This window comes from Schistocerca cancellata, chromosome 2 (genome assembly GCF_023864275.1).
Source record: "Schistocerca cancellata isolate TAMUIC-IGC-003103 chromosome 2, iqSchCanc2.1, whole genome shotgun sequence".
Classification (NCBI taxonomy): domain Eukaryota; kingdom Metazoa; phylum Arthropoda; class Insecta; order Orthoptera; family Acrididae; genus Schistocerca; species Schistocerca cancellata.
In genome coordinates this window covers 1,003,336,856-1,003,481,034 of record NC_064627.1, presented here as the reverse complement: position 1 = coordinate 1,003,481,034, position 144,179 = coordinate 1,003,336,856, and the positions used below count along the sequence as shown (strand labels likewise).

Here is a 144,179-nt window from a genome sequence, read left to right as displayed (position 1 = left end):
GGTGTAATCATTTAAATTTATGTTTAGCCTCTTGGTAAGTCAACCGGTCTAGGGTCTTGTACTCCATGATTTTCCACTCCTTTTTGAGTACTGTGCAGTCTGGCGAGCATGGGCAGTGCTGCTCACCGCACTTGATACAAGTGGGAGGAGGCGCACAAGTAGTATCTGGATGCAGTGGATGTCCGCAGTCTCGACATGTGAGGTTGGAAGTTAAGCAGGAAGACATGTGCCCAAATTTCCAGCACTTAAAGCACTGCATGGGGCGAGGGCAACCCTGTTGTCTTTGGGGCCCCTGTAAACATGCTGGATGAAATAAACACCCTGCCATACTAGATTGACACAGAGCTCGTTGTCAGACTGAAAAAGGAGGTCATGATGGGAAATAATCCCCTCGACCATGCTGAGGCTTTTTTGCGGAGTGACGGAAACAGGAATATCACCTAGCCAGTCACAAGCAAGGAATGCCTAGGATTGGGCTGGGGATGCTGTCTGAATCAAGATTGCACCACTTCTCATCTTGGACAGTGCTGTCACTTCCCCAAACTTATCCTCAACATGTTCAACAGAAAATTGAGGCTTCATAGGTAGAAAGGAGTCCCCGTCCATTCTGCTACAGACTAAATGCCGAGGCGAATATGGCTTTCTTTTTTCTTTAGCCCTATGTTCCTGCCATGGTGTAGCAAGGGAGGGAAACAATTTAGGGTCATATCTTTCAGCATTGTACTCCATCTTGCCCTTCTTAGAGACTTCTGGCACTGTACGGACACCAGCAAGAGATGACAGTCTGCTTCATTGTAGGTCATCCGCCCTGATGCCACCCACTCCAATCAGGGCAGGGGCTCTCCCCATGGGTGCCAACCAGCCATAGCAAAGGCCACCTGGGATGACAGTCGTTATCAGGAGTCCTGATGCCCCAGGAAGACAGGCATCTACTCCTTGGCATACGTGGGAGTTTACAGCTCAGGCATCAGCAGTGTGATCACTGTGTTGTCAGGGGCTATCACCAAATGGGTATATGATGGCCCCACCACAACAGACTGGCTACTGTGCTGGATACTGTGTGCAGAGAAATCCAATACTGTCATGGGGGTGAAAGAGGACAGGAGACAACGGAAGAAGATGACATACCCCTGAAAGTGTCCTTGTCCAAATAGTTGAGTTGCAGGTGGAGATGCAAAGCCATGACAAGAGGTTCACGAGATCAAATCTAAGGGCACTATGGATAACTCATGCACCATGTAAGGTGTCTTTCCCCATATGGCCCACACTTCTGTAGAATTTGCAATGTGGCAGGTCAAACCATAAAATGGGACCTGAACTTATAGGGCTGAAAAGTGTGAGACTCCTTTTAGTCACCTCTTATGACAGGCAGGGATACCTCAGGCCTACTCTAACCCCTGCACCCACAGGACGAGTAGTTTTTGAAATGTGGTGCTACATAAGAATGCTGGAGATTAAGTGAGTAGATCACGTAACTAATGAAGAGGTACTGAATAGAACTGGGGAGAAGAGGAATTTGTGGCACAACTTGACTAGAAGAAGGGATCAGTTGGTAGGACACGTTCTGAGGCATCAAGGGATCATCAATTTAGTATTGGAGGGAAGCATGGGGGGTAAAAATCATAGAGGGAGACCAAGAGATGAATACTCTAAGCAGATTCAGCAGGTTATTATTCAGAGATGAAGAGACTTGCATAGGATAGAGTAGTGTGGAGAACTGCATCAAACCAGCCTTTGGACTGAAGAATATAACAACAGACTCGAGCAAAAGTCAGTGTAGCATCATTCACAGAACAAACTGTGGTCCTCTGGTAAGGAGCCAAGTGGAGGGTCTGAATCCGAGGCTCAGAAGGTTCTGTGCCCATGTAGCCAGCAGTTTCCTGGACTTGCGCCATCAGGTGGTGGATTTCCGGGGTTCTGCTTAATAGATCAGGGGTCCGGTACACACAAGAAGTAAGAAGTGGCTACATGGGTAGCAGGAGCTATGTGGAGGTTCTTCTTCTTCCTTTTTTATTTATTTATTTATTTTTTAGCATCTCAGGAAACTACAGAAAGTGCATCAGTCTAAAAGAGTGAAGAGCAAATACAGAAAGGTAGACCTATCAACAATCAGTATTGTAGTTGTAAATTGTCATAGCTGTGTTGGGAACAAATCAGAGCTCTAAGTTAATAGGAAGCATTGAAGCTCAAATCATGACAGGTTGAAAAAGGTGGCTAAAAGTGGAAATAAGTTCAGGCAAAATTTTTACAAAGGACGTAACAGTTTTCACAAAGGATAAATTAAATACAGTTGGTGGTTGAGTGTTTGTTGCCATCAGAAGTAGTTTACCTCACAAGGAAATTGAAGTAGATAGTTCTTGTGAGTTATTATGAGTAGATGTTATACTTGACAACCAGAATAAGTTAATAATTGGTTCCTTTTACTAAACCCCCACGATTCAGATGATACAGTTGCTGAACAGTTAAAAAAAACTTGAGTCTCATTTCAAACAATTACTCGACTCATACATTTATACACAGTGGTGACTTCAATCTACCCTTTATATGTTAACAAAAATATATGTTTAAAGTTGGCAATAGGCATAAAATGTTGTCTGAAAATGTACTGAATTCTTTCTCAGAAAATTACTTTGAGAAGTTGGTTGTTGTGAAATCATACTTAATCTCTTAGCAACAAAGAATCCTGAGCAAATAGGGAGGATCATGATGGATACAGACATTAGTGACCAGAAGGCTGTTGTAGTGAGACTAAATTCTGTAACAACCAAAGCCACTAAAAATAAACACAGAGTAGATCTATTAAAAAAATAAAAAAATAAAATAAAACATATCAAAATTCATCTGACACCTTTCTAAGAGACAATGTCCACTCCTTCATATCTGATTATGTAAGTGCAGACTGGATTATTTCAGAGAAACAGTATTCACAGCAATTGAGAGATATATAAAAGATAAATTAATAAATGCTGATACTGATCCCCCTGTGGAACACAAAACAGGTCAGAACACTGTTGCAGAAGCAATGGGAAAAAATAAAAAAAATATGAAGTATATAAACTCCTCAGGACTGGCAAAGCTTTACAGAAGCTCAAAATTTAGCGTCAAATTTATTGTGAATTGCTTTTAATAGTTTCCACAACAAAACTGTCTCAAAATCTGGCAGAAAACTCCAGACAAATTCTGGTTGTATATGAAGCACGCCATGCTGCAAGATGCAATCAATACGTCCACTGCACAATAACAATGGTGATGTCTATGATGACAGTACTGCTAAAGCAGAGAAGCAGAGTAAATAAATACAGTTTTGCAACATTCCTTCACCAAAGAAGATGAAGTAAATATTCAAAAATTCAAATCTAGAACAACTGCCAGCATGAATAACCTGGAAGTAGATACCTCAGGGTGGCAAAGCAGCTTAAATCAAATAATCAAGATAATGCTTTCAGTCCAGATTGTATATCAGTCAGATTCCTTTCAGAGTATGCTGATACAATAGCTCCATTCTTAGCAATCACCAACAATTGCCCGCTTGTTGAAATATCCATACCTAAAGACTGGAATGTTCCACAGGTCACACCAATACCGAAGAAAGGAAATAGGAGTAATCCACTGAATTACAGACCCACATCACTAACATCAATTTGCAGTAGGGTTTTGGAACACATGCTGTGCCTGAACATTATGAATTACCCCAACAAAACAATTTATTGACAAATTGTCAGCAGGAACTCAGAAAACACCATTCTTGTGAAACACAACTAGCATTTTATTCCCACCACGTAATGAGTGCTGTTGACAGGGGAAGGCAAATGGATTCCAAATTTTTATATTTCCAGAAGGCTTTTCACACCACTCGTCACAAGCGACTTCTAATCGAATTGTATGCATATGGCGTATTGCCTCAGCTGTGTGACTGGATTCATGATTTCCTGTCACAGTTCATAGTAATTGATGGAAAGTCAACAAGTAAAACACAAGTTATAACTGGTTTCCCCAAGGAAGTGTTACAGGCCTTCTGTTGTTCTTGATCTACATAAATGACACAGGAGACAATCTGAGCAGCCCTCTTAAATTGTTAGCAGACAGACATAACATTGTGGGGAAATTAAACCAAAGACTATGATTTACTGGCAGAACACTTAGAATGTGCAACTGGTCTACTAAAGAGACTGCTTACACCACACTACTCCACTTTCTTCTGGAGTATTGCAGTGTGGGGTTGGATCTGTATCAGATGGGTCTGACATAGGACACTGAAAAAATTCAAAGAAGGGCAGCTCATTCAGTATTGCTGCAAAATGGGGGAGAGAGAGCCACAGTCATCATATGTGAATTGGGATGGAAATCTTCAAAACAAAGACATTTTCTGCTGCGGCAGGATCTTCTCATAACATTTCAATCACCATCATTCTCCTCTGTCTGCGAAAATACTTTGTTGGTGCCCACCCAAGTAGGGAGGAATGATAACAATAATAAAACAACAAAGAACAGAGCCCACATCGAAAGATTTCAGAGCTTGTTTTTCCCATGCACCACTTGAGAGTGTAACAGTAGAGGAATAGCTTGAAGGTGGTTTAATGAAGGCTCTGCCAGGCACTTAATTGTTATGTATTTATTCTATTTATTTATTTTCGAGTTAAATAGATCCATGTTGCGAGTGTATCACTAGACTGTAGAACATGTCAGATTATTTCAGTAATAACCACATGTAAATGGTCATGACACTTACAGTTAAATCATATGCAAATAACTCTTCAGGCTTTCCCGGCGATCTAATGACATCTTGGGTTGTCGGGTGTTCTGCCGGATATCAGCGTCGTACTTGCATGATATTTCGGTCACCTAGCTCGTGATCTTCATCAGGTGCGACCTGAGACTGCTCCTCGAGTGGACATGGTCCAGTATTTATGCCTATGGCCTTCCCCCTCCACCAACGGCTGCAGGCGCTTCCTCTGTGGTCCACGCCCATTCCCTGCGACCTGCTAGAGCGTTGCTGCTCCGTTTTCCATCCACTGCGGTTCTAGGTGTTCCCTCTGCGGTCCGCGCCCACCAAACCCGCTCCTGGGGGTTTCATCTACGGTCCGGGGTACCAAGCATTCCCCCTGCGGTCTGCACCCGCTCACCATGACCTGTTGGAGCGTTGCCGCTCCGTTTTTCGTCCGCTGAGGCTCTGGATGTTCCCTCTGCGGTCCGCGCCCAACAGTCCCACTTCTGGGTGTTCCAACTTCGGTCTGGTGTGCCTGGCAGTCCGTCAGGGGCTCGTTTTCCATCTCCATGTCTCTGGTTCTTCTGTTTGTGTAGTGTTGCAGCTGGCCCCGTTGCTCCTTTAACAATTCCAGAGCCAGATCCCAGGCTCTGCCTAGCTGGTACCCTGTGTCGCGGTTCATAAGATCATCAGCCATTTTAATTTCTATCGATTCTCTTATAACACTGTCCCAAAATCTGGGTGTTTGTGCTAGAATCTTGGTATCCTCATACTTCATGGCATGATCTAGTTCTAGACAGTGTTCAGCAATGGCTGACTTAGTCACCTGTCTTAATCTAGTGTGCCTCTGATGTTCTTTGCACCTGATCTCCACAGTTCTTGTCGTCTGGCCAATGTAGGACGTGCCACATTGACAAGGTATATTGTAAATCCCTAGTTTTCGTAGCCCCAGGTCGTCTTTGACACTCCCCAGCAGTCCCCCGATCTTGTTGGATGGACAGAAAACACACTTGATATTGTGTTTACGGAGGATCCTACTGATTCTGGCAGAAATAGAGCCAGCATAGGGCAGATATGCCACCTTCTTTGCTTCATCTTGGTCTTCTTCAGGAACCTATGGGATAGTGGCTAGTTGGAGTGCCCTCTCAATTTGTCTGTCCATGTATCCATTCTTGGAGAAAACTGTTTTGAGACGTTCTATCTCTATAGGTAGATTCTCTTGGTCTGATAGGGCACGTGCTCTGTGGACCAAAGTCTTCAGAACCCCATTCTTCTGTGCAGGGTGGTGACAGCTGCTGGCCTGCAGATATAAATCAGAGTGTGTTGGTTTTCGGTACACACTGTGGCCAATTGACTGACCCATCTGCTTTCCTCTGGACTAGTACATCCAGAAATGGCAGCTGGCCATTCTTCTCCAGTTCCATGGTGAACTTGATATTAGGGTGGCATGAGTTAAGATGTTCAAGAAACTCATTGAGCCTGTCCATCCCATGTGGCCAGATCACAAAGGTGTCATCCACATAACTAAAGAAGCATGTGGGTTTAAATGTGGCTGTCTCCAATGTCCTCTCCTCAAAACACTCCATAAACATGTTGGCAACCACAGGGGACAGTGGGCTGCCCACTGCCCATAGCTACACCTTCAGTTTGCTCGTAATATTGGTTTCTGTACAGGAAATACGTGAATGTCAGTGTATGACTGAACAGGTCCAACAGAGCACCGTCAAATTTCTCTGCAATCAGTTCTAGTACACAACAGCCAAGTACTTGAAAGGTCTCCTGTCTCCATATGTGGGGAAATGTATTCACTACATCCGCAACTCAGAAGATTTCCTGCAACGCCTCAAGCAACTGCACATCACAGATTCGGACATCATGGTTAGTTTTGATGTGGTATCGCTGTTCATCAGGGTCCCACTGAAGGACTCACTAGAACTGATTGCAGAGAAATTTGATGGTGCTCTGTTGGACCTGTTCAGTCGTACACTGATCAGATTGTTGTAGCCACAGGAATTTGGAAGGCTCAACTCTCAATATTTCTTCATCATCACATTTTATTACAATATTTTCCAGTTTTTGTTTGCTTTTGGAAACTGAATGAACTGAGTCTTCTTAACATTGAGGGACAGACCCTCTGAAGTGAACCGATTTTGAGCTTCTTTGAATATAGTGGTTACAGAGTTCTTAGGCTGCAGTTGATACTTTTTTTGTCATAATGTTTGTGTCCTCTGCAAACAGGGTGAAGTGTGCTTTTTGTGTCATACACCATGGCAGATCATTAATAAAGATTAGGAAAAGTAAGGGACCAAGCACTGGGCCCTGTGGTGCTTCACATTTCCCAGTGCCCCAGGCAGGTGCTACTGCAGAATTACTCAGTACTGCCTTCTGCTTTCTGTCATATAGATGTGATTTGAGCCACATCCCTACTTTACCATATAAACCATTGTGTGTAAGTAGAATTTTGTGATCTACACAGTTGAATGCTTTAGAAAGATAAGAAAAAAGATTCCAACTGGTGACATTTTATTGTTTATTGATTTGAGGAGTTGGTTAACAAGTGAGAAAATGGTGTGTTCAGTTGAAATGCCATTTTGGAATCCAAACTGATTTTTATGAAGGATGTTATGTTTATTAAGATGATCCATGATTGTCTCGAACATAAGTTTCTCTAGGATTTTAAAAAGACTTGTTCGCAATGAAATTGGCCAGTAGTTAGAAACCTCAGCTTTATCATCTTTTTTGAATAATGGCATATTTGGGTCTATTAGGAGCAGTACTCTGATTTATAGACTCATTAAATATGTGACACAGAACTTCAAGAATAAACATGTAGCAGTGCTTCAGTACTTTCACAGGTATATTAGCCATGCCAGTGGAATTTTTATTTTTCAATTGGTTTACTATCTTCTCACTCTCGCTGGTTGTAATATCTGACTAATCTTGTTCTGCACTGCTTTTTGAAGAAGTTTCACTGCTTCAAATGTAGATACTTTACAAGGAATTTGATCTGCTGCTGTCAGAAAATGATTGTTCAAGATATTAGCAGCTATATCCCATTCATTACCAAGTTTCATAGTATGACTCACTTCGATACCGTCTCTCTCTTCTTAAATTTTTCCTGTCTCCATTTTGACCACCTTCCAAATAGTTTTTATTTTGTTATTTGACCTGTCAATTTCAGATTTTATAAACATGCTCCTGGATTTTTAATTACATTTATTAGGATGCTACAGTATAATTTGTAGCACTCACTATCCCGAGGTTTGTTGGAATTTCTAAGGGAAACATAAAGCATTCTCTTTATTTTACAAATGTTTTGATTCCCTTAGTGAGCCATTGTTTCTTGTAATCACTCAGGTTGTTACTTTTTGAAATTCTCTGGGAAACAGGGAGCTTCGAAAAGGGTAAAAAATTCATTAAGGGGTAGGATAAATTAATCACTGACATTTTTAGCCTTATATGCTGTGCCCCATTCTACCTGCTGCAAATATCTGCTGAATCTCACTGTTGATTTGTCTAAAAGATCTATTAATAAAACTACTCTTGTTAGGACAGCTTACATCACATATTTTTAACAGCTGTTCATCATGGTCAGAAAGTTCATTTAAGATTTGTGTTACATGTATGTTATCAATTCTGTTACTCCCTATAAAGATTCTGTCTATCTGACATGTGTAGTTCTTTGTCAGTATTGTGGAAAAGTCATCAACTGCCCTCAGATTAAAAGAGCTCATCACATTCTCAAAATCTGTTCGATCATTATTAAAAGTAAGAAAATTTACATTGAAGTCACCAAGCATGATTATTTCTTTGGGTTTTGAGAAGAGGCAAGTTAAAAGTCATTCTACTTGCTTGAGGAGTATACTAAGCTTTCCTGAGGGAGCTCAGTAAACAGTTATCACGTAAATAGGCAGAGTATTAACATGGAGTTCAGCACAGCAAGCCTCAAAATGTTGATCAACATAATTTCTTACATCTATAGACTTGTACACTATATTATTTTTAACAGACATTATTACTCCACCTTTGTCCCTTGTACTCCTAGTGTAATAAGCTGCATGGTGTACTATATAGTTGTATCATTTCGGTCCTTTCCTTAAAATGACATTTAGTAAAACATAATACATGGGCATTGTTTATTGCATTGCTGTCATTAATGCAAGTTTGTTTCTTAGATCCATTATATTCTGGTGGGGAAAAAAGTTTTTCATATCCTAAACTCTTTGTTCTGATTTCACTGTTGTGTTATAAATTGCAATTAGAGATTATAGGAAGTGTTCCTGCAGGTTTCTGACTTAAGTTAGTCTTGGAAATTGTGAACTGGAGAGAAGTCGTGTATGTGTTAGTTATTAACCAACCCCACAGGCATGACCTACCTTCCTGGTCATGTGTGAATAATTTAGTGATTAAGGTAAACTCTGATATAAAGGATGTTTGTGGAAAATTTGAGGATGCAAATGTAATAGATGTAAGCACTCTTGAAAAATCCATGCACACCAGACATGGACTTCATCTAAACTATGCTGGTAAACAATACCTAATAGAGAAAATATATAATTTTGTAAAGCATTACACTAGAAAACTTACCAGTACATTGGATAATTGGCTCATAACAGGCAATGAAAGCCCAAAGAACAAAGCAGAACATGTTAAAGGGGTCCAAATTGACTCACAAGGAAGGATGAAACCCAAGGAAAGAACAGGTGACACAAAAATGGTCCAAAACACATTGGATAAATGGCTGGGAAGAAACACACACCAAGGGACAGGTAGACGTTTTTGAATGTAGTTGAGGGTGCGACAGGGGAATGTGTTACAGAAATACCTTATACATACACTTTAAAAGTCATTCACCAAAATGTACAGTCCCTACCAAACAAACTTGATGAAATAAATGTGCTTCTTAGCGATGAGTGGAAGGAGGTATCAGTTTTATGTTTTTGTGAGCACTGGCTCGAGAAGGACCATTTTCAGTATTCAAACATAATCAGTTTCACTCTGGCAAACTACTTTTGAAGATCAATATCAAAGCTTGGAGGAAACTGCATTTATGTAAAAGAAAACATAGACTATACGATAATAGACTGTGTAAATCGATTAGGAAGTGAAAAACACTTTGAAGCCTCAGCTATTGAAATAACATCAGGAAAAGCTATACTAATGTGTGTTTACAGATCACCCATCAGCAATGTAAACATTTTCTTTAAAAAACTTGACCTTGCAAAACTATAGTTTTGTGTGGGGATTTTAATATTGACCTCTTAACACACAGCTCCCCTAAGAGAAAAATTATTCAAGAATATAACCTGTGCATTAAAATAAACTCCCATACACACATAACAAAAACTAGTGCTACACTTATTGATCAGATCTTTGTAAACACAGGCATGCACACCTCAGAAAACTTTAATACTGGCTACAGTGACCACAATGCACAGCTACCTGCTGTATGCGGAAGTATTGACTTGTCTAGGATTGGAAGTGTTATCTACAAGAGAAAATTCAGCATGCAAAATATTAAGAACTTCAAACATATGCTAAGTACACACTCGTGGAATAAAATCTACAACAGTTACAACACAGATGAAAAGCTGGATAATTTCATGGAAATTTACAGCCATTCTTTTGAAATTGCATTTCCAAAAAAGAAAATAATTTGTAAAGGCCCCAGCAAACCCAAAACTAGGATTACATAAGGGATCAAAGTATCATGTAGAAGAAAAAGAGAACTTTTTGCACTATCAGAAACAGATAGCAGCCCTCAATTTGCTCATTACTTCAAAAAATACAAGTTAACTCTGAGTCGTTTAGTAAGGGAAGCAAAATTAAGGGAAAATGAATGACAAACTTATTATGGAATCATCAAACAAAGCTAAGACAATGAGGAACACAGTACAGAGACTTACTGGTAAGGTGGAAACACACAAAAATATTGTATTGTCACAGGCGGGCAACAAGATCACTGATCCAAAATTAATTGCTAACCACTTCAATACTTACTACACCAATATTGCTGGTGACCTAGTGAAGGAACAAATGGGAAAAACATCAAAGAAAATATTACAAGAAATTTCTGGAAATAGTGTAACAAATACATCCATGTTCCTTCGACCAATAAGTAGGGAAGAACTGTTAAACACAATAAAGTCATTAAAAAATAAATATTCAGCCAGAGTTGACGATGTGCCAGACTATATTATAAAAATATCAGCTGAACAGATACTCGCACCACTGCTATATATATGCAATTCTTCACTATTTTCACACAACAGTTAAAAACTGCAAAAGTTGTGCCCCTTTACAAAAAGGGCAATTGGCAGCAGATGGTCAACTATAGGCCTGTGTCACTCCTCTCAGGTTTTTCAAAAATCATTGAAAAACTAGTTCTGTCACAATTAACTGATTTCTTTAACTAAAAAATATGATCTCAGGATGTCAGCATGGCTTCAGGCCTCAGTGCAGTACTGAAACAGCCACTTTTAGCTTTATAAATCGTATTTTAGTTTCAGTGGATAATCACAAAAGTGTTTCAGGGATTTTCCTGGATTTAACAAAAGCATTTGATTTAATAGGCCATGAAATTCTCCTAAGAAAGTTAGAGTGGTATGGTGTAAGTGGCCTGCCACACGAGTGGCTCAAATCCTACCTAGAAAATCACTCTCAGATAAATGTAAAATACATGGGAAAAAAATGAACTCCAAGCTTAGCAATCGGAACCTTCCACATTAACCCATGGTGTACCACAAGGCTCAATTTTAGGTCCCTTTCTCTTCTTAATTTTCATAAACGACTTCCCCCTACACGTTCAACACTCCGAACCAGTGCTATTTACAGATGACATGAGCATATTAATTGAAGGTGAAAACGAAATGGCTCTAAGTTTAAATGCTAAAGTCACAAATGAAAATGTCACAGAGTGGTTTATGAGGAATAAATTACTGATAAACCCTCAAAAACAGTCATCTAACACTTCCATAGACAACAAAATAAAAACCCATTAAAGCCAAACATGTCCATGGAAAACCAAAGAATTAACAGTGTCACTGAAACAAAATTACTTGGCATCTACTTAAAAGACAATCTTAAATGGAATCCCCACATCACATTATTAAATTCTAAACTATCAAAAATGACTTATGTGATGAGGATTATATGGAACAACACAAGTCCTGAAACAGTTAGAGCAGTGTATTATGCTTGCACACGCTCCTTATTGAGATATGGCATCATATTCTGGGGAAATTCTCCTCATAGCATAACAACATTCCGGAAACAAAAAAAGATTGTAAGGATAATGAAAAATACTAACAGCCAAAAATCATGCAAACCATTCTTTAAAAAACTGGGGATTCTACCCCTACCATGTATCTATATACTAGAAGTTGTCATGTACCTAAAAAAAAAGCATGCTAAAAATGGAAATGTATTTATTCAAAATAAATCTGTACATGAACACCATACAAGGGCAAATAGTGACATACACGGACATCACTGTCATACCACACTGTGCAAGAAAGGTGTATATCATTCAGGTTCACATTTGTTTAATAAGCTGTCAAGTAACTTAAAGGCCATAAACAAAATCCATAGCTTTAAAAAATCTGTAACTTCATATGTCTTTGAAAACTGTTTTTACTCAGTAACACAGTATCTTGAAAAATAATTTAATTTCTGTTGTAACAATATAAAAATGTAATGTAACAATATAGCAATATAACAATTTATAAAAGTAATGTATACAATCAATACCCTAATTTAACTCCACACCCTCTGAATTATCTGCTGCCATTCGTACAATATATTCTAGGACTAAATTAAAAAGTAGCGGAGACAGGGCATCTCCCTGCTTAAGTCCATTCTTTATTACAAATTCTTCTGACTCCAATTTCCCCATGCATACTCTACCTTTTGTGTTTTTCAAACTCACTTCTATAAGTCTAACATACTTCTTTGGTATTCCAAGTTCCAAAAGAATTCTGTACAATTTTGATTGCAATACTGAATCATATGCAGATGATCTAAACATCATTAGCGATAGGAAAGAATGTGTAACAGCAAATGCGAATGCGTTAATCAAGGCTAGTGAAGATGTGGGTCTCAGGATAAGTGAAGACAAAACTAAATACCTGGTTACTACTACAATGCCAACAGCAGTAGATCAGGAAATGTTAGGAGTTGGAGACATGCAGTTTGAAAAAGTGAACACATTTAAGTATCTAGGCGTGGACATCACTTCGAGAAATCAGATTGAATCCGAACTGAAGAAGAGATTATGGGCGGGAAATGTGTGCTACTTCTCACTGAATAGATTACTTTCATCACGGATATTGTCTAGGAATTTAAAGATTAGAATATACAAGACTATTATTCTACCAGTTATGCTGTATGGGTGTGAGACTTGGTCTTTCACTGTTCAAAATGAAAAGCTGTTTCAAGTATTTGAAAACAAAATTTTGAGAAAAATTTTCGGAGCAAAAAGAGATGACATTAGCGGAGAATGGCAAAAACTGTATAACGAAGAGGTTCACGAACTCTATTCAAGCCCTGACATAATCAGCATTATTAAATCACGTAGGTTGCGATGGGCGGGTCACGTAGCTCAAATGGATGAGGGCAGGGCAGCGCGCCGAGTACTGGTAGGGCACCTAGAGGGAAAACGTACTGTGGGGAGATCGAGGCGTAGATGGGAGGACAATGTGAAGACTGATTTGAGGAGCCTAGGTATTGAAGGTGGATGGAAGGAAATAGCCCAAGACAGGGACATGTGGCGAAAATACATTGCTGCAGTAATGGACTCTCGAGTCCGGTATGACCAGTGAGTAAGTAAGTAATGTATACAATCAATGTAACAGTATCTTAATGTATGTCATTTTGTCCAACATCTAGGGTATATTATATGTACCTCAAATATTCAGGATGTAAATAAATAAATAAATAAATGTAGAGTTTGCTAATCACCATTCACACAACAGCCACAATTTAACATAAGTATTTTATAGCTTCTTCTGAGTTAGCCACTGTTGTTTATGAGAGATACAGCAGTCTTGTTATTAGATATTCTTTCATACAATGTGAATTAATTCCTACATCCAAGTGATACATTTATATGCCTGATTATATACATTACATCCACTTATGTCAGACTTGGAATGTTATGTTAAACTGGCTGAGTCACACATGGATCAAAAAGGCAGGCTCGAAGCTCATAATTTGGGGCTTTTTGTGTCATCTGGGTGAACATGTGAGAAAGGGTAAGTAATGGCATATTTGATCTATTATATAAAGGATTGATATCGGTACATGGAAGAATCCTGGAGATACTAGTAGGTATCAGATAGATTATATAATGGTAAGACAGAGATTTAGGAACCAGGTTTTAAATTGTAAGACATTTCCTGGGGCAGATGTGGATTCTGACCACAATCTATTGGTTATGAACTGCAGATTGAAACTGAAGAAACTGCAAAAAGGTGGGAATTTAAGGAGATGGGACCTGGATAAACTGAAAGAACCAGAGGTTGTAGAGAGTTTCAGGGAGAGCATAAGGGAACAATTGACAGGAATGGGGGAAAGAAATACAGTAGAAGAAGAATGGGTAGCTCTGAGGGATGAAGTAGTGAAGGCAGCAGAGGATCAAGTAGGTAAAAAGACGAGGGTTAATAGAAATCCTTGGGTAACAGAAGAAATATTGAATTTAATTGATGAAAGGAGAAAATACAAAAGTGCAGTAAATGAAGCAGGCAAAAAGGAATACAGACGTCTCAAAAATGATATCGACAGGAAGTGCAAAATGGCTAAGCAGGGATGGCTAGAGGACAAATGTAAGGATGTAGAGGCTTGTCTCACTAGGGGTAAGATAGATACTGCCTACAGGAAAATTAAAGAGACCTTTGGAGAGAAGAGAACCACTTGTATGAATATCAAGAGCTCAGATGGCAACCCAGTTCTAAGCAAAGAAGGGAAGGCAGAAAGGTGGAAGGAGTATATAGAGGGTTTATACAAGGGCGATGTACTTGAGGACAATATTATGGAAATGGAAGAGGATGTAGATGAAGACGAAATGGGAGATAAGATACTGCGTGAAGAGTTTGACAGAGCACTGAAAGACCTGAGTCGAAACAAGGCCCCGGGAGTAGACAACATTCCATTAGAACTACTGATGGCCTCGGGAGAGCCAGTCATGACAAAACTCTACCATCTGGTGAGCACGATGTATGAGACAGGCGAAATACCCTCAGACTTCAAGAAGAATATAATAATTCCAATCCCAAAGAAAGCAGGTGTTGACAGATGTGAAAATTACCGAACTATCAGTTTAATAAGTCACAGCTGCAAAATACTAACGCGAATTCTTTACAGACGAATGGAAAAACTGGTAGAAGCCGACCTCGGGGAAGATCAGTTTGGATTTCGTAGAAATGTTGGAACACGTGAGGCAATACTGACCTTACGACTTATCTTAGAAGAAAGATTAAGAAAAGGCAAACCTACGTTTCTAGCATTTGTAGACTTAGAGAAAGCTTTTGACAATGTTAACTGGAATACTCTCTTTCAAATTCTGAAGGTGGCAGGGGTAAAATACAGGGAGCGAAACGCTATTTACAGTTTGTACAGAAACCAGATGGCAGTTATAAGAGTCGAGGGGCATGAAAGGGAAGCAGTGGTTGGGAAAGGAGTAAGACAGGGTTGTAGCCTCTCCCCGATGTTATTCAATCTGTATATTGAGCAAGCGGTAAAGGAAACAAAAGAAAAATTCGGAGTAGGTGTTAAAATTCATGGAGAAGAAGTAAAAACTTTGAGATTCGCCGATGACATTGTAATTCTGTCAGAGACAGCAAAGGACTTGGAAGAGCAGTTGAATGGAATGGATAGTGTCTTGAAAGGAGGATATAAGATGAACATCAACAAAAGCAAAACAAGGATAATGGAATGTAGTCAAATTAAGTCGGGTGATGCTGAGGGAATTAGATTAGGAAATGAGACACTTAAAGTAGTAAAGGAGTTTTGCTATTTAGGGAGTAAAATAACCGATGATGGTCGAAGTAGAGAGGATATAAAATGTAGACTGGCAATGGCAAGGAAAGCGTTTCTCAAGAAGAGGAATTTGTTAACATCGAGTATAGATTTAAGTGTCAGGAAGTCGTTTCTGAAAGTATTTGTATGGAGTGTAGCCATGTATGGAAGTGAAACATGGACAATAAATAGCTTGGACAAGAAGAGAATAGAAGCTTTCGAAATGTGGTGCTACAGAAGAATGCTGAAGATAAGGTGGGTAGATCACGTAACTAATGAGGAGGTATTGAATAGGATTGGGGAGAAGAGAAGTTTGTGGCACAACTTGACTAGAAGAAGGGACCGGTTGGTAGGACATGTTTTGAGGCATCAAGGGATCACAAATTTAGCATTGGAGGGCAGTGTGGAGGGTAAAAATCGTAGAGGAAGACCAAGAGATGAATACACTAAGCAGATTCAGAAGGATGTGGGTTGCGGTAGATACTGGGAGATGAAGAGGCTTGCACAGGATAGAGTAGCATGGAGAGCTGCATCAAACCAGTCCCAGGACTGAAGACCACAACAACAACACATCGGTACCCTTTTATCCTCCTAATAATTGCTTCCAGAATCTGAGAAAAAACAATAATTTGTGAAAATAATTAATGAGAAATTCCCCCAAAAAATTTGATAAAAAGAACCAACAGTCACAAAATTCTGAAAGAAGATCCTAGAAATTTTAAATAAAATCCCCTCTTAATTTAACTCAGTACTTCCAAAACACTGACATTCCTGAGCACACACATATCTGTTCACCCATCCCTAATGACAAAAAACTTTACAGTATTTGCTATTACATTTATTTCATTGTGCCACATGAATTGCAAGAATAAAAGTTTAATCTCAAAACGTAACAACTGTAGGTCAATCTAACAATGTCAGTCAAATATTTCATTATTAGTAAGCTCCCATCCTTGATTCTTTAACCAATCTAGCTCTCAAGTATAATGATTACTTCACAAGGTAGGAATATCAACATAATACACTTGATTTCAGTGGCTGCTTCACTACCCAAGCCATCTGGATTCTTCCTTCCACCCCACCTTTTCTGAACTGTGCAGATGGGGGTTATCCTTATAACACATTCTCTGCTCCTGTAATTATCTCCACTTCAATGTATGATAAGATATTGTCCCCACACCCTCCACCCAACTGTATCCACCCCCTCTGTTCTGTCATCTCCTCCTCATTCTCATCTCCCACCATGTTTATTTGCAGCTGTCTGCAAATGGATCCACCTGTCTTTTCCTGCTCCTCTCCTCTTTTGCTCCTTTTTTCCCCACCTCCCTGCCCCCAAACCTCCTGACACTGCACCTGTTGGCAGTCTAATCCCGGCACACTCCGCCGGATGGTGGTCATCTCTCTCTCCACCCACACACTACTATTCATTCCCCTAACCCGCCCCCTCCAGATTGCTACTTGCTTCCCATGTGATATTCACATTCCGGCCTGAAATTCTGGAGTTAGCACTCATGTGTGCTTGAGGTGTGCTTACTTGTGTGTGTGAATGGTGTGTGTCTTTTACTGATGAAGGCTGTGGCCAGAAGCTTTATATAAGTGTCTTTTAATTGTGCCTGTCTGCAACGTGACGTGTCTTCGTTATAGTAAGTTCACAAATGAATTAATGAGTTAAAGTTCTTATGTTAAGAATGTAAGTGAGAACCAGTTTAGAAAGGGTCTGAAGTTAAGTTCAAAGTTTTCTGGAAGTCACTAAGTGCTCTCATTATCAAATAATAGGTGAGTATAGTCTTGGGTACTAGCACTCTGTTTAAAGCAAAAGCTAGTTTTTCACCCATTTCAATGTTTATGTGTAATACAATAATAAAATTTTGCAGGTACATTCAGTGGTGTATGTGGGTATGACTGACAAAATATGTTACAAATAGAGTTAGTAGTAAACAAATAATACTGAAATATGGTTTCACAGGATAGAGCAGATCAGGTTATGGTTGTGGAGTGGGCCGTAATCAATTACTGTCAGTTGCACAATCACACAAACTTTTATTTTCCTCAGAACCACTCAATTACACATTGCCTTAAAAGAATCAAAATAAAACAATATGGTTGAAGGTCTAGTTAAGAAAACTTGAGATACTTCCTGGGCTGAAGGCCCAAAACCACACCAAAAACAAGAACAGCTGAAGGCCTGAACACACGTTATAAAAAATTGCTTTAAAGAATACAAGTGGCTAAAGGCCACACCACAAAAAAAAGTTCACGTAAATACTTGGCTGAAGGCCACACTCAAGACATTGAACAACTCAGAATTTCAGATGGAGCAAAATTTTTTTTTTAAAAACAAAAGATTCATTTTAAACAAATAAATCTTCAAATTTTAATTTAAGATGGCTGAAGGCCTTATCTTAAAAATATTTCATGTCAAAGCTCAGCTGAAGGCCACACACTGGACATTGAACAACTCAGGGCTTAAGGCCTGGATAACAAGACTTTCAGATAGAACAAACACTTAAAATTTAGTTTTTAAACAAATCAATCTTCAAATTTTAATTTAAGTCGGATGAAGGGCTTATTTTAAAATTAAAACAAAGTACATTACTAGACAGCTGAAGGACTCGCACAGTACTTCAGACTAAAATGAAAATCACAATCTAAAACCAACAGAACAGTGATGCTCAAAAGTGTTCCAAAGGTCGGCCTGAGGAGGTAGCTCTAACATATGGTGAGGTGAGACAGGAGCCAAAAGTTGGGTTAAATAATCAGTTGGCAACTCGACCCAGGGGCGGCTGAAGGGCCAACCAACAACCTAATCAATTCCCTTTCGTCCAACCAACGGCACGACAACAGAAAGTATCAGCTGAGGACGAATATACTAGCAGCACTACCTCTTCAAAATTGGCATATAAAAACAGCCAAGGCACAATAACCACTCTAAGAAAAAAATGTGAACAAACAACTAAAAGGCTGTCGGACTGCATGCTGTGCCGGACAGCATCAACATGGCAAGGAAAAACACACTGCCGGAAAACTACGCTAATGACCAGGGCAGATAACCAGGGGGTTAATGGCTGCAAAGCAGAAAATACCACCGGTGCACTTCACTGATAAAGTAACAACCAATTTAATAGTTAAAGACGATAGGAAGATGGCTGCAAAATTTTGCCGACTCCAACACACCATAAGTTGCTGCTAGCTGGAGCGGCCCATGAAGCAACAACCGAACAAAGAGTTGTCACAGCAGTTGAGGTTTCATAACAGGTTAACTGATCACTCAACTATAGTGTCCAGGTTCGGTGCACAATGAACTTTGTAGCTCTCGCAGCTAGCACCTCACAATCTCACCCCATGTGCACGATGTCAGTGGTCTCGGCCAGACCTCGCGCTGCGTAGACTTCCTCGTTGTTCTGTCCCAACTGATTGACTGCATTCAACATGCAGAGATTGTTACAATAACTGGTCATTCAAACCCACAAGTTACACACAGTTTCATGGAAACACTTCCACAAACAACTCGAATGATACTAAAACCGGTCACTGGGGAACAACAAGGATGAATCACAAGTCAACACTCACAGAGAACCCAGAAGCAGTCAGCGACCAAATACACGTTGTTCGATGAGACGACCGACCAAATGACCAACCAAGGTCATCCACAGTCAAATCGTGTGTGTCGGCAACAATCGGGTGAGTCATGGCTGTCCGGACCCCACTGCTGCTCCATCTCGACTCAACTCCCGACTCAGACGACCCAGAAATACTAGGGGCACTCCAAAGATGATATGACAGTGCTCTTATCGATAAGCGTGCTGCTGCCACTCAAGGCAGGCAAGCCAGCACTTGGTGACGCCAGTATATTGAATAAGAAATGAGGCGGTAGTACTGTAAACACAAGATGACAAGCAATAAACAGTATGAACATGAGCCACGCACGGCTCAGATACGTTAAAATGGCATACCTGATTCTAAAGGTTTACTACATGAACAGCAAAAATGTTGTGTTATCTATTTTCCTTTCATCATTTTACTTGGAGTGTCAACATGATAAAGTTTTGTAAAGGTTTGAAATAATGTGTAAAGTTAGTTGGAAGTCACTAAGAGCTCTCATTCTCAACTACTTGATGGATATGGTCTGGGTAACTGGCACATTGTGAGTTGTGTTGAATTAAGACATCTACAGAGTTTCTGACTGTAATACTTGCCTTAGTGTGTTAAAACTTTAACATAAGATTATACTTCCTAATGTGTAGATTATGACAGCATTTTAAATTCATTCAGTAATTATATTAAATACTGAAAATCAATTTTTTTTCCCCTGGAAGCTATCATATAGACAACCTACGACAACAGGGACTGGGTTCAAAGATCTGGATTAGCCATTTAGTTAACACATTCAGTACAAAACTGGTGAAAAAATTCAGACATCAGAGACATTTGCAAATAATTCATGAAGTCAAATATCTGCAAAATTTAACAATGTGTTGTGTTATACAGAGTTCGCAATAAATTTGTGTCATATACTAAGGCAATGGCCTGATGCTTCAATGACAGGCTTCTTTAATGTGATAGTTTGTAAATGTGATTTGATCAGTGTGAAAGAAACAATAAATAAAAAGATCAGAAGCTTAAGTCAGCTGAAATAGGAAGCCACCTCACTATTTCATGCATTCAATATAGCTAACTCTTTACATATGCAAGATTAACACACTGGGAAGTAACAGTTTAGCATAGGCAGCTGTGCACATGCAAACTTAAAATGTGCAGTGCACAAACACTTCATTTTTTCTGTCTGCTGCTATGGTAAGGCATTCCATTACTCAGAAACACAATGACTGAAAGGGCTGTAAGGCTCAGCTCCACCATCTGCTCTATGATGGGGGCTCATTGACCGCATCCACTGAAAGACGTCACGGCTCCTGCTGAAATCTTCCCACTCCACTGGACACTTTCAGATGCAGTGTGAAGCTTCAGCCACTGGACAGCAGCTATTCTGCTGTGCCACTCTGTAGATGAATGGAACTTTCTTCTCTCGATAGCTCACAAATTCAAACAAAAGCAACATGCCACATGTCTGTTTTCACAAGCTGGAGCTGCTATATTTCAGTCAAGTACCTCCTCAATTTGCGTCACAAGTGCAGAATGCAGTCCACTTGCCAACACTGAATGGCAGACCTGGATGGTTACTCATTGAAATGCACCTGCTTAACTTTGCAAATCTGACAGGAACTGGTGTATCCACCGCAGCAAGGCCATTGGCACATATACTCGTAACACTCATTTTCCGTAAGCAGATTTAACCTCACTACATTTTTAGCTCATATATATGAGGGAATACAGGCATAGGAAACTTTCAGTAACAACAACAGTCCAGAAAAATGGCAGGAATTTTTGAGAATACAGAAAATTTCATCTAAGGCAATACAAATAGAAAAATGTACATATGGTATAAACTGGCTCAAAGAAATTGAACAAGAGTTTATCAAGAATAATACCAGAAAATTTTGCAACATTTTCAGAGAAAACCTGACAGGATATCAACCACCTAATCTGTGCTTTTGCCAGCCTTATGGATCACTGGAAACCAAACAAGAAATAATTGTCATATTTTAACTAAGTACTTTCACTCCTTCTCAACTGTGAGCCTCCGATAGAACAACTAGATTTTGAAAAAATCCCATCCAATTCTGATTCAAAACCACCATCTCATAAAGAAATAAAGGAAATAATCAACTCTTTGAAGAACAATAAGTCTCCTGGGGAAGACAAAATCATAGCAGAAACACGAAAATTAAATGACAGTAATATCACACAAGCAACTCACAGAATTATATCAAATAACCTCTCCACAAAAAAGGAATGAAAACTATTCCAAATAAATACAGGGGAATTTCACTGCTTCCTGTAGTGTACAAAATTCTTTCAAAAGCCCCTATAAGACTAGGTGGACCAATTAATAAGAAAGTATCAGACAGGATTTCATAAAGGTCAATCTTGCATTGAACAGATATGGAACCTAACAGCACTCTTACAAATGAGAAGGTGTAAAAATACTGTGGTAATGTCTGTTGACTTTAAAAAGGCTTATGATTCAATAGACAGGCAAACATTATTTCACACTTTAGGCGAATTCAAGACTGACAGGAAAACAAGATCAGTTATCCAACAGACATTAACAGGTACAACCTCCAAAGTTAAATTCACGTGACAAACATCAGAAGCAATTGATATTCATACCGGTGTTCGCCGGGGAGATGGCCTTTTCCCTGTTCTATTTAATACGGTTCTGGAAAAAATTGTGAGGACGTGGGAAAAAGGCAATAAAGGAATTCAACTCAGGATTAAAAAAGAGCAAAGAATCAGTATGAAGTGTCTGGCTTTTATGGATGATCTTGCCATTCTAACCACAACAGAAAAGAATGCAAACTTGCACTGGAGCAGCTTCATGAAACCTCACAGAAAACTAGCCTACAATTCCTATGAGAAGACTCAATACATGGAAAACAAACCTGCAAATAGTCTTCCCTTTACATCTCAGTATACAAAATTGGCACAAGTTGTGCACTTCAAATATCTAGGAGAGATAGTTCAACCATCAGGACTGAACTTGTAACCTCCCCCTCACTTATCGACCTTAATGACAGTGAAAAATTAAACTGCGTGTACCTAATGGAAATTTGGGAAAAGCAATCGTCACCGAAGTTAATTTGTCAGTAAAGAGGGAGGAAAGGGTTACATCTAAATGAAAGGAAAAATGCAAATGAAACAGGTGGAAATTAATTTTGAAAAGGGGTAAAGTTAATAAAAAAAGTAAATGTGCGGCCGTTACGTTAACAATTAACTAGCGGTAATTAGATATTTGAGATTTGGGGGAAATTACGGTCGCCAGTCCTAAGGACAATTACTATAGTAACTGAAAAAGAAAGGTTATTACACATATAATTAGCACTAGAAGCGTGGCAACTGAAGGTTGACACATGTAGTGTGAAAACTGAAAGTTTGTCAGAAGTAATACATTTCGCTACACTCTGACTTAATTTAGCAAAAGAATTAATAAAACCGGAAAATCGAAAGTTAATTTAGTGACTGAAGTTAATAGTGATCTTTCTTTCTGAAGCATATCGAAATTCAGTAAAATATGGTTAGTCTTGGACTACCTCAACAATCATTTCAAAAGCTACTTGAATCTACGCAATTTAGAAATAAGAGATTTAACTTTGAACTTCTGAACACTTAACAATAGTAAAATTTAGTACGTACCAAGCTGAGCTGCAGTCACAGGTAAGCTAAAATACAGTAACAAAACTCACACTCTTAATTTGTGCTCGTGTAATCTAAATATTGTAGCCAGCTATGAATACCTTAACTGAACTTTGAAATTAAAGCAGTGAAATCGAATGATGCTGGCGTTTGAATTTCGACACTCGGGTTCATTCCGGAAAAGGAAGGGACCCTGCTTGGTAATGCAATTGGGACAACTTGCGGGAGTGTCACACAACACCCCTGCTCTACTGCACCACCCCAGCCAGACTCTCCCTCTGCCCGTGCTCCACGTGACAGAGTTCACACTACCAAAGATCCTAAACACTTTGGTTCTCCACACGACCTATCGATGTATTCATTCAATAGCATAGTTTTCCCTAGGCAAGACCCAGTGTAAAAATACAAATAATATTTACAAAACAACCAATTACAATTACAATATATAAAGACACAGAAATGTCATATCTTGAAGTAACAAAACAAGGAAAAAAAATTATAGTACAATAGATGGAAATAGGAGGATATGCATTTCCGGTGTTACAAACTCCGTAGCCAATCAAGAAAGAATCTTCAAATTACAGAAAGCATGAAAGCTCACTTGGAATCACTACAATAAGAAATCTATTTCTGTCAATGCAAAACTAAGGCATTAGAACACAGTGGTTCTACCAGAAGCAGTCACGCTGCAGAAACTACAGTGATTCATGGTCATACGTAAATCAGAGAGACTGAGAAGCATGTAAGAAAAATTCTGAGGCAAATATATGGACAAGTGTCTCGTGGAGGAATCTGGATAAAGAGGCTAACAAGAGAGATCTACAAAGAGATAGAAACAGTAACAGACACCTTTAGAAAGAGGAGGATGAAATTTTATGGACATATCAGCAGGATGAACAAGAACAGGCTCACAAGGCTATACTAACCACTAGCAAGAACAAGACAAAGTGGATCACTGAAACACAAGAAGACATTAAGGAACTGAGAATTGAGAACAGTTCAGGAACATCATAAATGAACATACACTTCAACTAACACACACTGAGAAAAGAACAGGAAATAAACGCAAGAGAGAGTACAGTGATAATACAAAGAGAATTTGGGAAGAAGTCTTTAACGTAAACATGTATAACTTAGCTCGTAGCAATATTGCTCTTTTCCAGTAGTCACAGACATCACAAAAAAGCGTAACATTTTACTCACTACTGTCCTTTTTATTAATGCCTTTTGAGTGTGTTTACTTCACTATACTGATCATAAAATTTTCCACATTGTTTCTTTCACTTTTGCACTAATATGGTCACTGTTTCTTCTTGCAATAATCTTTCATTGCTCATTGTATCAGTTGTATGGGTACAAATAAGTTTACAACGTTTTCTTTACTTTATTGATGGAGGTCATGTCAACACTCCTGGTTGTTTTTTCTTTTAGTACTTTTGTTGTCCACCTTGCTTCCTTCTATGAAAGAAAAAAAAAATTCAACAGCAATGAGAGCTGAATGCTTCTGGCATAAGAAGGCATTCTCATTCTGCCAACGGACTTGACAAAGAGGGCAGAGGAGCGGACAGAGGCTCAGGGCCCTCACTTGCCCTTGGGATGGTAAACTGCCACTAAAAGGTGGAAGAATCAGCAATGATCAATGCCATGAGGATGTTGAAAGCAATGGAAAATACTGGATTAAAGGCACGTAACATGTATCCGCAGGACATATGGTCTGTAATTGAAAACAGCGTCATGATGATCTCTCCATTGGTAACAGATTTTGGACTAGTCTCCCATTCGGATCTCCGGGAGGGGGCTGCCGATGGGCAGATGACCTAGAGAAAAAGATTGAATAACTAACTAAAGTATAATGTTCTACGAGTCAGGGCATGAAATGGCAGAAGTTTGGATGTGTTAGAGAAGCCAGAAAATCTGAAAAGGAAATGCTAATGCAGAATCTAAATGTGGTGGGTGACAATGAAATGAAATAGAAATAAAACAATTATTTCTAATCAGACAAGTATTGAGTAATATCAACAGCAGCAGAAAATGGCATAACAAGAGTAGGTATCATTATAAACAGCAAGGTGGGACAGGGAGTGAGTTACTATTAACGGTTCAGTGATAGGATTCTGTTCATTAGAACTAACAGCAAACCAACACCAACCAATATAGTCCTCATATACATGCCAATGTTGCAAGCAGAAGATGGAGGGCTAGGGAAAGTATATCAGGGTACCTAATAGGTAATTCAGCACCTAATGGGAGATGGAATGCTTTTGTAGGGGAACGAGTACAAGAAAGGATCACAAGAGAACATGATATTGGTAGTAGAAAGGAGAATGCCTAGTTGAGTTCTGCAATAAATTTCAGATGGTAATAGCAAATACTCTGTTCAAGAACCATGAGAGGAGGAGGTATACATGGAAAAGGCTGGAAGATACAAGAAGGTTTCAGTTAGATCGCATCATGGAAAAACAGAGACTCCAAAATGAGATACTGGTTCTAATGGTTCTAATGGCTCTGAGATACTGGTATTGTGAGGTGTTCCCTGGTGGCAGATATAGACTCAGATAACAATTTGGTAATGATGAAGAGTAGGTTGAAGTTTAAGAGACCAGTCAAGAAGAATCATTGTGCAAAGAAGTGGGACACTGAAGTATTAAGGAGAGAAGAGATACACTTGAAATTCTCTGAGGCTATAGATATTGTGATAATTAATCACTCGGTAGATGGTTCAGTTGTAGAGGAATTGAAATCTCTAAAAAGGGCAATCATAGAATTTCTAAAGAAAAAGACAGATACAAGGAAGGTAACTGCAAAGAAACCGTGGGAAACAGAAGAAATTCTTCAGTTGATTGAAAAGAAGAAAGTACAAAAATGTTCAGAGGAATACACAAACACAATTTGCTTAGGAATGAAATAAATAGGAAGTGCAGAGAAGCCACGACAAAATGGCTATGTGAAAAATGTGAAAAAATTGGAAAATAAATTATTGTTGGAAGGACTGACTCAGCATATAGAAAAGTCAAAATAACCTTTGGTGAAATTAAAAGCAAGGCCAGTAACATTAAGAGTGCAAAGGGAATGCCACTGTTAAATGCAGGGGAGAGAATGTATAGGTGGACAGAGTACAATGGGGACCTCTATGAAGGGGAGGACTTACCTGATGACATGATAAAAGAAGAAACAGGAATCAGCAGGAAAGAGAGAGGGGATCCAGTATTAGAATCAGAATGAGTTAAAATCAGGTATGGTAGAAAGGAAAGATTACATTCCATCAGAATTTCTAAAATAATTTGGGGAAGTTGCAACAAAATGATTATTCATGTTGGTGTGTAGAACATTTGAGACTGATGATATACCATCAGACTTCCAGAAAAACATCATCCACACAATTCCCAAGATTGCAAGAGCTGACAAGTGTGAGCTTAAAAGCTCATGCATCCAAGTTGCTGACAAGAATGATATGTGGAAGAATGGAAAATTGAGGATGTATTAGATGAGAATCAGTTTGGCTTTAGGAAAGGTAAGGTAACAGAGAGGCAGTTGTGATGTTCTGATTTTGATAACAGAAGCAAAACTGAAGAAAAATTAAGACATGTTCATAGGATTTGTCAGTCTGGAAAAAGCATCTGACAATGTAAGACAGTGGAAGATGTTCAAAATCCTGAGGAAAATAAGAGTAAAATATAGGGAAAGGTGGGTATATAAAATATGCACAAGAATCAAAAGAGACCAACAAGAATATCAAACTAAGAATGAAGGGCATGGTTGCAAATGGGTAAGACAGGAATGTAGTCTTTCACCAATGTTGTTCAAGGTGAAAGAAGATCAATGTTAAGATTTGCTGATGACATCACTATCCTCAGTGAAAGTGAAATAGAAGTACAGGACCTGTTGATTGGAATGAACAGACTAATGAGAGCAGAATATGGATAGAGAGTAAACTGAAAAAAGACAAAAGTGACAAGAAGTAGCAGAAATGAGAACAGTGAGAAACTTGACATCAGAATTGGAGATCACAAAGTAGATGAAGTCAAGGAATTCTGATACCTAGACAGCAAAATGATGGATAGAGCAAGGATGACATAAAAAGCAGACTAGCAGAGTAAATATGGGCATTCCTAGTCAAGACAAGTTTGCTGGTACCAAACATGGGTCTTAATTTGAGGAAGTGCTGGTACCAAACATGGGTCTTAATTTGAGGAAGAAAATTCTGAACTGTGGGAAAACTGGAACAGAAGAGAACAGAAGCATTTAAGAAGTGATACTACAGAAGGCTGTTGAAAATTAGGTGACTGATATGGTAAAGAGTGAGGAGGTTCTCCCGAGAATTGACAAGGAAAGGAATATGGAAAATGCTGACAAGAAGGAACAGGATGAGAGGACATCTGTTAAGACATCATGGAATAACTTCCATGGTACTAGAGGAAGCTGTAGAGGATAAAAACGTAAGATGAAGACAAAGATTGGGGGTATATTTAGCAAATAATTGAGGGGTAGGTTGCAAGTGCTATTCTGAGGTGAGAGGATTAGCAGGGGACAGGAATTCATGGTGGATTGCATCAAAAAATGGACTGCAAATCACATCCTGGGGAAGTTCAGCTTCTTTTATTCATGTCTGTACATCAAAATTCGATTGCCTCAGTTAGTGCTCGTTGTCTTTAATACAGAGGTACCAGTTATCTAGGAGAAAAAAAAACTGGATTCATTCTCTGATACTGTCTTCCATAAAACATATTTCCTATATTTCTATTTATGCACAAAAATTCCCTTCACTTCTTCTCATTTCTCTGTAATAATTCTCCACATTAGCACATTTTTCCCTTCACAACTGCAAACGAGGTAAGTGGCCACATAAAACAAGTCCCCTTGACATGAGATACATATCTAGCTCCTCACATTTTAAGCCCAGCAACACCGGACATTTAATAGGTACCTCACATTTGTCCACAAAACCATTTATTTTTAAATCCACTAATCAGTAATGTCGATTTTTTATTCCTTTTAACAGAACATCACTATAACAATTAATTGCTATTGCACACCTGACTTCCAGAATCAATTAATGATTTTGTTGTTTGTGCAGGGGTTAAATCTTAATAAGTAGAATAATTACTGTGTTGTTCTTCAACACATTTAATTGCTCTAATAAACCTTCATATTCTTTATTTCAACTTCTGTTCTTACATCTCATGTAGTTTTAGTATCACCCGCTGCTTCTCCCCAAAAATTTTGCATCTCTAGCATGGAGGGCTGCATCAAACCAGTCTCTGGACTGAAGACAGACTTGCTGGAATTTTTTGCCCTTTTCCTGCTCATTTTCAGACTCTCTGCTTTGTATTCACTCAGACCATGTCCTTCTTCTCTTCCTCTGCCTATTATCTTCAGTTTGCTACACCCAAAATGATATCTGTCACATTTGTGATTCTTTTCAGCAATACAGGAAATAGCTTTCTTCTTTCCACCTGTATTGAAGACACTGCTTTGCATGTTTGGCAGTCTTTTTCTGTGCCACCGCATTTCTAGTAGTCTTACTCATTCCACCATTCCTATATCCTCACCTATTAAGTGGCTATGTATCTCACATTTGATCAGTGGACATATTACCTGCTGTTCTTCTACTGTCACTTCGACATCACTATTACCATCCTTGTTTAGTGACTGGTGGCTGCACACTTTGACTGGAGTCCCTACAGCTGCCCATTATATCACATTTTGTTCATCATCCTGCATGACTACCAACTGGTTTATTTTGATTTCTCTTTCTCCTGATGCACAATGCACTCTCTTTCAATCAGAACCTTTTACAGCTGTGTACAGTTTCTATAGGATGGTTATTTCTAAAAATTAAAGTTGTTTAGTGCTCAAATACTAAATTTATTCTCTACAAAGGGTTCTATGTGTTTCTGCACCATCTGATGCACATTCTGTACTTCTTATTCCACTTGAGCCACTTGTAACTGCTGCTTCAGTCTGCTGTTTCTGGTTTTCCGTAGTTTCCATTTCCTTCTCTTACAACATTTTCTCCATACTTATCAACTGCTCTTCAGTTGTTGTTTTTGTTGTTGTGATCTGCAGTCCAGAGACTGGTTTGATGCAGCTCTTCATGCTACTCTATCCCGTGCAACCTCCTTCATCTCCCAGTACCTACTGAAACCTACATCCTTCTGAATCTGCTTAGCATATTCATCTCTTGGTCTCCCTCTATGATTTTTACCCTCCATGCTGCCTTCCAATACTAAATTAGTGATCCCTTGATGCCTCAGAACATGTCCTACCAATCGATCCCCTCTTCTAGTCAAGTTGTGCCACAAATTTCCCTTCTCCCCAATTCTATTCAATGCCTCCTCATTAGTTATGTGATCTACCCATCTAATCTTCAGCATTCTTCTGTAGCACCATATTTCGAAAGCTTCTATCCTCTTCTTGTCCAAACTATTTATCATCCATGTTTCACTTCCATACATGGCTACATTCCATACAAATACTTTCAGAAACTACTTCCTGACACTTAAATCTATACTCAATGTTAACGAATTTCTCTTCTTCAGAACTGTTCTCCTTGCCATTGCCAGTCTACATTTCATATCCTCTCTACTTTGACCATCATCAGTTATTTTGCTCCCCAAACAGCAAAACTCATCTACTACTTTAAGTGTCTCATTTCCTAATCTAATTCCCTCAGCATCACCCAACTTAATTCGACTACATTCCATTATCCTCATTTTGCTTTTGTTGATGTTCATCTTATATCCTCCTTTCAAGATACTGTCCATTCCATTCAACTGCTCTTCCAGGTCCTTTGCCGTCTCTGACAGAATTAAAATGTCATCGGCAAACCTCAAAATTTTCATTTCTTCTCCATGGATTTTAATTCCTGCTCCAAATTTTTCTTTTGTTTCCTTTATTGCTTGCTCAGTATACAGATTGAATAACATTGGGGATAGGCTACAACCCTGTCTTACTCCCTTCCCAACCACTGCTTCCCTTTCATGCCCTTCGATTCTAATAAGTGCCATCTGGTTTCTGTACAAATTGTAGATAGCCTTTCACTCCCTGTGTTTTACCCTTGCCTCCTTCAGAATTTGAAAAAGAATATTCCAGTCAACATTGTCAAAAGCTTTCTCTAAGTCTGCAAATGATAGAAACATAGGTTTGCCTTTCCTTAATCTTTCTTCTAAGATAAGTTGTAAGGTCAGTATTGCCTCACGTGTTCCAGTATTTCTATGGAATCCAAACTAATCTTCCCCGAGGTTGGCTTCTACTAGTTTTTCCATTCATCTGTAAAGAATTCATGTTAGTATTTTGCAGCTGTGGGTTATTAAACTGATTGTTCGGTAATTTTCACATCTGTCAACACCTGCTTTCTTTGGGATTGGAATTATTATATTCTTCTTGAAGTCTGAGGGTATTTCGCCTGTTTCATACATCTTGCTCACCAGATGGTAGAGTTTTGTAAGGACTGGCTCTCCCAAGGCCGTCAGTAGTTCCTATGGAATGTTGTCTACTCCGGGGGCCTTGTTTCGACTCAGGTCTTTCAGTGCTCTGTCAAACTCTTCACGCAGTATCGTATCTCCCATTTCATCTTCATCTACATCCTCTTCCATTTCCATAATATTGTCCTCAAGTACATTGCCCTTGTATAGACCCTCTATATACTTCTTCCACCTTTCTGCCTTCCCTTCTTTGCTTAGAACTGGGTTTCCATCTGAGCTCTTGATGTTCATACAAGTGGTTCTCTTATCTCCAAAGGTATCTTTAATTTTCCTGTAGGCAGTATCTATCTTACCCCTAGTGAGATAAGCCTCTACATCCTTAAATTTAGCTTCTAGCCATCCCTCCTTAGCCATTTTGCACTTCCTGTTGATCTCATTTTTGAGACGTTTGTATTCCTTTCTGCCTGCTTCATTTACTGCATTTTTACATTTTCTCCTTTCATCAATTAAATTCAATATATCTTCTGTTAACCAAGGATTTCTACTAGCCCTTGTCTTTTTACCTACTTGATCCTCTGTTGTCTTCATTATTTCATCCCTCAAAGCTACCCATTCTTCATCTACTGTATTTCTTTCCCCCATTCCTTCTGTCTGCTTCACATCTCCTGTGCAGCAAGCTACGTAAATTTAAGTATTAACTATGTTTTTCGTACTTGTCACTTCTTTTTCGGTGTGTTTTTGCTTTTAGGAAGCTTTAATTTTTGAGCACTAGTAATAGTGTTCCAATTGATTTTGTGTTTGTTTTGAATGCAGTCCAGAGACAATTAGTGCTTATTTTTATTGTTTCCAACAAGAAGTGTCTAGTAACCACAGTTTAGTCAGCTATCAGCTGCCTTTAGTGAATTAGCAGTCTAATTAAAAGTTGATTACTTAACTCTCTACAGTAAATTGTTGACTTCTTAGGGTGGATAGGATGTGTGACTACTGTGTATGGACGCAGGAGGAACTGCCCACTGTTCACGAACAGCGGAATGTGCTGATGGCCACGGTAAGCCGTCTCCCCACGGGGAGAGGCTGGTTCAACGGTGTTCGCATAGCACGAGGCGGAGTCAATGTGGAGGCTGGCCGAGTGGCATCGCCTGCTCTGCCTGTGAGTGGACATGTGGCCGTTCCTTCAGCAAGGTCGAGGGGGCCCACGGGGGGAGTGGTTTATTAGTGATTGGGAGCTCCAATGTTAGGTGGGTAATGGAGCCCCTTAGGGAAATAGCGGAAAGGTCGGGAAAAAAGGCCAGTGTTCACTCTGTCTGCCTGCCGGGGGGTCTCATCCGAGATGTGGAGGAGGCCCTGCCGGCGGCAATAGAGAGCACTGGGTGCACCCGACTGCAAATTGTTGCTCATGTCGGCACCAATGACTCCTGACATCTGGGTTCAGATGTCGTCCTCAGTTCATACAGGCGATTGGCGGAGTTGGTGAAGGCGGAAAACTTTACTCACGGGGTGGAATCTGAGTTAACTGTTTGTAAGCTCGTTCCCAGAACTGGTCGCAGTCCTCTGGTTTGGGGCCGAGTGGAAGGCTTAAGCCAGAGGCTCAGATGATTCTGCAGAGATCTGGAGTGCAAATTTCACAACCTCCACTATCGGGCGGAGAAATGTAGGGTCCCCCTGAATAGGTCAGGTGTGCACTACATGCAGGAAGCGGCTACAAGGGTAGCGGAGTATGTGTGGTGTGCATATGTGGGTTTTTTAGGTTAGAGAATTCCCTCCCTAGGCCCGACAAGACACCTCCTGAGACACGACGAGGTAGCAGTAGGCAAAACGCAACAGGGAATGACAATATTAATGTGGTAATAGTAAACTACAGGAGCATCAATAGAAAGGTCCCAGAACTACTCTCATTAATAAACGGTCACAATGCCCTCATAGCACTAGGGACAAAAGTTGGCTGAAACCAAATGTAAACAGTAATGAAATTCTAAACTCAGATTGGAAGTATATCACAGAGACAGGCTGGACAGTGAAGCGGGAGGTGTGTTTATAGCGATAAAAATTGACGGAGATCCGAAATGTGAAATAATTTGGGTGAAGGTCATGGTTAAAGCAGGATCAAACATGGTAATTGGATGTCTCTATAGGCCCCCTGGCTCAGCAGATGTTGTGGCCGAACTCCTGAAGGAAAATTTGGAAAATATTTTGAGTAGATTTCCCAACCATGTTATAGTTTTGGGTGGAGATTTTAATTAACCAGATATAGACTGGGAGACTCAAATGTTTATAACGGGTTGCAGGGACAAAGAATCCAGTGAAATTTTTTTAAGTGCATTATCTGAAAACTACCTTGAGCAGTTAAACAGAGAACAGACTCATGGTGATAACATATTAGACCTTCTGGTGACAAACAGACCCAAACTTTTTAAAAAAGTTAACGCAGAACAGGGAATCAGCAATCGTAAAGCGGTTACAGCATCCGTGATTTAAGCTGTAAATAGAAATATTAACAAAAGTAGGAAGGTTTTTCTGTTTAGCAAAAGTGACAAAAAGCAGATTTCAGAGTACTTGATGGCTCAACACAAAAGTTTTATCTCAAGTACAGATAGTGTTGAGGATCAGTGGACAAAGTTCAAAACCATCGTAAAATATGCATTACATGAGTATGTGCTAAGCAAGATCTGAAAAGATGGAAAAGAGCCACTGTGGTACAACAACCGAGTTAGAAAACAGCTAAGGAAGCTATGTGAGAAGCGTTCAATGAATTTGAAAGTAAAATTCTAAGTTCTGACTTGTCCGAAAATCCTAAGAAATTTTGGTCTGATGTCAAAGTGGTAGGTGGATCAAAACTAAATGTCCAGACACTCTGTGACCAAAATGGTACTGAAACAGTGGATGACAGACTAAAGGCCGAAATATTAAATGTCTGTTTCCAAAGCTGTTTCACAGAGGAAGACTGCAATGTAGCTCCTCCAGAATGTCGCACACATGGCAAAATGGTAGATATTGAAATAGATGACAGAGGGATAGAAAAACAATTAAAATCACTAAAGAGAGAAAAGGCCGCTGGATCTGATGGGATACCAGGTTGATTTTATACAGAGTTCACATGAACCATGGACCTTGCCATTGGTGGGGAGGCTTGCGTGCCTCAGCAATACAGATGGCCATACCATATGTGCAACCACAATGGAGGGGTATCTGTTGAGAGGCCAGACAAATGTGTGGTTCCTGAAGAGGGGCAGCAGCCTTCTAAGTAGTTGCAGGGGCAACAGTCTGGATGATTGACTGATCTGGCCTCTTAACACTAACCAAAACAGCCTTGCTGTGCTGGTACTGCGAATGGCTGAAAGCAAGGGGAAACTACAGCCATAATTTTTCCTAAGGGCATGCAGCTTTACTGTATGATTAAATGATGATGGCATCCTCTTGGGTAAAATATTCCGGAGGTAAAATAGTCCCCCACTCGGATCTCTGGGCAGCGGCTACTCAAGAGGACGTCGTTATCAGGAGAAAGAAAACTGGCGTTCTATGGATCGGAGTGTGGAATGTCAGATCCCTTAATCTGGCAGGTAGGTTAGAAAATTTGGAAAGGGAAATGGATAGGTTAAAGTTAGATATAGTGGGAATTAGTGAAGTTCGGTGGCAGGAGAAACAAGACTTTTGGTCAGGTGGATATAGGGTTATAAATAAAAAATCAAATAAAGTTAATGCAGGGGTAGGTTTAATAATGAATAAAAAAATAGGAGTGCGGGTAAGCTGCTATAAACAGCATAAAACAGCATAGTGAACACATTATTGTGGCCAAGACAGACACGAAGCCCACACCTACTACAGTAGTACAAGTTTATATGCCAACTAGCTCTACAGATGATGAAGAAACTGATGAAACGTATGATGAGATAAAAGAAATTATTCAGGTATTGAAGGGAGACTAAAATTTAATAGTCATGGGTGACTGGAATTCGATAGTAGGAAAAGAGAGAGAAGGAAACATAGAAGGTGAATATGGATTGAGGGTAAGAAATGAAAGAGGAAGCCACCTGGTAGAATTTTGCAGAGAGCATAACTTAATCATAGCTAACACTTGGCTCAAGAATCATGAAAGAAGGTTGTATACACGGAAGAGGGCTGGAGATACTGAAAGGTTTCAGATAGATTATATAATGGTAAGACAGAGATTTAGGAACCAAGTTTTAAATTGTAAGACATTTCCAGGGGCAGATGTGGACTCTGATCACAATCTATTGGTAATAAATTGTAGATTAAAACTGGAGAAACTGCAAAAAGGTGGGAATTTAAGGAGATGGGACCTGGATAACCTGACTAAACCAGGGGTTGTACAGAGTTTTGGGGTGAGCATAAGGGAACAATTGACAGCAATGAGGGAAAGAAATATAGTAGCAGAAGAACGGGTAGCTTTGAGGGATGAAGTAGTGAAGACAGCAGAGTGTCAAGTAGGTAAAAAGACAAGGGCTAGTAGAAATCCTTGGGTAACAGAAGAAATATTGAATTTAACTGATGATGGGAGAAAATATAGAAATGCTTTAAATGAGGCAGGCAAAAAGGAATACAAACGTCTCAAAAATGGAAGTAAGTGCAAAATGGCTAAGCAGGGATGGCTAGATGACAAATGTAAAGATGTAGAGGCTTATCTCACTAGCAGTTAGATAGATACTGCCTACAGGAAAATTAAAGAGACCTTTGGAGAAAAGAGAATCACTTGCATGAATATCAAGAGCTTAGATGGAAACCCAGTTCTAAGCAAAGAAGGGAAAGCAGAAAGGTGGAAGGAGTATATAGCGGGTCTATACAAGGGCGATGTACTTGAGGACAATATTATGGAAATGGAAGAGGATGTAGATGAAGATGAAATGGGAGATCTGATACTGCGTGAAGAGTGTGACAGAGCACTGAAAGACCTAAGACGAAACAAGGTCCCAGGAGTAGACAACATTCCATTAGAACTACTGACAGCCTTGGGAGAGCCAGTCCTGACAAAACTCTACCATCTGGTGAGCAAGGTGTATGAAACAAGTGAAATACCCTCAGACTTCAAGAAGAATATAATAATTTCAATCCCAAAGAAAGCAGGTGTCGATAGATGTGAAAATTATTGAACTATCAGTTTAATAAGTCACAGCTGCAAAATACTAACATGAATTCTTTACAGACGAATGAAAAAACTGGTAGAAGCTGATCTCAGGGAAGATCAGTTTGGATTCCATAGTAATATTGGAACACATGAGGCAATACTGACCTTACGACTTATCTTAGAAGAAAGATTAAGGAAGGACAAACCTACATTCCTAGCATTTGTAGACTTAGAGAAAGCTTTTGACAATGTTGCCTGGAATACTCTCTTTCAAATTCTAAAGGTGGCAGGGGTAAAATACGGGGAGCAAAAGGCTGCTTACAATTTGTACAGAAACCAGATAGCAGTTATAAGAGTCAAGGGGCATTGAAGGGAAGCAGTGGTTGGGAAGGGAGTGAGACAGGGTTGTAGCCTATCCCCAATGTTATTCAGTCTGTATATTGAGCATGCAGTAAAGGAAACAAAAGAAAAATTCAGAGTAGGTATTATAATCCATGGAGAAGAAATAAAAACTTTGAGGTTCATCAAGAATATTGTAATTCTGTCAGAGACAGCAAAGGACTTGGAAGAGCAGTTGAACAGAATTGACAATGTCTTGAAAGGAGGATATAAGATGAACATCAACAAAAGCAAAACAAGGATAATGGAATGCAGTCAAATTAAGTTGGGTGATGCTGAGGGAATTAGGTTAGGAAATGAGACACTTAAAGTAGTAGATGCGTTTTGCTATTTGGGGAGCAAAATAACTGATGATGTTCAAAGTAGAGAGGATATAAAATGTAGACTGGCAATGTTAAGAAAAGCATTTCTGAAGCAGAGAAATTTGTTAACATTGATTATAGATTTAAGTGTCAGGAAGTCATTTCTGAAAGTATTTGTATGGCGTGTAGCCATGTATGGAAGTGAAACACAGATGATAAATAGTTTGGACAAGAAGAGAATAGAAGCTTTCGAAATGTAGTGCTACAGAAGAATGCTGAAGATCAGATGTGCAGAACTATAGACCTATATCACTAATGTCGGTCAGTTGTAGAATTTTGGAACACATATTATGTTCGAGTATAATGACTTTTCTGGAGACTAGAAATCTACTCTGTACGAATCAGCATGGGTTTCGAAAAAGACGATCATGTGAAACCCAACTCATGCTATTCGTCCACAAAACTCAGAGGGCCATAGACACCGGTTCCCAGGTAGATGCCATGTTTCTTAACTTTCGAAAGGTGTTTAATACAGTTCCCCACAGTCATTTAATGAACAAAGTAAGAGCATATGGACCATCAGACCAATTGTGTGATTGGATTGAAGAGTTCTTACAAGGGAACCTCCCCATCGCACCCCCCTCAGAGTTAGTTATAAGTTGGCACAGTGGATAGGCCTTGAGAAACTGAACACAGATCAATCGAGAAAACAGGAACAAGTTGTGTGGAACTATGAAAAAAATAAGCAAAATGTACAAACTGAGTAGTCCAATCGCAAGATAGGCAATATCTGAGGACAGAGTAAGCCCAGGAGCGCTGTGGTCCCGTGGTTAGCGTGAGCAGCTGCGGAACGGGAGGTACTTGGTTCAAGTTTTCCCTCGAGTGAAAATTTTACTTTCTTTATTTTCGCGAATTTATGATCTGTCTGTTCGTTCATTGACGTCTCTGTTCACTGCAATATGTTTAGTGTCTGTTTGGTGACCGCACCGCAAAACCGTGCGATTAGTAGACGAAAGGATGTGCCTCTCCAATGGGAACCGAAAACATTTGATCACAAGGTCATAGGTCAACTGATTTCTCCACAGGAAAACACGTCTGATATATTCTATATGACACTGGTGACAGCATATGCGTCACATTACAGGAATATGTTGTCGACCCACCTTGGCGAATGGGTAGAAAAATTCTTCTACCTTGCCTGATTTAGGTTTTCTTGTGGATGTGATAATCACTCCAAAAAAAGTGATGAAAACATAGAAGTTTGTCACATAAACTGCAACAAATGAATGCAACAGTTTCACAGTCGCACAGTTTTCCCTGTGCTCTGTCAAAACATATGTTTTAAGTTTTCAAATTTTTCCATGTGTAGACCGTCAAATCCTGCATATATCCAAGCAAATCTGAACATGTCCTGGAATTTAGGAGAGCGAAGTTGATTATGTGTGAGTGCCCGAACTTCGATAATTGACACACGATCACGAACAGATAATAGTCTGAAAATAAAAAATTTAAAATTTTTACTCGAGGGAAGACCTTTTGTTCCGCAACTGCTCGTGCTAACCATGGGACCACGGCGCTCCTGAGCCTACACAGTCCCTGATGTTGCCTATCTTGCACATGGACTACTCAGTTTGTATATTTTGCTTATTTTTTTTCATAGTTCCACACAACTTCTTCCTGTTTTCTCGATTGATCTGTGTTTAGTTTTTCAAGGCCCATCCACTGTGCCAACTTATAACTAAATCTGAGGGGGGTGCGATGGGGAGGTTCCCTTGTCAGATAACAGAACGCAGCATGTCATTCCCAATGGAGAGAAGTCTTCCAAAGTAAGAGCGATTTCAAGTGTGCTGCAGTGGAGTGACGTAGGACTGTTGCTATTCACAATATATATAAATGATCTTGTGGATAACACTGGGAGTTCACTAAGGCTTTTTGCGGATGAAGCTATAGTATATCGAGAGATTGTAACAATGGAAAATTGTACTGAAATGCAGGAGGACCTGCAAAAAATTGACGCATGGTGCAGGGAATGGCAATTGAACCTCAATTGTTGAGTGGTACTTAAGACAGTTAAATAAATTAGTGAAATCAATGTGAAGTGAAGTAGAAATTAGAAAATAAATGAAAAACTTAGTTTAGTTTAGAAGAATTACACACTGGCAAACAGCGGACAGAGCAGCAGTGGCAACGGCCGTTGCTTGCAAGTCAGCACGTTGAGGAGAAGCCATCGCCCTCCCCACATAAGAGGAAGCTGTCAATTCAGCCGGCAGGGTATCACCCGACCGGGTCACATGTTTCTCAATTGTCACATGTGATCAAAGGCCCTCACCTACATTCCAAGAGCCAATGACCGACATTAAGAAGATTCTTCGAGAAGCTTTTCAACGTGACAGAAGAGGCAATGAGCGTGAAGTTGCTCACCTCCAGTGAACTGAAGTAAATAAATACGCGAGATGCAGTGGGCCCGAAAGTAGTACTTTTCAGTTCAGTTTCGGTGCTGAAGACCGTTATACAGGAAGAGACTACATTGTACACAGAAGAACCAAGTGCGCCGCTGTAATGGAATAGCAAGCAGCAGCCTCGCCGACAGAAGTCAGAAGGTATTTGAAGACTGATTGTTACGTACCCGGGTGACTTGTTAGGACGGGAAGGAGATGGCCTGACATCAGCAGTCACCTGTGAGCTGGGATGAAGATCTGACAGCCGAAGACTGGCAAGCTAGAGTCCGTTGTTCGAGTCTGGGACACTGGCCTTCCCCTGCCGCGCCGCTCCGCTGGCCAACGCACAACACGGACAGACGCGGCCACTTAGAGAAGAGAAACACTGGGACGCCACATCCAAGGTATCACCATCCATTTCACGACTTTGTTCTCAATAATTAAATGGGCCATATCATGATGGGTGTCTCCAGTCAACTGGGCAAAATGGTGACATGAGATACACACCTCCAGGCATAATCAGACGTCGCCGCTTACGCAGCACGAAGGCTTCGCAAACAACACAGCTGCCGCTCTCCCAGCCAGAACAATCCAGTTAGAAAACCGTTGAACAAATCTTCAATAAATGTTATCTTATGTAAAATTTCTGTTTCATTCTACCTCATACCCGAGCCAAGGAAGAATCCACCCTGACCAGAGAGAAAAAGTAATTTATTTAGTGTTTTTCACCCTGACATAATGCTTTAGAATCAAATGCCCTTTGCAGTAATGCTCATCCTGACAACTGATTAGCATCAAAAGAGAAAACCCAGTTACATTTGGTGTCAGAGAAAAAACACTTGACTCAATATGAGGTGTGAATGACAGTCCCTAAAGGTCCACAGTTAGTATTGTTTAATGTGTGAAAGGATAGAGGTTTGGATAGCAGTCATAATATTTTCTTTATTTAGAAGTGTATTTTCTCTCATAATTTTAAGAGTTTGTCGAAAATATTTAAACATCTTTTTAACTCAGTGTAGTAAGATTGTGTAACTAATAGTTTGTAAAATGATGACACGAAATCATACAAAGTCAGAGTCGGCACCACAAGCGGTTTCTACTGAGGAAGCTATTCAGAGCTTAATTAATCAAATATCACAGCTTAAAAATGATAATAATGCATTATTTAAACAGTTGTGTGAGTTTAGGCAAACCGGTTCAATCCCTCCCACCCTAGATTCCTCAGCAGCAGCCTTGATAACTCCTTTTTCAGGTAAACCTGGCGAGGACATAACAGCGTTTTTTGATGATTTAGTAGCAGCTGCAGAGTTAGGATCATGGTCAGATGAACAGCTCTTACAAATGACAAAGTTAAGATTGATAGCAGAGGCTAAAGCACACGTATTATACAATGAGGAATTATGGAATGCTCCAACATTTGAGGAATTGAAGAAAGGATTACTTAAACGTTTTCAAAAACAGAACAGCTGTAGATTTTATAGTGAAAAATTAAACAATATGACTCAGAGGCAAAACGAGTTGTTACAAAGCTTTGTAGATAGGATTAGAAAAGTTAATATGAACACCTATCAGTTGACAACTAGTAATGAAGCAAATAAAGTTATTTTACAAGAGGCAGAAGATAGAGCTCTGGATACATTTTTACATGGGTCACCTCCTGAAACGTCCCATCGTGTCAGGGCAGAGTTTCCTAAAAATTTAGCGGAAGCTGTATCTGAGGCGAAGGCTTTCGAAGAAATAGACAGTGCCACCAGATACCAGGAGAAGCGAAGTGTATTTTCAGCAGCAGTATGATGTTTTAGGTGCAATCGACAGGGACATATAGCAAAAAACTGCAGACAACCTCAATGCACTAATTGTCAAAGAATAGGTCACACATTCAAGGAATGCAGGTCTAGGAAAGTTTTTGGAAATAGAAATCAGTTAAACTCAAACGGGAATGTCAGAGCTGCCGCCAGGCGTTCCCAAAAAAATTTCATGCCATTAAGGCGAATGTGAAGGCGGAATGCTGGTTTTCTGCTACCATACAGGATAAATAGGCAAGGATACTGGTGGATACAGGCGCAAACATATCAATAGTGAGTAATGAATGCATTGGAGAAAAGAGGGTCCTCCAAGGTATAGATTGAGTGGGGTAGGAGGAGGTACAGTGAAGTCATTAGGATGTACATCATTGATTTTCTATATTCACAGTGTATAATTTCAAGAAGATGTAGAAGTGGTAACAAAGGTAACTGATGGGTACAACGCGATCCTAGGGCTGGATTTCCTGGATAAACATCATGCTAAAATCGACTTCAGACAGCAAACTATAGAACTTAGCAGAATAGTGTTTCAGCTAGGTGACACCGCTGCAAAGAGCCCGCTGACTCAAGATTTCCCCAACCGGAAGGCGAAATCAACTACACTGCGTGCAACGTCCTTGAAGGTTGATTCACGGGATAAGATACCATTTGGCTCAGGAAAACTTTTCTGGATGACCATTGACCCCGAGGTACCTACAGATACAGTGTGTCTAATAGAGCCATTAGAGGAAAATGAGGAATTAGATGTATCACATTGTTTTGTACATAGAAGTGTTGTACGGGTTCAAGACGTAGAGGGAGAAAGAAAAGTACCAGTACATATTGACAGTTTCGGAGTGGAGGACAAAGAGTTGCATAAGGGAATGTTAGTAGCTACAGGCAGTACTTTTGAGGAGGAAGATTTCATTTGGTCAGATATTACTGATAGTCAGAAACCAGATGCCTATAAACCACATTAGGCCAGAAGATTGAGCATTTGAAAGGAAATGATAGAGACACGATAGAAGCAGTTTTAGATGAGTTCCAAGATTTATTTAATGCAGAAGGTCCACTGCCAACAACAGATATCACTCAGCATAGGATCCCAACAGGAAATAGCCCCCCAGTTTATAGGAAGCCTTATAGAGCTCTGCATCACTTACAGCCAGAACTGGATGAATTTTTAGAACAGCATCTAAAAGATGGAATTATAGAATATTCTGATTTGCCTTATAATTCAAATATTGTAATTATTCCAAAGAAGTCTCCTGAGGGTACGAAACGATACAGATTTTGTTGTGACTACAGACACCTTAACAAACAATCTCAGTTGTTTATCCTCTTCCAAACATTACAGATATCATTGACAGTTTGGGTAACAGTAAATACTTTTCAACAATCGATTTACGTAGCGGATATCATCAATTGGAAGTTGCACCTGAAGATAGGCATAAAACAGCATTTTCTACCTCTGGAGGCCACTGCCAATTTAAAAGAATGCCTTTTGGCTTGAAAAACTCACCAGCAACTTTTCAAAGACTACTCAATAGAGTATTGCGAGGACTCAAAATTCAGCAATGTTGTGTATATCTAGACGATATTATTGTATTCTCCAAAGACATTAATGAACATGCTGTGAGTCTGCGTAACGTTTTTCAGAGACTTATAAAAGCTAAATTAACATTAAATATGGAAAAATGTAGTTTTGCATTAACAGAGGTTACATACCTAGGGCATGTCATTAGTGAAAAAGGAATTAAAACAGATCCTCAATTAATTTCGGACGTTAAGGACTTCGCAACACCACAGCATGTTAAGGAAGTACAAAGTTTCATTGGTCTTGCATTGTATTACCGAAAAATGTTCAAAATTTTGCTGAAATTGCCCGACCCTTAACCCAATTACTAAAAAAGGGTGCAAAATTTCATTGGTCTGAAGATTGTGAATCCGCATTTCAACCCTTAAAGATAAGTTAACACACAGACCAGTATTAGCCTACCCAGATTATAATAAAGAATTTATTTTATCCTGTGACACAAGTGGTCATTCAGTAGGAGTTGGTGTGAGTCAGAATATTAATGGCGCGGAACACCCCATAGCCTACGCTTCAAGACAACTAACAACGGCAGAAAGAAACTATTCCACAACGGAGAAAGAATTGTGTTATTTATAGCATCAAATACTTTAAATGCTACTTGTATGGTAGGAAATTCAAGCTTATTACAGACCACACAGCTTTAAAATGGTTGCTTGGGTTAAAAGATCCATCTAGTTGTCTCATCCATTGGGCCCTATGTCTTTCTGAAATGGATTTCGAAGTTATCCATAAACCAGGCAAAAAACACACGAATGCAGATTGCCTAAGTCGGAAAATTGCACTTTTGGAAGCAACAGGCCGAGATACTGAGGACTGGAGAAAGGCACACGATGAGGATACAGGATGCAAAAAATACGAAACTCAAAAACAATTTTGCTTTGAAGATGGTGTATTATGCCGTAAAACAAATCTTGGACCGTGAATTGTTCCCCAACACCTTAGACAAGAAATAATGGCAGAGGCCCACGATCATATCCTTGCAGGACACGGTGGACAGCGGACAACCGAAAGACGTGTAACAGAGTGATTTTGGTGGCAAACCAGAAAGCAGTATGTTGCACAGTACATTCGTAATTGCATTGCGTGTGCGCAACAAGCTGAACTTTCTCGTTTAAAAATACCCTTACAGAGGCTTCCCGAGGCTTCATGTCCATTTCAAATCTGTGGACTGGATCTCTACGGACCATTTCATAAAACACCTGCTGGTAATAAGTATGTTCTTATGATTATAGATCATTTTTCATGCTATCTAGCTGTGGTGAGTCTCCCTGATCAGCAAGCAAATACAGTTGCCCAAGCTTTAGTCAACAACTGGATACTAAAATTTGGTGTACCTGAAGCTATTATCACAGATCAGGGATCTAATTTTATGTCCAAATTAATGAAACAGCTATGCCACTTACTAAAAATACGTAAATTACGCATAACTCCATTACGCCCTCAGTGCAACGGACGCACAGAAAGAGTTCATCGGACAATTGGCAAGATACTTAGTTATTATATTAATGAACAACATTCTAATTGGGATACGTATTTACCAATAATCATGTTGATATACAAACCAAAATGCATGATGCAACTGGCATGTCACCTTATGAAGTGGTCTATGGGAGAAAAATGCCGTCCCCTTTTGATGTAATCAGGCAGAAAAACGGAAAGTCGGAGATACAGTAAAAGATTTCTGTCGAATCATGAAGGATGTATGGAAAAAGGTTCAAAAATCTAATACAAAGGCTTTGGAATGGCAGGAAAGATTAAATAATGCCCAAGCTAAATATCCAAATTACAAAATCGTTCGGTGGGTGATGCTGTCAACCCCATACATTGCGAAAGGAAAAACGAAGAAATTTGTAACAAACTACAGGGTCCTTATCAAATTATTGAGATCACGTCACCAGTCAACATTAAATTGTAGCTGCCCACCCAAACTACTATTGTCCATGCAAGTCATTTAAAACCTTTTAAAGGCGCTCCAGATGTAATTTCTTCAACAATAGTGTTTGCTTTTCCGAAGGGTGGAGGAAGTGCCCGAAAAGGAAAATGAGTGGTTACGCCAGCACAACATACAGACATGGCACCATACAATCTTTGACCAAGGGTGTGAATGTCCTAGTGGAATCTTAGTAGACTGTGGATAATATACAAATGTAAATAATTAATAAATGATAATGGTTTATTTTTTAAGAAAAAAAATGAACGTAGAAAAATGTAGATCGTGTAGTTAACAATGTATTCCTTCTTTTCTTTGTTTTTGTTTTTGTTTTTACTAGGTTGGTAGGTCCATAACCATAATGTTTGCTTTTTCAGGTAATGCCTCTAGCATAATGGACAACTACATTGTGACTGTACTGCTTATCATAATTGCATTATTGACTAATACAAACAACAGACTACAGACCAACCAGTTGATGAGTGGTGTAATTTTTGTAAACCAGGGTACTGTAATTCTGACCAATCACAAGTGGACTATTTCATTAGAGTATAATTTATGGGCCTTACGTAATGAACTTAAGAACCTTGAATTAGAATTTGATACACCACATGAAAGGGCATGTTCACCAGAGATATTTGAAGAAATAGCCAGTGAATTTAAAACATTACATTACTCATATGAACAGTTGAGAGGACAGTTGCGTCAGTTACAAGATATACTTCTGCAGACCGTTAAACGTGCTAAACATGGATGGGTGGGCGCAGAAGGTAAACCACTAAAGACCATTTTTGGTACAGCGGATAACGAAGATATTAATCAGTTAAATAATTCATTACAGAACATAGAGAGTACTGTGGAATTAAATAAAGGCACTATAGAATGGCACACAACAAGATTAGATGGATTGGAGCAAACAGTTTTTACTAATACCAAGGTCATCAGGAACCTCACCCAAGAATTAAACGATTTTCTTCTAGCTACTACTGCTACGCCGACTGAAGACTTAAAAGTCATACAAACAAGGCTCGATATTGTGGATAATAAATTTGCAGTAGGAAGATCGTTTAGGCTACTCACTGATCAAGTGATAGATGCACGGCTAGCAGCAGGGGAATTAAAGGAAGCCATCCACTATGCAGTACCGGGACATTTGTCACCCATGTTACTATCGCCGGTTACATTCATCTCATTATTAGTTAAAATTGCAAAACAATTGCCAGAATCACTAAAGTTAATATTTCCTTCAGATAAGAAACATTTACCACAGTATTACCACTTACCTACAGTACTAGTGGACACAGATAATGCAAGAACAAGAGTTCTTATATCTTTCCCTCCTACAGATAAAATGGGTATATATGACTGTTACAGAGTACACTCATTTCTGGTAAAATGGGGCAAACTAAATAAATTTGTACAGTTCCGAACACACCAAGTATTTCTAATCTCCCATACAACCAATACCAGCACAGTAATGACAACTTCAGAATTAAATAGTTGCCTATCCAAACAAGTTATTATATGTCCATCTTGTGCAATCGAATTACATACCAATAGTTGTGAATCTCAACTATTTTTTGAAAGTCTGACCCCACCAATTGCCCACGTGATATATTAACTTCTACATCATGTTTTTTCGAGCAAGCAGAAAATCACTGGTTATATGCAGTCACTAAACCAACTGATATTTTTGCACAATGTTACGAGAATGGTGTAGCTACAACATTACAACATTTTCAACTTAATGGGAGCAGACTAATAATTAACAGCACATTTTGTTCCACCTCAGGAGCGAATTTTCATTTACCCGAAAAAATCACTGGTACAACTAATGTTAATTCATCCTTCCCTCTAATTTATTGGCCAGAAAATGCCATGCAAGCATTTCCTACACAAAAAGTAGCCTACCTCAATAATTCCCTTGACAGTTCCCTTCTGAAGTCATTAGACATGTTCATAAAATCACGGCAATGATGCAACATGTCTTATACAACATGACTTAAAGTTAAAAAGTGAACACAAAACTAAAATTATAATTCTAGGAATGGGTAATCTGGAACCTTTGTGTTGGTGTTTCTGCTTTGTACAGTTTTGTTTTATTCAAGACAAAAAAAATAATAATACAGGGTGATTCAAAAATAATACCACAACTTTAGGAATTTAAAACTCTGCAATGACAAAAGGCAGAGCTAAGCACTATCTGTTGGCGAATTAAGGGAGCTATAAAGTTTCATTTAGTTGTACATTTGTTCGCTTGAGGCGCTGTTGACTAGGCATCAGCATCAGTTGATGCTAAGATGGCGACCGCTCAACAGAAAGCTTTTTGTGTTATTGAGTAAAGCAGAAGTGAATCGACGACAGTTGTTCAGCGTGCATTTCGAACGAAGTATGGTGTTAAACCTCCTGATAGGTGGTGTATTAAATGTTGGTATAAACAGTTTACAGAGAATGGGTGTTTGTGCAAAGGGAAAAGTTCTGGACGGCCGAGAATGAGTGATGAAAATGTAGCAAGCATCCAGCAAGCATTTGTTCGCAGCCCAGGAAAATCGACTCGCAGAGCTAGCAGAGAGCTGCAAATTCCACAATCAACTGTATGGAGAGTCCTACGAAAAAGGTTAGTTATGAAACCTTATCATCTGAAATTGGTTCAAGCACTGTCTGCAGCTGATAAGATTAAAAGAATCGATTTCTGTGTATTTATCCTTGCTCAAATGGAAACAGATGAATCTTTCGTTTCAAAGATCGTATTTAGTGATAAAGCAACTTTCCACACTAACGGGAAAGTCAACCGTCACAATGTCTGTATATGGGGCACTGAGAATCCGCGGGAAACAACTCAGTATGAACGTGACTCGCCTAAGGTGAACGTTTTCTGTGCCATTTCAGCCAATAACATTTTTGGTCCCTTTTTCTTCGAGGTGCTACTGTAACTGGACTACAGTATCTGGAGATGTTAGAGAATTGGCTGTTCCCTCAGCTCGAACAAGAAGCACAACAATTCATATTTCAGCAGGATGGAGCGCCACCACATTGGCACTTATCTGTCCGTAACTACCTGAACTTCAACTACCGAGGCGATGGATCGGCCGCCAGGCAGCCCGTGACAGAGCACTTCATCACTGGCCTCCAAGAAGCCCTGATCTTACCCCCTGCGATTTTTTCTTATGGGGGTATGTTAAGGATATGGTGTTTTGGCCACCTCTCCCACCCACCATTGATGATTTGAAACGAGAAATAACAGCAGCTATCCAAACTGTTACGCCTGATATGCTACAGAGAGTGAGGAAAGAGTTGGAGTATCGGGTTGATATTGCTCGAGTGTCTGGAGGGGGCCATATTGAACATCTCTGAACTTGTTTTTGAGTGAAAAAAAACCTTTTTAAATACTCCTTGTAATGATGTATAACAGAAGGTTATATTATGTTTCTTTCATGAAATACACATTTTTAAAGTTGTGGTATTCTTTTTGAATCACCCTGTATACCACTTCATCAAATCCCTGTTAACTGGATACCACACTCTTAACTGGTGCACTTCAGTGGTTACTTTTGAGCATTAGTGTATTAATTTTGTTTGTTGTACTTCAGTCTTTATTAAACAGTCTCACGCTAAAATAAACAATACTGTAGAATAGATATTCTTGCATCAATATAGGGTAGATTAAACAGGTGTTGCTCTGTAATTTTCTAAGTGAAAAATCTATTTTTGTTTATTCAATGTCATCAAGACTTGTTACACTTATTACAATGATTTGTGTGTGGACTATGTGATTCATGAGCGTACAGTGCTCTAGTAAAGTGATAAAGTATTTTCAACATACTTAATGTGAAGTGTGTGTAATCGGCTAAGTCGAGAGTTTTCATTGCTTGTGTTAGTACTTTTGCTGTGTGAAGAGTGGAGGAATGTCGAGTGCTAAATTCGAGGGTGAATTTCTGTGAAGAGTGGAGGAATGTTGAGTGGTACTTAAGATTGGGAAATAAATTAGTGAAATCAATGTGAAGTGAAGTAGAAATTAGAAAATAAATCAAAAACTTAGTTTAGTTTAGAAGAATTACACACTGGTAAACAGAGGACAGAGCAGCAGTGGCAATGGCCGTTGCTTGCAAGTCAGCACGTTGAGGAGAAGCCATCGCCCTCCCCACATAAGCGGAAGCTGTCTATTGAGCCGGCAGGTTATCGCCCGACCGGCTCACATGTTTCTCAATTGTCACATGTGATCAAAGGCCCTTGCCTACATTCCAAGAGCCAATGACCGACGTTAAGAAGATTCTTTGAGAAGCTTTTCAACGTGACAGAGGAGGCAATGACCAGCTCACGTGTTTGTCAATTGTCACATGTGATCAAAGATCCTCGCCTACATTCCAAGAGCCAATGACTGACGTTAAGAAGATTCTTTGAGAAGCTTTTCAACATGACAGAAGAGGCAATGAGCGTGAAGTCGCTCACCTCCAGTGAACTGAAGTAAATAAATACGCGAGATGCAATGGGCCCGAAAGTAGTACTTTTCAGTTCAGTTTTGGTGCTGAAGACCGTTATGCAGGAAGAGACTACATTGTACACAGAAGCACCAAGTGCACCACTGTAATGGAATAGCAAGCAGCAGCCTCGCCGACAGAAGTCAGAAGGTATTTGAAGACTGATTGTTACGTGCCCGGGTGACTCGTTAGGACGGGAAGGAGACAGCCTCACATCAGTAGTCATCTGTGAGCTGGGATGAAGATCTGACAGCCGAAGACTGGCAAGCTAGAGTCCGTTGTTTGAGTCTGAGACACTGGCCTTCCCCTGCCACGCCGCTCCACTGGCCAACGCACAACACGGACAGACACGGCCACTTAGAGAAGATAAACACTGGGACGCCACATCCAAGGTATCACCATCCGTTTCACAACTTCATTCTCAATAATTAAATGGGCCATATCATGATGGGTGTCTCCAGTCAACAGGGCAAAACAGCGACACGAGATACACACCTCCAGGTGTAATCAGATGCCGTCGCTCACACAGCACGAAGGCTTCGCAAACAACACAGCTGCCGCTCTCCCAGCCAGAACAATCCAGTAAGAAAACCGTTGTACAAATCTTCAATAAAAGTTATCTTATGTAAAAATGCTGTTCCATTCTACCTCATACCTGAGCCAAGGAAGAACCCACCCTGCCCACATGTGTTTAAGAGAGAAAAAGTAATTTATTTAGTGTTTTTCACCCTGACATAATGCTTTAGGATCTAATGCCCTTTGCAGTAATGCTCAACCTGACAATTGACTAGCATCAAAAGAGAAAACCCAGTTACACAATGTAAACATCTGTAAGGTGCTGCGAATACATAGAAAGAAGATTCTTTATCATTTAGCTACAATACAGCAGGTCAGCAACTGGAAGCAGCTAATTCCGTAAATTAACTGGGAATAGGCATTAGGAGTGATTTAAAATGGAATGACAATAGAAAATTAATCGTCAGTAAAGCAGATGCCAGACTGAGATTAATTGGAAGAATCATAAGGAAATGCAGTCTGAAAACAAAGGATGTAGGTTACAGTACACTTGTTCGTCCACTGCTTGAATACTGCTCACTGGTGTGGGATCCATACCTGATAGGGTTGATAGACGAGATAAAGATCCAACAGAGAGCAGAGTGCTTTGTTACAGGATCATTTAGTAATCGCGAAAGCATTACAGAGATGATAGATAGACTCCAGTGGAAGACTCTGCAAGAGATATGCTCAGTAGCTCAGTAGGGGCTTTGTTGAAGTTTCGAGAATATACCTTCACTGAGGAGTCAAGCAGTATTTTGCTCCCTCCTACGTATATCTCCCAAAGAGACCATGAGGATAAAATCAGAGAGATTAGAGCCCACACAGAGGCATACTGGCAATCCTTCTTTCCATGAACAATACGATACTGGAATGGAAGGGAGAACTGATAGAGATAATCAAGGTACCATCCACCACACACCGTCAGGTGGCTTGCAGATTATGGATGTAGATTTAGATGTAGAATCGTTCCCTAATGCTCTCCCTGAAACTCTCTACAACCTCTGGTTCTGTCAGTTTATCCAGGTCCCATCTCCTTAAATTCACCTCTTTTTGCAATTTCTTCAGTTTTAATGTACAGTTCGTAGCCAATAGATTGTGGTCAGAGTCCACATCTGCCCCTGGATATGTCTTACAATTTAAAACCTGGTTTCTAAATCTCTGTCTTACGATTATATAATCTATCTGAAACCTTCCAGTATCTCCAGGACTCTTCCATGTATACAGCCTTCTTTCATGATTCTTGAACCAAGTGTTAGCTATGGTTAAGTTATGCTCTGTGCAAAATTCTAGCAGGTGGCTTCCTCTTTCATTCCTTCTCTTCCTTTGCCAACTATCAAATTCCAGTCACCCATGACTATTAAATTTTCATCTCCCTTCACTATATGAATAATTTCTTTTATCTAATCATACATGTCATCAATCTCTTTGTCATCTGCAGAGCTAGTTGACATATAAACTTGTACTACTGTGGTAGGTGTGGGCTTCATGTCTATCTTGGCCACAATAAAGTGTTCGCTATGCTGTTTGTAGTAGCTTACCTGCACTCCTATTTTTTTATTCATTATTAAACCTACTCCCTCCCCCTCCCCCTCCCTATTTTACCTCTGGAATATTTTACCCAAGAGGATGCCATCATCATTTAACCAAACAGTAAAGCTGCATGCCCTCAGGAAAAATTATGGCTGTAGTTTCCCCTTGCTTTCAGCTGTTCACAGTACCAGCACAACAAGGCCGTTTTGGTTAGTATAACAAGGCCAGATCAGTCAGTCATCCAGACTGTTGCCTCTGCAACTTCTTCAATATTATGACTTATTTTTCTTAATTATAATATCAAATCTGTTTTTATGCCCCTCATTTCTTTTATTTATTCTCACATTACAACCTGAACGCTTCCCTCATTTGATTGAATTCTGTACTATTTCCTAACCTTTTCTTTGGTGTTTTGGCATATGTTACATAGCCAATTTCTGTTCTTGCTCTACATTTTCCCATCACACTGCTATGGGTGTGGTCACATTTCATTCCACTCTGTTAAACGGTCTATATTAATTTTTCCTAGTCCAACAAATTTTTTAAATTTACTTTCTTACTAGCACAAATATATGGCTGAAATATTATGTCACACAAAGTAATTGTTGTGACTCTATTATATCAGCACATCAGATTTTTTCACCAATTTTACAAACTTTATGCCTACTGCAGAAAATCTAAATACTTGCCTACAGTAGTGACTCTAACTACTTGTCTGCAGCAGTGATTTTTAATTTTCACCTACAGCACCTCAGACACTTCCTCAGTCTTTGTGCTGCTGATGGCTGCTTCATACTCCAACGTGGCAGTTGGTTGATGCATGTCTGTATGTCATATGGTCTGTCCTCTTCTTCTTCCTTGTAGTGGTTAGTTTCAATGATTTTAAACAGTTCCAGTAACCATCATATTACACAAACAGTCCTGCCCTTCCTCCAGAAGTTTCTGGTAGTTGGTATTACTTTCACATCTTTGCTGAAGTTGTGTCTGAAGATTTGGAACAATTCATTCATTTGTCACACTTGTAGGTCATTATATCTGAAGATTTAAAAAGGTTGGTCCTGTCATGCAGGAACATATGTAAGTCCCCTCCCAACTTTCACTACAAAAAGTTTGGTTAATTTTGCTGTCAAATTTATCTGGCACCAGACTTAGATTTATGACATCACTGGATTGGGAGAAATAAGCAAGCACTGAGAAGTGTATGAAGTATTAGTTTCCCTTCCAAGCAAAGGCTGAGACAACACAGCCTAGCAAAATACGCCTTCAGCAGTTAACAATGAGACTGCAACATACATTTATATAAAGTTAAATGTTTAAATATTGTTTCAAAAATTGGTCAGATTATGTAACACTATGAAAGGGTCAAATATTGTGAAGCTCAACACTGTTTGCTAACTAGTCCCTTTAAAAAATCCACCATTTGTAAAATTTTGAGAGGTGCATAATATTAAAGTGAGAACAGTCTAGTTTTGGAATTAGCTGCATTTTGTCACAAAAAAGGTGGCTGACCTTTTCCATGAAACTACTCTTTTACTTTTTGAATTATTTCACTTTTTTTAAAATGTCAGAAAAACAGAATATTAAAGTTATGGAGTTCTACTTTCGTATGTGCATGGTTTTCAACAAGCTACTTCTTCCACTTTTTGAAATAGAGTAGAAACATGATGTATCATGATCCAATATACTGTGGTCTTGGATATAATGTGGTATAAAGTAAGTCCACAAAAATAAAATATCATTTATGAGTGATTTTTGTACTCTCAGCATATTTTATATAGTCTGTGTGTATCCTTTCTGCAATATAATTTACTACTGCAGCCTTCAAACTCTCTTCACAATAACGAAAATAGATGGACATAATTAAGCTCAACTTTTGGTTTGTCTTGTCAACATACCAGGAGTGTTGTTGGACAGAAGCTTTGAATACACATCTCACGGTTAACACTGTGACACAGTGATTATGCAACAACGCTTTGTAATCATTGAAATGAGCACATCCATCATGTGGATCACTGATTATTCATTCACCATATAGCTTTTTGTGTGCTTGTTATGATGTTACAGAAACGGAAAGCATGTTCTGTGAACGATAATCTAAAAATCATTGATCATGTGAAGAATCATGAAACTAAAGCAAGTTTATCACCTGAGTGTGGTGTCCCAGAAGGAAAAATTAGGAAATGAGTGAAAGAAGATGTGGGAAATGTGGTACTAGCTGTGTGATAGCAGTATAGTGACACAACATAGAGATAAGATTTCCACACTTTTTATAGTACGCACACATACATAACAGATGTAAACATTACAAGAGTACAGAGCGCCCCCCCCCCCCCCCCCCCTCCCTACCAAGTGTGGAGCACATGAGGAGAGGCTTCTTTGGGCCATTATCCGTCTGATGTGATATGGGCAGCTCTGTGACAGTGGATGCAGTGGAAGATACATCACAGTCAGCAAAGTGTGCTGGGGGCAAGGGCACACCCAAAGCATGACATTAGCAATGCAATTAATGGATTGTCGATGGTGGTATTAGCAGATAAGGAAGTAGTCTTGGCAGTATCTTTAATTTTTGTAGGTTCGGAGGTGGCATGTGAAGAGGGAGGCATGTTGGTGGCGTAGCCTTGCATTGTTCTGTCCACAGGAGGTGTTGCAAGGCCAGTAGTAGTGTAAGCTGGGACATCGATGGTGAATGTACTGTCTGCTGAAAAATGGGAGGTGAGTCATGCCATGTCAAATTCTGGTCGAACAGGAGTGGTGTACACGGAACTATATGTGGCAGTGCTTGCATCCAACTGCTTGTCCATGTAGGTAGCAGTAATCACGAGGTCGGTGTCACATAACACGATGGATATGCCATCAGGCACAAAAGCAGGGAGATTTACATGCTCTTGGAAATTGACTAATGGGTGCATAGGAGGTGTCGGTGTGGGGAGTGTGTGTAGTGGCAGGTCCACTACAGTGCACACTGGTTCAAACCGGCTCATTGACACTGTTTTATTTTTCCATCAAATACTATATTAAAAATGTTTGTATCGTGTTTCAACACTTGGTATAGTCCTGTAAGTGGCAGTTGTAGGGTTGGCTTCACTGTGTCTGTATGTAGCATCACAGGAGAACATGAGGCTAGGTCTTCATGAATAAAAATTTGTTGTGTCTTGTAATGGGAGGGGGTGACACATGGGTGTTTTGATTACGTGAGCACATGCGCGTGACTATGTCTGGTAAGTCCTGGTCTGTGGGAACTGTTTCATGTACTATGAATTCAGTGGGTTGAGCAAGGAGCTCACTGTATAGTATTTTGGTGAGCGATGCATCAAGGTCATCTTTATGTACTTTGTGAAGGCCCAGGAGAACCCATGGAGGGGCTTCCACCCATGATTCTGAGTGGCACATAAAAACAGCTTTCATCATCCAATGCCACCGTTCCATGAGGTCATTGGATTGAGGGTGGTAGGCAATTGCGTGGAGCTGGTAGCATTTGCATTGGTGGCATAAGTCATTGAACAGTTGAGATTCAAACTGCAGACCCAGGTCTGATGTTTAGAGTCTGGGCAGCTGAATCTGGCAATCCAACCGTTGATGGTAGGTTTTGCTACTGTCTCTGCTGATAATAAAAGGTGTGGCCTCCATCTATCATGTCACATGATCTATCTTTGACAGAAAGTAATGGCACCATGTGATTTGGGGAGTGGCCGTACAAGGTCTATGTGGACGTGCTGGACCTACCCATTTGGAATCAGTAATTTACCAAAGAGGATCTTTGTATGGTGGCCAGTTTTTGCCTGCTGGCACAGAATGAAAGTACTGGTCCACAGGGCACAATCCTTTTTAATGTTATTCCAGACAAACTATACCCTAATGAGGCATACTGTGGGGTGCATGCCCTGATGTGCGAGTTTGGGGGGGAAGGTCAGAAATTGTCTTACGGTGTGGCTCTGATATGACTAGTCAGATACATCCATTCAAAACATCATACCAAACTTATTTGGTCACACTGGGTAATGTGCACTGCTGTAATTGGAGTCCGGCATCTAGTTTGTTAAACCAGTATAGATCAGAATCTGTCACTTGTGCATCTGCGATTCTATCAAAGTCCATCTGGATGGACGTAACTGTGATCTGCTACAATATTATCAGCACCTTTAATGTATCATACATCGGTAGGTGGTGGAATTTCCTTGGTGCAGAATCTGCCGATAGATTGCACAATGCATCTGCCAATGAGTGATGATATGTATATATGGTAAGAGGTCTCCCCTCAACATCATTTTGAAAGAGAATTTTTTCTGAGTATCGGTAAGTTTGCATGAGAGCAACCTGGGTGGCTGAGTGATTCCCTCAATCTCTCACTGTAAAACAGTCCTGATCACACGATCGCTAGCATCAGATGTGATAGTTAGATGTGCATTGTGCGATGGTTGGCTGAGGGTCGTGGTGTGTAACAGGTGTTCTTTTATTTTGTTGAAGGAAGCTTGCATTTGTGGTGTCCAATCGAGACATCATTTACCAGATCTGTTCTTGCTATGCAGTGCTTGGGTGAGTGGTATCAAAGTCTCAGTGGCATGTGGCACTTAGTTCCTATAGAAATTTATGATCCCCAGAAGCCTACACAGCTCTTGGTGGTTGCTGAGAGGTAGGAGGAGGTGTATCTGGTCAGTTTTTTCAGGAGTAGGATGAACCCCAGATATGCTGATGTGGTTTCTGAGAAAGAACACATGGGGTTGCCGAAGTTGGCATTTGTCAGCATTTATCATGACCACATGAGAAGCCAGCTTATCAAAGATATGCAGGTAGTTCTTGTGGTGTTTATCATTTTGCAAAAAGATTATGATTTCACCTAGATAGGCGTAACAAAAAGTCAAACTGAACTGTAAGCTATCAGTAAATCTTTTCCATATCTGTGCTGTGTTTTTTAGTCCATACACTATGTAGAGTTTAGCCTAGGACACCGAACCACTGCCTGATGGCCTAACTATGCCAGTTCGCAAAAGTTCGTCCACTGCAGCTTTGGCCACTTTAAGTTTGTGGGGAGTTAGATGACAGGGGCAATGACAGACAGGGGGCCTGGTGTGGTTGTGGCACAGATTGTATGTGGTCTAAGGGGGGACCCAGAGCGATTCTGGGAAGCAGGATGTGCCATGATTCACCATTGTTGTTAATGTCACACAGCTTTTCTCAGGAGTGCACTCAAGTGGGGGTTGTGATGTTTCACTAACCTGAGAAGTGTCCATAGTAGTAGCACCATAGCAGTGGTCAGTGTCAAGATGACAAAGGTCATCGAGATGCTCTTGAGCTGCAAGTGGGGATGCTGTGGCATTCACTATTCATCTCCATAGTTGTTCATTTGTGAGATGTGTGACCTCATTGCCATGATGTAATGATGAGTACTTGGCTGGGTTTAGGCATAGCTGGTTGAAAAGTGCTTTGCTTTGTTGCTTCAGGTCAAGTGTTGTGTCAAGCGGTAGCAGCGTGGCCTAGAGTGTTGTAATGCTGGCAGGAAATGTATGACTGACCACACTACGGATCAGGATATGTTAGGATATGTCATAATAGGAAGGCACAATTTAAATCTGGCAGCAGTTGGTAGTGCCGGAGGAAGTCAGCTCCCTGGACTGGTTCAACTGTCTCTACCACTAGGAATGCCCAAGGTATTTGTGTATCTGTGCTGAGGCTGAGTGTGCTGTGTACAGTTCCAGCAACTGCAATTGCAGTGTCATTGGCTATGAAGTGAGGTGAGGGCAACAGTGTAACAGATGAGTGTGGCAGTGTAGCAGTTGCAACAGCAGGTAGTAGAGTGCTCACATCAGCCCTGGAATCAATATGGAAATACGTCCATCAGAATAGTCGGTGACCATCTGCCCATTGAAACACTGTGTTGTTGCTGTTTCGTTGTGGTGTGCAGAGGTGTCTTGTTAATGGAGAGTGGCCTGGTGCACCTACACCAGGTAGCTGTACTAGTTTGGGTATGTGCAGGGTTGTTGGCAGCACTGTGCATCCCGCACAAATCTGTCATGAAAGAAGCAGTAATGTTGTGTGTTTGGTGTGAAAGCAGGAAATACACTTGGCTGGCAAACCTTTTGTTTATACACAAAGTTGGGGTGGTGGACAGCTGGGAGGGTGAAAACCTAAACTGTCATGATAGACAACTGTTTTCTGTCGGAGCCATAAAAGGCACTTGAGGTGGTAGAAGCAGGAGGCATGGCCCAGTTCAGGTCAGTCCAACTGTCATCGGGTGGTCTGCAGCAGCACACAATGTTGGGGATAGCTCAACAGGGATCATGAAAAATTGTTTTCGGTGCAGGCATACTGGGTGACAACTGCAGCTTCATGCTGTTGGGTGTTTATTAGAATGTTGTTGTTGTAATAGTGCCTGCATTCTGTCAATGAGTCAAAGTTTAAACTCCAATTGTGCCGCCTCATGTGCTAGCATTGCTGTTTGTATGTTTTAGGACCCAAAGTGCCCATAGAGAGAGATCAGACGTGAACATTGGGTGAATTAGAGATCGCAGGTGGCTCTAGGGTGAAGGTGGTATGGTGGTGCCCAAAGTAGTCTCGTTGATGACAAGTTGTAGCTGTTACTCAGGCGTGCTTTTTTACATAGTAGCAGTAGTGTCTTGGCAGTTTTGTTTGGCAGTTTCGTATTTATGAGAAGACAGACATCTAAAGGTAAGTCACTAATAAGGTCTGCACTGCCTCCGAGGTGGTTAAGAAGAGTGGCAAACTTCTCATCATCCCCAATGACACCCCTGGCTGACATCAAACACTCTCTGAGGGTAAACCACATTGTGGAAGAATCTGCATGGAGAAATGGTTGTTTCGGATAGTGGTGGATGGTATGATGGCTGTCAGTGGTTTGATTGTAAGGCAACATCATGAGATGGACATGGTATGGCATTGTAGACTTAGGAAGCATGGGAGCATCAGTGTGCAAGACAGGCATGAAATGTGACATGACATAGGGTAGCACGTGATGAGGCAGGAACATATTGCAGCATGGGTGGTGCCAGCATCATGCGGCCATGTGCCTAGAACTCGGGTGGCTGTTAGAAGAATGGCCAAACGTGTGACTGATGTTACAGGGCCAACACACTAGGAATGACATCAGCAATGTCAGATGTCTGAGATGGCAGAAAATGCATTTGAGAGTGTGCATGATGTCCTGGCATTGCAAAGAAGGAAGGCGTAGTCCATTTATTATCCAGCGGCTCTGTCTGTGTCTCTTGGAGTTTGTGAGGTCGTGCAGTTGTTCGTGGCCCAGTTGAAATGGGTGTGATGTCACTCGAACCAGGAGGCAGCGGTATCTGACCTTGCTTAGTTGAGGTCATGAAAATGTGTTCTTGGAGTCCATAGTTGGTTTTGGTGCTGGGTGCAAGTGATGCAGATGTGAAGCATGGTGCTGGACCAAAAGTGAGTCAGTAGTAATGCTCAGTGTGGCTGGGATATGAGCGACATCACAGTCTGTCTTATGCAACTGGCGTTTAGTCAAAACGGTTGAAATAGAATTTGGTTAAACAGAATGCACAGGTACTGAAAGGTGATGTAAACCTTGATCCCGTGGTCCATTGGCAGATGGATGACAAAACAGAATGGGGTACTGGCAGTGTGATAGCAGAATAGTGACACAGCATAGCGATAAGATTCCCTCACTAGTTATTAGTAAGCACATACACATAACACATGTAAGCGTTATGAACCTACAGAGCATACTAACTCCTATTGCCTTGTAGGGCAGCGATCCTCATATACAGAGTCAGAGATGTTACGCCACTACAAAGAGAATAAACTTTGAAGTTTTATAAACACAGTTGAAAGTGGTGTGAGAATGGATAAACAGAGGACTAACGTAGGAAAAAACAGTGAACTTGACAAGTGCATTTATAGGTGATTTTTAATAAAGAGAAGTGAAGGATGTCACTTTCCAAGCAAATTATTACAGCCGAAGCTGAAAAATTTCCTTTTGATTTCCATGGGAACACAGATTTTATAGCTTCCAACGGACAGTTTTTCAAGGTGGAAACGTCGCCAGGGAGTTTGCCAAATAACCATTGAAGGAGAAGCTAGGTCTTGTGACAGTAAATCTGCTTCACAGTTTCCTGAAATTCTACACAAATTGGTGGTAGATGAACTTTTAAATGATCATCAAGTGTATAAGTGTGATGAAATGACTCTTTATTATCGATTGATTCCAACTAGAACTTTCGATACAAAAAAGTCAGGTAGTAAGATGGGTTTGAAAATAAATAAAGACAGAGTAACAAATATGTAACCATGTCATCATTACAATTCACTAACAAGCATTCAAAGAATGCTTGGATAGTATGAGACTTTTTTTACAAATTGGTTTCAACTGGAGTTTGTTCCATCAATGAGAAAGCACCTACATTCACTTAAGCTGAGAGAAGAAGCTCTAATAAACCTTGATCACTCTCCAGCTCATGCATATGCTGATGTGTTGCAATCAGAAGATGGAAAAATAAAAACTTTGTATTTGCCAAAACATATGACAGCATTAATCCAGCTGCTGGATCATGGCAACATATGAGCATTTAAGGGTCATTAATGCCATGGATTGCTTTTTTCAGCAGTAAATTCAGAAGAGGAAATGGAAAAGTTTTTGAAATCTGTTAATCTTAAGTGCGTTGTGTATTCAGTAGGCCCGGCATGGCTAAGCATCAGTTTGACCACTATTAGGGATTACTGAAATAAGTGTTTAATTGAGGAAAATGCAACAGATTAACACTTTAGTGGCATTTAGTCTGCGTGTGATATTCTACAGCGCAATAGTGATTTTGAAGCTTTCAACCACTGGGTAGTGATTCACAACCAAAAACTGATTTCAGAGTTCATAAATGATAAGGACATATTGAGTCTGCTGGAAATGAGGATAATGAAGCAATCTAGGATGTGAATGAAGAAGTTGAAGAAGAATGTATATACCGACCGGTGTGGTCATGCGGTTCTAGGCGCTACAGTCTGGAACCGCGCGGCCACTACAGTCGCAGGTTCGAATCCTGCTTCGGGCATGGATGTGTGTGATGTCCTTAGGTTAGTTAGGTTTAAGTAGTTCTAAGTTCTAGGGGACTGATGACCTAAGATGTTGAGTCCCATAGTGCTCAGAGCCAAGAAAGTATCGATAATGTTCCCAGTACATGCAAAATATTGGATAATATAAATAAAGTCATTATATTGATGGAGCAACAAAGAGAACCAAACCAAAGTGAGTTGTTGCACCTGATGTGCATAAAACATTACATACTAAAGAAACTTTGTAAGTGATCAACCATATAAAGCTAACTGACTACTTTAAAGTAATAGAATAATGACATGTTGTAGCCTGCAGGCAGTATTGTAAATTATCACACTGTATTTGATAGTGCGCTATATATACTGTACAGAAACTCATGATATTGTATGGCTGATGTTTGAGAGAAGTTCATCTAATTGCTGTGTCCTATTTGGCAAGTTTCTGAAATGTTTTTATTTTTTTATTTTTTTTATTTTTTTTTTAAATTTAGATACAGTATAGCACAGTATGTATAATACTGCATTATGTGTTCTTCCTAACTTTCCATGTGCAGTTTGTCACTACATGTCTTACTTTCAATGTACCACAGGAACACTATAATGCCATAGTAAATCATGACCCCCAACAACTGCATTATATCAGGCTTCTTCTGTATTAAGAAACAAACAGTTTTTGGACCTAAATTTTGTAAAACAATTTAGATTATCCTACCCTTTTTATTAATCTATGAAGCCAAGATGACTGCACTATATTTATTAGATATAATAATGAAGCTGCACCAAGTTTCAAGATAATGTGATTTTACAAAAGTACACAAATGAAAACAGACAGTTCAGTGGCCACTATCTACCCTCAGTTCCACTTGAAAAATTCTGCAATTCAAAATTTAAGATTTATTGGGGTGAGCATTTTATACAACATAAATAAAGTACAGACTGACTTAGAGAAAAATTGGGACCACTAACAATGAGATAAATATGGGTGTTGACTAGACACTGCTGCCAAAGCTGGTAGAGATTTTGGAGCAAGTGCTTCCTTTGGCATCCATATCAAACATATAAAAGAATGAGGCATATTAATCACAAAAGTTGTTGTATCATTGGCAGTCATTTGGAAAAGTGCTACATTCTGCCATGGCCAGAGTTAGGGGACAGCAACAAGGGCTACAGCCACGGGGCCTCCACAAGAGGGAAGCCCCCACAACCCACAAATTTTATAATGCTATAAAATAATATGCAAAATTATATTTGGGGAAAAAACTCAGTTTATTTGGCCTACAGTATAGCATTAATACTATAGCCATTTGATTGATTTTTATACTAGTATGGAATTTGTTTCAATAACTTTTTCATTTTATAGTTTAACAACCATAAATCATATGAGGTGGGATCAGATCAGGTGAAAAACAATTTAGCTGTGGTTCTCTAACTACCTTACTCTGTAAATCTTTATTATTCCAAGCAGCCCTGATAAGCAGGTACTATTTTCCATGAACATTTTCATGAGAATGCCAGTGGCAAACTTGGGCAGTATTCTACTACTAACTTGAAGGTATTGTTGACAGCAATACAAATCTATTTTCTACGTGTAGTTAGATATGCAAAAACCTTTTTGGAAACAACGGAATTGAATCAATTACTCACATACCTTACTGCACAAAAGAAATATGAAATAAATAAATCATTAATTTCTTTGATAGTCATACAATATTAATTGACTGCATATTATTATTTATTTGTGTTCAAACAATGGAAACTCCAGGCTGGAATAACAACAATAATAAGAATAGGATAGAGTGTTACTCACCGCAAAGATAACATGCTGATTTGTGGACAGGCACAACGAAAAGACTGTCACACATGTAGCTATCAGCAAAAGCCTTCCTCAGCTGGTCGGATATGCTGGTGGTGCTGGCTGAGTGTGCATGAGGTGCACTTCCTTGTGTGAATGTGTGTGTGTCTTCTCTCTGCAGAAGGCTCTGGCCGATAGCTACTTGTGTCGCAGTCTTTTCGTTGTGCCCGTCGGCAACTCAGAGGGTCATTTTTAGTGTTCACCATCTTATAACAAGAAGAAACAATTGCCTGTCTGTATCTGTTTTTGCATGTACTGTCAGTCACTGCATTAACAAGTGTCCACCTCATGGTGTGCTTGCAGCAGCGGATCCCTGAAATCTAGGATTTCATGTTACATTGTTTTAAGTGAGTCTAAGAGTCTATGAACATTGTGTAACAAATATAAATCCTTTTAAATCATGTCCTTCTGAATGTGTATGGACGCATATAAGTATTTTCATATTCATATTGTGATTTGAAATATAAATTCCATAACTGAATAGGTTTTAGTGTAGAGCTTTTCTATTCTTTTCATTTTTTATGTGCAATCATAACATCTTTTTGTTTCCTCACAATTCCATATACCATCTCTTTTAACTTAGTTTGCTAATTTTTAGTTTCTGATTAATTATTGATTTTCTTCAACTATTTCCTTACTGGTTAAGGACTTTCCTTCAGTAGTTGCATGTTTTTTCAATGGCTGAGACTCAAATTTTCTTTTATAGTGGATACATGGGTGATCATCAAAAAACTCCTTGAGTATTCACTAGTGGTTGCCAGAAGAGGAAAACGAAAGCAGAGCGTACAAGAAATTTGAAGAATCTTTAGTTAAAACACCCAATTTGACCTTTTATTTTACCTTTATTTTATCACATTAACCAAACACGAAGTGCCACAAGATCCTAAAAATACAAGACAAGATTCAAGAGTAGATGGAGATTTGGTCAATAGTATTCAAGATAATCCATCTGTTGCATCAGGTGACATGGCAGAATCATTGAAACCTGTAATCAGAATCAAGAGCAAGCAGAATTTTGTGGTTTCAGATATGACAGTGGTCTTTGGCCTGATGTTATTACAGAAGAAATGATCAAATATTAGACAGGAAAAGGTTCTATACAACATAAAAATTGTCATGAATTATCTTTGCAGAATTCAGTTCTACAAGATCATGGCAAGATAATCTAAACTTTGTTCAGGAATATTCAAACAATGTGTTCACATGCTGGAATCAAAAGCAAGAGACTGTCAGCTGATTTTGTCTTTGTTTTTCTCCAACTACAGATAGAATATATTGCTATGCATGAAAATCATAACAGGAAATTAAGTGGGGAAGACTTTTGTGACAACAAACATGCATCTGATCATCTATACAAACATGAAATTTCAAAGGCTCACTTTAGTGCAACAGGGAAAAGTCTCAGGAGCTAGCAATACAAGACGCACGACAAATCCAGTATTATCAAAAAATCCCCAGAATTATCGTTAGCACTGTTAAATGCATTACTTAATGTGGATTAGCTTTCCAAAGTGATGATGAAGTAACTGGTTCACTGGAAATCGAAATTTCCTCAGTATTTTGGAATTGTTAACTGAGTATGAACTGCACCTCACAATCCGTTCGAAAACACAGACAGAGGGAGTGGTCATGTCAGTTACCTTTCGTGTGATAATTCATGAGTTGCAAGTATTTTTAACAATCACTTTCTGAATGTAGCAGCAAAAACAGGGTTAAAGGGTTCAGTTGAAGAAGCAAAAAATATGTTAAAAATGTCATTCCCCAGGACATTAAGCCTTTAGAAATAGCACCAACATCCTCCACTGAAATTAAGGGAACTATAAATATACTGAAAAACAGGAGCTCATGTGGTGTTGACGGAGACTCTAACAGAATTTTGAAGTGTTGTTCTAATTTAATAAGTGGAGTCCTTAGTTATATATGTAATGCGTCACTGGCACAGGGAATTTTTCCAGACAGATTGAAATACACAATTGTCAAACCCCTTCATAAAGAAAGGGGACAAGAGTGACTTAAATAATTATAGACCAATCTCATTGCTAACTTCATTTTCTAAAATATTCAAAAAGTTATGTATTCATGAGTAGTCTCACATTTAAGTGAAAATAATTTACTCAGTATGTCACAGTTCGGATTCCGGAAGGGTTACTAGACTGAGAATGCCCATCAAATATACAAGCCCTAAATGCCAAATTATCGCCAGCTGGTATTTTTTGTGATCATTCCAAGGCATTTGACTGTGTGGATTATGTCACACTCTTAGAAAAACTCTGGTTTTATGGAACTGAAGACTATACACACAGCTGGTTTGAATCATACTTTACGAACAGAAAGCAAAAAGTTGTGCTGAATAATACAAATAATGTTGGGAGATTGGTAAATTCTAGTGTATGGGGAGTTATCACAAAGGGAGTCCCACAGGGTTCAATTTTGGGTCCTCTGCTGTTCCTTATTCATGTGAATTACCTCTCACTTAACATTCAGCAAGCAGAACTAGTACTTTTTGCAGATTACATGAGTGTTATAATAAATCCCATTCCAGTAAAAGCAGTTGAAGATATTGTTAAGGATGTCTTTTAAAGAAATATGTAGTTCTCAGAAAATGGACTCTCTCTTAATTTTGAAAAAACTCACTATATCAAGTCCTGTGCACCGAATGGAGTCATACTGACAATTGATGTAGAACATGAACAGAGCTCAACTAACATGGTAGATTTCTCCAGATTTCTGGGTGTTCACTATGATGACAACTTGAACTGGAAGAAGCATATTATTGAGCTTCTCAAACAATTAAGTTCAGCTTCTTTCGCTCTTCGTATAATCGCTAGTCTTGGTAACAAACAGATCACCCTCCTAAAGTACTTTACATATTTCCACTCAATAATGTCTTATGGAATAGTTTTCTGGGGTAACTCACCACTTAGACATAAAGTACTGATTGCACAAAAGAGAGCAATGAGAATAATTAGTGGTTCTCACCCAAGGACGTCATGTAGGCACCTATTCAAGGAGTTAGGTTTTTTAACTGCACCATCAGAGTACATATATTCGCTAATGAAATTTGTTATAAATAATCCATCTAAATTCATGAAGAACAGTGATGTTCATACATACAACCCAAGAGGGAAAAATGACCTTTCCTATCTGTTATTGAAGCTGTCAGTTGCTCAAAAAGGAGTACATTATTCAGCAACAAAAATCTTTGATCATTTTCCCAACAACATAAAGTGTCTAGCAGGTAGCAGATCAAGTTTTAAATCTACCTTAAAATCATTTCTTTTGGAGAGCTCTTTCTATTCCATGTAAGACTTTAAAAAAAATTGTACCTCTAAATGTAACTGCATGTGTAGAACTAAAAATTTCAGTAATATTAATATTAGCACTGTTCATGTGTGTATATATATCTCTTGTAATCTGACTTGTTCCACATCATATTGATAAAATAATCGTGAAAATGATCTACAGAACATGATGTAACTAAACTAAACGAAAATATGATTTGTGAAACCTGTTCAGTTCCTTGGGTTATAAAGTCCTCTATGAAGTAATATAGTGAATTAAAAAATCTGAGTATTATTCAATGTCTGTGGACTCAATGCCTGAGAGGTCTTGTATCAACTAACTGACTATATTTGTTTCATGTACTGAAGGATCAATGACAAAGGGAAGATTTCTGATCTGCAGCTGTACTGGTGAAGCCACAGCAAACACTTTACTAAAACTTTTAAGTGAACATCAAATTGACATACTCGATTGCCACAGCCAATCATATGACAATGCTGCAAATATGGGTGGAAAATACAGACAGATGCAAACTTTGATATTAAAAAAAATTGTATACTGAAGTTTGTACCATGCTGTGGTCATTCTCTTTATTTAGTTGGAAAGGCAGCTGCAAAACTCTTGCCCATCTGCTGCTCAATTCTTTGATTTCATTCAGAATTTTTGACAGAAAATACAGAATGATAGCGAATTGTAATTGAAAAATTATCACAGAATAAAGAACGGACAGTTTTATGAGTCGAAAAAGTTTAGTAATACTCACTGGTCTTGTCGAGCCGAAGCTATGAAAGCCATTGTCAATGGTTATTCCAAAATAAAAGAAGTTGTGAGCAACATATCTTCTGATAAGGAGAAAAAAGATGCTGTAATAAATGAAGCAAGACATCTTTTTGAAAATGTGAGTGGTCTCAAAAATGCTCTATTTGTTACTGTTTGAAATAAAATTTTAGAGAAATTCAGTACTATAAACCAGATGTTGCAGGACACAAAAATGATTCTTGAATCTCCCATGTACACAATGGGGTCATCAAAATAATTTGTTGAATCCAAAAGAGACAAGTTTGATAAATATAAATAAGCAGCTAAAGGATTATCAAGTACTAACCAATACATACAATCATGTAACAACAAGAAATGTGAAATTCAATCTGCTAGATTATATGACAGTGCAAGAGGCTAACACTAACCTGTCACCAAAATAGATATTTAAAGTGTCAGATTTTACCCCAGTGATCAGTCAGCTATGTGCTTCTCTTACTGAAAGACTGGATGCATGTGATGCTGTCCATCTGAGATTTGGATTTCTGAATTACTTAGAGAAGAGGGACACTGCATATTTGTATGCTGCTTCAGAAGAATTGGTAAAAGTTTACAAAGATGATTTAGAACCTAATCTTCATAATGATTTGGTTCAATTTACATCACTGATACATTTATACAAAAAGGAGTATCAAAAAGACCAATGTAAAGAGCCTTTGTCAATCCATTGGGGACAGTGGGACAGCAGTTCAATGTGAAGTACTTGAATAATAATAATTGAAATCAACAGCTGTTTTGCAATCCAATCTCATTTACTCAAAACATGCTACCACTTTTGATGCCAAAAAGCCAAAAGGAATCATCTTGAGGCCCCCAAGTGTAATCTGCCATGAATGTATGAACCACCAATGGAGTCTTCAAATGGAGACAATACATCTTATTAAGCATGTTATGCCAGCGAGTGCAACCAACAACCATTGAACTCGATTTTGTTGGTTGTATATGCTGGTGTAACAGGCTAAATAAGTTGTACATTTCCATCTGAAAACATCATTGGTGCTTGTCATTGTAATTCATACACTGATGGCAGATTACACTTGGGGCCTGGAGATGACACTTTTTGGCACTGAAACTGGTAGCATGTTTTGAATAAATAATGTTCAATTACAATACAGCTGTTGGTTTCAAATATCACTATTCAAGTAACTTAAGGAGCTGTTCTGCTATCAAATTATTGACAGTCAAAATTTCAGAGCTATATTCCCAAACATTGAAGTTACACTGAGAATGCACTCAGTTTTGATGCTCTTGAATTGCACTGGAGAGCATTCATTTTCAAAAATGTAAATTATAAAAAACTGTGTTGAAGTAGAATCACCTATCGAAGTCATCCCTTATCAACACTGAGAGTGAATTATTTTGGATGCTGGATTTTTGCAAAATCATCAACAATTATTCATCAAAAAACTTTGCAAGGTTCCATTCATTAATGTCATATCTTAATTTAGTTAATTTCTTATATTTCATTTTATTTTGTCATATTATTATTTTTTCTCACAATAAATTACTGAAAAACTCAAAAGAAAAAAAAATGTTGAATCTATTTAAAAAATGATTAGGGCCCTCCACTCCTTTGTTGCCCCAGGGGCTGGACACCTCTAAATCCAGGCCCATCACTCCACTACAAAATGTGCTACAATTCTGTCCATGACAGTGGCCATTTAAGCCTCAGGTCACTTTAATGATGATAGAAATTATTGTGTTTCAGTTGAATGACATATTGTGAAACTGAGTAAAGGTGAACATATTTGGAGTAGGAATTTATTTGGAAAGCTGTTTTGTTCTCAGTGTTCTGTTTTGTATGCCACCAACAATATTACAGAAAACCGAGTGGAAAGTGTCCAAGATTATCTTCCAATTTTAAGGTCAGCAATTAACTTTTTATAAATGGTAACAGTGAGTCCAAATCACCTCTGAATTGTGTCAAGTGCTGAGCATGAAAAGACAAGCTTTAATGATTTTCAGAACTGATATTTGTTCATGTGAAATTTACACACACTATACTGATTAATTATACAGCAGTTTTCCTTGCTCTATTGCAATCTTAGAGGATTAGAACATGTTATTTCAGTTTCAGTAAACTGAGTAGTGGACCTGTGGACTGGTGACTATAAACAGTATTTTATCCATTGCTTTTTTCTGTTAGCACAAATAGTTTTTAGGCCCTTGTAAAAGGCTGTGGTATCCAAAAACTGCAAAATACTACAAAAAATTTCAACTTATAAACTAAATAACAAACTATGTAATCATACCCGCCACTCCACAGGAGGACAGGCTTACACCCAAGGTACACACATCAAACCACTAGAGTTGCTAACCGTGAGCCTACTGACAAGTGCCATATCAAAACTTCTGCTATTTCTATACATCATTCCCCACTAAAATAATTAAATATGATAGAAAGTCTTTCTTCAGTTAGGCACTGTTTAAATAAACACTGACTTTATCATTCTTTAGGCTCAAGAAAAATGTTCCTACAATGCCTAATCACCATTCACACGACAATCAAAATCAAATATATTTCATAACTTCTTCGGAGTTAGCCGTTTCTGTTTGTAAGAGATACAGTTGCTGTACTATTAGATATTCTTTTGTACAACACCAAATTAATCCCTATCTCCAATTAGTACACTCATACTCCCATTTATGCACATCACATTGGCTCATGATCCACTCAGAATGGACTGACTCACTCAAAGGTCAAAATTGGTAGTTCCAAAACTTAGCCTCACTCATAATACGAGGAACACCCACATCATCTATGCTGCTACAGCTGAACAAAGATAAGTAAGGATAGATTGGTTATGTCATATACAGTATATCTGTAGCCTTATAATTTTAAAATGGTAGTTGGGAAAGACCAGAAGACAGAGTTATGGAAGAACATAGGCTTAGAAGTGTAGTAACACTACCAGATTAACAGCAAAATTTGTGAAAGATGTGGTGCAACTCTGCATTAGCCAATGTTGGCTGGTAAGCGGGATTTGTCAACATTTGGGTTAGAGAGAGAGAGAGAGAGAAAAAAAAAAAAAAAAAAAGTATATGAGATTACTGTGAGATGGGCTAGCTCTTTCAGTATAACTTGTCAGTACAGTGGTAATGCATGGTGCAGCTGAGACAATGTCTCCATCATCGGCATTTCAATGGTGTTGTGAGGTACATGACCAGGAGCAGCACATTAGTATAAGTGTGCTGTTATCAGGTGTAAATAACCTCTGATTCTGTAGCAGATTTATTCACAGCATAATAGGTCCACTAGGGCACAGGAGCTAAGCCACACGAGGAGATGACAAGGACTCACTGGCCACAGCTGTGGGTTTGAGTTACCCTTGAGGTAACTGCTTCCTGTAAAGTCCATCCAATGGACTTCGCCCCACAGTGCAGTGGATCTGCTTGTCCACTCCAGCACCTGCTAGGAGGCAGTGGGTTGCACCCCAGGCACAGACACTGTCTTCCAACAACACTGTGACGGCACCTCTTGCCACTCATCTTGGCCAACTGGGAGCAGTTATTCACTGAAGAAGGGCTTCCTCTGCAAGATTCCAGTATGTGCTGCTGACATTGCTGTTGTGGTTCACACAACATAGCTGCCGGGCCCAGCACTGAGTCCAGATATCAGCAATCTGTTGCAGCCAGCTGGATGGGTACTAGCCACCAGCTGACCAATTACTGGTCCACTCTTGTAGGGTATGTGCACTATCACCTCGCCACCATGCCACAGAACCAGTGTATAAGTTGGAAATAAAGTGTAAATTTTGACAGCTACTTCTTCCTGGGTCTCTTCAGCCTGCCATCCAGCCTCACCCAACAGCTACCCAGCCTCATGACAATGCAGTTGCCCCACTATACCCTGCAGTTCATTTACAAAGTGTTGTCAGCAATACTGATGCCACCTTCAGTGGGCAGCAGAGGGTGTGATGTCCATGCAGTGTGATGTTTGGACCACAATCTGCAGTGTTAGCACAGTGGGGCGAATAAAGAAACTGTTTGTTACTGTTTATGTGTGTGACAGGCATGGAGTGCAAGACCGAGTGTCCTCATGAAGTGAGGGTTACTTTGTTTAGACCAGAAAAACTGGATGATGTGTTTGAATTTCATGGCAAACAGTAAAGAGCAGTGTTGTGAGCCTACTTGAGTCCTTTGCACCTTGTGCTGAAACTGTATCTGCAACTTGTTTTATGTGCCTTCATTTTGGTCATATGGCAAAGCAGTGTAGAGAATCTAAGTGGTTGATGATAAGGTGCGAGGTGTAATTGTTTTCTTTTTGTCTGTTGGCACTTGTTTTAAGTCTCCCTATTTATCAATGGGCACATTAATATGACATAAAGTCGACAGACTGATATTTTGTGTGACCCAAAATATTATTCTCTCAGAATACATGGCTTGGATCCGTATTTTTGAGACCGCAAAAGATTGAAATATTTCAAGTACACTATTTTGATTTGCACTTGGCAGTCAGACTTTTTAATTAAACAATATAGAGGTTCTAAGAAATTTCTACAATTTTTATTTATCTAAGTAAGATGGCCACAATGGTGACTAAACAGATTTGCCTAAGCCAATTTTTCAGGTTCATACAACACTACTCACCCACATTTCCACTTGGGAACCTGTCAATAGCAAATTAAAGACACTAGTGGTAATAAATAATAAGACATGAGTCAGAGCTTGAACAAAAATAATTACTTATTCTCACCCATATGATGCATACATCGTAACAGACCAAGGCCAGGAGGAGGAAAGGTAACAAAAGAAGAATGTCAGACAAATTATAGGGACTACTTCACAAAGATATCATAATTTTGACTTATTGTTCACTATATTCAGTAAAAAAAAGTAATTTTGCTAGCAAAGGTTCAAATGGTTCAAATGGCTCTGAGCACTATGGGACTTATCTGAGGTCATCAGTCTCCTAGAACTTAAAACCACTTAAACCTAACTAACCTAAGGACATCACACACATCCATGCCCGAGGCAGGATTCGTACCTGCAACCGTAGCGCTCGCATGGTTCCAGACTGAAGCACCTAGAACCACTCAGCCACACCAACCGGCTTCTAGCAAAGGAAAAACAAGAAAAAAAATACAAATTTGTTGTACTGCCCTCTTTGACAGAGGCAAGAGAACAATGTTTACTAGACAAAATCAAATTTAAATGTCTTTCACTAATTCCACATGTCCAGGAATAATAAATTCTTAGTATCCTAAATAGATTGTAAGTTCAAATCAGTGTTTATCCGTTGGCAGAAATTAAGTTTATCACTTTCTTTTTTATCAGACCCATACATTTTTCGAATGTATACAGATAAAAGACAATACTGTTTTTATTGTGTTGAATCATCAGTTGGTTCCATAGTTTTAAATTTTGCAAAATCACAGAAGTTCAGTAATTATCACAAGGAACAGATGTACACTACACATAATTCTGATTACTTACTGCATAGCACCAAATCACAAATGGTTTAATTTCTTATTTACAGTTATTTCTTTAAAAAGTTTGGATAAAATTTAAGTAGGAGTTTTATTTGGATAGGATTCGTGATGAGGGCTTTGCAGACAATGGACCAGCTGCATCAGACTGCAGGTGTAGTGATGTGATGACATAGGACCTGTCATCAAAACCAGACCATCTACGAAGGTTATTCAGAAATAGTGGACACAATACCCCATGGCCCTTCAGGACAGGATTCCATGGAGATTATGATGATGTCCACATTCAGTGGATTACATGAACAAAATAGATAGACCAATATTAGGATAATTGCGCACATGAAATAACTACCTGTGCAATAAGTAAAGCTTGTATTATGGCACAGTTAATTTATTTTCTTTTTGTCTGATAGTAATTGTTGTTGCTTAGATCCACATTTATTTATAACAGATTCTCATGAGTATGCTATGAGGCCATAATATTGTGGTATGAATATGGCAGTCTTGGCTAGAACACAATTTATTTACAGAATACCATAGACAGTTTTATATTGTCTTTATTAGTCACGCACCAGTCTAGAAAGAATTATACACAGGCACAATATACACTGTCTCTGTCCATCACTTGCATTGATTTGTCAAATTTAAAAAACTTCTCATCTGTCTGTGGAATGTTAAGAATGCAGGCATCAGAAAATATACTGACAGCAATTGAGTTTAAAGCCACAATGATGGGCAATCATTGAATCATTCCACGCTGTCACACCTCACACCTAGTGGTGCTCATGTATAACAGCGATTTAGTGAACGTTCATTACAAGTGTGTGACCAGCGATTTTACAGTATTTGGCACAATTCACAGGACGAATCAATGACTCCTTTTGTGTCAGGAATTGCCATCCCCCTCCACAACAATGTGGCACTGGTAAGTGAAATGTACTTTTATTTTCACATACTTCATTCAGTGAGTAACAGTGGTACTTCACATCACAACCTATTACTATTTCCAATTTTATAGATCAGAAATAGTTCTAGATGCACATATCACAAATAACTGCTTACTTGATTCATCCAATGCTACTCATTTATTTACCAAAAGATTGCCAACTCATGAAACAACTCATGACAAGCACCAGTGTGTGCAGAAAATACTCTCACCAAAGGAGACAGGACATGAAAACTCTAACGCCGAGCTTATGGAAAGATGAAATAGAAGTAAAATTTATTTACTTGAGACTTGTATACACAATTCAATAGAATCTCTCATTTACTTATTTATCCATATAAATAAGTCTGACATATTAGTACAAATGCATATTTCTCATTTATCTAACAATGGAAAATCCAGGATGGAATGTAACAATATTATATATTAGGCAGATAGTGTGGTTTCAGTTGCCTGAGACTGCAGTTGCATGTGTGAGTTGTATTTGCATGTGTGTGTGTGTGTGTGTGTGTGTGTGTGTGTGTGTGTGTGTGTGTTTTGACGAACGCTAATGACTGAGAGTTTTAATTGTGAGAGTCTTTTTGTTGTGGCTATCTGCGACTCGGCATCTTTGCTATATGATGAGAGGCAAATTTCCTTCTCATAATATTGTTTCTTATTTATCTGGTTATCACAAGCTGGCATTTTAAAGAAACTGCTTTGTTTCTTTATTTATTCACATATCAGATAATTTATAATAACTATTCTGCTGTGAGACTACTCACTTTCTATCTTTGTAGGAATATACACGTTTACAACAAAGTGAAATTTGATGACTATAGTCTCTTTGCATTCCAATTACTTCAGTAATACAAATAGTTTATGGTAAAACATATATTCTATTGTTTTTACAGCTTCCACTTATTAACATGACATTGTTGCTAATATGCTAAAGAAATAAATTCCCAGATAAATCATCTGATTTTTATCAGTTAAACATTTTCCACAGTATTTAGGTTCTTATTCTTACTATCATTAGGTAAAAAGCTCATTTTATACTACAGAACACCAACAAAATATTTTCACGCAAAGATTTTGAATAAACAGTGCCTGAGAGTTTATAATCAAGACTTCACGCCAGAGTACACATATTTATTCTATTAATTAGCACAGTTAAATTTCTATTTTCATTTGTGTTTCCTACTGCATTACTCATTCATTCAGATCTTTGAGAACATGGCCATTTATTCTTTAGATAATATTATTTTTTTTGTTTATATAAAACAGTATCTGCTCTGACACATATTTCACAAAATTTTTACACACATGTTTAACTGCCCATCAATTAACCTTTCAGACCCTCTGGATAGAATTTTGATGGTAGGCTTGAATGCCTGATATATATACATAGCCGTACCATAGGTGCAACCACAACAGAGGGGTATTCGTTGAGAGGCCAGAAAAATGTGTGGTTCCTGAAGAGGCGCAGCAGCATTTTCACTAGTTGCGGGAACAACAGTCTGGATGTTTGACTGATCTGGCCTTGTAACACCAACCAAAGCAGCTTTGCTGTGCTAGTACTACGAATGGCTGAAAGCAAGGGGAAACTGCGATAAAGCAAGCTGGGATATTTTTACGTCCCCTCTTGCTTTGCCATCTGCCTCCTTAAATTTGTTTTTTCATTTTGACTAATTACCATTAACAAATGCGAGTATAATCTGCATTTCCATAAAAGAGAAAGATTGGCCCTCAGTTTTAAAAAATATAACACCAGATCAAATTTCGTATTTAGTTTTATGGATGTAATTGATTTTCTAATTTATTTTTACTATTCCTAGTTAATACTATTGTTATAGGGTGAAATCAGTAATTGTTTCATAACTTAAATTCTATTGTTGACATATAAATAAATATAAATTCTATAATAATTATAAATGTTTAGAACACGCAACACTGGCATTCTTAAAGTATCTATTTGGCTCCATTCGAAAACATGTTAGCAAAACCAACCCTTCATTAATTTCAAAGTAATTAACAGTTTTGTCTAAAGTATTGTTTGCACAACTATATTTGTCAATTTCATGATTTAAACAAATAATTCAGCTTAACACTTGCAGTAGAAGAAACTGTTAAAAAGAAACAATTTTTCAATGTATTCAGTTAATTGATTGTGTTAATTTTTAATTGTAATTTCAGTAAATTTAACTTTGAGCAATGTGTAGTTTCAGTACCTATTATTGTGAGGATAGACAAGGGCCCAATTTTTAGTCCCGAGACAGTCAGTCCAAGGCCCAGTTTCAGATGAGAAACCTGTGTTGGTTAGAACAGCAACAATGCATCAACAACTGTGTAATAAGTGTAACACAGTTAGGCCATGTGTTAAAACAATGACAGTGTCTGTTCCACACATATCTTTTATTCTTCAAGAACTTTTTGGTTAGATTTTTACTGCTCATAGATGTTCAACTAGAAACTATTGTAGCAGTATGTGGATGTATGCCTGCAACCTTTAAAGAGGCTTATCGAAGGTGAAACAATAGTGTCCTGGCCCTATAACAGTGTATTATTGGGGGCGGGGGTGGGGGGGGGGGTGGAATGGGGGGGAGGGGGAGGGGAAGGGGGGGGGGAGGTTGCAAACAGGGACAGTAAAGTACTGTAAAATGCAAATGTGCACCTGTCAGCTACATCATATAAAGTAGTCAGTGTTGTACTTCCACACCCCATTTTTCAGCCAGTGCAGCAATGCAGAAGTCGACACCGAGGATGATGAAGAAATAAAGCAGGGAATGTAATTTTTCCCAAGGACATGCAGCTTTACTTTATGGTTAAATGATGATGGCGCCCTCTTGGGTAAAATATTCCAGAGGTAAAATAGGGAGAGGGAGAGGGAGAGGGAGAGGGAGAGGGAGAGGGAGAGGGAGAGGGAGAGGGAGAGGGAGAGGGAGAGGGAGAGGGAGAGGGAGAGGGAGAGGGAGAGGGAGGCGGTCTCTGGTAGCTGTAGCCAGACTATAAGCAGCAGCAGTGCATGATGGGAGAGGCAATAGGGTGGGGGTAAGGAGGATGATGGGGAGGGGGACAGATAGCAGGGATGGTGAAGTGCTGCTGGGGAGTGTGCAGGGATGAGGTGGAGAGAGAGAGCAGGGAAGCTACATGCAGTTGGGAGCTTAGACTGTGGGTGGGGGGTGGGGTTATTGGGAAAGGAGTGAAGTAAAAAGACTGGGTGCATTGGTGGAATAGAGGGCTGTGTAGTGCTGGAATGGGAACAGGGAAGGGGCTAGATGGGCAAGGAAAATGACTAACGAAGGTTGAGGCCAGGAGGGTTACGGGAATGTAAGACATACTGCAGGGAGAGTTCCCACCTGCACAGTTCAGAAAAGCTGGTGTTGGTGGGAAGGATCCATATGGCACAGACTGTGAAGCAGTCATTGCAATGAACAATGTCATGTTGGGTGGGTGTCCAGCAACAGGGTGGTCCATTTGATTCATGGCCACAGTTTGTTGGTGGCCATTCCTGCAGACAGATTTGCAGCTTAGCTTGTAGTTTACATGACTGGTTTCACAGGGATAGGTGATGTTTGTGACTGGACTGGGGTAGGGGGTGGTGGTGGTGGTGGTGGTGGTGGTGGTGGTGGTGGTGGGAGGATGTATGGGACAGATCTTGGGTCTAGGTCTATAACAAGGATATGAGCCATCAGGTAAGGGGTTGGGAGCAGGGGTTGTGTAGGGATGGATGAGTACATTTGGTTGGTTCAGTGGACGGCAGAATACCACTGTGGGAGGGGTGTGAAGGACAGTGGGCAGGATATTTCTCATTTCAGGGCACAACAAGAGGTAGCTGAAACCCTGGCTGGGAAAGCAATTCAGTTGCTCCAGTCCAGGTGGTACTGAGATATGAGGGGAATGCTCCTCTCTGGCCGGACAACGAGGCTTTGGCAGCTGGTGCCAGGAAATTTATTTTTATGCAAGGCTGAGAGGATAATTACAGTCTCTAAAGGCCTCAGTGAGACCCTCGGTATATTTTGAGAGGGACTGCTCATCACTGCCACCAGCTCCCATAACCCTCCTGGCCTCAACATTCGTTAGTCATTGTTCTCACCCATCTAGCACCCTCCCTGTTTCCATTCCAGCACTAGACAGCCCTCTATTGCACAAATGCACCCAGTCCTTTTACTTCTCTCCTTTTCCGCTAACCCTCACTCCTTCCCCCTCCCTCTGTCTAAACTTCCGACTGCACCTACCTGCCCTAGCCTCTCTTGACATCATCCTTGCATGATCACCAGCAGCACATCACCATCCCCCATCCTTGCCCTGCTATTCCTCCCCCTCCCTGTCCCAGTCTCGAGGTATATTTTTGACAGAGAACTTGTTGGTTGAAAGCTTATCTCGTGATAGTCTTTTTGTTGTACCTACCTGTGACTCAGCATCTCCACTGCACCTATCCTTTTCATAATATTGTCGCTGTATAATTCAATATTGTTATTGTTATTTGTATGCTAAATGATCATTTTACTATTTATTACAATATAGAATATTTTGTAATTAATTATTTTAGCCCATAAAGTGAAGCCAAGTCCACAAAGTATGTTTTGAAAACTGGTACATATTTTTGTATAAATATTGCATCTAAAATCATTAGAAAATCACCTAAAAGAATTACTACATGAATAAAAATTTTCTTCATCCCTCCAAAAAATCAAGTCTGAAAGGGTTGAATTCCATTCCTTGTGGAAGGTCGATTCTTTTGCCACCCCCCCCCCCCCCCCCCCCAAGAGAAAAAAAATTCAATACTCCCAAACAAACTGCATCTAATTACTTATTTGGGTCATGTCAGTTGTCTACAATTCCCTATTATGAACCTCTCCTAAAACTGCAATGGTCATAATACCTGTCTCTATTCACTACAGCAAGTATCCTTGTTACTTATAAAATAGCATTAATACGAACACTGTGAAGTATAACCATATTTTTTCCAAGATAAATAGGATGTCATTCATTTTATAGACACAGCTGTTTGCTTTTATTTTACCTTAGTTTGGTCATAGTTTGAACGTATTCAGTGGCGACTAACTGAGCAGATAACAAAGTTCAGTTCCTGAGTCTGCCATTTGCTTTTCACCTTTTAGTGGGTTACATGTACTGGGGAAAATATTTCTTAAGGTCTTGATGTGAATAGAGCAAGCAACTGATTTGGAATTGCTCCCACCCATTCTAGTGTCATGGTTTGTTTAACGCTCCATAGTGTGTATAATATATGTTTCCTATCTGACTATTAAGGTGATTATGAACATCCTCTTGCCATATAGGCAAATCCCATATCAAAGTTTCTTTTATGTAAGTCTGCAACAGAACTCGGGCTCGTTTACTACCTATTTTGTCACGTGGCTCATCTGTAAAGGGGGTTGGTAGTAAACGGTTGCATTATCGCCCCTATTATTGAGTCTGATATTGGCTGGCTTTTGAAGAGCAGTGAATTGAACTATACACGTTCAGATTGAAACTTATTTATTCAAAAGAAACACTTTAACGTTGTGGCCATGCATTTTTAAGTTCACAAATAATAATCGGTGCAATTCGTACACTGTTTGTCTCACACCCACACACTTTCACTTTGTTCCATCGCATACCCTGGCGTCCATGCTTGCACTCGCGGAACTTTTCCGCTCCCAACTCGCCACCACAACGGCCAACCACCAAAAGACCTCGATTTTCCCGCTCACATCCACAGTCCTGAGTCGGGTCACATGACACCACAGTAGTCAAAATAATTGCTAAACATGGCCACAATTCGTTTACAGTATTTTATAATATTTAAATACTTAAATCTAAATACATTATATAATTTACAAATTATCACCACACTTATATAATTCGTTGCAATTAAAAGAAAACCAAAACACTATCCAACGGAACTACAACGTCCATCAAAACACATAACAAGTATTTTCCGGTCTATTTTGCCCAGCATATTATCTCTGCTGCTGTGCTTTAAAATTTAAATTACTTGAAAGAGTTCCATATTATCCCCTGTTACCTTACAAGTCCTAATTCATCTTTAGCCACAAGTGCGGAAGTGCTCTGTTTGGAACACAGTTTGGTAATAGTGTGCCACATGGCTTTCTGTAATTCCGATTCTAATCTTTCTGTAATTTAGTCACTGTTTTCCTTTAAAAATTCATCTATTTTTTTTCCTCTTCCTGGGTTTTGGGTTGTTGAAGGGTGGATTTCAAAGTTCCTTGCTCTAGTTTCAAAGTACTGTGGTTTCAGTTGATTTTTCTACTAATTCTGGAATACCCCTAATGGTGGTTTCAATTCTGAGATCTATTCAGTTATGATTTCTATATCAGCTCACAACATAGAGACTGTGGTCATGTGTGGTGAGTTGTTGGTCGTGCGCGCGAGTGTGTGTGTGTGTGTGTGTGTGTGTGTGTGTGTGTGTGTGTGTGTGTGTGTGATTTTTGACAAGGGAATTGTTGGCCCAAAGCTTATCCCAGCTAGCACTCAAGCTTATTTCAAGGTGGATATTGAGTTTAGGTTCAGTTGAAAATTCAAGATTGAAAAATCAGCCTGTTACACAGCTTATTTGAAGGTGGATATTGAGTTTAGGTTCAGCTGAAAATTCTAGATTGAAAAATCAACCTGTTACACAGTTTACATCAAGCTGTAAAAATTTACCTTGAATTAAAATAATTTTCCCAAGCTTGAAATAAACTGTAATTTCCCTGGAAGGCTGTACAGCAGATGCGCGCGCAGCATAGCTTCCATAGACGTCCACGGGAAGCGCCTCAAGCATTTATAAGCCTTGCACTGACTCTGCTAGGTTTACGGCCATTTTACCTTTGTGATGCGCGTTAATGATTGTTGACTGTTGTGAAGTTTGTTTTATACTGGAAAATAGTTCGGTAAGTGTGTGGCGTCTCCTGCCTTACTGCTACACCGGGTCTGAAGAGGATATATAGTGTATTACAGGTACGTTGGTGCATTTTTCTCTGGTGGTACATTAATATTAGAAATGTTAAATATTATTACATAATGTAAAGAAATATCATATTCTTTTACGTAGAAAAATTGAGCCTGGATGAAAGTGAAATGGATTACCAGCTAAGAATACATATTACAAGATGTTCAGCAAAAAGAGGTCATTTTAAACTAACTCTCTAGTACGTGGCACCAATAAATTAAAACTTAATGTTATTTTACCTTTTTAAAATGTCACCTTTTTTTGTTCTTTTACATTTCAGTTCCACTGAACTGGTAATTTCTGAAATTCATTTCGATTTCATCTTTTATTTCATTTTGATTCCGTTTCACTCGCCAAAAAATAATTGTGGGTAGAATAAAACATCTACATTTTTCTAAACGGTAGTTTCCTTATAAGCTTACAGTATGAGGTGTATATGACTTCAAGTAATTGTTTCTTTATAATTCAAATTCAGATTAAATGGCCCTGAAACTGTTAGAAATAGTGATGTGTGGCTTCTTCACGAAGTCGGCGCAAAATTACCCATATGTCATCTTTACTTTAAAAATTTCAAACAAAAAGTTATTTCAAATTACTTTAAAACTCTTTGGAACGAAGTCACCAGAAGCAGCTGCTTACTCAGTGACGTTTATACTAGTTAATGATTCTTACTACATCAGTGAGTTTGAAGCTATTTTGCTAATCTGGGGCATACATTGTATTTAGGTTGATCAGTTTCAACTTTTTACATTTTTTATGTTTAGGTATGGCTAACATTTTTTTTTACCTGTTACAGGATCATTATACCAGCAGAAGTCAGTGATATTTGATCCTGCTATGGTCTGTGTGCTGGGGCCGGAGGGGCTTCAGAATAATTAAATTTTAAAATAAAACAATTTTAAACACTTTGAAAATAAAAAATTTTAAACATACATGTCTTGATAATTTTTTTCACACCATTTCCATTCTGATATTTATTTAATTAATTAGGTTCAATAAATTCAGATTAATAATTATATAGCTTAAAACAAGCTGTAAATATCAGGCTGTATTCCACGTGTGTAGATACAGCTGGAGCCAAACTTGATAAGTCAAGCTTGAAATATAGCTTGAACTGTGCCAACTTTGATGTTTGTTTCAAGCTTATATACATGAACATCTGGAAACAAGTTTGAAACCAGCTTACTGTGCTATCTGGGATTGTGTGACAGTCTTTTTGTTGTGCCTATTTGCTATATGGTGAGCAGCAACTATCCTTTTCATAATATTGTTACATTCCATCCTGGATTTTCCATTGTTTGATTTCAGAGCACAAGTTGTTAATCACTTGGCTATCAACCTTCGTTTTAACTCCTCACTATGATTCTTGACTGGTTCATTAATCTGTGTGACCTGATTAATTACATTGTCTTGTTATTGCATCATACCTTCCTGTCTCTGATTCAACATGCTTATATTACTAGCCATGGCATCTAATTTTTGTAAAATTACAATGATAGGATCTGGTTCTGCATTAACAGGTACAGAAATAGTCACATCTATAGCTGGCATGTTATTTAAATTTTCAGTGGTGAATTCCTGCTCTTGTACCTGATTAGACCCAGTCCCTGGATGAAAAGGAACCATCATTCTGAGTTGCTTTTAGGTTATCACCATACTAATGTGCAATAGAGTCTGTTGAATCTATTACTTATTGAAATGCAGTACATGTACAAACAACTCAGACAGGGTATTTGTGCACAGCACGTCATGACAGATAAACATTTTCTTTCATTTTAAAAAATAATGCAGATCACTTCACCAAGCTACACATCTACATTGTCTTGTGGTTCTTTTACAATATCTACAATAATTACATAATAATTATAAAGTTTTCAATTGATTACTTTCCTTTATTTCAATCTAGAAGCCTCAAATAAATTAATTTTACAGCTACAGAAATCAGAACTAGAAGAATGAACGGTATATTGTTTTACTTCATGTTGTAGTTGTTAACAATAATGTATTATTAAGAATTTATCCACTTTGTCTTCTTGCATTTTTATTTAGTTTACTGGTTTCATATGAGTTCTATTCACTTATAGACAAAGTTTTTCAGCTTTCAGAAAATTTTCAATCAGTTACTTGACATCTAAATTTCATATTGTTGGAATGCATGGGAACGAAACAGACATTTATGAAACAGACATATTTGAAGTAAATTACATATACACTACACTAATGATCTATTTTAACAGTCCTATAAGTGGTCATGAGTTTAGCTCTCCCGATTTAGGACCAGGCAAGTTAAATTGACAAAAAGTCTAAAGATTGATATTTTGTGTTACCCAAAACATTATTCTCTCAGAATAACTGGCTTGGCTTCATATTTTCATGACCGTGAAAGATTGGAATATTTAAAGTTCACTAATTGGATTTGCACTGGGCAACTGGAATTTTTAAATGCATAATATGCAAGTTCTATGAAAGCACTACAGTTAGTAATTATCTCAGTGAGATGACCGCAATGGTGCTAAATAGATACAGACCAAGCTGACTATTTGCATTCTTACAACACTACTCACCCACATTTCCGCTTGGGAACCTGTCAATAACAAATTAAAGAGACTAGTGGTGGTAAATAATGATATATGAATCAATGCTTGAATAAAAATAAGTAATTTTTATCACTTATAGAGCTTACAATGATACATTCATCTTAACATATCAAGGCCAGGAGGAGGAATGTAATGAAGGAGGTAACAAAAGAAGAGTGTCAGACAAAGATATCATAGTTTTGATTTATTCTTCTACATTCTGGATTTATGTTTCACATTTAATACTCTCTTATTGATCACCAATGCACAGTACACAATTAGTTCATTATATTTAGAAGCAACATAATTTTAATGCCACAGGAAAAACAAGAAAAAATACTAATATGTTGTTATATTGTGTATTTGTATTGTGCATGAATGAAGATTAGTGGCAGAATACTTGAATGGCAGAGTAAGAGACACAGGGTTCCACTGGGCCAGAGGCAGTTCAGGCATTAGTTAATGAGGTAGTGCGATGGAGAGCAGAAAATATGGTCTTGCTTAGTCTGCAGCTAAAGATGAGGAGTTAGCGTTGCTTAAGATGCTGAGCCTTGTAATAGATCCAGCTGCCACTAACGTAGTCAGACTATTTTCTGGAAGGTCATCTGAGGGTGGTGTGTCAGTTGTGCAGGACCTGACTATGTCTGTGAGTATTGACAGTGGACAGTTGTTGCAGATAGTGAAATTATGTTTGACAGGAGAGGCAAAGGCTAAGAAGACTTCTGTGAGATGCACAGAAGCACTGAATAAGGTGGAGACATTTGAGCTGTTGAAATAGAAGTATAAGTAGCAGACTAGCCTGAGATTCTTTTGGGAGCAGTTGTGCGCTATTGGGAAGATGTATAAGAATTTTCTGACGGAATAAGAAAAGGGAATGTACAAATATATAAACTGATTCAGAGTGAGGAAGTGAATAAAGTTGCACTGGAGGAGGCAGAGCAGAGGGTACTTGTTGCTTTCATGCGGGGTTTGCCACCAGATATGTTGAGAAGATGTGCGTGGGGGCACCTAAGAATCTCAATTCGAGTGTGGGATTAGCAGCGGAATGTGAGGAAATTGATTTGTCACTGATTGTGATGGATAGGCACGGTGCATTTTCTGCAAATGTGAAGTGACAATATTGTGGGCATATAAGGCACGTGCAGAAGCACCGTATTCATAACTGTATCAATGAGTGGACCTAAACTAGTTGGTTATGTAGTACCACCCTCATACACAACAGCATTTAGCAAATATGTTATGATCAGGTATCTAGTTTCTAAAACAAAGCTGTACAGTTATAGAACATCAGTTTTAATCACCAAGATCAGTAGCCAGAAATGGATGGACCATCTAATACTGTAGCACAAAGAAATGATGACAGCAATACTGCCAATTTCCTGAAATATGTTTTTATATTGCCTATGATCTTGAGAGGCGGTATATGTGTAATGTAGAGCATATTTGGCCAACCTTGTATATTTTATATAAGACTGCATTTCATGGGTTTTTATTTTAGTACATAAAGTTGCCACCCTTCCACTGTAAGAGTTTTTTTTAAAGAAAGGTTTTGAAAGTAGATTCACAGTTCAGAAAGTATAAGTAATGATGTATAGTCAATGCAGAATTGTTTGACATAAAAAAGGAAATGCAACAAAAAGGTTTGGTACAAGGTTAGAATCTTTTAATAGTGATAGGTTATCAACTGAAAAGCTGTGTAATAAGGAGATGGAAGTTGCTGATTTTTGTCAGTCTGCTTTAACTGGAGTAGTACAAACTTAGTATTCAGATGATAGGAATGGAATGATTTTTTATGTGAAGCAAATTAATGCTGTTGGTATTGAGAAGGTGGGGATAGTTAAACCAGGATGTTACTGTAAATAGGATACATTTGATAATGTTGAAACAGAATGTGTGCAAATAGTAAATGAAGTTCTTGATAAAATAGATAATAGTGTAAATGGTGTCAGATTGAAAAAGAAGGTGGGACTTTGAGGATTAATAGTAAGGTAAATAATTTCTCATTAATTAAACCTGATGTAAGTGATGTTACTAAAGACTGTGTACATACGGTGATGGAAATGGTTGTTCAAGTTGATGAGCTTATTAGTGAGGGATGTAAGCAATGTGAAGATGACAGCAGTAACGGTCTTGCTGAACAAAAATGTAAATGTAAAACATCAGTGGTTAGCAATCAAGTAAATGAGTGACAAGTAGTAAAATCAATGGAATTAATACTGAAATGAAAAGTGTGCATGTTGAAACGAGAAATGTTACACAGTAAAAAAGCCTGTAGTGAAATTACTAGCAGCTGCTCTGTACAAATTATTAGAAGTTAACGATGAGTTAACAGTGCGATGGGTGTAGGAACAGTTTCTAGAGTTTACAGCAATGTAATCAATATGCAAAAAGTTATGTTCAGTGTTAATCTACAGAAAGTAGTTTTTAAGGTAAATGTAATGGCCAATGCATTTGTGTTTGCAGGGGTTGAATGCTCAGAAATCATGTTGTGTTTTGCAGTGGAATGGCAAATGTCCTGAAAGATAGATGTCAATCTGGAATAAGTAAAGCAAAACTAGATGGAAGGGCAGCGAGCCAGATTAATTGTGAATCCACCAGATGGAAGAGACTTCACAGCTCTTTTGTGAATTTATTATGTAGTGTATCATATCTCTCTGATCTGGGTAAATTCATTCTTTCTCTTTCCTAAAACACTCAATCTCTTTCTCTATCTTGTCAGTAGCTTGTAAGTAAACAGTTATTGTCTTCTACTTTGCATGAGTTTAAGTATAAGAAAATATAATGAGTTATTGATAAAAATTCATAGTGTGTAAATACTTTAGGAGTAAAAGAGGGCACTCACTGAAATGCAGAAGCACTAAGTTGTCAATAGGCATACAGGAAAGAAAGAAAACTTGCTAGCTTTTGGAGTTATCCTTAGACAAACACAATATTTATAGTGTGTCAGATATAAAACTTGAGTCGTAGTGAATTATAGTACCACAAGAAGATTGAATCATGTACAATATGGTATATAAATTTTGCTGAATTTTATGATTTGTTGTCTTGTTTTGTTTTTGATTCATCTACATCTACATCTACATTTATACTCCGCAAGCCACCCAACGGTGTGTGGCGGAGGGCACTTTACGTGCCACTGTCATTATCTCCCTTTCCTGTTCCAGTCGCGTATGGTTCGCGGGAAGAACGACTGTCTGAAAGCCTCTGTGCGCGCTCTAATCTCTCTAATTTTACATTCGTGATCTCCTCGGGAGGTATAAGTAGGGGGAAGCAATATATTCGATACCTCATCCAGAAACACACCCTCTCGAAACCTGGCGAGCAAGCTACACCGCGATGCAGAGCACCTCTCTTGCAGAGTCTGCCACTTGAGTTTGTTAAACATCTCCGTAACGCTATCACGGTTACCAAATAACCCTGTGACGAAACGCACCGCTCTTCTTTGGATCTTCTCTATCTCCTCCGTCAACCCGATCTGGTACGGATCCCACACTGATGAGCAATACTCAAGTATAGGTCGAACGAGTGTTTTGTAAGCCACCTCCTTTGTTGATGGACTACATTTTCTAAGGACTCTCCCAATGAATCTCAACCTGGTACCCGCCTTACCAACAATTAATTTTATATGATCATTCCACTTCAAATCGTTCCGCACGCATACTCCCAGATATTTTACAGAAGTAACTGCTACCAGTGTTTGTTCCGCTATCATATAATCATACAATAAAGGATCCTTCTTTCTATGTATTCGCAATACATTACATTTGTCTATGTTAAGGGTCAGTTGCCACTCCCTGCACCAAGTGCCTATCCGCTGCAGATCTTCCTGCATTTCGCTACAATTTTCTAATGCTGCAACTTCTCTGTATACTACAGCATCATCCGCGAAAAGCCGCATGGAACTTCCGACACTATCTACTAGGTCATTTATATATATTGTGAAAAGCAATGGTCCCATAACACTCCCCTGTGGCACGCCAGAGGTTACTTTAACGTCTGTAGATGTCTCTCCATTGAGAACAACATGCTGTGTTCTGTTTGCTAAAAACTCTTCAATCCAGCCACACAGCTGGCCTGATATTCCGTAGGCTCTTACTTTGTTTATCAGGCGACAGTGCGGAACTGTATCGAACGCCTTCCGGAAGTCAAGGAAAATGGCATCTACCTGGGAGCCTGTATCTAATATTTTCTGGGTATCATGAACAAATAAAGCGAGTTGGGTTTCACACGATCGCTGTTTCCGGAATCCATGTTGATTCCTACATAGTAGAGTCTGAGTTTCCAAAAACGACATGATACTCGAGCAAAAGACATGTTCTAAAATTCTACAACAGATCGACGTCAGAGAGATAGGTCTATAGTTTTGCGCATCTGCTCGACGACCCTTCTTGAAGACTGGGACTACCTGTGCTCTTTTCCAATCATTTGGAACCTTCTGTTCCTCTAGAGACTTGCGGTACACGGCTGTTAGAAGGGGGGCAAGTTCTTTCGCGTACTCTGTGTAGAATCGAATTGGTATCCCGTCAGGTCCAGTGGACTTTCCTCTGTTGAGTGATTCCAGTTGCTTTTCTATTCCTTGGACACTTATTTCAATGTCAGCCATTTTTTCGTTGGTGCGAGGATTTAGAGAAGGAACTGCAGTGCGGTCTTCCTCTGTGAAACAGCTTTGGAAAAAGGTGTTTAGTATTTCAGCTTTATGCTTGTCATCCTCTGTTTCAATGCCATCATCATCCCGGAGTGTCTGGACATGATGTTTCGAGCCACTTACTGATTTAACGTAAGACCAGAACTTCCTAGGATTTTCTGTCAAGTCGGTACCAAGTATTTTACTTTCGAATTCACTGAACGCTTCACGCATAGCCCTCCTTAAGCTAACTTTGACATCGTTTAGCTTCTGTTTGTCTGAGAGGTTTTGGCTGCGTTTAAACTTGGAGTGAAGCTCTCTTTGCTTTCGCAGTAGTTTCCTAACTTTGTTGTTGTACCACGGTGGGTTTTTCCCGTCCCTCACAGTTTTGCTCGGCACGTACCTGTCTAAAACGCATTTTACGATTGCCTTGAACTTTTTCCATAAACACTCAACATTGTCAGTGTCGGAACAGAAATTTTCGTTTTGATCTGTTAGGTAGTCTGAAATCTGCCTTCTATTACTCTTGCTAAACAGATAAACCTTCCTCCCTTTTTTTATATTCCTATTAACTTCCATATTCAGGGATGCTGCAACGGCCTTATGATCACTGATTCCCTGTTCTGCACTTACAGAGTCGAAAAGTTTGGGTCTGTTTGTTATCAGTAGGTCCAAGATGTTATCTCCACGAGTCGGTTCTCTGTTTAATTGCTCGAGGTAATTTTCGGATAGTGCACTCAGTATAATGTCACTCGATGCTCTGTCCCTACCACCCGTCCTAAACATCTGAGTGTCCCAGTCTATATCTGGTAAATTGAAATCTCCACCTAAGACCATAACATGCTGAGAAAATTTATGTGAAATGTATTCCAAATTTTCTCTCAGTTGTTCTGCCACTAATGCTGCTGAGTCGGGGGGTCGGTAAAAGGAGCCAATTATTAACCTAGCTCGGTTGTTGAGTGTAACCTCCACCCATAATAATTCACAGGAACTATCCACTTCTACTTCACTACAGGATAAACTACTACTAACAGCGACGAACACTCCACCACCGGTTGCATGCAATCTATCCTTTCTAAACACCGTCTGTGCCTTTGTAAAAATTTCGGCAGAATTTATCTCTGGCTTCAGCCAGCTTTCTGTACCTATAACGATTTCAGCTTCGGTGCTTTCTATCAGCGCTTGAAGTTCCGGTACTTTACCAATGCAGCTTCGACAGTTTACAATTACAATACCGATTGCTGCTTGGTCCCCGCATGTCCTGACTTTGCCCCGCACCCGTTGAGGCTGTTGCCCTTTCTGCACTTGCCCGAGGCCATCTAACCTAAAAAACCGCCCACCCCACGCCACACAACCCCTGCTACCCGTGTAGCCGCTTGTTGCGTGTAGTGGACTCCTGACCTATCCAGCGGAACCCGAAACCCCACCACCCTATGGCGCAAGTCGAGGAATCTGCAGCCCACATGGTCGCAGAACCGTCTCAGCCTCTGATTCAGACCCTCCACTCGGCTCTGTACCAAAGGTCCGCAGTCAGTCTTGTCGACGATGCTGCAGATGGTGAGCTCTGCTTTCATCCCGCTAGCGAGACTGGCAGTCTTCACCAAATCAGATAGCCGCCGGAAGCCAGAGAGGATTTCCTCCGATCCATAGCGACACACATCATTGGTGCCGACATGAGCGACCACCTGCAGATGGGTGCACCCTGTACCCTTCATGGCATCCGGAAGGACCCTTTCCACATCTGGAATGACTCCCCCCGGTATGCACACGGAGTGCACTTTGGTTTTCTTCCCCTCCCTTGCTGCCATATCCCTAAGGGGCCCCATTACGCGCCTGACGTTGGAGCTCCCAACTACCAGTAAGCCCACCCTCTGCGACTGCCCGGATCTTGCAGACTGAGGGGCAACCTCTGGAACAGGACAAGCAGCCATGTCAGGCTGAAGATCAGTATCAGCCTGAGACAGAGCCTGAAACCGGTTCATCAGACAAACTGGAGAGGCCTTCCGTTCATCCCTCCGGAATGTCTTTCGCCCCCTGCCACACCTTGAGACGACCTCCCACTCTACCACAGGTGAGGGATCAGCCTCAATGCGGGCAGTATCCCGGGCAACCACAGTCGTAGTCTGATCGGGGGATGCGTGGGACGAGCTGGCCGTCCCCGACAAACCCCCATCCGGACCCCCACAGTGATGCCCATTGGCAACAGCCTCAAGCTGTGTGACCGAAGCCAACACTGCCTGAAGCTGGGAGCGAAGGGATGCCAACTCAGCCTGCATCCGAACACAGCAGTTGCAGTCCCTATCCATGCTAAAAACTTGTGCAAAGAACGTCTGAACTAATCTACAGAGAGCGCAAACAAAACGACACAAATTTGAAGCGGTTATTAAAATACAAGATTGCCTAGTAAATGCAGTAATGCTGCCACTTGTGCACTGCTGACACACTGCTCGGCGGCGGAAGGAGACTACGCGATTTAACACTATTCGAGTACTAAAACGTGATGCTACAACTCTCAAATACTATAATACGCCCGAAATTTATGAATTAAACAATGCAAGTACCAAAAACACGCAAAGAAATTAAGAATTAAACTATGTAACAAATGAGTGAGCTAGGAGTATACGACTTGCTGCTGCAGCTGCTTATCCAACGGCGGCAGGGAGCACACTGACTGTGACCAACCGACACTGGCCGTTCAAAACAAAAACAGATGACAGACGACTACGCGAATTTACACTATTCAGGTACTAAAACGCGATGCTACAACTCTCAAATACTATAATACGCCCGAAATTTATGAATTAAACAATGCAAGTACCAAAAACACGCAAAGAAATTAAGAATTAAACTATGTAACAAATGAGTGAGCTAGGAGTATACGACTTGCTGCTGCAGCTGCTTATCCAACGGCGGCAGGGAGTAATGATGAAAATTTTGGTGTCTAAAATAAATTTCTTTTAGACAAAGGGCAATTTAAAATAGTAAAATAAAACTGACTGTTGAAGTATGTGGAGGTAATATTGAAAAACTAAAGTAATCAGCAAATATGTGAGCCAATAAATGTTTATAAGGCAGCAGAAAGAAACAACATCTTAAATGGATGATTCAGTACTATTTGCATAAACATACAAAAGTTTGTCTTGCCCTTCAGGCCTCAGTTCAGAATGTGTTGGCAAAATTTCAGTAACTCAGACAATGGAAAATCCAGGATGGAATGTAACAGTATTATGAAAAAGAAAGTTGGGACTCACCATATAGTGAAGATGCCGAGTCTCAGACAGGGATGACAAAAACATATAAGCTTTCAGCCAACACGGCCTTTGTCGGCCAGCTGAAGCCACACTGCGTGCTACAGCAGCAGTGCATGATGGTAGTGGCAACTAGGTGGGAGTAAGGAGGAGGCTGCAGTGGGAAGGTGGAGGGATAGCAGGGTATCGGTGGTGAATAGTGAAGTGCTGGGGAGCACCCAAGGTTGAGGAGGAGAGAGGGTAGGGCAGCTAGGTGGAGTCAGGAGGTTAGACAGGTGGCCGGGGACAGTTGGAGGGGGGGGGGGGGGGCGGGGGATTGTGGAAAAGGAGAGAAGTAAAAAGACTGGTGCAATGAGGTCTGTGTAGTGCTGGAATGGGAACAGGGAATGGGTTGCATGGGTGAGAAAAATGACTAATGAAAGTTGAGGCCAGGAGGGTTACAGGAACGTAGGATATATTGCAGGGAGAGTTCCCACCTGCACAATTCAGAAAAGCTGCTGTTGATGGGAAGGATCCATATGGTGGCATAGGCTGTGAAGCAGTCACTGAAATGAAGGATGTCATGATGGGCAGCATGCTCAGCAACAGGGTGGTCCACTTGTTTCTTGGCCACAGTTTGTCGGTGGCCATTCATGCGGACAGATATCTTGTTGGTTGTCACACCCACATTGCATGCAGGGCAGTGGTTGCAGCTTATCTTGTAGATTACATCACTGGTTTCATAGGTAGCCCTGCCTTTGATGGGATAGGTGATGTTTGTGATTCGACTGGAGTAGGTGGTGGTGGGAGGATGTATGGGACAGGTCTTGCATCTAGGTCTATAAAAGAGAAATGAGCCATGAGGTAAGGGGTTGGGAGTAGGGGTTGTGTATGGATGGACGAGTATATTATGTAGGTTTGATGGACGGTGGAAAACCATTTTGGGAGGGTGGGAAGGGTAGTGCTTTGGACATTTCTCATTTCAAGGCATGATGAGAGGTAGTAGAAACACTGGCAGAGAATGTAATTCAAATGCTCCAGTTCTGGGTGGTATTGAGTTATGAGGGGGAATGCTCCTCTGTGAACGGACGGTGAGACTTTGGGAGGTTGTGTGGGACTGGAAGGATGAGGCATGGTAGATTTGCTTTTGGACAACCTTGGGAGGATAATTACGGCCTGTGAAGGCCTAAGTGAGACTCTCGGTATATTTTGAGAGGGACCGCTCATCACTAGAGATGCGATGATCACAGGTGGCTAGGATGTACGAAAGGTATTTCTTGATATGGAACGGGTGGCAGCTTTCAAAGTGGAGGTATTGCTGGCGGTTAGTAGGTTTGATATTAACATAGATATTGATGTAGCCATCTTTGAGGTGGAGGTCAACATCTAGGAAGGTGGTTTGTTGGGTTGAGTACAACCAGTTGAAGAATAAGGGGGAGAAGCTATTGAGGTTCTGATGGAATATGGATAGGGTGTCCTCATCCTTGATCCAGATCGCAAAGATGTCATCAATGAATCTGAACCAGGTGAGTGGTTTAGGATTCTGGGTGTTTAGGAAGGATTCCTTTAGAAGGCCCATGAACAGGTTGGCATAGGATGGTGCCATGTGGGTACCCACAGCCATGTCTCGGATTTGTTTGTAGGTATGTCTTCAAAGGAAAGTAAATGTGGGTGAGGATATAGTTGGTCATGGTGGGTAAGAAGGAGGTTGTTGATTTAGAATCCATTGGGTGTTGTGAAAGGTAGTGTTCACCAGCAGTAAGGCCATGGGCGTTAGGGATGTTAGTGTAAAGGGAGGTGGCATCAGTTGTGATGAGCAGGGCACTGTGTGGTAAAGGGATAGGAACTGTGGAGAGGCAGTGGAGGAAATGGTTGATATCTTTTATATAGGGGGTTATGTTCTGGGTAATAGGTGGAAGGAGATGGTTTAGGAAAGCAGAGACTCTCAGTGGGGCGACAGTAACTGGCCATCATGCAGCATTCTGGATGGTTGGGTTTATGGACTTCACAAAGCACATATAATGTAGGAGAGCAGGGAGTGGTAGGGGTAAGCAGAGATATGAACTCCAGAGAGAGGTTTTGGGATGGGTCAAAGGATTTGAGGTGAGACTGGAGATCCTATTGGATTTCTGGAATGGGGTTACTGTGGCAAGATTTGTAGGTGGATGTATCTGACAGCTGGTGGAGTCCTTTTGCCAGGTAATCCTTGCAGTTCAAAACGACAGTGGTGGAACCTTTGTCGGTGGGTAGGGTCATAAGGTTGGGATCAGTTTTTAGATGGTGGACTGTGATTCTGAATTACATTATCCACCAGGGTTTTGACGACCTCTCGTGATGCCTTGAAATGAGAAATGTCCTGAGCCCCACCCTTCCCACCCTCCCACAGTGGTATTCCGCTGTATATTGAACCTACATAATATACTCGTCCATCCCTACACAGCCTCTGCTACCAACCCCTTACCTCATGGCTCATATCCCTTTTATAGACCTAGATCCAAGACCTGCCCATACATCCTCCAACCACCATCTACTCCAGTCCAGTCACAAACATCACCTATCCCATCAAAGGCAGGGCTACCTGTGAAACCAGTCATGTAATCTACAAGATAAGCTGCAACCACTGTGCTGCAGTCAATGTGGGCATGACAACCAACAAGATGTCTGTCCGCATGAATGGCCACCGACAAACTGAGGCCAAGAAACAAGTGGACCACCCTGTTGCTGAGCATGTTGCCCCTCATGACATCCTTCATTTCAGTGACTGCTTCACAGCCTATGCTGCCATATGGATCCTTCCCACCAATAGCAGTTTTTCTGAATTGCACAGGTGGGAACTCCCCCTGCAATATATCCTATGTTCCTGTAATCTTCCTGGTCTCAACCTTCGTTAATCATTCTTCTCACCCATCCAACCCCTTCCCTGTTCCCATTCCAGCACTACACATCCCTCATTGCACCAGTCCTTTTACTTCTCTCCTTTTCCACAACTCCCCCCCTCCCCTTCTGTCTAACCACCCAACTGCACCTAGATGCTGCCCTACCCTCTCTCCACCTCAACCCTGGGTGCTGCCCAGCACTTCACTGTCCACCACCCCTTCTCTGCTAACCCTCCCCCTCCCTGCCCCAGCCTCCTCCTTAGCCCCACCCAGATGCAACTCCCATCACACACTTCTGCTGCCAGAAGTTGCAGTCTTCTGTGTGTGTGTGTGTGGGGGGGGGGGGGGGGTCTATTTTCGACAAAGGCCTTGTTGGCCAACAGCTTATAGTGTGACAGTCTTTTCGTTGTGCCTCTCTGTGGCTCAGCGTCTTCACTACGTCATAATGGCAACTTTCCTTTTCATAATATTGAATTCAGTAACTGATATTCTGTCTATTGTGTTATGGACAGTGGAGATTTGCCTACAGTATTATGTTTGGTTACTATGGAGTGTAATTCTTTAAAGTAATCTCTTGTACATTAAGCAAAGCAGTTTTTTTTTAATTTAATGAAGTAACGAGTTAGCAATGAAACAACAACATAATGAAGTACAATGGAATATATGAGGTATAGGTAATGAGAGCTGGTATAGGTAATGAGAGCTGCATCAAACCAGTCTCTGGACTGAAGACTCAACAATAACAACAGGTGATGAGGAAGTTGTATTGTTGACCCATGAGAAATATTATGCAAAGTAGTGATGGTTATGGAACCTGACTTTGTAGTAGTTTAACTAATGGGAATATACTCCTCTACTTAACTAGATTGGTAAAGAAAGAATTTAATGGCAATAACAGGCTGAATAATGGTATAATATTAGTTGTGTGTGGACAAATATGGTTTTTGCTGTGGCAAAACATTTAGATTCACTGAGAAACATTTAGTATTATTTACGTAATTTATGACATTTCTGAGGAAAAAAATTATTGAAATATTAATACACTGCCAAACTACTGACTGTACATTGTTGTGTATTTGGTTTCTCATGATGTGCAAATTTGTTGTTTATAATTTTGATACTGATGATTCCAAATAATGATTAGCTAGAGGAAAATGTTTTGCTACTTAATAAATTGCGATAAGTGAAAAGTATCATGAATGTTCTGACAGGAGTTAACACCAGTAAAGTAATAATTTTGGGAAATGCTAAGTAAAATTTTATTTAACATTTTATTGAAATTTGCCTTAGAGCTTGGTAAAGTTAGTATTGTGCTTTTAGCAAATTTTCAGGGTAATACAAAACATCTTCCATCCCCTTGGCCTGATATGATCACTAAGAACGTATATAATTTTAATGTAGGACAACATGAGACATTCCTTTTAAGTGTTGGAGGGTGAGAGGCTTTCATGCAGCTATGTCATACGAGTAGATGCGTGAGATGGTGCTGTCTTGGAATGCTGACTACTAGGTGTCAGTATATGCCTGCCAGAAGCACCAAAGCCCCTCCCCACTCTCCCACACACACATACATACAAAGCAGTGGTGAGTCATTGACCACCTGCTTGCAGCAGAGCTTACATGGTTTCGATGAAGAATATATGTCTTTTTTGGCTCACAATGGAGTCTTGATAAATCTGTATATTCTGCTGCTAGAACATCAGACATGATTATGACTGGTCAGTGTGGCATACACATTATTATTGTGCAGTCCTAACACATTGGGTGGGCACCGACCAGTGCAACGCTGCAAAATGACATCAAGAATGTACTGACCCATGCCACCAAAGAAAAGAACGGGCAACACCACACCTCCAGAAAGACAGTGGTTAGATCTCCCTTTCAGCGCTGACTTAATATGCCACCCACTGCTGGTCGGGCCGAAGTTCAGTCACGGACTTTGAGAACATCAGTACTGAGTAAGACGGAGATAATACGTAGCGTGTGTTCTGCAAGTAGCAAAGTGTGTAACAGCACTTCCATGTAGGAACACAGAAGCCACCTCATAACAATAAGTTATGTTTCTTTCCTTTTTAGAAATAAACAGTTCTATTAATTTGAAAGTTAAATGTACAGATTATTTTGGATTCCTGCAACTGGCCATTGCAATTTCTCTTCTTCCTTGTTTGTGTTGGTGCTGACTCTCACAGCAGCTGACACACCCTTTGCTCTTTGCTGCTTTGTCACAGTGTGTCACTAATACGAATATTTCTCTCTTTTCTTTCAGGGGAGCATTGCTAGAAATTGTGTTCTTTCTTGCTGACTACCCACAATGTTTCTGCTATTTGTGTATTTGAATTGCTTTTAATTACTTTGTTGTGGCACTTTTCTCATTAAAATGGCCTCCTACCTACCACCCACATCACCTGCACCTTTGCGTCCAGTTGCTGCTGGCTTTGATGTAATGCAGTTTACTCAGTTTCAGAGCTACCAAATGTCACAGCTGATGATAGCAGTCCAGCAACTCATTAATGCACAAGCCACTGCTGCAACTCTGCCCCAACAGCCAGTGACATCCGTGGCACTGCCTCCTTGCATTTTGCCATTCCAAGCTTACAATGAACAACAAGAGGAATGGAACAAGTTGTATACTCAGTTCAATGCTCATTGTGCTACACATCAAGTGTATTCTTATTTCATGTTAACAGCCAGCACACGAGTTTACCGCCTTGCTCAGAGACTATTCATAACTAGTAGACCGGAGTTGCTAGTTTTTGAAGATTTTATTTCTATTTACAGTTTGTACAGAAACCAGATGGCAGTTATAAGAGTCGAGGGGCATGAAAGGGAAGCAGTGGTTGGGAAAGGAGTAAGACAGGGTTGTAGCCACTCGCCGATGTTATTCAATCTGTATATTGAGCAAGCAGTAAAGGAAACAAAAGAAAAATTCGGAGTAGGTATTAAAATTCATGGAGAAGAAGTAAAAACTTTGAGTGTCGCCGATGACATTGTAATTCTGTCAGAGACAGCAAAGGACTTGGAAGAGCAGTTGAACGGAATGGACAGTGTCTTGAAAGGAGGATTTTAAATGAACACCAACAAAAGCAAAACGAGGATAATGGAATGTAGTCAAATTAAGTCGGGTGATGGTGAGGGAATTAGATTAGGAAATGAGACACTTAAAGTAGTAAAGGAGTTTTGCTATTTAGGGAGTAAAATAACCGATGATGGTCAAAGTAGAGAGGATATAAAATGTAGACTGGCAATGGCAAGGAAAGCGTTTCTCAAGAAGAGGAATTTGTTAACATCGAGTATAGATTTAAGTGTCAGGAAGTCATTTCTGAAAGTATTTGTATGGAGTGTAGCCATGTATGGAAGTGAAACATGGACGATAACTAGTTTGGACAAGAAGAGAATATAAGCTTTCGAAATGTGGTGCTACAGAAGAATGCTGAAGATAAGGTGGGTAGATCATGTAACTAATGAGGTGGTATTGAATAGGATTGGGGAGAAGAGAAGTTTGTGGCACAACTTGACTAGAAGAAGGGATCGGTTGGTAGGACATGTTTTGAGGCATCAAGGGATCACAAATTTAGCATTGGAGGGCAGTGTGGAGGGTAAAAATCGTAGAGGGAGACCAAGAGATGAATACACTAAGCAGATTCAGAAGGATGTAGGTTGCAGTAGATACTGGGAGATGAAGAAGCTTGCACAGGATAGAGTAGCATGGAGAGCTGCATCAAACCAGTCTCAGGACTGATGACCACAACAACAACAACAACAATTTCTGCCCACACTAAATATTAAGAGGATCAGGTTCAGGTTGCTGCAGCTCATTACAAGTTCTTTCAATTGTGAAAAAAGCCAGAACATACACAATGTCAGACAGTCACTGAATTTCAGGGTCTGACATGGCAGTGTTGCTTTCAATGTAGCTGTGGACAGTACTACAGTGACACAATGATTTGTGATGCAATTATGTGCTGTGTGCCAGACAGCAGGATTCATGAACAAATTCTCAAACATTCTGAACCTACTTTGAAACACATGTTACAAATTATTGAACATCAGGACTCGTGTGATAGGGTTGTGAAGAACTTTGAGGTAGGTATCATTTCCAGTGAAACACAAAGTGACAAACAGTTATGGCGTTGCAATATACCACCATCAGTAAACAGATCACCACACTGTGGAGAGATTAAACAACTGTCAACATGTGTGTCTGCTGTGAAATCATGTCCTCGCTGCTTTTCCACACATAAAAAACACGATTGCTCTTCACGGAATGTGACTCGCTTTACTTGTGGAAAGCTAGGTCATGTACAGTCTCTGTGTTTGCAACAGGAAAAGAACTCTATCCATGTTCGTTCTCGTAAGCATGGAGCACCTGCTCATTCAGTGAAGGTAGTTTTTTCTAAATCACTTACCAGTACTAGTAATGACCAACTTCTGAATGTGCCATCACCCCACCCAAGTGCTGAGCAGCAACAGTCAAACAAACTGTTTGTGACCATAGTCATTGCCGGACACTTTGTGCAACTTCAGTCAGACAGTGGTGCTTCTGTTGCTTTGCTTAATTGTGCTGCTTGTGGATAGTTGATCTTGCCACAGTTGGCAAAATCTTGCATGAAATTTACTGTGTATAATGGTCAGGACATTCCAGAACTTGTTACACATAGTTTTCCTGCCACATTCCATTCTCACACTAGAACAGTAACATTTACAATTTTGTGTTTTCGAGACTGTGAAAATGTATTTTGGTTAGATTCATTTGATTTGTTTGGTCTTCATATTCAGGACAACATACTTTCTGTTTCTTTCAACCCAAAAGACAGTGTTATTCAATTGCTTATGGAGTTTCCTGATTTATTTTCTGAAGGACCTAGAAGAGCAAATAATTTTGTGGCACACGTTAAAAAGAAGGACAATGCGCAACTTGAGTTTTCTAGGGCTGTCACCATCCTCATGCACTTAGAGATAGAGTTGCAAGTGAAACTAAAAAATGGAAAGACAATGGTGTTATTGCTCCTATCCAGGCTAGTCAATGGGCTTCTACCTTAGTAATCTTATCAATGCCTTCTGGAAGATTTTGTCATTCTATTGACTTTAAATCCACGGTGAATGCAAAAATAATAATTGATACTGATCTGTTGCCTTGCCCTGAGAAATTAATGGACAGCCTTGATGCACGCCACTATTTTTCAAAAATTGACTTACACAATGTGTATTTGCAAATTATGCTCGATGAGGAGTCTCAGAAAGTGTCTGTTTTCAACACATATTTGGGGTTGTTCAAATGTTTGCACTTAGGTTTTGGCAGCAATTCCACACCTGACATATTCCAATGCTACTTGGAACAGCTTACTACAAAATTTCAATTCTGTTTAAATTACTTGGAGGTAACAGAGCTGATTGTTTTCACTTCCAAGTTTTTGACCAAGACTCACTGTAACTACCCTCAAATTGAGAAGGAAGCACTTGCTGTTACGAGGGTGGTTTGAAAAGTTCTCAGAATCACCACGAGAGGACAGTGTTAGCGCAACGAGCTGTTCATGTGATATTCATTGGACTGTTGCCTGTAAACACATGCCACATCAGTGCACTTGGAAGAGAGCTGTGGTGGTGATGTGGCTCTGTTATTGTTCCTACGTAGTGATTTGCAAAGATGGAAAAAAAAAAAAATCAAGATTCAAGCAGTGCTTAAGTACTTCATAAAGAAAAGTATGAAAGCAAAGGACATTCATCCCAGTTTCCAGAATACACAAACGAATTTAAATTTGGGCAGAAAAGCTTAGACGATGATTCATGCAGTGGTCGGCCAAAACATGTCACTACTCCAGAAATCATTGCAAAAGTGCACAAAATGGTTGTGGCGACCATCGACTGCAAGTAAGTGCCACCTAAAAAGTGCAGAGTAAATGGCCTTTGGGGACTCTGTGTTCTTTGGTTCGGTCTTGTGGACTTTGGTTGCAATGTGCGTACTGTGAATTTCTGTAGTGTTTTTCTTGCCACGCGGCTGTCCAGTTTCGGGGTCCAGACACATGGCCGCCCCCTCCTCAGAGCGGTCTGCCATTTAATGTGTCCCCCTCCATACTGGTCGAAGGGACACTTGCATCAACCACACCGGACCATGTATATGCCTACCCATCCTGCCGCCCCACGAACACCTCAGGTGACACACCTGCCATGGTTCTGCCCTATCACTTGGCACACAATTGCAATTTTGTGCCTCTGCTCGAGATTTAGGTTCACACTGGTATTTTTTCGGCGATACTGTAGCAGACGATAGTGTCATACTTCCCACATTTACTGTAAAAGTCATGACACCAGCCAAACTGATCCTTCGAGCAGCAAATAAATCGCCACTTCATGTTGACGGTTTGGCCGAGTTACCTATTGAACTCATACCTGGCAAACAGTAAACTTGGTACTTCTACGCGGGTGATGTAGAAGATCCAGTTTTAGGCACTGACTTCCTTTTCCATTTCGGACTTTCTCCAGACCTCCAGTCCGCTGCATTATTGCACCATGCCTCATCCACTAACATTGTGTGTTCAGTCACCTCCTCGCCCCCCCCCCCCCTTCCCCCTCAGCTTCATGATGATTTCGACACGGCTCTTATCGAGTGTTCTTCACTGACGGACAGCCAAGCTGCAACCTCCTTTGCCCAGCTTCAGTCCGAGCGCTCTGCATTCGACGATCTCCGAGCTCACAACGCCGAACTGAACCACGCCATATTGTCGGCTACGCAAGCTCTCGCCGAGACATGATGCCTCATACAACAACTGTCAACACCGCCACCCTATGACACTAGCAGCGAACCACGTGAGACTTTGATGCCACCGCCCCCCCGACACCAGAGACGCACCTCATGGAACTTTGTTGCCGCTGATGCGGACAGCTTCCCTGGCACATCACGTTAATGACTCTCGCGTGCTACTGTTTCCCGTTCGCGACGGCTCCCGAGCGAGTTCGCCAGCCCAGCTGAACACACAAAATTGTCACAGCATATGGGCCACTGGTGTGTCATAAAGCATGCCGACTGCCGCCACACAAACTACGCCTCGCTAAGGCCTGCAGTGGAGGAAATTCTGCGGGCAGGTATTGTTCATCTGTCAGTCAGTAACTGGTCTTCGCCCATACATTTAGTTCCCAAAAAGGATGGCACAGTGCAACTCTGCAGCGCCTCAATGCATGGACCATATTAGACAATTATCCGATACCTCATATGCAAGACTTCACTAAAGTACTTAGCGGAGCACGCATCTTCAGTGTTTTGGACTGCTGCAAGGCATATTTACAGATACCCATGGAACAGAGTGACATACCGAAGACAGCGTTGATCATACCTTTCAGCCTCCACAAATTTTGTTACAAGCCTTATGGTCTCAAAAACACAGACCAAACTTGGTAATGTTTTATAGATTCACTTCTATTTAACTGCTCATATTGTTACGCTTACCTCAACGACATACTCATTTCTTCCTCCTCTGACAGAGAGCACAAACTCCACCTGGCCACAATACAGGACTTATTGACACAACATGGAGTCGAGATCAATAATGACAAGTCACAACTGGGGTACACCGTCACCTCGGAAGGTATACGCCCCCTCAGGAGCGGGTCGACTGCATTTGCGATCTACCTCTCCCAGTGTTGTTTCATGAATTATGCTGGTTTTTAGGAACTATCAATTTCTACAGTTGTAACCTGCTGGTGGTGGCAGCAATTCAAGCCCCTTTGACTGACGCATTGGCCGGGAAACAAACCTCAGGCAGTCACCAAGTACAGTGGTCTGACAACGTGGTGAGAGCTTTTGAAGATCTCAAGTCAGTATTAGAATGTGGTGTCACTCTCGCCCACCCTTTCCCAGATGGCTGTATCTCTATTACAGCAGATACAAATGATTTTGCAATCCGTGCAGTCCTCCAACAGCACGTCAGTGACATGACACAACCACTCCATTTCTTTTCCAAAAAACTATCTATAGCTCAATGTAAATGGTCAGCATTTGACAGAGAATTGCTCGCAGTTTATGAAGCTGTAAAATATTTCTGCACAGACATTGAAGGAAGGAACATAACAATTTTCACAGACCATCGCTCCCTCGTGGAGGCTATGTGTAACCTCACTGTTGACCTTCCCCAACGTAGGTTTCGGCAGATGGACTTAATTTGTCAATACACAAAAGACATCCGTTACATCTGAGGTTCAGAAAATGTGGTGGCCGACTACCTATCATGTATCATTGCAGTTTCGTACCCCATTAATTCTGATGAATTGGCCCACTTACAGGACAATGATACTGAATTGCACAACATCTGACAGGACCCAGATACTTCCCTCTGGATCGATCCCACAACCCACCAGGCTCAGTCGGGCCACTGTGTTGCGATACGTGCATGGGCACCGCCTGGTCAATTGTTCCCCCTGTGCTGCGTCACCAGTTATTCATCAGTACATTACATAACCTTTCACATCCTGGTGCTAAGGTTACTATGTGCCTTGTTACAGAACACTTTGTGTGGCTGATGTGAAGAGGGATTGTTGTACCTGGGCTCGTGCTTGTTTACTGTGCCAGTGCAGCAAAGTCAGCAGGCACACACAACCCTGTCTAGGTAAATTCAACATCCCAAAAGTCCACTTCCGACATGTGCATCTGGATGTTGTAGCACCGTTACCTGTGTCTGATGGTTTCAGGTATATCCTGTCTGTCAATGACCGCATTACACGTTCGGTGGAGGAAATACCCCTGCAGGACATCAGAGCGGATTCCGTAGCACACACATTCGTATCCTCCTGGATAGCTCGATCCGGCTGCCTTACATCCATCACAACCGACCAGGGAAGGCAGTTTCCATCCCTGCTGTTTAACAAACTCTGTGTACTCTGTGGGGTAGAAAGATTCCACACTACAGCTTACCACCCACAGAGCAACAGACTGGTCAAGCGGTGACACAGGACTCTGAAAGCGGCCCTCATGTGCCATGGTGGTGAGTGGTCTGACACCCTTCCCTGGGTTATGTTAGGAATACATCAGGCCCAAGCACATGTTGCATGTGACATTACCCTGTCACAAGTGTCAGCAGGCAATGCCCCAACAGTGTGTTCCAGTGTTTCTCCTGAACTACGTTATTTTTCCACACCGCCTCCCCTACGGCCCCCTATGTCCACTGTCAACAAAATCTGCATCTCAGTCAATGCCTATGAGTGCCCACGTGACAAGCTTTCCTTGCAGCTCCACGAGGGATCCATCTTCATCCTCCGCATAGGGGACACATCATGCGAGTCAACCCCTATGTCACATATCACCATCCTGCGCACAGTCCCAATCCCAAATGAGATGGATACGGCTGGCATAGCTGCAACGTTCAGCACCGATAGGATGCTCAAGATTCGCATCCCCCTCTCCAGCTGTACTGCAACACCAACACCTTCACACGTGCAGGTTCACCAGTCCCCCCCCCGCCCCCCCACTGGATGGCGGACTATACCAGCACTAGTCCACCCTGCACAGACAGCACGGACTCTTCACACATGCCTCTATCAACCAGCGAGCATCCCACAACACCACTACACAGGAAGCCGCCCACATCCTTTCCCCAGTGCTCCCCACTCCAGGGGTCAGAGGGGTGGGGGGGGGGGGGGGAGGAGGGGGTTCTCTGTGGCGACCACCGACCTTGCGTAACTGCCACCTACAAAGTGCAGAGTAAACGGTCTTTGGGGACTCGTTGTTCTTTGGTTCGGTCTTGTGGACTTCGGTTGCAATGTGTATGCTGTGAATTTCTGTAGTGTTTCGTATAACTACATGAACTTAATAAAAGTGCCTGATCATAATTGGTTGGAGTTTGCTGTGTGCGGTCAGTGGCTACAGCCAGAAAACCCACATGGTCATGGAGGATCACCAATTGCAAGTGCGTGAAATTTCTCACGCTTTCCAGACGTCATTTGAAAGGGTATATCACATTTTAACTGAATAATTAGTAATGAAAAAATTCTACAAGATGGGTGCCACTATCCTTGACACTGGATCAAAAACGCATGAGAATGGACATATCAGAACTATGTTTTGCCCATTTTAGGAGAAACAAATAAGATTTTTTGTGCTGGTGTGTGACCACAGATGAAACATGGGTACACTACTATACCCTAGACACAAAACAACAGTCAAAGCAGTGGAAACATGGCAATTCTCTGCCACCAAAGAAAGCAAAGACAATTCCTTCGGCAGGAAAGGTCATGGCATCAGTGTTCTGGGATGCAAAGGGGATTCTGTTGGTAGTTTATCCCCCCACTGGGCAAACAATTACTGGAGAATACTATGCTAGCCTCCTGGACATATTGCAACAAAAGATACACGAAAAAAAGGCCAGGTATAGCAAGGAAGAAAGTCCCCTTCCATCAAGACAATGTGCACCTGCAGACGTGCCATCATGGGAAAATTACATGAACTATGGTATGAACTGTTGCCACACCCTCCTTATTCACCTGATATGGCTCTGTCAGACTTCCATCTCTTCCCAAAACCGAAAGTTTTTCTTGGTGGATGAAGATTCACTTCAAACGAAGAACTGATAGCCAGAGTTGACAACTATTTTGCAGGGCTGGAGGAAACTCATTGTCGAGATGAGATCAAGGCATTGGAATATCGTTGGACCAAGTGCATTAATATACAAGGAGACTACATTGAAAAATAACAAAAGTTTCAGTGATATAAGTACTTTTTTTTCTTTTCTGTTCCAAGAACTTTTCAAACCACCCTTGTATCTATAGTGTGAGAAAGTTTCGCCATTATGTGTTGGTTGGAAGTTTTACCTAGTGTTGAACTGTAAGCCACTTCAGTCTTTGTTTCATCCGTCCAAACCTGTTCCGCCATGCATGGCTCAGAAGCTGCAAATTTGGGCTTTGTTATTGTCACAGTATCAGTATGAAACATTGTACATGCCCACATCAAAGCAGCTGGCCAGAGTGGCCGTGCGGTTCTAAGCGCTATAGTCTGGAGCCGAGCGACCGCTATGGTCACAGGTTCGAATCCTGCCTCGGGCATGGCTGTGTGTGATGTCCTTAGGTTAGTTAGGTTTAATTAGTTCTAAGTTCTAGGCGACTGATGACCTCAGAAGTTAAGTCGCATAGTGCTCAGAGTCATTTTTGAACATCAAAGCATGCAAATGCTGACGACCTTCCTCACCTTCCTGTTGGTCCTAATTCTCAGTTTGATGCTACTGAAACATCTTGTTGCCAGATTGATGCACACGACACTGAACTTTTACAGACTTTTCTACTGCACTATAGCAAAATTGCTCAGGCCACAGTAGCAGGAACTGACTTGAATCTTGTTGTCAAAGGGCTGTTAAATGCTAATATCCTCCTCCTCCTTCAACTTCAACCTTTGTTGCACTACGTCTGTACTGCATGCCCATGTCCAATGAAAAACATTAAGGATTCCTTTGAGTGCCCATATTTTGCTCGTCAACATAGCCTCCCTGTCCAGCATGGTGTGATCTTATTGCAAAATTACTGTGGACAGTCACATGTGCTTATTCCTAAAGTGTTGTAAAAAGATGTTTTGTGATTGCTCCAACACAGACACTGGGGATTGTACGCACAAAACAGTTAGCGCATTGGCACTGTAGTTGGCCGGGCATCGACATCCACACTGAACAGATGATGTCACAGTGTCACACTTGTGCTGAAGATCTATTGACCCTGCCTCTGATGTTTTTAGCTGGGCCGAAGTCGCTGTGGTAGTGAATGCTTATTGACTTTGCTGGTCTCTTTTGGAACACACACTGGCTTGTTGTTGTCAAATCTTTTAGCAAATCTCTCTTTGCAGTGTCCATGAACTTGACTATGTTGCATAGTGCCTTTCAGGCTTTGCCACCAATTTTTTGGCTTGGAAGAGTGGATTCTAAAATTTCGATCACCATTAACCATAATCAGTTATCAAGGAATGAATTTCATGAGTGAACTGCATAAACAGACCATTGCAAATAACAGAATTAAGAATTACACCAGCACACATTGAAGGAAATGGATGCATCAAGTGTGTTCACAGTGCAGTCATTAAAATGGTTAGCCATCACTAAGTAGCAAGCATGGAAACTGGGATGTGTGTCTCCCGTAATTCATAATTGCTTACCATGCACACTTCCATCTGAAATTGCATATGGAAGGAGGATGCATTCACCCTTCAACTATGCCTGATCGACCTCTCAAATCAGCACAAACATGGAAAGGAATTAGCATGCAGGCTAATGGAGGTGTGGAAGGGAGTGAAACATCGGAATCATCAATTCTCTCTGCAGCAAGAGAAAAAAACATGTCAGCCAAGCAGTAGCATCACAGTATTGAGTTGCATAGCTTGTCTACCTGAACAAACTAGTGTTAAAGAAGAGTCAATTCAAAAAAGAAGTTTTGGAATGTTTAAACTTGTCAGCATGTAGAATATATTAAATGTGAGTACAGAAGGGTGATAAATCAGTCAAAAATTGAGAATTTCAGGAGACTGCTCAAATACTTGAACTGGATAGATGTTTACAATACTTCTGACTCAAATGGACAATACAAAACATTAATTAATAAAGTTACTTCCTCATTTGAAAATTGTTTCCCACTAAAGGTATCTCCAGTCAAACAAAAGTTTGGAAAAAAAAAAAAAAAAAAAAAAAAAAACAAACAAACAAACATGGATTACAAAAGTAATAAAGGTATCATGTGGGACAAAAAGGAAATTGCATCTACTATCTATGAACAGCTCTGATGTTAGCATTATAATGTTTTACAAAGAATACCGCAAAATATTGAAGCAAGTAATCCAGAATTCTAACAAGGGAACCTCCCCATCGCACCACCCTCAGATTTAGTTATAAGTTGGCACAGTGGATAGGCCTAGAAAAATTGAACACAGATCAATCAAGAAAACAGGAAGAAGTTGTGTGAAACTATGAAAAAAATAAGCAAAATATACAAACTGAGTAGTCCATGCGCAAGGTAGGTAACATTAAGGAGTATTTGAGCTAAGGAGCGCCATGATCTCGTGGTTAGCGGGAGCAGCTGCGGAATGAGAGGTCCATGGTTCAAGTCTTCCCTCGAGTGAAAAGTTTACTTTCTTTATTTTCGCAAAGTTATTATCTGTCCGTTCGTTCATTGACGCCTCTGTTCACTGTAATGAGTTTAGTGTCTGTGTTTTGTGACCTCACAGCAAAATCATGCGATTAGCAGACAAAAGGACGTACTGCTCCAATGGGAACTGAGAACATTTGATCACAAGGTCATATGTCAACCGATTCCTCCACAGGAAAACACGTCTGATATATTCTATATGACACTGATGACGGCATGTGCATCACATGACAGGAATATGTTGTTGACCCACCTAACTTGTACACTTGGCGAATGGGTGAAAAGATTCCTCTACCTTGCCCCATTTAGGTGTTCTTGTGGATGTGATAATCACTCCCAAAAAAGTGATGAAAACATAAGAGTTTGTCACATAAACTGCAACAAATGAATGCAACAGTTTCACAGTTGCACAGTTTTCCCTGTGCTCTGTCGAAACATATGTTTTTAACGTTATCAAATTTTTCCGTGTGTAGACCATCAAATCCTGCATATGTCCAATCAAATCTGAACATGTCCTAGAATTTTGGAGAGTGAAGTTGATTATGTGTGAGTGCCTGAACTTTGATAATTGTGTCAAAATAAAAAATTAAAATTTTCGCTCGAGGGGAGACTTGAACCAACAACCTCTCGTTCCGCAGCTGATCACGCTAACCACGGGATCACAGCACACCTGAGCTCAGATAGTCCTTGATGTGGCCTACGATGCACATGGACTACTCGGTTTGTATATTTTGCTTATTTTTTTTCATAGTTCCACTCAACTTCTTCATGTTTTCTCGATTGATCTGTGTTCAGTTTTTCAAGGCCTATCCACTGTGCCAACTTATAACTAAATCTGAGGGGGGTGCAATGGGAGGTTCCCTTGAAAGCAGCTTTATTATGAGAAAGAGATAACAACATCAGGCAACAAAACAGAAACTATATGGGATACTTTGATGACAGAGGCAGGTGGGGTCAGAAAGGAAGAGGAACAGATAGTTCTAAAAATAAATGAAACATTGGTAATAAGTGCATGTAGTGTTGCAAACCTCTTAACCAAGTAATTTGTTTCTGTTAATGACAGCTTGGAGTTATCAGGTTCAGTAACCAGTGCAATGGAATACCTTAGATCAGTCTCTACAAATAACTTAAGCAAAATGGAAATGACATTCACTTTTCCCAAATAAGTAGCATCCATCATAAAATCCTTAAAATCAAAGTAGTCAAGTGGTTATCATAACATAACAAAGAAGTTAATCAAAGAGTGTTCATGTGAGTTGAGTTCTACCTTAAGTTATTTGTGTAATCAATCTCTTACATTGGAACATTTCCAGACTGGTTAAAATATGCTGAAGTTAAGCCTGGTTACAAGAAAGGGGATGAAGAGATATCATAAAACTATTGACCAATTTATGTTTGTTGGCTTTTTCAGAAATATTTGAACATGTTGTATTCAAGCATTAACCACCAGACTGCAAATAATACATTATCCAAGTCACAGTTTGTGTTTCTTATTTTATTTTATTTACACATCAAGTTCCATAGGACCAAATTGAGGAGCAAATCTCCAAGGTCATGGAATGTGCCAATACATGAAATTACAACATAAAAGTAATAACAGGTAAAAATAAAATGTTTATGAACCAAAAAATGTCAAGCCATAAGTTTAAGTAAATACAATCAACAATACAACAAGAATCAGCTTAATTTTCCAAGGAACTCCTTGACAGAATAGGAGTGACCCATGAGGAAACACTTCAGTTTCGATTTGAAAGTGCGTGGATTACTGCTAAGACTTTTGACTTTTAGTGGTAGTGTATTGAAAATGGATGCAGCAGTATACTGCACATCTTTCTGCACAAGAGTTAAGGAATTCCGATCCAAATGGCTGGATTGATTTCTGCTGGGTATTAACTGAGTGAAAGTAGCTTATTCTTGGGAATAAGCTAATACTGTTAACAAGAAGTGACAGTAAGGGGTGTGTGTGTGTGTGTGTGTGTGTGTGTGTGTGTGTGTGTGTGTGTGTGTGTGTTTGTGTGTGAGTGTGTGTGTGTGTGTCAGAGATGCCAATGTCAAAATACCCAGACTAGTGAACAGGGGTCGACAAGAGGTTTGTGAACTTACAACACTTACTCCACAATCACTTGTTTCTGAGCCCAAAATATCCTTTTAGAATGAGTAGAGTTACCCCAAAATATAATACAATATGACATAAGCAAATTAAAATAAACAAAGTAGACTATTTTTTGTTCTGAATGATCACTCACTTCAGATACCATTCAAACAGTAAAAATGGCAACATTAACTTTTTGAACAAGATCCTGAACATGGGCTTTCCACGGCAATTTACTATCTATCTGAACACCTAGAAATCTGAACTGCTCAGTTTTACTAATCATACGCCCATTCTGTGAAATTAAAACGTCAGGTTTTGTTGAATTGTGTGTTAGAAATTGTAAACACTGAGTCTTACTGTGACATAGAGTTAGTTTATTTTCTATGAGCCATGAACTTATGTCATGAACTGCACTATTTGAAACCAAGCCAATGTTGCACACAACACCCTTTACTACCAAGCTAGTGTCATCAGCAAACAGAAATATTTTAGGGTTACCTGTAATACTAGAGGGCAAATCATTTACATAAATAAGGAACAGGAGTGGCCCCAACACTGATCCCTGGAGCACCCCCCCCCCCCCCCCCCCCACTTGACCATAACCCTCTCAGACCCCACATCACAGCCATTCTCAACACCATGAATAATGATCTTTTGCTGTCTGTTGCTAAAGTAAGAGGTGAACCAATTGTGAACTACTCCCCATATTCCGTAATGGTTCAACTTCTGGAGCAATATTTTGTGATCAAAACAATCAAACACTTTAGTTAAATCAAAAAATATGCCTAGCTTTCGAAACCTTTTGTTTATCCCATCCAGTACCTCGGAGAGAAAAGAGAATACAGCATTTTCACTTGTTAAACAACTTCTGAAGCCGAACGGTACATTTGATGGCAAATTGTATGATATAAAATGATCAATTATCCTTACATACGCAGCCTTTTCAATAACTTTAGCAAATACTGATGGAATAGAACCAGGTCTAAAATTTCTACATTATCCCTTTGTCCCTTTTTATAAAGCAGCTTTAATACTAAGTACTTTAATCATTCAGGAAACTGACCATTCCTAAAGAAAAAATTGCAAATATGTCGAAAGAATTATTGATTCGTTAAATCATCTTTGACATCAGCTGACACACACTCTCTCAGAATTGTCATGCACAACTCCTGCAAACATTCCCACTCCCTCAGAGTGAGGCTCACCAACTCAGCCAAGAAACTGCGACACAACAGATATGGAAGTCGCAAAATGACTTCCTAAGGTATTGCAAACATACTAACTTGCCTTTCCACATCCACAGTAAAGCAAAAATCTTACTAGCTGTTGCAAGGTGTTAATAGCAACAGAAGCTAGTCCCTTAAAACAGTCATGAGAGGAAAAGGTAGCTTAGCAAAGTGGGACAATATATTATCTGAACCACTACCCCTCACAACCAGAGAACTACTGATGTTTTTTAATACCAGATGACTTAGCTCTGCTCTCCCTCCTAGCTTCTCACTAAGGCACATAATCTAAACTGCAATTGCATTAACTGGGACCACAACTCACTTACACTCATCTTCTCTTTTGAATCATGGACTACCAAATTCAGACCCTTGATACAACTAAACCAATGAGAAATCTTACCCTGAACATGATCGACCTGCATGTGAGATGGATTGCTATCTTCAGAAAGTCAATATTTTTCTCTAAATCGGAAATGGATGCAAAACTGCATTCAACAGTAGCAGTTACCTGGACAATTCAGGTCACGTGTCAGCTGTACCGAACATACCTCTGCTCCACGCAGCCATGCTGACAGTAATGTGACACCTCCTACCTCAGGTTGCCCACAAATATGAAGTTCATAGTGTAGCTGCTACTTCTGCAGGCAGTGCACTCCAAGTACTGTTCGAGCCCCCATTGTATTGCCAAGTACGCCTAGAAACTTATAGCAAGGATAGATTCTGAAAAATACAAACCACTACTACAACTTTGCTAGGAGGATATTACTACCAACAATCAAGACACGAATGATTCTTGGGTTTAGATTAATCCCCCACGTCCAAAGGGAAACATGCTCTGCTACCATTTTGATATGTGGCTTGTCATGCCTAGTTGCCTTTGGATCAGAGGATCAGAAGAACTGGACCAAAGGGGTATTGAACATCCTTCATGGCACCAACAAGGGCTCTTATATACAGGGTGGTCCACTGATAGTGACCAGGCCAAATATCTCACAAAATAAGCATCAAACAAAAAAACTACAAAGAACGAAACTCATCTAGCTTAAAGGGGGAAACCAGATGGCGCTATGGTTGGGCCTCTAGATGGTGCTTCCACAGGTCAAATGGATATCAACTGCGTTTTTTTTTAAATAGGAACCCCCATTTTTATTACATATTCATGTAGTATGTAAAGAAATATAAATGTTTTAGTTGGACCACTTTTTTCGCTTTGTGATACATGGCGCTGTAATAGTCACAAACATATAAGTATGTGGTATCAAGTAACATTCCACCAGTGCGGATGGTATTTGCTTCATGATACATTACCTGTGTTAAAATGGACCATTTACCAATTGCGGAAAAGGTCGATATCGTGTTGATGTATGGCTATTATGATCAAAATGCCCAACAGGCGTGTGCTATGTATGCTGCTCGGTATTCTGGACGACATCATCCAAGAGTCCAGACCATTCGCCAGATAGTTACATTATTTAAGGAAATAGGAAGTGTTCAGCCACATGTGAAACATCAACCATGACCTGCAACAAATGATGATGCCCAAGTAGGTGTTTTAGCTGCTGCCGTGGCTAATCCACACATCAGTAGCAGACAAACTGCACAAGAATCGGGAATCTCAAAAACGTCGGTGTTGAGAATGCTACATCAACATCGATTGCACCTGTACCATATTTCTATGCACCAGGAATTGCACGGCGATGACTTTGAACATCATGTGCAGTTGTGCCACTGGGCACAAGAGAAATTATGGGACAATGACAGATTTTTTTGCATGGGTTCTATTTAGCGACGAAGCGTCATTCACCAACAGTGGTAACGTCAACTGGTATAATATGCACTATTGGGCAACGGAAAATCCACAATGGATGCGACAAGTGGAACATCAGTGACCTTGGCCGGTTAATGAATGGTGCGGCATTATGGGAGAAAGGATAATTGGCGTCCGTTTTATCGATGGCAACCTAAATGGTGCAATGTATGCTGATTTCCTACGTAATGTTCTACTGATGTTACTACAAGATGTTTCACTGCATGACAAAATGGCGATGTACATCCAACATGATGGATGTCTGGCACATAGCTCACGTGGGGTTGAAGAGTTATTGAACAGCATATTTCATGACAGATGGATTGGTCGTTGAAGCACTATAGCATGGCCCACACCTGCACTGGATCTGATGTCCCTGGATTTCTTTCTGTGGGGAAAGTTGAAGGATATTTGCTATCGTGATGCACTGACAACGCCTGACAACATGCATCAGCGCATTGTCAATGCATGTGCGAACATTACTGAAGGCGAACTACTCACTGTTGAGAGGAATGTCTTTACACGTATTGCCAAAAACATTGAGGTTGACAGACATCATTTTGAGCATTTATTGTATTAATGTGGTATTTACTGGTAATCACGCTGTAACAGCATGCATTCTCAGAAATTATAAGTTCACAAAGGTACATATATCACATTGGAACAACCAAAATAAAATGTTCAAATGTACCTACATTCTGTATTTTAATTTAAAAATTAACTGTTACCAACTGTTTGTCTAAAATTGTGAGCCATATGTTTGTGACTATTACAACGTGATCTGTCACAAAGCGAAAAAAGTGTTCCAACTAAAACATTCATACTTCTTTACGTACAACATGAATATGTAATAAAAAAATGTGGATTTCCTATTAAAAAAAAAACGCAGTTGATATCCATTTGACCTAGGGCACTGCCATCTAGCGGACCAACCATAGTGCCATCTGGTTTCCCCCTTCAAGTTAGCCAAGTTTCGTTCTTTGTAGTTTTTTTGTTTGATGCTTATTTCGTGAAATATTTGGCCCAGTCATGATCAGTGGACCACCCTGTAGAGAAGGCTATTTACATGTACAGCGAGAAAGTTCTTAATTCATTAAATACCAAATTAGAGGCTACTGGCATCTTCTGTGACTTGTCAGAAGCCTTTCAGTGTAAGAATCACAGCATTTTCTTAAGTAAATTAGAATATTGTGTCACTGACAGTGCTGCAAAATGGTTAGAGTGTTACCTAACGAACAGGAAACAAATATCTGTGGAGTAAGCATTCAGTCTTCATCTGAATGGGAATTAATTACATGTGGTGTTCCTCAAGTGCAAGTCCCTTGATTTTTATGATGTACATTATAAACTCCTTGTCTGTTACATTGGCAATGGCCTTGCCGCAGTGGTAGCACTGGTTCCCATCAGATCACCGAAGTTAAGCACTGTCGGGCTGGGCTAGCACTTGGTTGGGTGACCATCCGACCATCCAGTCTACCGAGTGCTGTTGGCATGTGGGGTGCACTCAGCCATTGTGAGGCAAACTGAGGAGCTACTTGGTTGAAAAGTAGGAGCTCCAGTCTGGAAAACTGACAAATGGCCAAGAGAGCTGTGTCGACCACATGCCTTTCAAAGTCTGCGTCCAGTGATGCCTATGGGCTGAGGATGAGAAGGCTGCTGGTCGGTACCATTGGGCCTTCACGGCTTGTTCGGGAGGAGAAAGAGAGTGTTATATTTTCACCGACATTAATAAATGGTCTGAAGCTAGTTCACTGTCATTACAGTTTGAAAAGACCTGCTACACGCTGTAAAAGATTTCCTTCCAGCATGTGTATAACATATGAAGACATGCAGATAGAAGAGATTGATAGTGTTAAATTTCTGGGATTAAACTCAATAACAAATTTAATTGGGAAGGAAATGCCACAGAATTGCTGAAGTGCCTAAAAAAGTCTGCATTTGTAATGTGAGTGATGTCAAAGGTATGACATACAAAATAACTTCTTATTTTCATTCTATTGTGTCACATGGGATCATATTTTGGGGTAACTCATCAAACTGAGCAAAGGCTTTTAGAGTTGTGGTGCAAATTCAAGAACATCACATAGAAAGCTGTTTGAGGAACAGGGTATTCTAACCACTGTTTCTCAGTATATTTATTCGTTAATCAAATTCGTTGCAAATAATATTTCTCTATTTCCAACCAAGAGCTCAATACATATGACAGTCTTTCAGTAGGTAATGGGCCACATTTTTTTTTCTCAGAACATTTTTATTGTTAAGAGTCAGAATTTGGCAACAATATACATCAACATGTCTTGTCCATGGCCTATTTTTCTACATAGTCTCCATCTCTTTCTATAGCTGTGTGCCAACGTTGTGGAAGAGCATGCATTCCGTGCTGGTAAAAACTCTTATCCTGTAGGTGTAGTCATGTTTTCACTGCATGACTGACACTCCTGTCATCTTCAAAGTGTGTTCCCCATAAAGAATCTTTAAGCAGCCCAGACTGAGGGTGCCAGGTCTGGGCTGTAGAATGGACAAGGCAATGATGTCCAACCCAATTTGGCGATGTGTTCCCTGGTTTTCAGGCTTGCACATCGGGGTCCATTATCATGTTGGAGCAAGATCTCTGCTGGATTCTTATCTGATCGAACACATCGGAAATGGTTATTGAGTTTATTTGGAGTCTTCAAGTATGCCTCTGCATTGATGGTTGACCCTCTTAGCATCACATCCATGAGAATGACAGCATCACAATACCAGAAGATTGTCACCATGGCTCTGCCATCTACCAGAACGGTTTGAAACTTCACCGGCACACAGAACGAAATGAAATGTGAAGCACCAACAAAGACGTTTGTCTATGTATACTAATGGCTTTTTAAAAAAATGTAGGGCATTAGTTATTGAACTACCCTCATAGTATCAGTACTAGGAACAAGAACAATCTACATAAAGACCAAAAATCACTTACATTGTTTCAAAAAGGGGTCCAATATGCAAGAACACACATTTTAAATAAATTGCCAGCAACCATTAAGAACTTGGTTTCAGTTAAAGCACAGTTTAAACAGAGTTTGAATGACTTTTTGGTAGACAACTCCTTCTACTCTGTAAATGAATATCTCAACAGGGACTGTCACACAAACTTAAGTAAAAATGTCTGTTAGATTTCAGCTGTTCTTAAATCCAATAAGTAGTGCGAGGTCGCAGTCCAAATTTCGAGGCCAAGGCATGGCCATATACTGAGCGCCAGTCCCAGACACCTATATAATCTTTGTAGATGTGGGTTGTGTGAATGAGTGCAAGTGTGAGTTTATTTTTCAGCCATGTGCACACATGAATGTGATGTGCAAATGTAGATTGCAGCTGTTACATTAAGTCCACAAGTGTAATTAAAACTTATTCCTCAGGTTAGTACAAGAAATGCATTTGTATTATAAAATTCTTCTCAGGTCTGCAGCCAGATCATGAGGACATCTTGACACAATACTTCTGTGGTCTACCTGGGTGCCATTTTCAGGTGTGAATATTGTTGCATGAATTCACTGGAAATGAATGCAGACTGCAAGCAGTGGTTCTTTTGTACATCATTGAAGGCCAACAGCATGTGCACAAGAAATAATCATAACTGCCCTCCAGAACAAGTGAAAATATAATAACATTGTCCAATGGTCGAATTTCAGTTGGTTCTTTTAAAACACAGCCCCAATAGCAAGACACAGGGTCAACTACTTATATCTCTCCTCACAACTTTTTATGTCCCTTGGTAAGACTGTGTTCTGCCACCACAGATTTCTCAAGTTGAAACAAATGTGTGTGGTCTGGTGCTCAACACATCAGTCCTGAATGGTATGAATTGTTTGACCAATATAAGCTTTCTCACTGTGGCAGGAGGTTTTGTACTCACCAGGCTTCCTCAATCCCAAGTCATTCTTCACTGAGCCAAGGAGCGCTCTAATCTTGGCTCTAATCAGATGAAAAACAGTTTTGATCTCATATCCTTTTAAAATTCTTCTTATATTTGAAGATACACTTCCAACAAAAGGTAGGACAGGCACCAATTTACAAGTATCTTCTAATGGTTCCCGTGAAGGTCCAAACTGGAAAGCATGATGGGTCTGTTTGTCTGTACAGCCATTCCCCTCAAACGCAACTTTGAGATGATCCAGCTCTTGTGTGAAGCTTTCTGCATCTGAAATGGCATATACTCTTCTTACCAATGGCCACAGGACCCACATGCATTGGAATGATGGATGACAGCTCGATGCATGCAATTAATGGTCCATGAGCGTGGGGTTTTGATAAACACTGTGTCCCACCATCCTTTCTGTAAAGCAAGACATTTAGAAATGGAAGCTTCCCAGCCATTTCAACATCCATTATGAACTTGATGCTGGAATGAAGGCAGTTAAAATGGTCTAAGAAAAGCGGTTTAGAAAAGATTGCTGTATGGTGTGGCAGGTGGCAGTTCTAAATAACGAAAAGTGTGAGGTGATCCACACAAGCTCCAAAAGAAATCCATTGGAATTTGATTACTCGATAAATAGTACAATTCTCAAGGCTGTCAATTCAACTAAGTACCTGGGTGTTAAAATTACGAACAACTTCAGTTGGAAAGACCATATAGATAATATTGTGGGGAAGGTGAGCCAAAGGTTGCATTTCATTGGCAGGACACTTAGAAGATGCAACAAGTCCACTAAAGAGACAGGTTACACTACACTCGTTCGTCCTCTGTTAGAATATTCTGTGCGGTGTGGGATCCTTACCAGGTGGGATTGACGGAGGACATCAAAAGGGTGCAAAAAAGGGCAGCTCGTTTTGTATTATCATGTAACAGGGGAGAGAGTGTAGCAGATATGATACGCGAGTTGGGATGGAAGTCATCAAAGAAAAGACATTTATCGTCACGGCGAGATCTATTTACGAAATTTCAGTCACCAACTTTCTCCTCCGAATGCAAAAATATTTTGTTGAGCCCAACCTACATAGGTAGGAATGATCATCAAAATAAAATAAGAGAAATCAGAGCTTGAACAGAAAGGTTTAGGTGTTCGATTTTCCCGCACGCTGTTTGGGAGTGGAATGGTAGAGATAGTATCATTGTGGTTCGATGAACCCTCTGCCAAGCACTTAAATGTGAATTGCAGAGTAATCATTTGGATGTAGATGTAGGTCCCTCCCATGTGGCCATACCATGAATGTACCATCAACATACCTTCAAAAACAAGTAGGTTTTAAAAATTCCTTCCTCAGTGCCGTGTTTTTAGTATCCTCCATATATAAAATGGTGACTATCGGGGCAGTGGGCTCCCCATACCCACTTCATCAATTTGCTCAAAAACTTTGCCGCTGAATGAAAAGAACTTTGCCTTCGGCACATTGCAACAAAACTTAGTTATTCCCTTGTTCAGTTTTTCACCAATTAACTGCAAGGATTCTTCAAGAGGAAGCCAGGTAAAAACTGACACTATATCAAAGCTGACAAGCTTGCATGAAAAGACACAAGTGGATGCCCCTGCATCTCACTACTGGGACTGTTTTTTAAAAGAATCAACTGAGATTCAACTATCAGACAATATTATAAACGAAGACAAGGGTTACACTTTAACACTAGAATGGCAGAGTTTCTGACATTCCTAAAAAGGTGGAAAGGGGTAATTTTGACACCACATAAAATATTTTCCTATTTGACTTAAACGAGTACTCTGGTGTTTTTCTTAATCCGTACATTATTTCTAGTAATCAGAACAATTATTTAAATTATAAACAATAATTACTAATTTATTTGAACAACAATGTATCATACAAATTTATTGTCACTATTGCTAATAAGTTTCTTAATTACAAATTTTAATTTATTAACTATTCATACAATCTTCAAGACACATTCAGTATATTTGGTCCATTTTACTCTCACCTGTGTTTACAAACAGCTCTGTATTACTTTTCACTAAAGTCATCTGAAGCTGATAAGACGCATTTAGCACAGGTGATTTCTGTTTAACGTGCACATTTTCTGCATGGCTTTGTAGTCTTTACACTGGTCTTGTTGTCTTTGCAGATTCTGAATTGGCACTTCCTCCACTTTCTAGGTGATATCAGTCCCATATTCTCTTCCTCTGCCTGATGTTCTTGCTCTTTCATTCTGTTGAGTACAATTGCCAGTTGACGTATGAACTACTTCCTTTTCATTTTCTTGTTCGTTACTATGTTACAGATGACCCATGCATTTATTGCCGCCATGTCCAGTATGTTGTAGAAGACATGCATTCACCATCTCCTACATGCAACCTGTGTAGTATATTTACAGATCATTTGATCAACCACACCCACCCCATACTTTGTTGCATTGTAGAACGTTACGCTTTCAGGTTTTTTCTTTCCTTCCTTGCTTATTGCTACTGCAGTATGCAGCGTACTCAGAAGAATGACATTTTTATTATTCTTTCCTTGGTATACAGTCAAGGTGCAGTCTGTGTCACCACTATTGTGTAGTATTGTGGTGGAACGTATTTCAGCATTTGGTTTCCTTACTTCATCGAGGATTTCACAGTGGATCTTGTTCATTGTACCAACTAATGAAGTTTTCTTTTCTTTGACTTTTTTAGCAAGTTGAAGAGACTTAAAGAAATTGTCTATGGTCAAATTTCTTCCTTGATTTACAAATAGCTCCATGAGATGCAGAACGACATATTCTCCAAGTGATTGTTTCTCTCTATATATATCCTATTTGCCAAGGTATGGGAAAGTGTTACATATATACTCTGTCGTTAAATCAATAGCCAGCCAGAATTTGAGAGTGTATTTGTCTGGTTTGTTGGACATGAATTCAGTAAACCTGCCTCTTGCTTTGCATGGTAACAGTTGCTAGTCAATTGATACATTTTCTCCAGGGCGGCAAGTGTGAATACTGTTTTCGAAGAACTTTCCCCATATTTCAGATACAAGAGCGAATTTGATGGCTGCCACAATGGAGAAATCTAAGCCCCTGAAATCTGTCCCTTGGCATAATGTCCTTAATAAAAGCAGGCCCCCAAGAGTGTGTCCAGAGATCATCCACAGACATACACCCCAAACATACAAGATGACTATCAGTTTCTCCAGTTCCTCAAGTGACACAGTCCAGTCATTGTTTTTTAGTACTTTTTGAGCATTTGATTCTGTGTATTTCTTCATGAGGCATAGCATTGCTTCATTAATAATAAGATAGAAGGCAGACCTGTCTACTCATTGGCAAGCACAAGCAGTAGGATCTCCTCCCATCCTGCAGAACATTCACAGCTGACTGCCTTCCAGAATATGAATAATTTCCAATCTCCCACACAGTTCCATCCCTTGCAATCATCTTTGTTGATGCTTCCAGCTGTACCTGCTCTGGTGAAAGAGGTGATGATTGACATATATCAGCATCTGAAACCTCTTCCACTAATCGCCCCTCGTTCACAAAGGCTTCATCTTCACTTGTCAGGTACATAATCATCATCTTCATCAGTGAAGTCAGTTTCCGATTCAACTTCAGAATTCTCTAAGAGATGTAACATTTCTTCATCAGAAAGTCCATGCTGACGATACATGTTCAAAAACATTTCACGGACAAAAACTGCCTGAGTGACACAACATAAGCTGTGGCAGACTGGAATGTACACGTGCCAAGTTGTAACAATGAGGAGCAACTGCTCTGTGTTACTGCTCACTCTTGCCACTGTGTTGTTGGATAGTTTACTTATATTCAGAAGAGAAATTACATTGGGGTCAAATTGACCACTTCCGGCATTCTACGTATACTGAATGAAATGGCAAAGAAAATTAAAATATTTTGTAAATACTAAAACATCTTCAGAAAGAGGAGAAAAAATTAGAAAGAGTCGTATAATTTCATTAACAAAGTAAATAAATTGGATATGACAATGAACGAAAAACGTATGACACGGGTCATTTTGACGCCTCCCACTGTTCTAGTGTTACATCACATTTGAAACTCTTGTTTTATCAGACATTAAAAGACAACGATCTTTGATTCAGCCATCAGAATAGCTTTTGATTTATCAATTTCACCAACTTCCAGCACTGCTGTGCTATATGTTTTCTCACACTAGACAGCAGTTATGACAGTTTCTTGCACATGCGCTATTGGTCTTCTGCAGTGTATAAAGGATCTGCCATTTGCAGTCTGAATTCAGTTCTGGCGACTTCATGCAACAGTTTACTCACTTGAAGATGATGGCCAGGTTGACTGTGGAAATATTGTGACACAATGACTTCACAATCTGGCTGCAGAAACAAAAAGAATATTGTCAGGTATTACTCTGGGAAAACCCAACTAACTACCTAAATAGTTGCATTTGTATTTCATTCATCATTTCACTCTTAGAACTATTCAACCATATTCACTGTAATTCTAATTTTTGCCTTGACAGTGTGATCCATTAATGCATTAGTAATAGTACCACAGACAACAGGTATGTTGTTTGAACCACAATCAGACATGGTGCTTTCAACAAATAATACTAAACTTGTGCCTAAATACAAATTGATTTAATTTGTTCCGCCAAAGATAATGATACAGTTTTCGAAGTGGGAATGTCTTGGTTTAATAACTGGATCACTGCTAAAGTACAGGTAGATTCCACATTTACTAATTATGAACAAGAGAGTAACTGTGATTCTTTAGTTGACGAACTGAGCTCGTGAGGGCGTGGGGACAACTAATACACCCTGCCCCCTCTGTCTATGCCTGTGGCCACGTGTTGGTGGTCAAAAAGACACTAGCATTGGCATATGTGGTAGCATTGATGTAGGTGCTCTGTTCACCCTGGCCATCAGATTGTTTTGTTTGCTGACAGTCTTTTTAATTAAACTCAGTACTGGTTGCCAAGCCTTGCCAAGATTATAGCCACAACCTCAGTTAATGAGATCGTCCCTGGTACAAATTTCTATAGCCTCTCTAACAACACTGCCCCAGTAATTGGAACCTGAAGATATCGGTACATTCATACTCCGTCGGTGATTCTCAGACAAACAGTGCTCTGCTACCACTGACTCGGGATACATCAGTCAAGTGTACCTCTGATGTTCTCAGTAATGAACTTCAATGGTGTGCACTGTCTGACCAATACATGCCTTTCCATATTGACATGGAACCTGGCATACGTCGGCCTTCTGCAAACCAAGATCATCTTTGATGCTTCCCAACAATACTCATACTTTATTGGGCAGGCAAAAGACAATTTTTAATTCCAGAATGAGATTTTCACTCTGCAGCAGAGTGTGCGCTGATATGAAACTTCCTGGCAGATTATAACTGTGTGCCAGACCGAGACTCAAACTTGGGACCTTTGCCTTTCGCAGGCAAATGTTCTACCAACTGAGCTACCCAAGCACGACTCACGCCCCGTCCTCACAGCCTCACTTCTGCCAGTACCTCTCTGAAATATCCTTTCTTTCAGGAGTGCTAGTTCTGCAAGGTTCGCAGGAGAGCTTCTGTAAAGTTGGGAAGGTAGGAGACGAGGTATTGGCAGAAGTGAGGTTGTGAGGATGGGGTGTGAGTCATGCTTGGGTAGCTCAGTTGCCCGCGAAAGGCAAAGGTCCCGAGTTCGAGTCTCAGTCCGGCACACAGTTTTAATCTGCCAGGAAGTTTCACAGTTTTTACTTGGTGACTCTTCAATATGCATCTGATTTTTTCTCATAGTGCCCTGTGTATGGTATAAAGACAGTGGCTGCCACATCCCCCATGACTTCTTGTCTCTACAGCTTGTACTATTGTGGTGGGGTTCCATTCAGGGTACCCAATTTTTTGGAATACAGTTCTGATGTGTTCCACCTACTGGTGCAGACTCTCTGCATATGAAATGGTGTTGTGTGTCCTGTGTACTAGTGCAGGGTAGTGGCACCTGTCTGTGAGCAAATACAGGTCAGTGTGCTTTTTCTTCTGGTACACACCATGGCTCAGGAGGCCATCAGCCCTTCTCTTGACCATGACATCCAGGAATGGTAATCCTCCTTCAGCTTCGGTATCCTTAGTGAATTTGATTTTGAGATGTATGAAGTTCAAATGTGTAAGCAAGTTGACAGTTTGTCCCTTCCATGAAGTCAGATGATGAACATCTCATCCACATAACAGAAAAAATGCATGGGTTTCCATTTGGATGATGCCAGGGCTTACTCCTCGAAGTACTCCATATACAAATTCATGGCCACAGGCAGGAGTGGGCTGCCCATTGTGATTCCTGTTTGTTGATAGAAATTTTCATTAAGCGAAAAATATGTGAAGGTCATGACATGCCTCAAAAGGTCAATAGTCTTCTCACTGGATTTTTGATCAATAAGCTCCAGTGCCTCTCTTAGAGATGCCCTAGTGTATAATGGAACAATGTCAAAACTCACAAATATATCTGAGTCTTTCACCCTGAAGTTTCCAAGGCATTTTACAAAATCCAATAAGTGACATAGCAACTATTTATCATCTCTCACTGTAAATATCATTATCATATGCCCTGAGCAGCAGACAACAACAACGTGTTTGACTCTGATTTCAGTTCCATCTGTACCTCTGACTTGAGTGTCACAGTGTACTGTCTACCCAGCTAATAAAGTACTGAATTGCCTACTCAGTACCAGTACACTCATATATTATTGTGTATACACAAATACTGGAACTGCATTTCCTACAAATCTGTTGTTAAGCATTACTGACATATACACTTACATCTGTATTATTACTCTACAATTCACAATTAAGTGCCTGGCAGAAGGTACATCAAACTACCTTTAAGCTACTTCTCTACCACTCCACTCTCGAAACGCGCTTAGGAAAAATGAACACTTAAAATATTTTCGTGTGAGCTCTGATTTCCCTTATTTTATTACAACAGTCATTTCTCCCTATGTAGGTGGACGTCAACAAAATATTTTTACCACCTGAGGAGAAAATTAGTGACTGAAGTTTCATGAGAGGGTCCTGCCACAGTGAAAAATGCCTTTGTTTTAATGACTGCCACCCCAGTTTGTGTATCATATCCATGGCACATTCTTCCCTATTTCACAATAATACAAAGTATGTCCTTCTTTAAACTTTTCGATGTCCTCCATCAGTCCCATCTGATACAGATCCCACAACACACAGCAATATTTCAGAAGAGGTTGGACACGCAAAGTGTAAGCAGTCTTTTTAGTAGATCTGCTACATTTTCTAAGTGTTCTGCCAATAAATCACAATCTTTGGTTTGCTTTCCCCACAAAATCATCTATGTTATTGATCCAGTTTAAGTTATTCAAAACAGAAATCCCTAAGAATTTAGTTGAATTTACAGCTTAGATTTATGTGATTTATCATGCAATTGAAATTTAGTGGATTCTTTTTAGTGCTCATGTGGATGAATTCACACTTTTCATGATTTAGGGTCAACTTGCACTTTTTGCACTATGCTGATATCTTATTTAAGTCATTTTGCAATCAATTTTGATCATCTGATGACTTGACATGACAGTAAATGACAGCATCATCTGCAAACAATCTAAGAGGACTGCTCAGATTTTCTCCTAAATTGTTTATGTAGCTCAGGAACAACAGAGGGTTTTATAACATATCCTTGGGGAATACCAGGTATTACTTGTTTTAGTCGACATCAGTTTCCATCAGTTATTATGAATTGTGACCTTTCTGACAAGACATCACAAATCCAGTCACACAATTGAGACTGAAGATAGGCATGCAATTTAATTAGAAGTCACTTGTGAGGAACAGTGTAAAAAGGTTTCTGGAAATCTAAAAATGTGGAAGCAACTTGATGTACCCTGTCGATCGCACTCATTACTTCCTGAGAATGATGAGCTATTTGTGTTTCACAAGAACAATATTTTCTAAATCCATGTTGGCTATTTGCCAATAATTTTTTTTAGGTTATTCATAATGTTTGAACACAATATATGTTCTAAAATCCTACTGCAAACTGATGTTAGTGATATGGATCTGTAATTCAGCAGATTACTCCTCTTTCCTTTCTTTGGTATTGGTGTGACTTGCGCAAATTTTCAGTCTTTGGGTATGGATATTTCTATGAGCAAGCAGTTGTATATGATTGCTAAGTATGGAGCTATTGTATTAGCATACTCTGAGGGGAACCTGACTGGTATACAATGTGGACCAAAAGTCAAGCCTTTCTTAAATATTTTAAGCTGTTTTGCTACTCTGAGGATATCTTCTTCAAAATTACTCATGTCAGCTGTTGTTCTCGATTGGAATTCTGGAGTATACTTTGTCTTCTTTTGTGAAGGAATTTCAGAGAATCATGTTTAGTAAGTCTGCTTTCCTGGCACTGTCATCAATAAGATCACCATCGTTATTGAGCAGTGAAGGTACTGATTGCATCTTGCCACTAGTGTACTTTACATATGACCAAAATCTCTTTGGGTTTACTGCCAGATTTTGAGGCAGAGATTTGTTGTGAGAACTATCAAAAGCGTCTCATATTGTAGTTCGTGCTAAATTGTGAGCTTCTGAATAACTTCATCAATCTTGAGGATATTACATTCTTTTAAATTTGGCATGGTTTTTTTTTTTAACCTGTTTTGTGTACTGTGGGAGATCAGCACAAACTCTTATTAATATATTTAGTATATATTTCTCAATTGCTGTTGAATTTAAACCACATCTGGTCTACACTTAGACAGTCAGACTGGAAGGAGTAGAGAATGTCTCTTAGGAAGGTGTCAAGCAACATTTCGTACATTTTTTTAAATAGATGTATTTTGCGATTATTTTTGGTGGGTATGGATGTTACTGTATTCAGTCTAGCTACAACAACATTGTGATCACTAATTCCTGTGTCTGTAATGATGCTCCTTATTTGGTCAGGCTCATTTGTTGCTACTAGGTCAAGTATGTTTTTGGAATCATTTACACTCTGAGTAGGCTCCTGAAGTAGTCATTCAAACTAATATTCTGAGAAGGCATTCAGTATGATTTTGGATGATGTTTCATGCTTACTACCTTCTTTGAACACACATCATCACCACCACCTATAAATGGATGAGTTGGGTCCCGGTTTGAAATGATATTCAAGTTTTCCTTGAACTGTTTAGCAACTGTCACCTGAGTCTTTGGGGCGGGGGGTCAGTGAAAGAAACCAATTATTAATTTATTCAGCAAGTATAATCTCACCCATACTAGCTCACAAGAATTATCTACTTCAATTTCACTACAAGGTAAACTACTTCTAACAGCAATAAATACTTCACCACCAACTGTATTTAATCTATCCTTTCTGGACAGAGGTCCTTTATAAAAATTTCAACAGAATTTATTCCAGCTTTCTGAGCCTATAACAATTTATGATTCAATGCTTTCTGTTAGCACTTGGGAGAACTGGTTTTTTCTAACACAGCTACAACAATTTACAACTACAATATTGGTTTTTCCTATGTCTGCCCTCTCTCTGGTCCCTTTGAAACTGAAGTCCTTACTACACTTCCCATGATCCTCTAACCTAAAAAACCATTAAGTCCCTTAAACGCAGCTCCTGCTACCCATGTAATCGCTTCCTGGTTGAAGAACCATCCGAGTCACTGGTTCAATGTGCTGAAATATTTTCATATTCGAGAAACTTGTTGTTGTTCTTATATAGGTGCTGATCTGGTTCAACATGATTAAATTTATTTTGTAGTTGAGAAAATGGTCACCATTCTTAACACACAATATTCTAACTGCTCTTTCATTTCTTCATACTACCTGCATTGGACTACAAGATAATTCAATAAGACAAGAGGGTGTGATCTGCAAATCAATAAAGTGGGAGCTGTGTATAGAGATAGGCACTGCTGAACTGAGCTTCCTAATAGTGTTGACTCCATTCTAATGTGTTATCCAGCTGGATCCAAAAGAATTTCACACATATTGCTTCATCTGATATTTGACCATTAATGTCTTCCAATATTAGTAGATCAATTGTGTTTCTTGGAAATAACTTTGGCAGAGATTCCACAATCTATCTAATATAAAGCAATAAATTGGAAATTTAACTAGTTCAAAACAAAATTAAAGGTGCACTTCATTAGCCAATCCTTCAAGAATTGGCTGAATACAAAGAGTCAAGGACTGAAAAGTTCTTTTAGCTACTTGGTAAATAGCAGTGTTCATTGTAAGGCTTCATGGCAAGTAGTAAAATACTCTGGCAAAAGGTGAATCAAGTCAAAACAGAGTTCATTCAATTAGGAAGAAGACAAGAGCAGAAAGAATTTCTTGAGGTAGACGGTATGAGGTTCAAGAAAGTTCACCAGATCAAACACATGGGATCTTGGTTTAGCAGTGACAACAGCATAGGAATGGGCATCAATGAAAGAATAGCAGTGGAAATAAAATACATGTATTCCCTCAGGGAAACACCCAGCTCGAAGTCAATATCTGTGAAAACTAAGATGAGAATATGTAACACAGTAATATGCCCAGCAGTCATGTATGTCTCAGCAACCTGGAGCATGCTAAACAAGAAAAGGAAAAATTAATAATATGTGAAAGAAGAGTAATGAGGGAGATATGGGGACCCATCTTAGATAAAGGAGAATGGTGGAGGATGAAGAATGAGGAAATCTACCTCTTCATGCAACAACTAACAATCCTACAGGTGCTGAAGAGCAAAAGAATGCAGTGGGCAGGCCATGTAGCCCATGTGCTAGAAGAAAGACAGGTGAAGAACACACTTGAGGGGAAACCAAACACAAGGCACTCTGTAGGCCGACTAAGGCAGTGCTGGATGGATGACCTGGTGAAGGACCTGGTAGTCCTGGGGACTGAAAACACCTGGAGGAACCAAGCACAAAACAGAAAGGAATGGAAGCAGTTTGCGGAGGCAGTGCATGGACTACAGGGCCTGTGATTGCTGGATATGTGTGACTGTATTTACATATATAGGTAATTACTTTCTTTAAAAAAGTACTAATATATTGAGCAAGCTTTCATAACCTGTGGCTCCTCATCTGGCAGAAGGGTAAGGAAGAGGGGGAAGGAAAGGGACTGGAGAGGTTTAGGAAAAGGGGTAGAGTTTGGAAAAGTCACCCAGAAACACGGGTCAAGGGAGACTTGGCAGACAGGATGAGAAGGAAAGGCTGATTTTGGTAGTCCCCAACAATCAGTCTTTCCTTCTCATCTGTCTGGTAAGTCTCCTATGATCCGAGGTACTGGGTGACTTTTCCAAACTATACCCCTTTTTCTAAAACTCTACAGTGCTTTTCCTTCACCCATTTTCCTTCTCCTTCAGCCCTTCTGCTAGGAGGAGGAGCCATTGGCTCTAAAATCTTGCATATGTAAGACTTTATTTTTTTAGTGTGTTCTCCTGCCACTGCTTGGTGAGTAGATTTTTTATCTATCCCATTACATCATATTGTCAAAAAATAATTATTTTCCAGGTAAATATTAAGCTATAGTTAGGAGATAAAAAGCCTCTATTTAGTATAACTAAGGAGACAACAGATTTTTTCTTAGCAACAGTTTTCTTTCCCATTTATTTGATTAAATTTAGCTGACATAAGCAATGATAGCAAGTCTAATTTATTATTAATAAAGAATGCATACTAAGTTGGTATTATTTACCTTTTGTTAATCTCTGCTTTGACTTGTTCCACACACCTAAAGGTTTTAATTTTTCAAAGGATCTATGGAACAATATGAATGAGTGAATGGTTCTTGTTTAATATGCATGTGCGTCAGCAAAAATTACAGTTTTGGGGCAATCCTTCAAAGTTTTTACAAGATCATTTCTGTACAACAGAAATACAACTAGAATCAATATGGAATCTCATAGGAATCCCTGTGTTTTTTAATTCTGACTTAAATTCACTAAGGGATGTTCACGCAGAATGTAAATAATTCAGGAGAAAGGGAACCCCTCGCTGAATAGCAGAAACGTCGAGTCACCGACAGGAACAAATGACACAGAATGAAAACTTGGCCATCTTTTGTAAAACATCCTTTGAGAAGATAGAGTATATGTATTCTAGACCTTCAAAGAATTTCTTCTGAAACTAGCAAAGTTCTCATTCTCATTTGGATGTGCCTGCTAATGACTCAACACTTTTGCAATTTGGTGTGTGGTCTTGAGTTAAATGTTATTTCTCTGGTTCAGTAAGTCAATGTGGCTTCATCCTTTTTGTAATGAACATAATAATCCGTCCATTCAAGACTGCTACCATTAGTCCTAGACCAACATAGTTAACCATGCACAGTTTTATGCACAAACCTATAAATGCCTTGGCAAGGTAACAAAATATGCAATCAGGAGAGTTTATATTGTTGCACTCAGTGAGAACCTCATTTGTGAGATCAGATTTGCCTTTCTCTGAAGAGAAACTTTTACAGTAGCTAGACTGACAGGGAGAGAACAACTTATGCTGAAAAAACATGATACAGTGTTCTGTTGTAGGCTCCTCTCAAAGTAATTAAAGGTATTGTGCATATCTCGATTTTTGTAGATGCATGTCACTATATTATAATTATTTATTTTTACAGGATATGTGACTTCAGACATTGAAAGATTGCAAAGATGTTTAAGTGTCATCGTATCAGGTCAGTGCTAGATTTTAAAACTCTGCCTCAAGGATTACTGCATCATAGGGATATAATGACTTTTTGTAATTACAGTAGGTGTTGTAGTTTTGAAGCAAATGTATGTTGGTAGGGAAATAATGTTTTTCAGAGGAAATACAATAGATTTGCACTTGGCTGTTTATTATCAGGTGCAATGGTTTTTGGCATTGTAAGCCAGTAATCATTGAATGTGATGCCAGTCATGCCAATGTGCCATTATTTCTGCAGTTACCTGGCATCAGAATTTCTTCTGCCTGGCTGTTTTTTATTTATCTTCTGCTTGATAATAATCCAGACTGAATTTCTTCCATTCTTTGAGTCTTTTAAGCTAGTACAAATGTTTCACTTTTTTTGATAATAAGACTTTTAGGAAAGAAAACATTGTCCATTGAAGATGTGAAATCTTTCGTGTACATCTACATCTACATTTATACTCCGCAAGCCACCCAACGGTGTGTGGCGGAGGGCACTTTACGTCCCACTGTCATTACCTCCCTTTCCTGTTCCAGTCGCGTATGGTTCGCGGGAAGAACGACTGTCTGAAAGCCTCTGTGCGCGCTCTAATCTCTCTAATTTTACATTCGTGATCTCCTCGGGAGGTATAAGTAGGGGGAAGCAATATATTCGATACCTCATCCAGAAACGCACCCTCTCGAAACCTGGCGAGCAAGCTACACCGCGATGCTGCTATGGCTGATTTCCACTGTAAAGCCACTGTCAAGCACATAGCATTGCTTTTAGAAGCAACTGGACTGAGGTTCTGCATCTAAAATAAATCCCTTACAAACTTATTTATGAAATGGTAATTTGTTTTGTTGCAGTGTGCTTCATTGTGTAGTTTCACATCCACCTCACAGTCAAAACTGACTAATAGCAGCAAACATAAAATTTTTCTCCCTGAAACACACTTTTTTTTCCAAAAAATATCTGGAGGCTGTGGATCTATATACAAACAAGTTTGAGGATTTAACAATGCTGGTGGTAATGAAGCTACAGCTCTTGGTTATGGCTTGTCTTCTGAATAACGTAAGACTTTCTCTTCCTGCTAAAAGATATTTTAAACCCAGCTGATATTCATCCCTTGTCTCTATTTGTGTTTAACTTTAGTTTGGCTTAGGGGAAAGCAAGGTTTGGTTTAGGGGAAAGCAAGACAGTGCTTCTAGAATATGATCTGTCAATTTCCATCACACTGTTCTTTCCATACATTCTTTCTGAGCTTTGTGACTAACAGTTAACATCTACATGATTACTCTGCTATCCACAATAAAGTGCCTGGCAGAGGGTTCAATGAACCACCATCAAGCTCTCTCTCTACAGTTCCACTCTCGGACGGCATGCGGGAAAAACGAGCACTCAAATTTTTCTAAGTGAGCCCTGATTTCTCTTATTTTATTGTGATGATCATTTCTCCCTATGTAGGTGGATGCCAACAGAATGTTTTCACAATCGGAGGAGAAAACTGGTGATTGAAATTTCATGAGAAGATCCCGTCGCAATGAGAAAACACCTTTGTTTTAATAATTGCCACTCCAATTCACGTATCATGTCTGTGACACTATCTCCCCTATTTCGTGATAATACAAAATGAGCTGCCCTTCTTTGCACTTTTTTGATGTCATCCGTCAGCCCCACCTGATGCGGATCCCACACCGCACAGCAATACTCCAGAATAGGGCGGACAAGCGTGGTGTAAGCTGTCTCTTTAGTACACCTGCTGCACCTTTTAAGTGTTCTGCCAGTGAATCACAGTCTTTGGTTTGCCCTACCCACAATATTATCTATGTGATTGTTCCAATTTAGGTTATTTGTAACTGTAATCCCTAAGCATATAGCTGAATTTACAGCCTTCAGATTTGTGTGACTTATCGCATAATCGAAATTTAGCTGATTTCTTACAGTACTCATGTGAACAACTTCACACTTTTCTTTATTCAGAGTCAATTGCCACTTTTCGCACTGTACAGATATCTAAATAATTTTCCATCATGATGACATTACAAGACAGTAAATGACAGCATCATCTGCGAACAATCTAAGACAGCTACTCAGATTGTCTCCTATGTTGTTAATATAGATCAGGAACAAAAGAGGGCCTATAACACTTCCTTGGGTAATGCTGGATATTACTTCTGTTTTACTTGATGACTTTCCATCTATTACTACAAACTGTGACCTTTCTGACAGGAATCAAGAATCCGGTCGCACAACTGAGGCGTTACTCCATAGGCATGAAGTTTGGTTAGAAGATGCTTGTGAGAAACGGTGTCGAAAGCCTTCTGGAAATCTAAAAATATGGCATCAATTTGACATCCCCTGTTGATAGCACTTATTACTTCATGAGTAAAAGAGCTAGTTGTGTTTCACAAGAACAATATTATCTGAATCCGTGCTGACTATGTGTCAATAAATCGTTTTCTTCGAGGTACTTCATAATGTTCCAATATAGTACATGTTCCAAAACCCTACTGCAAATCGATGTTAGTGATATAGGCCTGTAATTCAACGGATTACTCCTACGTTCCTTTTTGGGTATTGGTGTGACTTGAGCAATTTTCCGACTTTGTTATGTGGTATTACAGACTAAAACTGATTAATTAGTATGTTCTATTGACAATATCTGATCACTTGAAGGTACACAGGCCTACACTTAAGTTATTGTTGGCTAATAAACTTGAATTCCAATCATTAGTGATAATGTTACTGTAAGAACTATTCTAGAGCTGGACACAAGAGAACTTTAAATGTCCTTAACCTGAGAATGTTATTCTTGAGCTGGTAAGGAACACTGTGAAAGTGCTCTGCTCTCTTGGACATGGATGTAAAACTACACAATAAGCACATTGCCACAAAACCAATTACCATATCATAAATAAGGTTGCAAGGGATTTTAGACACAGAACCTGGCTTCTGAATTTTGGAATGCTGGATAAATGCTTATCTAGGATCATGCATGCAGTCTTGCTGCAACTTACTTCTGTCTGAGAAGTAATACATCATTTTGCACAAAAATTTCATCTCTGAATATACTTACCTGAATGGTTTGTGCGAGTTACATCACTGCATAAACTTGCAACTGCAACTACAGATGTTGGTATTTCATTACTCAACACATTGTACAATTTTAAGTTATAAATCATGTTCACTTTACTCAGAGACTAAGGGAACACTTCTTGATACATTGTCTGAATGTTTTAGGGTCTTCTTCCAGTCAAAGAACCCAAAACAAACCCTTCAAGCAATTTGTCATACAATTTTTTAATGTTTTAGAATTTATTAGAGCAACTTCACATCCACCCTATTTTAAATATATACAAATCCATGACTCAATTGTTTACTCACAGTGTTATTACAATTGCTGAATTTTTACCAATAGGCCATTACGTATCCTCAATAATGAATGGACTTTATCACTCACTAAGTTGTCAATGAGCTTTAGGCACCATGTCTTTTCTTCACATCCCTACTTTAATCAGTATAATCCATACCTACTTCAATCAGTATAATCAGATAGATAACTAATACTGAATCCTCCACCAACAATGAATCTCCAATAAGTCTGATAATATTATTAATACATCCTATGACTGTTAAGTGAGACTTACATTTCTTGTTGTCAAGACTCAGCAGTCTGCAACTGATCAGTGTGTGGCTGGTTGCATTGTTGTAGCAGATATATCAATGGCTGTTATGTACTATCCCTTTTTTCTTTTTTTTTCTACAAGATTTGAAAGATTAGTTACTAACTCTATGAGATGAAGGAATGCTTCAATTGTAGTAGAACAGCATAATTTGAATCACTAATCTTCTGTATTTTTGAATGCTATTGTATTGTGTGTTCAATTACATATTTGCTGTAATAGTCAAATAATAATAAAACTATTACTTTGAGAAAGAAAACATGGTCCACGTAGGCTGTATTTTTTTTATTATCAATGCATATGACCAATTTCAACTGAGTCATTTTCAAACATACATCTTCCAGCTTCATTACACATTCTAATACATTACTGGTATATGTGGGCAGGTATACATTGTATTTCTTTGTGTATGTGACACGAAAACAATACAACAGAGAACATGATTACGTCCATAAGCTGACACAACCGATAGTTGCCATATCACTGTATCCAGGTTTGTTTGTGTTGGCCTATGGACATAATCATGTGCACTATTGAATTATTTTTGTCTCACATATGCACAGAAATATGATGTACACCTGTCCACTTATACCAGCAACATATTAGAATGCGAAAGGAAGCTGGAAGCTTAAGAGATATACTTCAAAAAGACCCATGGTTGAAACTGGCCAATTGCATGGATAATAAAAATACAAGCTAATTGGAAGATGTCTTCATTCTCAAAACACGCTGATACTGCGGACTTCCACAAAAATAACATTTTAAAATTATCACTACTGTTACTGATAGTATGATATTACTTTCCATTGTACCACTTGTTGGGGTGTCTTCCTGTGTGTGTGTGTGTGTGTGTGTGTGTGTGTGTGTGTGTGTGTGTGTGTGTGTGTCGCCCATATACAAATCATACTGATTGCAAGTGTATATGATGATACAAATGAACCATAATTCTGCCTTCTTGTGCCTGCCAGTACACATACCAGCATTTCCATTATTCTCTTTCATGAGACACAGAAACATGTGACCATTCATTTTGAACTTCATTGCACACATTCACAGCCCCAACCCTTGTCAGTCCTAAACACCTGGGCAACATACTAGAATGTGCCGTACATGTATTTTGTAAACAGTCTCCTCAGTAGACGGACTGCATTTTACCACTAAGCCACTAGTGATTGGAAGTCTGCCACTTACATTGCCTAATATTGAATCTAGGTGAACATTCTACTTCATATCTGCACAAACTGTTACATACGTGTATTTGCTTCAGTTGACAGATATGTAAAGAACTGAAGGATTTCTTGTTGTTTTCTATGTACTAAACATATCAAAAAACCTACAAAATGCAAGAAAACAAAAAATATTTATTCTTGTATAAAACATAGTTTTACTTTAACTGTTAATAACAACTAAATCTGTAAGAACAATTATTAATCTTAAGAAGAAATCTGAAAAACAAATAAACCCATAACAGAAATTTTGATAAATATGTATGATGCCCCAACATAGGACAGCAGCTGTTACTCAAGACATATTGCATATTAGAGTAATTGGTAAGAATTTCTCTGGAATCTATTGTAGAATATGAATTTTCACATTTTTCTCCCCATGATCCTCCAGGACATTCACAGACGTAGGTCACTTCTCCACCAGCCATTTTTGTATAACATGTTCCTCCCTTTTGACATGCCTCTGACAGACACATTAGAGATTCTTGGGTTATTTTTTTGTCACATCTTGTTCCAGTAAAACCTCCAGGACATTGACAATAGTAATTGTCAGTGCCTGCCCATATTATCATATAACATATACCGCCATTTAGACAGAATACATTGCCCAGTGACTTTGGACAAGGGAATTTGAGGACACCACTAAATTCACATCGTTCACCCCAGTATCCATCTGGACATTCACAGTAGTACACCACTTCATTCATAAGTGATGTTTCATAACATATCCCACCATTGAGGCAAAAAATTTCTCCAAACTGAATGGGACAAAATTCGTGCTTAGAACTCATATCCAATTCACACTTCTCTCCACTGTAACCTTGTGGACAATGACAGCCAAACAAAGCATGACCCTCAAACAGTATGGTGGCACAAGTTCCTCCATTCTGACAGAAATAGCTGTCTAGAGGATACGGACACCCTAGTCTTCTTGCAGGTGGAAATTCACACCTTACTCCTGTATAGCCCTTTGGACAAGTACAGGCACGAACTGTGTTATCTCCACATTCTGATTCATAGCACAAGCCATTATTAAGGCAGAAATCCTTTTCTTTTTCTCTGTCACATCGTCTAATTACAGACCCTGCACAAGGCATGCGAATTTCACACCTAAGTCCATAAAAGTCTGATGGACATTCACAGTAATAAACAGCAGACTCTGGAATTTTCACTCGATTGCACGTACCTGCATTAAAACAAAAAGTTGAATCTAATGGAAAGTCACACTGTTCTACATTCCGCGACCAATGTTCACATCTTGGGCCTGTGAACCCACTAGCGCATTCACAAAAGTAAAATGTATTAGTCCCATTGTCCATCTGGTAGCATGTTCCGCCATTTTGACAGTAGCCCTCATTAAGTGGAGGAGGGCACAATTTTGTCTGATTTACACTCGTATCAGGTCCATATTCACATCTTAAGCCCCTGTAGTCCTCAGGACAGTGACAAAAATAAATTGTGTCAGGTCCATGATCTGCCTGATAACATGTTCCACCATTGTAACAGAAATTAGAAGCAATGGCTAGTGGACACTGGAATGCTAAAAGTGTAGTACTGGACTCACATCTTGGCCCATAATAGTTTGCAGGACAGTAGCACACACGATCTGCATCTGGTCCTGGTTCCTCTTGATAACAAGTTCCACCATTAAGGCAGAAACTTTCATTGTGTGGAGGATAACAATTACCAGTAACTTCTTCACCTGCATGGAATTCACACTGTGCACCTTGATATCCTTCTCGACATTTACATATGTAGGGACTGCCAGTAGTGTTAAATGGTGCCAAATAGCAAGTGCCACCATTTTTGCAGAAGGTGTCATGTAATGGAGGTGGACACTCTGGCTTATCTACAGGTTCATAATCAGAAAATTCACACCTTAACCCATTGTAGCCTTCTGGACACTCACAAAAGGTCACTTTTTCATCTGGATGATCTATTTCATAGCATGTTCCACCATTCAGACAGTAATGTGCACCAAATGTCTCTTCACATGGATACGCTATACCTTCAGAGTATGGAAATTTAGTCTCACATCTTAGTCCATAGTATTCAGTTGTACATTCACAATAATAAACAACATGACCTTTGAAAAAAAGCACATGACATGTAGCACCATTTAAACAAAATTCTGTTGCCAAAATTGTTGGACAGTTATGTTTGTATTTTTCATACTGGCACCTCATACCTCTGTAACCTTCAGCACAATCACAGTAGTGAAACATTGTATCCCCTATCACCATATCATAGCATTCACTGCCCAAGCGACAAAATACTTCACTAATGTTTACAGAGCATGTAACAGCTTCAGTAGACAATTTAGACTCACATCTTGCCCCAGTGTATTGATTTGGGCATTCACAATAATAAAATGGCTCATTCAACACTAGAATATTAAAACATGTTCCACCATTTGCACAAAACCAGTCAGCCATGTCTGCTGAGCAGAGTCCTTCTACTAAAGTATTATTTACTGCATGTTCACATCTTCCTCCATAGTGTCCATCTGTACATTGACAATAATAGACTGTGACTGATTCAAACAGAAAGGAATAACATGTGCCACCATTCAGGCAGAAGTTTTCAGCTAAATCTGATTGACAGGTTTCTGTACTCACTGGCTTATATTCACATCTGGGTCCAAAGTAGTGCCCTTGACATGCACACATGTAATAATCCTGGTGCTGGATATTTTCTTTGTAACATGTCCCACCATTCAGACATAATATTCTATCTATGGATACTGGGCAACAATCTCTAATTCTGGGCTGCTTGTATTCACAACGTTCTCCAATAAAACCATCTTGACATTCACAGTAAAACATTGTTACTTTATCGACTGAAGTTTGAAAACATGTGCCACCATGCAGGCAAAATACCTCATTATATCCATATGAACATGGTTTTGATTTCCCTTTAACGTACAGTTGACACCTCTCTCCAGCAAAGTCTGTCTTACAGTCACAGTGATAAATGTTTTGTCCATTAATCACTTCTTGAAAACATATACCATTGCCAAGACAGAACCAATCACTACCAGGTTGACTGCAATACTCTGTCTCTATCTCAGGGAATATCTTATTTTCACATCTATGTCCACCATATCCTTCCTTACACTCACAATAGTATATGTCACATTGATGAGTTTTTTGTAATAAGGAAGAACATATACCACCATTGAGACATAAAAATTGATCTAATATCCACGGGCAAGACTGCGGCTTTGTATTAATGAGCTCACATCTTCCACCAAAGTATGGATCAAGACATTCACAATAGTAAACATGAATTCCTTCAATATTCACTGCATAACATGTACCACCATTTTCACAGAAATGTCGTTCAATTCCTGGTGGGCATTCCTTTCCTTTATTTGCCTCATGAACATGTTGATGTTCACATGAAAGACCATAGAAATTTTCTAGACACTTACAAAAATAGAGTTCTTGATGATTAATAGACTGAGCTACACCATAACATGTTCCACCATTCTTACACAATTCTGAATCCAATGGATGTGGACACTTAAATGTATGGATACCTGCATCTTCAGAATTGTATTCACACTTACTTCCATAGAACCCTTCTGTGCATTTACAAACGTAAATTCCATAATGGGTCAGTCTTATATGAATACATGTGCCACCATTAAGGCACAAGTACTTAGCAAGGGACTGTGGGCAAGATGACTGCACAGGATGCATGTACTCACATCTTTCCCCAGCAAAAGGATAAGCACAAGTACAGTAGTACAATAACTGAAAGGCATCAAAAAGGCATGTACCTCCATGTAGGCAGTATGGTGCTATTTCTTCATGTGGACACACAACTGCGGAAGGTATAGGTGTATGTAAGTTTTCACAATATAACCCATAGAACCTTTCTGGACATTCACAGAAGAATAAGTCACGGTCTGCAGGGGATACTATACCCACACATGTACCACCATTTTTGCATAAATCCGTCTCTAAATCAGGGGGGCACTTAAGTATATTGCTTGCAGTATGATTTTGAACGTGTTCACATCTTGCTCCATAGTATCCTCTTGTGCATTCACACCACTGAATGTTATAGCCATTTGATTTCCCTTGAACACATGAACCACCATTTAGGCATAAAAATAGTCTGAATGGCAATGAACAACTTAATTCTCGGGAATGTTTCAGGTCACACATGTCGCCATAATATGGCTCAGGACAAACACAGTAGTAGATTGGCTCTCCAACAACAATATCCATACAACATTTACCACCATTTAAACAAAGGCTTCTTGTAACATACGGAGGACATTGGACGCATGATAACTGTAGTGCTGGATAGGGGTATTCACAGGACATTCCATAGAATCCTTCTACACATTTGCAGAAGTAAAGATTCTGCTTGCCACTGGTCATGATGGATACACATGTGCCAGCATTCTTGCACAATTCAGTACTAAAGGGACGTGGGCATTCCTGTTGTGTTTCATGAGCATGTTCACATCTAGCTCCATAGTAGCCTTCTGCACAACCACAGTAGTAAATGTCACACTTATCCAAGTTTATTTTGGAACACTCACCACCATTGCAGCATAGACAAGAACCAACGCTCTGTGAACAAGGTGATACAGCAGAAAACATATGCTCACATCTCTCACCATGATAAGGATAAGGGCACCTGCAAAAATATGTCAGACTGTCCATGAATCGATGCACTTGACATTTTCCACCATGCAGGCAGAAGGTTGCTTTCATAGCTGGTGGGCAGACATCAGGTAGTGTAGGCACATAAGGGAGAGAATATTCACAAGATGGTCCCGTAAACGCTTTAGCACACTGGCAGAAAAAAATTTGTTGTCCTTCACTGTCTATGGCATTGATACAAGAACCACCATTCTTGCACAAAACAGTATTAAAAGGTGGTGGACAAAAAAGTTGTCTTCGCTGAATGTGCTCACATCTAGCTCCATAGTAATTTTCTGGGCACTTACACCAGTAAATATAATGTCCATTTGATTTTGCTTCTATACATAAACCACCATTCAGACACAGTGATGCTTGGAGTTCTGTTGGACAACTGAATGGTTCTGGGTATTTCAGCTCACATGTTTTGCCATAAAAGGGGTAAGGGCAATGGCAATAATATATTGTATCACCAGTAAAAGTATACGCTAAACATGTGCCACCATTTTGACAAAGCTTATTAGCATTTTCTGCAGAACACTGGCCACTGTGAGAATGGTAATAAACATTTTGTTCACATCTCTTTCCACTGTAATGTGGGGTACAAATACAATGGACTCTAGGAGAACCAATGCCACGCTCCATATAGCATGTACCACCATTTTGACAGAAGTTGACATCCAAATCTTCCGGGCAAGGTAGTCTTCCACCGCGTATCCTGAAATTAAATTCACATCGATATCCAGTGAGATGGGGTGGGCAGTCACAAAAGATCTCCTGTGTCTCAGTCATGTAACATGTACCACCATTCAGACAATAATCGTCCTTTTCTGGTGGACAGGGGAGTTTTGAAGAACGCTTGGAGCGGTAATTTGAAATTAGAGCACTGAATTCACACTCCTCTCCATAGAAAGGTGCAGCACAAATGCAATAGGGAATTGTCTCACCACTGGTCACATTTGTAACACATGTACCGCCATTCTGACACTTTATAGCTGCCTTTAATGGTGAGCGTGTACCATTTATCTCAGCAGGCAGATGTAGGGAACGACGGTGAACTTTCTCTTCACACCTTTCACCATAATAAGGACTAGAGCAGGCACAATAGTAGACTGGTTCACCTACAGTGCTAAATTCCATGTAACATGTACCACCATTCTGACAGTAAGATTTTGCAATATTGTTTGGACACTGAGTACCTGAGGAATCCTGAATATCAAACTTTCGAGCACTTTTAGATTCACACTTGTCTCCATGATACTGACTAGGGCAAACACAGTAATACGCTGGCACACTACTTACAATCATCATGAAACATGTACCACCATTTAAACAGCGAGTATCAGCTATCACTGATGGGCACTTAAGTCTGGGTACAGGAGGGTATGGATATTCACAAGACAGTCCATAGAAACCCACTACGCACTCGCAAAAGTGAAGTTTGTGGAGTTGTTTTGTTATTATTTGAATACATGTTCCACCATTCAAACATAAAATTGAGTCCAGAGGAGGTGGACAAACCATTTCTCCAATGTCTGCTGTTGTTATAGAAGTATGTTCACATCTTAATCCGTAGAATCCTTCTAAACATTCACAGTAGTAAATAACAAAGTCGTTCAACGTGATTTCAATACAGGTAGCATGCTGTGAACATAACTGCTTTTGAATGAAATCTGGACAATGTGACTCTGTAGGGAACGTCAGTTCACATCTCTCCCCGTGAAATGGATAAGGGCAGACACAATAATAACCTGATACATCTGAAATTATATCCTTATAGCATGTTCCATTATTTAAGCAGTATTCTCTCGACATATGTGGTGGGCAATCACTTACAGTGCTCAAAAGCTGGTCTGAATACTCACAAGCTATTCCAGTGAATCCTTCAACACATTTGCAGAAGTACATCATATCCTGTCCGTTGGATGTAATGGCAAGACATGTTCCTCCATTCTCACATAAATTTAGCTTTAATGTCTCTGGGCATTCGAACCGCATTATAGTTTGTTCTTCACATCTAGCTCCCCAAAAGCCGGGACGACACTGACAATAGTACATGGTAATTCCAGTGACGTTCCCTTCATAGCAAGTGCCACCATTCCGACAAAATGTTTCTTGTAAGGAAGACGAACACAGCTCTCCATAGTCTTCTAATTGTAACTCACATCTCTGACCTGTGTATCCATCTTTACATTCACAAAAATAAACAGATTCGGTTTCTGCGCTCACGGCATAACACGTTCCACCGTTCAGACAGAATGATTCGCTTTGACATTTATCATGGCCTGCATTTCTCGACTCATGTTCGCATCTCACGCCATAAAAACCTTCTGTACAATGGCAACTGTAAACGACGGTATATTTCCATATCAATCGACTACACGTGCCCCCATTCAAGCAGAGAAGAAAATAGAATGGTGGTCCGCAAGCTTGCTCGGGGAATGTTTCATGCTGGCAACGAAGTCCAGTATAATCTCTTGGACAGTCACAGTAGTAATGCTCTTCGTTTTCAAGACACTGAAAATAACATGTACCACCATTCATACAGAAAGTTTCGTCCTTATCAGGTGGACACGGCTGCGCTTCTGGTAACGATTTCGTTTGGCACTTCTCCTTCCAGTAGTAGTTTGGACACACACAGTAGTAAATTAATTGTTCTCCTATGTTGCCTTCAACACATGTACCACCGTTCAAGCAAAAATGTTGCTCCACTTCCGTGTGACAGGACTTACTTTCATCACTTTTTCTTCTGATCTCACATCTTTCTCCGAAAAATTCTGGAGGACATTCACAGTAGCATAAAGTTTGTCTATATATCTTTTCGGCTCTGGATGTGCCACCGTTGAGGCAAAATGAATCATTTGCTGCCGATGGGCAAGCGTTTTGGATTCTTCCAAGCATCCATCTAGAAAGTGGCTGGTTACGGGTCTGAACAAAACATGAGATTCCCGTGCAAAGCGCAAAAGTAAATATTGCGCCTGTAAGTAGATTCATATTGAGATTCCGCTTTTTCGGACTTCAACGTTTCCGCATTACTGCAGAAAGAACTAATTCGACCGCACAGAAATGTTATGTAATTTTGTTTCTGAAATTGGGAATTATATGATTCACGTTATCACAGATATCAATGTCTTCGTCTTCTATTAAAAACAGTAGATTGTTTAAAACTAAGAGAAAATAATTATCCTTTTTTTCTACAAGGAGCGCATCTGTACAGGAAGAAGCTTATGTTTTGTCTCAGAATTTAAAACATGTTGCTCAATAATTACAAAGGCACAGATATTTGTCTTTCACGACACACAATGAACGGCTGCAACAGTAGAACTTGATTTTTTTTAAAAGTTTTTTTGATGACTGGAAGAATGCTCTGTAATCACTTCCAGAATACGCCACAGTCGACCACTAGAATATCTATGGGGCAGCTTTAACTGAAGTTCCGTAACATCCGGAGGCGCCGATTATTTGCATACAGCATCAACACAAACACACGCAAAAAGGGATTCACATGCATTTGATTTTCTCATTCATGTATTTTACGTACATGTGGTGAAATTACTAAGCTACTGATGAGTCTATAACAGCATCATGCATTAGTACAAAGAACATCATCTGTAATACGTCCGAATTTTTGTGCTTCCCATTCAGATGAAAGTGTAGGGGTGGGATGTCTGTCTTTTTTTCCTCAATCTAACATCATTTGGCGGCTGTGGAACGTAAAAAATAATATTTAAAACTTTAAAATTTACGCGTGAAAGATTGTGTTCCAAAAATTTATGCACTGTCTGACTGTTTCATAGACAACGTCTAACAGGAGGAAGAGAAATTATATCAAAATATTGAAACTCGACTAATAAAGAAAAGAAACACTAACTGGAACGAAGATTCATCTTCAATTTGTCGCTCTTTACTTTCTGGAGGGGTATGAAAATAGGTACGAATCTGTTACATTGCAAACAAAGTTTTTGGCTACAAACCTTAATTAATAGGAACGGCCACCGAGTAAAGCCCTTTATGAGCTGATTGGTTGGAGGTCGTGATGTCGCCTGTAATTAGCGCTGGGCGAACGATACTCGCTTTCGAACGGGCTCGAGATTTCCCGATATGTCCCAGCTTCCGATACAGTATCCAAGTTATTCGAAGAACCATGTGACATTTGACTCCACTCTCGAGCGGCGTGAGTGCAAGGGATACATGAGTAACTGTGAACTAGCCATAAAAATAAGCTATGGCTGTGCTTAAAATTTGACGTTTTCGTGAAACAACGTAGAAAATAGCATTAAGTCCTACCTCTACACAAACTCCTATTGTGTCTGAGCAAATTTACAGCACGAGTTCTTATACAGTACCAGTATGTATGTATGATATACATAAACTTTTATGCTGATTGCTGTTTCTTATCAAAGATAAAATGCAAAGATGAAAATATATTCCTCCAAATGACTAAACACCGTATAATGCTTTGTTCATGATAGGCGGTAATGATTTACCGGTACCATATAGGTTGCAGATGAGCAATTCAATCCCTGTTCACTTATTAGAATAGGTAACCCTTTCAGGCTCGAAAGTCGGAACATTTAAAAATTACATTCCTTGAATTTTCTTGTTTTTATTAGATTATGAAGCGTACATTGAAACAAAAAATGTGAAAAAACAAGTGTGACATACATTACTATAGAACACTTACTGGGCAGTTTCAAATAGAGATTCAGACACATGATAGGCAGTGTCAGCGATCTTCCTTGTGATGATTACTTACGAAGAAACAGTCACGATCGCAAAAATCATTCATTTAAAGTGACAGGCATCGTGAAATACAATAGGCCATCTTCTGATGAAGTGCATCAATTGGCAGTGCTGCCTACATGCTGAGAAGCAGCGTTGTTGTCAAGAATATAACTGCCGTTCGAGCTGCAGCCGCTGCAGGGTAGCATGCACTGGAGATGTAAAGGGTGGCTACAGACCAGCAGCTATTGTGCATATGCCACGACACGAGAAAATGCCATGTGACTCCAAACGGAACCACATCGTCAGAAAGGAGTGAAATAAAAACGTTGCCATATTTTCATCAGTTTGAAAAAAAGACGGCAACATTCAGATGAAACAGTCAAAGCAACTGATGATGAATTAAATATCGATCTAACAAAATATGTAGATTGTAGATTGTAGATTGTATTTTATTGGTCCTGTTGTCTACATAGCAGCTTATGCATAAGACATTGGACAAGTCAAGTTATAAATATACAGGCTGAAAGTAATTTCAAGGCATACATATTTAAGCTTACAATAATACACTTTACACACAAGTATTTATATAACACATTTCATAAATTTAAATATTCTTCAATGGAATAAAAGCAGTGATGCTGTAAATATGACTTTAGAGATTTTCCAAATGTATTGACCTCAGTGATAGCTTTTATGTTTTCAGGAAGTTTGTTATAAAGCTTAACTCCCATGTGAAAAGTACCTTTTTGGCACAGTGCTGTGCTGATTTGAGTCATATGTAAGTTCCTGTTTTGTCTGGTAAAGTGCTCATGTATATCACAGTTTTTTTGTAGCCTCTGGTCCTTGCCTATTACATTTAATTTAAAGAACAAAAGGGTTTCCATAATGTATACACACGGTAATGGGGGAATACCAGATTTCTTAAACAGGGGTTTACAAGAGTCTCTAGGCTTGCACCCAAACAAGATTCTAATGGCCCTTTTTTGTAGTTTAAAAGTGCTATTAGCTATTTTAGAGTTTCCCCAGAAGGTGACCCCATATCTAAGACGAGAATGAAAGTACGCATGATATGCATTCAATACTGTTTTCTCACTACAGCATGATTTTAATGAGCAAAGAAGATAACATGTTTTGCTCAGTTCTGCATTGAGACATTCAATATGCTTATTCCATCTGATGTTACTCTGCAGCCAAAGTCCTAAGAATTTGGTTTCAGTACTGTTACCAACTGGTTCGTCATTGATAGAGACTGATGGGATAAACATGTCCTTGTTAGGAACATTGTGGAATTTTAGAGCAACGGTTTTCTTACTGTTTATTACAAGCTAATTACTCTGTGCCCAGCTGCTAAGTTGTTTCGTGACCGTGTTTACTGTCTGCTGTAACTGTTCATCGTCGTCTCCTTTTAGTAGAATCGTGGTGTCATCTGCAAATATGATTGATTTGTGTGCATCAATATTTAAGCTTAGATCATTTATGTACAGAAGAAACAGAAGGGGTCCCAATACGGATCCTTGGGGTACACCACATTTTATTTGTTTATAGTCAGATAAGTGATTAGATATAGTTTTTAGTTCAATATTTGTGTGTTTGACGCACACTGCCTGCATACGATTTGTCAGGAAGGAACTGATCCACTTGTTGGACAGACCTCGAATACCATATCTTTCTAGCTTTGATAGCAGAATTTTATGGTCCACCATGTCAAAAGCTTTTGACAAGTCAATAAAGACTCCTATTGTTTCCTGTTTTTTGTCCAACAGGTTTAGGATGGAATTGATGCACTCATAGACAGCAGTTGTCGTAATAATAAAGTGACTACGGGCCAATTGTACAATCTCCAGTTGGCAGCTGATTAAGCTCTGTTATCGGAATAGCGCGAGAAACGCGCTGTACGAACTTCACGAATTCGGAATAACGTCTAACGGAGAATAAACTCGAGATAATTTAACCGGCGATTTATGGCCGGTTAGCGAGGTTAACTGGGGAATAATTTTTCAAAGTGGAATGTGCAGACAGTGATGACGATATTTTGGAGTACTGTTCATGAGGAAGAGGAAGGGGAAGGAAGAGAGACGACGCCGATTCCGAATTTATATCCACATATTGATTATCAAAGGAAGCCGTACATCGTCTTGTCAAGCTTGTACGTCAAAACCTGGAGCACATGACGGCAGATGAGACTATTTTCCCCATAAAATAATACTTTTTATTTGTAGTAATATACATTCGATTTCAGTACCTCGTGAATTTCGTGGTGTTATGTATGTAAATCACGCACATTAAAATGAAGATTCGCACAAAACATAGGCTTGTGTATCTGGTGTGTATTACAATTGCTGCAGTAGCGAAAAGCACTGTTCCGTTTTATTTAGCAGATAGTCCCATAATAGGCTTAATCAGAACCGAAAACCACACCTGTTATGTATACTATTAACAGTTTTTTTTTGTTTTTGAGGAAAGATCGATTTTTTAAGTTGCAAAACGTTTTGATAAAATGGTAGTGCTCCAATTTCATCAATAGCAGGAAATATTGTTCCACTATGTTTTTGGGATTACAGAAGTGTCAGATTCCACCCATCTGCTTTGACCCATGCATCAACAATTTGGCGGAAATTCGCTATACGAAGCGTCTCCAATATGGCGGCTATGACGTCACTACATACACCCGAAAATACAAATAAATAAGACAGTAACATCTCCCTCCGAAAATACAATCAAACTAATGGGACAACCGCTGGTAACTGCGGGTTTTAGGTTGGGGACAAGCTAGATATAACAGTAAAAATAACACACCACGATCCAAAGAAAAAATTACATTACACTACACGAACAAAAAACAACAGGAATCGGACACTTCTCTTGACCTACATAGGACAACCACAGCTGATGATACCGAAACGCCAACACCAACACCTACAGCTAAAACTACGAAAATTGGAATGGGACAGTTCCCTTGACCTGTATAGGTCAACCACAGCTGACGATACCAATACACACACACACACACCACCACCACCACAACCACCACCATCAGAGGCTACGATCAGACACA

The 144,179-nt window shown here is 39.7% G+C and overlaps 1 protein-coding gene and 1 pseudogene across 1 annotated transcript; one reads left to right on the top strand and one right to left on the bottom strand.

Moving 5' to 3' along the window:
- Nucleotides 1-62,297: 62,297 nt before the first annotated feature.
- On the bottom strand, nucleotides 62,298-138,310 carry LOC126160538 (neurogenic locus notch homolog protein 1-like). Its single transcript, XM_049916914.1, has 3 exons — nucleotides 132,322-138,310; nucleotides 80,203-80,382; nucleotides 62,298-62,347 (listed from the first exon to the last, which is right to left on the bottom strand). Exons 1-3 carry the CDS (start codon nucleotides 138,308-138,310, stop codon nucleotides 62,298-62,300), a joined length of 6,219 nt encoding a protein of 2,072 aa, XP_049772871.1.
- Nucleotides 111,677-111,802, top strand: LOC126163751 (5S ribosomal RNA; annotated as a pseudogene).
- Nucleotides 138,311-144,179: the final 5,869 nt, after the last annotated feature.

What these genes read in the sequence shown, in the direction of transcription:
- LOC126160538 (XM_049916914.1), bottom strand. Translation starts at nt 138,310, where the DNA reads ATGATGTACTTCTGCAAATGTGTTGAAGGATTCACTGGAATAGCTTGT. An exon ending in TGTATTCTGTCTAAATGGCG is followed by an intron (nt 80,383 to 132,321) that starts GTATATGTTATA and finishes CTTTTCATCCAG; the next exon opens with GGACTGGGTCTAATCAGGTA. An exon ending in GTTGAATCAGAGACAGGAAG is followed by an intron (nt 62,348 to 80,202) that starts GTATGATGCAAT and finishes TTCTGATTACAG; the next exon opens with GTTTCAATGATTCTGCCATG.